This window comes from Trichosurus vulpecula, chromosome 7, assembly GCF_011100635.1.
Source record: "Trichosurus vulpecula isolate mTriVul1 chromosome 7, mTriVul1.pri, whole genome shotgun sequence".
In the NCBI taxonomy this organism is placed as follows: domain Eukaryota; kingdom Metazoa; phylum Chordata; class Mammalia; order Diprotodontia; family Phalangeridae; genus Trichosurus; species Trichosurus vulpecula.
Window position 1 is genome coordinate 129694020 of NC_050579.1, and position 144179 is coordinate 129838198.

The following is a 144179-nucleotide window of genomic DNA, read 5'->3' on the forward strand; positions in this document are numbered from 1 at the left end:
TATGCACTCATACAGATATACATATATACACAACTAACATGGATATATAACATTTATATATTTTAATGATACAAATATTATGAAATCTAATTGTTAGAGAATATATAACATTTACGTAGTGTTTACTATGTTCAAGGCATCATATTAAGGGCTTTACAATTATCCCATTTGACATTCACAACAACCTTGGGAGGTAGGTGCTGCTATTACACCCTCATTTTACAGATGGGGAAACTGAGGCAGACAACAGTTAAGTGACTTGCCCAGGATCACAGAGCTAGCTAGTGTGTGGGGCCAATTTTGAACTCAATTCTTCCTGACTCTAGCCCCTTCGCTGTAAGGATAAAAATCATTTTGGAAATTAACATCATACAAAGGTGCATGACAAAAGAGAAACGTCACCCAGTCAACAAGTGCTTATTAAGCCCCTACTGTGTGCCAGACACTAAGTGCCGGGGACTTAAAGAAATGTGCATACTGTCTTCCACTGCCTAAAACAGAATGACACCTATTCAGGAAGTGACTGGGGGTGGGGGATGGAAGGATCCCAAAGGAGCCCCGGCAGGGGGCATTTCAGAGCAAGCAAACAGGTTAGGGAGGATGCCGGGGGCCGGGGAGGAGGGAGGAGACTCCTAGGGGCGGAAGGCGGAGCCTCCGTCTGATTGGTTAGGAGCGCTCGCCGCACCTCTCCCTCGCCTCCCGGAAGTGCCCAGTCGTTGGCTCGCGCCTCCGCCGGGCGTTTCCGGGAGGGAGCGAGCCGGGTGTCCCCTCGGCGCCGCGCTGGGTACCCGGCTGTGCGGGGCCTCACCCAGCGTTCGGCGCCGAGGGAGGGGCCCAGGCGCGCGGCGCCCCGCTCGCGGCGCCCACCCTGGAGCCGGGCCTCCCTGGGCTGCGGCGGAGCCCGAGCCGCGATCAGAGGAGGAGGAGGGGGGCGGTGGGCCCGGCCTCGCTGCTCCGGCCGCCGCCATGGTGCAGATGGAGACGCAGCTGCAGAGCATTTTCGAGGAGGTCGTGGTGAGTCCGGAGCCGGTGCTGACCGGCCGCAGCGTCCGAGCCAGCCGCGGGACCGGGAGGGAGGAGGGAGATTCCCCTCCCCTCCTTTGGCACAGAGCCAGAGCGTCTGGGCTCCTGTCTCGACGTTCCACCAGCATCGATTAAACGCCTGCTGTGGGCCAGGCCCTGGGCTAAGCGCGGGGGATACAAAGGCACGGAAAACCAGGCCCTGCCCTCGCCCGACCCACCGTCTAATGGGGAAGACAGCGTGCAAACAACCACATTTAAGCAAGCTATCTTGGTCAAATAGAAGGGAATCCCTGAGGGAAAGCGCTAGCAGTGATAGCGACCGGGAAAGGATTCTTGCAGAAGGGAGAGGCCAAAGGGAAAAGAAAGAGCATGCCAGGCATGGGGGACAGCCGGGGCAAAGGCATGGAGTCTGGAGATAGAATATCCTGAGCGAGAACCAGCAAGAAGCCCAGTGTCTCTGAATCGTAGAATATGCAGAGGGGAGCAGAGTATAAGAAAGTGAAAAGGGGCAGGATGGTGAAGGGCTTTACATGCCAAGGCTACGAGTTTGTATTTGATCCGAGACTTCTAGGTGGGAGCACGATTCATCGTGTCAAACTAAATAACTGCGACTCGTTTAAATGTTTTCAAAATCCATCTAGTAGCTTTCTTGTAGAACCCTGGCGGACCAGAGGGGCCAATTGCTTGGGAGCCACTGGAGCTCACTGGAGTAGGGAGATGATAGGGTCAGATCTATTTCTTTGTGTCTAGAACTGATATGGTCTGATATGAACTATTGTTCTAGAGCTGTAGTCTAGGACTGATAGGACATACTCCGCACTGGAAGTTTGAGGACAGAGTTCATGAGGTTTTTTTTGCCTCTTTTATTGGAAAACTTGGGTCCCTCTTAATGCAATCCAATACCCTGTGAGCTGTAGACTCATCATACTGAGCTCACAGTTTACCAAAACCCATAGATTTTTTTTTCTTCAGAACAAATGTTGGGGCAGCCCCAACTGATCCGTGACCAGCTGAGGGGTCAGCCTGATGACAAGTAAGGAGGCCTGGGGGAAGATCCATCAGCTGCTGTCCACCTTCATGCCGGGTCTGGGCCAAGGTTTCTGTGCCTCAATGGGAGCTTTCACCTCTTTTGCCCAGAACCCTTAGAGATGAGGTCTTTACTTCATGGGAGAAGCCACATGGCTGGAGCATGGGGAGGAAGCAAATCCTTTGCCTTCCCACCAATCTCAGACACTACAAGTTCCCTCATAACCTCAGATGGGCCCCCTCCCCTCTGCCACTTCAATTCCCAGCTCTTTAGAGCCCCTCAGGTGCCACCTTCTACATAAGGCCATCCCTTTTCTTAGTGTTGATCCCCCCAAGTTACCACATTTTTCTTATACTCATATTCATAGGAGCATAGAGTGAGAAGGGACTTTAGAGGCATCTTATGTTATAGATAAGAAACTGCGGCCCAGCAAGATTAAATGACTTGCCTTAGGTCAAGGGGGCTGTTTCCTCCGATAGAATGTGAGCACATTGAGAACAGGGACTATTTCATTTATTTCTGTGTATGCACAGAATACAGTAGGTACTTAATAAATGTTTGTTGGTTGGTTGATTATTCACTTCAGTCTAGTTTGGGTCCTTTATTTTGAAAAAGGTTCAACTTGACTAAACCTGACAGAAGTTAAGTAGTTTATTAAAGGTCACGCAACAAATAGGAGTATGAGAGGCCAGACAAATTGGGAATATGTTACTGGGAATAATATTGGGAATAAAGTACTCTTTAAAATTTAATGGCATTTTTTGCTTGTATATTTTACAGAAAACAGAAATCATAGAAGAGGCATTTCCAGGGTAAGTATAATAGCAAGATGAAAATAGAATTATGGGGTAGCTGTTTCTCTAGTTTCGTATCACCTTGGATATGCTTGAATCAGCATCATATTTGGTAAATAATGAGGGAACTGTGTGGAGTTGCTTTTAATTTTGTAGCAGTTGGTAGCAGATGATAACAGTATTTTCTTTCTTTAGCATGTTTATGGATACACCAGAAGATGAAAAAACAAAACTTATCAGCTGCTTGGGAGCTTTCAGACAGTTTTGGGGTAGCCTTTCTCAGGTGAGCACTAAAGTTTAAATAATAACATCTCATATGTAGTATTGTGATTTTAGAATATTTTTACATATGCTATCATATTTGATCCATATGAGCCCTATGAGGTCGATAGGACAAGGATTTTCTTTTCAAACTTCATTTGGCAGATGAGAAAACAGTATGTATATAGTTACTTGCTTTAGACGAGGAAACCAGGACTAAAACTCCTATACATTTCATTATATTGCTCTGATATAAGCAGCCCTTCATATTGTTTTTAAAGATTCAAGAAATGGGGATTCTGTAGCCTCTTCTGTGTTTGACCATGTTTTGGTGGTGGTGGGTAGGAATTGGGGCGTGAATTGGATTTAACTGAGGCAGAGTTGCACAGAGTTGTCAGCCTCACTCTCTCTTCTTGAGTCATCAAAGTCCAGTGGCAGGACAGAAATCGAGACAACTGGTGATGGCTCAGTATGCAGCGGATGACCTTGGCATCTTCTCCTGGCTCTAAATGCTCCACAGTTCTTGCTTCAGACACCTTCATGGCTATTGGAACGAATTGTTGTCGTCGACCCATTCTGTCAGGGAAAGTCTTCACATGCTTGGGGTAGACGTTCCCCTAACTTACCTATAGGTTTGAGGCCTGTCAGTTACCCTCACACTAGTTTAGCCTATCTGCCAAGATGGGTCACCAGGGTATGGCCACTGTGTATGCTTCAGCTTCTTGGAGCTACAGGTGAGAATTGGGTGAACGTAGACACCAAAGATGGATGAGTAGCCCTGAGAATGGTTCAGCAAGTCCTTATACTAGAAGTGCTAGTCCTCCCTGAACACCTCATACACTCCAGTACATATGGTACTCCACAAAACAAGGTAACGCTAGAAGGATAGAAAGAAATATTTTTATTTACCAATATCCCTCCACTAGGGTCTAGGGAAATAAGAACTAAACACCTCTCTTTCCTACATTTAACATGACTCCAAAAAACTAGTTGCTTTCGTCCCAAGCTAAAGCCAGGAGGGGATATCTCATCTTTAAAGGATAAGGTGTTGCCTCACAAACAGGTGACAGGCTTGAGATAGAAGATGTAAGGTTGGGGGACAGGACAGGGTCTGGCCTAGAAGACCTATTGAACAGAAACATTCTGGTGCCTGTCTTTGGGATGGAATGTCAAGAATCTTTTTCAGGACAATCCACTGAAAAGTCCTATTTCCACAGTGGTAGTCTCCCTTCTGCCAGTATAGAATTGGGGCAAAACTATTCAACTTTGTCCATTTGTTGGGCAGAGCTGGAACTGGAAATTGTGCATCTATGGAAGAGACAAGAATATGTCCCCATTTGGGTGGAGAAGGACATGACACTCAGAAATTATTTCATTTAAAGGCAAGGTACTCACTACTGTGGATCGTCTGGTAGTTTCTAATCCAACAAGCATCTGTTAAGCACTTGCTATGTGCCAAGTACTGTATTTAGTGCTAGGAAACAAAGATATAACCAAAAACAGCGACAGAAACTGAAGATTGTTGAAGCTACAAAGCTTCCTTTTGTCTCTATTTCTATAGTGACAATATCTGTTTCTGTATTATGTGTTATGTGACTAGTGAAAGTTTAGCCAGACTGCTATCATTCTTTTGCCCTACCTTCAAATAGCGGTTATCCTTCAAAACTATTCACCTCTTTATTTTTTAAAAATCCTAACAAACTCCCAAAGAATTCCTCAAAATAGCACATCTTGCAAAAAAGATCCTGGTATTTTGAAGAGAAAAAGGATAGTAGTGGTATGTGCATAACACTAATTTTTGCCTTACTGGTGTCCAAATATTTCTTCTCCTTTGCTAATTTACAACAGAGAAACTAGGTGAAGACTCTTTCGCCCAGAGACTAGAATATTTTCTAGCAATGTATTCATTTGATAACATTTTACTCTTACTGGATGTTATGATACCTGAATTTTTTTATTTTATGTTTTATCTTGATTAATTTATCCTTTTAAACCTTATAGCTGAGTATTTCAGTTGCTTATGGACCACTAGCAAATTATAACTAAACATTTCCATTCTTTTCCAGGAGTCTCATGAACAGTGCATCCAGTGGATTGTTCGGTTCATTCATAGCCAGCATAGCCCTAAGAGAATATCTTTTCTTTATGACTGCTTAGCAATGGCAGTGGAAACTGGCCTTCTTCCACCCAGGTCTGTTCAGTATTAAAAAAGAACAATTCAGGATGTCTTTGCCTAGGTTGACACTTATTATTGGTAATATTGTTAGCATTTGGGTGGGAAATTTGGACAAAATGAATGTAGTGCTCCCTGCGCTTTGGTGAAAGTAAACCTCAGCTACTAGAGGAAAAACAACAGAAAAAAGCCTTCAGCTAGGTCTACAGTTCCTCAGTAATGACACAGCCATCCTGGTTTCTTCATATAAAGTTCAACTTCACTGCTAGAAAACACTGCTCAGTTAAAAACTAACTGTCTTATTCACATAAAGGACATCACTCTTAAGTTTCCCTGTCACCCTCAGTGATGCTAATCACTATATGAGACACCAGTATTTGATTTCCAAGTACCATCATTTTTATGACTGTGGAGCTTTACTTTGGTAAATTCCTAGAATTCTGTCTTACTCTGCCTTTCATTGTGTGTATATTTTGTATCTATGGGAGATTAGTGACAAAAATCTACCTTGTAGCTTCTTGTAACTTTTATCTCCTATTCAAAAACTTAACTTGCTTAGTAATTGCTAATTACTAAGTTATATGTGTGTGTGTGTTTTATATATATATATATATATATATATATATATATATATATATATATATATATATATATATATACACACACACACATATATGTATACATATTTTACATTTATATGAGAATAAAGTGTATTATAGACACCTGAACAACTATTCTTGTATGATTAAGTCAAAGCACTTTGTAAAAAAAATTGAAAAGTTTTAAAATTTTTGTTAGTATACCATTAAATTAGGGCCACTCACTGTAGCAGTTGGAATGAGAGCTCTTTGAATTCAAATGGGTTAAAATTGAGAGGAAACTTCTTCAGTTTCCCCCAACAATTTCAGTTTCTTCATTTAGCAGACACCTCTCCAAAAATGTGATTATGTGGTAATCTAGTATCCAGTGAGGGGAAAGCAAAGAAAACTCAGGATTTTCTTGTCTAAAAACAAGTTCTTTGAGAGAAGACAGTACATGTAGTTACACAATTCTAGGCTGCAAACATATCCTTGTACAGTACACGTAAGAAGAAGAGATTATGAAAATTGCAAATCAGACACAATGAAATGAATAACAGGGATCATAATAGACCAACAACACCCCTAGCCTTGATTTATGTTAGATATGTCTTGTTTCTTAAATATATACTTCTGTCTTAGAACTAGTACTTCTTTTCTATAGGATGGTTTGTGAATCCCTGATAAATTCTGATACACTTGAATGGGAAAGAACACAACTTTGGGCATTGACATTTAAACTGGTTCGGAAAATAATTGGTGGTGTGGATTACAAGGTAGTATATTTTTATTTACTTGGGAGTGATATTTGCTTTTTAAAGTGATAAGCATTTTTAATGTGGATATTTCATTTTTCATGGCAGAGGTATTCTCAATGCCTTTAAAATTATGTGCTTATTATAAAGGAGTTTATTCTCCAAATTCTTGAAGGGGGCTCTAAACAATTGTTATATTTTAAAACGAAAGTATATTCTGATTGTTGTGCCTGGTGAATTTTTTTTAGACCTATAGAGAGTACACAAGTCTATAATGTCTTTTGTGCTCTCGGTGTCATTGATCTTATGAGCTACAGCTCCCACAGTTCTGGAAAGCAGTTTGGTTTTTGTACAGAAGAATCTATTTATTCAATGAGTTAACATTCTTATTTTTGTTAGCCATTATATAAAAGTATATCCTAATACATACAGAAGAAAGTGTTTGAATGCTTTTTTTGACAACCAGTTTTATACTATCAGTCAACCATCAAGCATTTATTCAGTGCTTTCTCTGTGTCAGACACTGTGATGGGCACTGGATGATACAGAGACACAAGTGAAACAGCCCCTGCCTTTAAGGAGCTTCTATTGAGCTGGAGCAGAAAATAAGTCCTCAGAAGTATGTAAAGAAAATATGCCAAATACCAGTTGGGTTTTGGAGAAAGGCATTAGAAGCTGGGTAGATCAGGAAAGGTTAATGTGGAAAGTAGTGTTTGAACTTAGTCCTAAAGGAAGCAAGAGATTCCAGGAGGTAGAGATAATAGGAATGCATTTCAAGCCTGGGAGACAGCCGGCACAAAGGCGTGGAAACAGTAGATGTTCTGTGTGAGTATTTGCGAAAAGGCCAGTTTGGACAAAATGTAGAATGTGGAAAGAAGAATAATGTAAAATAGGGTTGGAAAGCTTTGTGGAGCCTAGTTGTGTCCTGATCTTGAAGGGCGTTAAATGCTAAAGGGATGAGTTCATACTTGATCCTAGAGGCAGTAGGAAGCTTCTGGAGTTCATAGGGTAGCAGAGTGACATGGTCAGACCTGTATTTTAGGCAGATCACTTTGGCAGCTGCGTGGAAGGTGATTAGGGAGGTGGGGGAAGATACATGAGGCACGAATACCAATTAAGAGGCTTATGGTGGTCTGGGAAAGTGCTGATGAGGGCCTGACCCATGGTGGTCATATGAGTGAAGAGAAGGGATAGAGAGGAAGGAAGGAATTATTAAGTGTCTACTATGTGCCGCGTTAAGTGACTAGTTACCTAGAGTCACACAGCTAGTAACTATCTGAGGCTGGATTTGAACTCAGAGTCTTCCTGACTTCAGGCCCAATGCTGTGTCACCTAGCTGGATGTGAAAGATATTGTGGAGATAGGAATAACAAGACTTGGCAATTGAATAGATATGTAGGGTGAGGGAAAATGAAAAGTCAGGTCGATTTCAAGATTTCAAACCTGGATGACTTGAAGGATGGTGATGCCCTTTACAGAAGTAGGAAGTTTGAAACTAAAGTGTATTTGAAGGAAAAGATAATGAATTTTGACTTGGATATGGTGAGTTTGAGCTGCCTACAGGACATCCTTTTTTTGAAATATACCCAATTTTGGTAATGGAAGACTAGAGCCCAAGAATAAAACTAGGGCTGGATAAACAGTTCTGGGAGTCATCAAAATAGTGATTACAGTTACAACCATGTGAGCTGATTAGACCCCAAATGAAGAGTATAATGAAAAAAAAGTAGGCTCTTGGACAGAATCTTAGGGACTCTGCTGTACTTTGGGAAAGTTTTTAGATTGTCATCAATGAATTTGTATAATTGGAGAAAGAAAACACAGGCTTGAATCATCCTGAGAGCAGTTATAGAGCAAATGAACAAGCACAAGATATGATTAAAAATAAGAATCTAGGGCAGCTAGGTGGCACAGTGAGTAGAGCACCAACCCTGGAGTCACGAGGTTGCGAGTTCAAATGTGGCCTGAGACACTTAACACACTTATTAGCTGTGTGACCTTGGGCAAGTCACTTAACCCCAATTGCCCTGTCTTCCCCTCTCAAAAAAAAATTTTAAAAAGAGAATCTGGTATTCTTTTGATTTATTTATTCCAGTTTCTCTAAGAATACTTTCTATCCTCAGGCAATTAGAGAGAAAGAGTAAATAGAATAGGATAGAGTTAGTCAGAAAAGGTTTCAATACAGGTAAATTTTGAGCTATGTTTTGTACCAGGTCATTGGTCGTTTATTAAGTGCCTTGCAAATCACGGCCAAGGAATGGATATGAATTGAAAGAAAGGGAAGCATTTTATATGAGAATAGGGTAAGCAAAAGCAATGAAGAAGAAACCAGGATTAGTTCATAGAGGACAGGGACTAAATTGACTGTTATGCTGGAAAGGATTACTGATGGAGGAGTTCATGATAGTTTGTTAGCTATGCTGGAAACTTTTTGGCCATGTTCAAATACAATGCATCTTTGATTTTTTTTTTTTTTTTGTACAAAATGAAGGTTTTTTTTTTCTTCTAGGCTCTTTTGAAACTTTTATTCTCTGCAACATTATCAGTAATCTAGGCCTTTTTAACTAGATTGAACTTAAAATATAACCCTATAAGTTGTTAGCGATAGGTATGTATATTGTAAAGCATGGAGATATCTATTTCCCTTTCTTTCCTCTAAGTCATCTAAGTAGTTTGTTCTACTTAAATATTGGATTATTTTTGTTAAGCTATAGATAATTTCTTTAATTTGAACAGACCATAGTTTAAAGCATTAATGTTTAGCTGGGTTTAAAAAATGTGAACCAAGAGGTAAAGTTTCAGATTCTAAAATTTTCTATACTTTTTACTTTTTCAAAAAAAAGACTGAGTATGGATTTCTTGGTTTTCACTTGGTTTTTCTTTTTTCCTTGTGTTTTCTTCTTCCAACCATCAGGGTGTACGAGATCTCTTAAAAGTGATTTTGGAGAAAATCTTAACAATACCAAATACGGTGAGCTCAGCTGTGGTACAGCAACTTCTAGAAGCAAAAGAGGTAACTTACATATGCACTTGAATTTTATTTCTGATTATCATTCCAAAGAACCCTATTCAATCCACTAGATTTCAGATTTCTAGGCTTTGTGGAACACGGAAGCAAAAAAACCTTATAGACCACTTTTCTATACTTTTTACTTACCACCAAAAAAAAGAAGAGGGAGGAAAAAAACCTCATTAACCCTAACAGAATTGCATTACTTTAAATTAATAATTATTATGAAATCCAGTGATTTATTTAATTTTTATTAAATATCATAAGAATATTTAATACAGGCAACCATAGATATTGGTGTATTATTAATGACATTATAACAGGCCTAAGGATTTAGAATACCTGTGTGGACTAACACTTTAGAGAGGAGTAATCTAGTCCCATCTCCCTCTACCTTCATCATTGGCCCTATTTTGTTCTTTATTTATTTTTACATTTTGAGACTGAGTGTCCCTATCTTGTTCATGCTGGAAAAATTCATGGGCCTTATCTCACTGCTCAATGGCATGAAATCTTTGACTTGCTCCACTTCTATAGGGAGTGGGAATTTGTTCTGCTTTAGGAAGCTTGCTGGTTCCCCTGCTCCTGTGAGCTTACCATATTAGTATAGGACTTATTTCAGGTACCCAATTGGTTTTAGCCCTTTTGCAGCTCAGAACTTCCAAGCTCAAGCAATCCACTAACCTCAGCCTCCCCAGGATTAGGGAATACAGGTCTATGCCCCTATTCCCAGTTGTTGGCCCTATTTTAAAGGCTTCCCCTAACCTGGAAATCAATCTGTCAGCAACCGACTACAAGCATTTTTAACAATCTTCATTATGTGGAAATTGCTTCTTTATACTTAAACTAAATCCTTCATGCACAAATTAATCTCTAATGTTACTGGTTATACCTCTTAAAACTTTGACAGTGATTTGACAAGGAAAATTCTGTCAGGGAATATTTGATTTGCCTTGAATCAAATTGGTATTTTGTTATCACAGGTTATAGCTTATATTTTGGAACGAAATGCCTGTTTACTACCAGCCTATTTTGCAGTTACAGAGATAAGAAAATTATATCCTGAGGGGAAACTTCCACATTGGGTAAGTTTTATCAATTTCATGGTTGGGTTTTAACAGCTAATTGTGATATCACCATACTAATTTGCATGGATAAATATTTGCCATAAATATACCATTTTCCAATACTTTTTTCCTCCATACTTTTTCTTCTCAATACCATAGAGGATGAAAAATTTATTTAATCTTGTTCATCAATTTGGAAAGTTTCATTTGCCACACTGTACATACTTTTAAAAATCAAATAGAGAGGTAGTATGTAGTTAAAGACCCAGCCTCCACCAGGAAAAACTGGGTTAAACTCTTTCCACTGATGTGTTCTATTTTTGTGACCCTGAGCCCTAGGCAGCTCATTGATAGTTGGGGTTTTTCACCTGGGAATTCCCTATAACAATGAAATAACAAGGTCTCATCCCTATCCTTATACGTGTGGCTATGTACTTGACTGAACTCAGGAAAACATAGTCACAAATAAATTTTAAGTAAACACTCTTTCAGATTGAACCTTGCATACCAAATCTGCCTTATTTTTTATTTTTCTTTTTAAGTTATTAGGCAACCTGGTATCAGACTTTGTGGATACCTTCAGGCCCACAGCAAGAATAAACTCCATTTGTGGTAAGATTAAATTAAAAGGTAAAATGTTACTATCTACATTAATTTCCAATTTATTGTGTAGCTTTTGAATTGCAGCAGTAGGAGTCTGTTTCTCTCTAAGCATTTGTTTTTTGATGGTGACTTTTTAGCATCTTTGAGAGCATAGGAACATTGATTTAATACAAGGAATATGTTGGGTAGTAAGGAGTGCTGTTTGTTTTAGAGTGAAAGGAAGAGGAGACCTCTCTAGATTGGTTCTCTCTTATTAGCTTCATCTTAAAGCTACTTTGGAAGATTTTGTTCTTGGTGACATGGAGAAACAAGGTTCTTAATAAGACTTCCAGAGAATCTCAAAGCCTAGGGAAGTTCCTGGGAGGATGCAACCCATTCCAAATCAAACTTGAACCTTTGTCCACTTCTTTGACTCTTCTGATTTGACATGGTCTGTTAAGTGTCTTGTATAGTCTTGAAGAACTTAACGTGGTTTTGCAGTTTGTCTGTACTTAGATACTCTTTGGGACCATCTTATGGATCACATCACCTTCAGAAATGGCGTTAGCTCTTCACGCATAGGCCAGTGGTCTTCCAAATGTCCAGCAGAAGCAGAAATGACGTTCCTGCTTAGGCCTTATCGCCCAGGGACTCACAAGTATTTATCAGGATGCATGCAGAGGAAGGCTGAAATGTCATTGATAGACTTCTGTTCCAGCATAGGTCTCTTATTTTTTTCTGCATTCATAAAAGTAGAGAGCTAGAGTAGTAGAAAGGCAGTAAGTGTAAATTGACAGGTGAAATGGTGATTCTCCACATGGGAAGACTGATTGCTTTTCTATTCATATCCTTCCACTGTGTCCTTAGCTTGAATTGCGGCTTCCTTCCACCACCCCTGCTTTCTCTCGCCTCAGTCATCATTTGGTAGACATTATCTAGTACAGGCAATGGGTTGACAATAAAGAGAGGTTTAGTGAAATTGTTGCAATTATGATGACTAACAGTAATAATAATAAATATCGATAATAGTCACATTAATGCATTGCTCTGCTGTCACTAGCTTCGTACACATATTGTGTCATTGATCGTCACGTCCTAGTGAGATATGTGGCGCTGTTATTTTTCCCGTTTTCAGATGAGGAAGATGTCCGATGACGGCTCTTCTGTCACCCGGGTCTTCTGCCTCTCAGTAGTGTGCTCTTCCCATGATTCTTCACTGGTAATCCATTTCACATCAGTGAACTATCTGTTGTTTCTGTACATACAGGCTTCAGAAATTTCTTAGAAAAATTAAAAGTTGGGCAGGCATCATCAACATCATTATCATCATAACATTACAGATGTAGAGCTAGAGGGACCTGGGAGATCATGTAGTCCAACTTCCTCATTTTATACATGAGGAAACTAAAGCCCAAACAAGTAGTGACATGCTGGAGGTCACACAGTGAAGTGTCAGAATCAGGACTAAAGCCCTGTCCCCAAACCTCAGATATTTACTCCCTTCCTCCGTGAATTTTGATCACTTTGGCCCAAAGATAGCCTCTGATGCTTGAACTTGTACAGCCTCTTAATAGGACTTGTCTTAGGAGAGTATTCTGTCCTTTACATGTGAAATCATGAAAGCAGCTAATTGTATTTGTATATTCGTAGTTTTTAAGAATGTGTAAGCCAATTATTACTATTTGTTTTTGGTTTGGGGAATGGATAATATTTAAGAATTGGCATTAAAATTAATTTGGTATGATCTTGGAGCAATTGTACATTTTGGAAGAGAAATTTTTTTTTCTTTTTTCTTTTTGTATTTGGTCAGCCAGCAAGCATTTATTAAACAGTTACTATGTGTCAGGCTGTGCTAAGAGCTGTCAATGCAAGCATTAGCAAAAAAATAGTCTTTGCACTCATGGGGCTTAATTCTTTTTAAAAATTTTTTATTTACCTTATTTTTAGTATATGGAATAAAACAAGCATTTCCATATCATAAGACAGTATAAGTTTAAAAAATGATTGCACATGAAACTGCAAATCTGTTATGTCCAACTTGCTATTCCTTTTAAATATATAATGACGTTATCATGTAAATTTCTTTTTTTCCTTCCTTACCCCCAGTCCCACATGGCTACTGTTAGACATAAATATGTATATATATTTAAAGTCATTCTATACATCTTTTTATCAGTTCTTTCTCAATGCAGGTAGTATCTTATTTCATATGTCCTTTGTAGTTAATTTGGGTATTTATAATAATCAAAATCACTTACTCGCTCAAAGTTTTTCTTAAAACAGTATTGCTGGGTTCTCCTGGTTTTGGTCATTTCACTCTTCATTGTTTTGTGCAAGTCTTTCCATATTTTTTAAAGATCTTTGAGCTCATCATTTCTCATAGCATGGTATAGTATTACATCACTTTGTTTCTTTGGGTGACTTGGCTTTTTTCCTATTTCCTGTTTGGAAAACAATCCATAACAGAAGCATTATCCTCTAAACTGTCTTTCAGACCTTTTTACACACAAAAGAATAGAACGGTATCAGAATTTTTTCTTAGTTTATTTTTTATCATGAGGCTCTTTGATTCTGAGTTTTCTGACCTTTTACAGCTTCTGTGTGCTTGAGCAGTTCAGATTCCTTCCTCATGCTTTATTTGACATGCTATTTTTCTTTCATCAAATAAGACAAAATCCTGAAGGTATCCACCTGAACACCTGAAACAAAGGGTAGTAGCAGTCAAGGAATATGACTGTAGAATACTCCCACAACTTCTCTTAAAAGGTTTTACATGATGGTTTTCAAGTAAATAAGTTGTCATTTGAGGTTAAGATAACAAGATTCAGTTTTGTGGCCTTCAGAGGTGAGGCACCATGCATTTGCCAAACATTGCATTTACTCACATGCATTTTGTGTAATACATGCAGGGCGCTGTAGTCTTCTGCCAGTGGTAAATAACTCTGGTGCCATATGTAATTCCTGGAAATTGGATCCTACAACACTTCGTTTTCCTTTGAAAGGCCTTTTACCATATGATAAGGTATGTTGTTACCATAAGAAATTGAATTTAATCCAGCTTTTGGTCCATATAGTAATCTTTAATCATAAGACATATTCTGTACAATTGCCATTTTGTATCCCAGGCATTACATATATAGCTAAAGATAATGATGAATCATAATCAGATTACCTCATTACTCAAAAGATATTCAATAATTTATAGTATTGCTGCCTCTATGCCAGAGGCCCTTTTCTGGCAGAGAATTTTCAGGTGATAGGCTGGTTTTCCTTTTGGGGGCCATTTAGGCGAGTGAATCATAGGGACAAAGACAACTTCAGGTAGTATCTTTTAAAAACTTTTCACAAAATGATTAAGAGTTTTAGTCATTCTAGATGAGAAAAAAATGTGTTGTTTTTTTTTATTGCATCAGAGGCAAAAATCCATAAAAACAAATAAACTAATCATGTGGCCAGTAGTTCTGTAACTATTAGATAGAGTCAGCATGTTTTCTTATTTTTAAACTATTATAGTGCAAAAATTATAGAGAGATTAAAGTATTTGCCTAAGGACATACAGTAAGTTAAAAATAAAATAGGCATCATCATTCTTCCCAGTCTGGTTTACTTTCTAGTAAACATTGCTTACTCAAAAGTAGTAAAAATATCCCGAATTTAAATCATTTAAATCATTTAAAGTTAAAACTAATTTTGATCTTGAAGCAACAACTTTCTTTATTTTTTAAAGGATCTGTTCGAACCTCAGACTGCTTTATTGAGATATGTGTTGGAGCAACCTTATTCCAGAGATATGGTCTGCAATATGCTAGGTTTAAATAAGCAGGTACTGTACTATGCTGTAAACCTAGTAAATTCTGCATAGAGTCTGCACTATTCTTTTCTCTTTTCTTTGCTATAGCTAACTGAGCAAAACAGTTTAGGACTATTCAATGATTTTCTTTTTTATTTAAAATAATATTAGGTGTATTGAACACTATATTGTTCCTATCATTTATTATTGCTTTGGAGATGTTTAAACTGAAAAGTAGATATTTTGAAAGTTGATTTTTTTTGCATTGCTTTTTTTTCTATAAGGCCAGCCTCAAGTATACCTTTTGCCAGATAAACCTACACATGACTTAATCCTAATATTTTGTTCTTAATGGTTTTCATTCTGTTGTGGTGTTGTGTTTTGGTTTTTTTTTTTTCCTATTGTTTGGATCTCTAGTTTTTGCAGCCTTTTTATCTGTCATTTTTCAGCATTGCATCATTGGAAAGTTGAATTTTCTTCCTTTTTCTTTTTTTAGTTGTTTTGTTTGTTTTAAAGTAGCTTGACATGTGGGAGGGCTTGTTCTGACTCTGGGTTCCTTGAGGCTGGCCTCATAGTCACTGTTTTGTCTTTTCTTTTTTTCTTCCTTTATTTTTGTTCTGTCCTGTCTTGTCCTGCCCATCCTCCAATGCTCTAGACCTTGAACATTGCTCAGGTATGTTCACAACCTTACTGTTGTATTGTGACTAACGATACGCTGGCCGCTTTGTAGCCACTGATTCCATTTAGAGAATACGTGTATGGTCGGGGCTTGAAATTGGCAGGACCATGCTGAGACCAGGGCCACTAAAAAATTTCTTCTTGGGATGTGAGAGTTGTTTTTATAGCTTTGGTTTTTGGTGGTTTTTTTTCTTTTTTGGTGTTTAATTTTTTTTTCTTTTTTTTAAAAGACTATAGTCATTGCTCATTAAAGCCTGTCATTTTTTTTGATGAACTATTTTCCCTTCCCACTCCATCTTGTTTTTCAAACTCCACGGCTGAGCTAAGGTTTTAGCTAGCCTAGTGGATAGATTTGTGGTGGCCTTCATCTTTCCTAACGATTGAAAAAGCCATGACCCCCAAACAAAACATATCTTTCTGTTGCTTTGTTAATGAAACACTTTAACAGAGAAATGCTGTCTTTAAAGCTGGAGTGGTAAAATTGCTACAGTGAAGGCTTTTTTGGAAATACGGGGCTTTACTAAGAAAGGTAATATTCTTAGGTAGCCCCTACCTACTTGACCAGTATTCTTCTGTGTCAGTCTTTGCCAAAAGTGTCCTCCTCCAGAAGTGAGCTCCTCTGAATTCAAAGCTGACTTGTCATGGGGGAGACACACTATGGCCTAACTGTATCAACCAAACTCTTATACTGTCCCAAGTCTATTTCCAGGACTTTTCACCTTTGAAATTTTAAGGAAAATAGTGGTTCCAATTGTTTTTGTTTAAAAATTTTGAGCCCAACACATTAAATAGACCAGTTGAAAAACTTTCTTTTTTTATTTTAAAAAGACATCATTGTCTAGGATATATAAAATAGCGTTGCTGTTTGCAATACTATAGTGAAGGTTGTGCCAGTGCTTCCATTTATAAAACCCTATTTTTAAGGACATATAGCTTGGCCATAAAACTTGCTCAGTGTTGAAACTTTGCATGCCAAACCTCACCCTAGTAGCAGTATCTTTTTTATTTTAATTTTTTTATTATTAGTAAAATTTTACCAAGTTTCCTCTGTTGGATAGTCTTTTGTACACGTGCAACTCAAATGATTTCAAACTACAGTATATGATAGTTAACTGATTGTATATTCCCATTGAACACTTTAAACACCAAACCACTTAATAACTCTCATCAACCTTCCCTTGAACAGAGGTAAGTATTTATTGGACTTTAAAAAGATGGTCAAACAATGCCTAAATCCCAGTGGGGTTTTTTTTGTTGTTTTTCTTTTTTTTTTTTTTTGTGATAGGCCTTAGTCACACTTCACTTCCTTTTTCATAGTTTCCTGGATATTGTACATATGATACATATATGATAGTTAATCTGCATGTGATTTTCAAGTCACCTATACTAGCCTTTTCTTTTGGGAGAACAGCTTTTCTCAAAGCAGAAGTTGCCTGATACAGTTCCAAAAATGTTGGTAAAACAAGTGTAGTCGTGGGCTGATCATTTCAGTACCAAGTTTCAACCTAAAAAATTTTTATGACTAAGAAATAATTCCATAAAAAATAAAGTTTATAATGGAAATGCTGACAGAACATTTACCACATCAGTCCTACTGTAGTATATGCATCATCAAAATTTTATACTTCATCAGTAATTGCTTTGTAGAAACTATGAGATTGAAGCAAACATGCTAATTCGATTTTTAATAGTATATTTTTACTTGTTGGAAAGTAGAGTAGAAATAAGGATGTACACATTCCATGAATCAGGTGACTTAAAATATTTAGTAGGTCATTTAGTGTCTTCTTTTAGCAATATAGGTACTGTATATTATACTGTACTTTCTTGTCCTTTCTCTGCTCTTACAAAAATATACCTAATGCTTAAAATATCTTTCAAGAGCTATCATTTTTACATTTTCCAGTAGGAATTAGACTAATTTTTTAAAAATAAAATGTTCACACAATACCCTGAAGATCAGCAGTGTAGACTCCAGTTAATAGCATCATGTTGGAGGTCAGGACTTATATAGGTTAAAGGATAATCTATACTAAATAGACTTGCGTAAACCAGATGCATTTCTGTTTTTGAAAGTTTTAATAAAAGTAGCTCAGAATTATGTAATTTGTGGCTGGCAAAGTGCTTCCTTCACAACACTGATATATTTAGTGTAAATATCTCTTATTATTGATCAGGAAATTGAGGCTTAGAGAGGCTGAGTGATTTCTCCTTGGTTATAGAGCTAGTAAATACGAGAGAACAGTCTCCTCAAACGCAGATCTTTTGATTTAGCAGATCTGCCACACCACAGTACTTGAATTTATTACGGCATTTTCTAACAATTAGTAGACAGTCCTTAACTAATCTCTGCAACACAGTCATTAGTAGCAGTCAGGGAAACACCGTTTTGTTATGCCTGATGACTCATTAGATTGATTCTTTTTCTAATCAGAGAATAAAATGTGGGAAATATGGTGGAGAAAGGGCTTTTGCCTTAACTTGCTGTGAGGCTAGAATGTTGAATTAGTTCCTAGCTTCAAAATGGTTCTTGGGATTTTTTTAAGGTCACTCATTTCCCAGAGTAAAGTGTTTTGTTTTGTTTTGTTTTGTTTTTTGCTTTTTTCATGTCATAATAAGAATATTAACAGGATTATTATAATATGAAAATTGTCAGGTACCACATCTTAATATAGAAGAAAGGCTACTCCTGTAAGCTAATGACAAACTTCTTATAATTAGTTATTTCAGTGAGTGATGAAAAATGCAAATATATAAATGTTTCTGTTAATCTTTTATGATTTGATTTTCTAAGCTAAAGGTTTGAAACCAGATATCCTGAAATTTAAGCTGTTAAAATTAGAAATTAAAATGTTAAACTCTAAATTAAAATAATAGTGTTAAAATCCATTTCAATATAAAATATGTGCAAATATTCAAGTATGTACTTTACTAAAATCTAGCTTCAATGAAGGTGATTTAAGTTCTTTGATGGCATGGTATCTCTGTTTTTCTAGTACCTTGCAGGGTGCTTTGCACATAGTAGACAATTATTTCACTTAAGTAAATTTTTTTTAAGCTTAAATATTACTCAGGCCTTCAGAAGTTTAGAAATGACAAGCTCCAGAAATGAAATTAAAAAGTAAGATGTCTCTTTTCAGTGAAGAGCTTATCTTTAGCCTAGAGTTAAATAACATTAATTCAGAGATTTCCAAATGTTTTATTAAGTGATAATTTCTTATACTTCTCAAGATTCTCTGCAGTGTAGCAAGATGATAAATATTAATATTCCTGTTTTATAGTGAAATTTGGTGCCTAAATAGTGTTATATTCATTATACAGTGATTAGAGACAAATAGATATAAAATTCAGTACTTAATTCATAGTCTACGCACATACTATCTAGTTTACTCTCTGTATGTTGAAGTTTTATAGAATAACAAAACCAACATACTTAAACTTTTAGAAACATTTGCAGTCTGGACCAATAATAGCTGGGAAATTTAGAGTTAATATTAATGAATATTCTTCTATAAAGTACTATGGTACTAAGTTCTTAGAAAATCAAAAGCACTCTGACCTCATTGCAGAACGTCTTTGGGTATTGGCTTGTTTTGTTCTAGATTCCACCAGTTGAAAAACCATGTTGGCTTTCCCTTTGAATTTCCTAGTATTTCTCACTTTGTTAGAATCCTATTATTCACAGTAATAATGAACATTTTGGCTTTCCTCTTTAAATCATTCTACTGACCTTAACTATTTTACCACCACAACCCTTCTGAGAAATAGGTAGGTAAGTATTATCCTGATTTTTTTTTAACAGATCATAGATATTTAAAGAGAAGCTCTAAATTTGACTCAGATTTTCAAAATAGATTTCATTTAGTTTGTTCTTTGTTGATTGAAACAAGTTAATGGGGGGGAACCATCATTGGGGAGGGAGAAATAGATCACCAATTGGTCAGTTTCTGCTCCTTAAGAAAATACTAATTACTAGTGACAAATTCCTACTGGAAATCCTGGCTTCACTTCTTTTCACAAAATTTTCTGACTCTTTTATACTTGGAATGACTTCACTCTAAATTTGTGTTGTCTTGATGCCCTTCTTGGGTTGTTGGTGGTTAGCAGAACTAGTGAATTTCAAGCCCTGTACACAGTAGTTTTGCATGCTGAATTACAAAATAGTCTGTAGTGTTGTCTGTTGCACTTTGCTCTGCTTCATAATGATTAGTTTTGGAGGAAAAAGTACTGTATATTCAATTGGTGGTGTTAATATGCTATTTGTAAACCTGTAACGTGGTTGAACTGTGATCATGGCATTGTGTTTTTGGAGAGAACATGGAACAGCAGTTGATGCTTACTGTTTTAGTTAATTGTTCTGTTTTTGCATGCCGTAAGAAAGCGCAGCTAGATTTGTAGCTTTACAAGTTTGAGCTGGCAAAAAGCATGCAAAAGAGGATATGCTGTTCATTGTATATTATTCAAATTTGTCCCCATTTTTGTACTTTTCTCCTTAATCAAAGAAATCATATCCCTTTTTCATGGCAAAAGGCAAATAATAACATCTTTAAAGTATAGGAAAAAAAGCATCTCTCCTTTAACAGTTCTATTTACTAAAAAAGGCTGTTATGTCAACTGCCTGTCCTACTAAGACACATAACTTGTTTGTTGAGAAAATGCAAGAACAACTAAAACAAATTTTGTGGATGTGTGGGTTTATTTTTTTAATAAGTATGTTTTAAAAAGCAATTTGAAAAAACAAAGCACAAATCTTTTTGCCTCTAGAAAGGGAAATTGCATTTTCATTTTTAGTTTTTAAGCTCAGTTCTTTTCTTTTTTTAAAAATAGTTTTTTGCTTTGTTTTACAATTAAAGCTGCATTATGTTTGGGTTGTAAGAGAAAAAGCATGCGTTTAGCAATTTTCTGACCAAATTTTTGCAAAAAAAAATTTGTGGGGGGCAGGGAGAGGTGTGGTTAATTCCACATGTAGAGAATGTTTTTGTTCAATAAAATTTGGTAATTATACAAAAAGACTTAGAATCTTTCTAAATGAACCAGTATATTTAAAGGTTTAAATAGAAAACAAAAAGCCTTTTAACTTTAAGGCAAATGGCTCACACTGTGCTAACTATCTTGAACCATCCAAAGGCCTTGAAATTCTAGATTTTTATATGAATTCTGATTCTTTTGAATAACCAAGGGCTTCCAGATAATTTTGAACTAAAGTAATTATCAATAATTAATGATAATAAATTTTTCACTTGGGTTTAAATCAGAAATGCCATGGGAGGTCTGGCGGAAGGGTTGTAGAGCTTTTTCATTGAATAGAAGTTGTCTTCTGTGACATAACATAGTGCAGCTTTAATAAACCAGCCTAACTTTAACTTCTTAAGTTAAGACTTCATTTCATGCTTTCCAGCCTCTTGTTTAATATTGTCTGTTACCTGATTACTTCTAAAGCTAACCAAGAGGCTTTTGGAATACTGTATCTAATCTCTGTCCTACAGCACAAACAGCGCTGCCCAGTGCTGGAGGACCAGTTGGTGGATCTGGTGGTTTATGCCATGGAACGTTCAGAGACTGAGGAGAAATTTGATGATGGGGGAACCAGTCAGCTTCTGTGGCAACACCTCTCAAGCCAGCTCATTTTTTTTGTACTTTTCCAGTTTGCAAGTTTTCCTCATATGGTCTTATCTCTTCATCAAAAGGTATGCACTAGACCTCTTTTTCAGTAGGAACTATTGATTTTAGGTTGCAGTTTTCTTTTTTAAAAAGAATTATTGTAATTTCAAAGAGCATAACTTAATGATATGGTTTTAGTGTTGACAAATAGAAATCCTGAGACTAAATTTCATCTCCATTATGCTCTTTGGCAGATTACTTAACCATTTTTGTTACCTGATAAGGTAGGCTAAAATTCTGTCTCTCAGATGATAGAAATTTCAGTAATAAACTAACATTGTTACATCTGTAATTTTTCTTATGAGATGCATGTTATCCAGCAAAAATGGCTATTAGAGTAGATTTTTGTAAGGTTCCATCACCAGAAAGTTGGCTGCCAAGAGGCCACCAGGTTTTTTAGCCATAGCTCAGGAGCCAGGCAATTAAGACATGGAAGTGGTAATCTGTGTCATTGGAATGAATCGCCAAATCACTGAAATCATAGACCTTTGAAGAACTGAAATACTTTGCAAATGCTAAAGTTAGATCATGAACTTTCTCAGAATAGAAATTACATTCCACAGATTCTGCAGTTGAAATTCTTCTGTTTTGTAATGGACACTCCCATCAATATTGATGAACTGAGAACTAATAATCTATGCTCTCAAACATCTTTTACAGTTAGCAGGGCGAGGTCTAATTAAAGGCAGAGACCATCTAATGTGGGTACTGCTGCAGTTCATTTCTGGAAGTATTCAGAAAAATGCATTAGCTGATTTTCTCCCCGTTATGAAGCTCTTTGATCTTCTTTATCCAGAAAAAGAGGTAAGTTTCACCATTCAGTGGAAAACAACATAATTAAATTTATATTAAAGGTTCAGTATGAGGGAGGTGGTATTGCAGTAATGGAAAGGATACAGACTGAAATGGGTTGTGGGTTCTGGTCCTAATTATGACTGTGTAACTCTGGACTTTGGTTTCCTTAACTGTAAAATGAAGGGATGGACTACTCAATTTCTAAGGCCCTTTTATAGGTAAGAAAGTGGTTGTAACTTGCCCAAGTTTATGTAACTGGCTAATGTTAGAAGGATTATCTAGGACTTAAAACAGCCAGTCCAGAGCAAACTTTATCTTCAGATTCTCATAGTTCTTTAAAAAAAATTATTGATGCTTTTTTGTTGTTTTAGTCATCAAAGTCATTTCCATCTATATCAAGCAAGCAAGGATTTATTAAGTACTTTGTGTTTAGATATTAGGCATGCAAAGACAAAAATGTAACAATCCTGCCCTCAAGGACTACATTTTGGAGAGAAGGAATCATGTACAAGTGTCAGTAAATACAACATAATTTCAGAGGGTTGGGTAGGGCTGGCACTAGTGGCTGTGTGGAATCAGAAAAGGTCTCAAGGGGACGGGATATCTTAAAGGAAGTTGAGCTGAGGTAGCTTAAAGGAAGATAGGCAGAGGTGAGGAGAAGAGTGCCTTCCAGGCATGGAAGACAACCTATGTAAAGGCACAGAGATAGGAGATGGAATGTCATTTGTGAGGGACAGCAAGTAGGCAGCGTGGTTGAACTGTAGCACACGCAAAGGAGAATATAATGTTCCTGGAAAAGTAGGTAGGAACCAAGTTGTAAAAGGCCTTAAATGCTAACCAGAGAAGAGTTAATTGAATTGCTCAAGGTCACAGCTAGTTAAGTATTTGAGGCAGGATTTGAACTGTCTTCAGGTCCATCATTTTATCCATTCTTGCACCTCACTGTCCCTATAGGAAATAGGAAACCTTTGAAGTTTATTGAATAGGAAAGTGACATAGTAGGACTTCTAAGCTTTAGCAATATCAATTTGGCAGCTGTGTAATGGAGAGAGACTCTTGCGGTAGTCCAATCCAGAGGTAATTAGGACCTTAAAGTAGGGTGGTACCTTGTAAGTGAGGTGAAGGGAATCTAAATGACAGGTGTTATAGAGGTAGAAGCAATAGGATTTGGCATGGAATGGAAGGAAGAGTGAGAAAGAGAAGATAGGAAGAGGGATAGATTGGGTGGGATGGGAGAGATGATTCCATTTTGAATATGTCTAGATACTTAAGGAACATACAATTAAAAATGTCCAGTAGATACTTGATGATGTGAGAGGAGCTCAGGAGAGCTATAGTTGGATATGTAGATTTGGAAATCACCTTTGTAGAAATGATAATGGATCCATAAAAATTAAGTAAGAGAGTATAGATAAAGAAGAGACCAGAGAACACTCACAGTTAGGGGGACAGATTATAAATAATAAACCAGGAGTGCTCAGATAGAATAACTAAGGGAATTACTCTCAGGAAAACCCAGAGAGGAGATAGTGTGCAAGAAGAAAGGGGAGTGGTCTATAGTGTAACATGTTGCTCATTTCACTTTCCATCAGTTCAAGCAAGACTTACCGTTTTTCTCTGAATTCCTAATGTTCTTTTCTTTTGTCATGATAGGAAAGACTGGAAACAAAATGTGTACCCATTGGTTGAAGAATGGCTAAACACATGATAATATTCTATTATTCTATTTAAGAATATTCTATTATTGTTCAGCAGCTCTTCAATAGATTGGGTACACACTTTGTTTCTAGTTTTTTTCTATCATTAAAAATGCTGTTGTGAATTTTTTTTTTTGAGATACACCAAACAGAGGACTTTTTTTGTCTGACCTCTGAGGGAGGCAAGTATGATTGATGGGATCTCCAGGTCAAAGGGAATAAAACATTTAGTAACTTTTTCCATAATTAATAACTTTTCCTGTAATTCCAAATTGTTTTTAGGTATATGCCCAGTAGTTGGAACTCTAGGTCAAAGGGTATGGATCATTTTGCAACTTCACAAACAGTGTATTTATGTACTCCACATAACCCTTCCACCTATCCCTCCAACATTGACTATTGTCATCTTTTGTCATCTTTGCCAGTTTGCAAGTTGTGAAGTGAAATTTCAGAATTGTTTTGATTTGCATGTCTCTTATTAATGATTTGGAGCATTTTTTCATAGGGTTGTCAATAGTTTGTTATTCATCTTTTGAGAGCTATTCATGTCTTTTAACCACTCATTTATTTGGGGAATGCCTTTTGGTTATTTTTAATATTCTCTCCCTTTTCAAGTGACAGTTCATTATTTTTCTCCCCTTTCTGAGAATATAAACTCCTTCCAGGCAGGAGCTGTTTTGTTGTCTTTATACCCCTAGAATAGCACATAGCATATATAATTGTGTATAATCCATATACAATAAGTGCTTAACAAATGCTTCTTCTCTTGTTAGGTGGATTTAGGATTTATGTCTTATAAGGTAAAACTCAAAAATGGGTTCCATCTCTTATGTGTCATTTAAGCTCTCCAGACATCAGTTTCCTTATATGAAAAACGAGGGAGTTGGATTAGAATATTTCTCAGTCCTAGGTCTAGGTCTGTGATTCTCATTTGTAAGAATACCTAAAACATATTGCTCCTTTATTTTTGTGATACCATGCAAATATGTTCTTTCTTAGTGTATTCCTGTACCGGATATTAACAAACCTCAGTCAACCCATGCCTTTGCAATGACATGTATTTGGATACATCTAAACAGAAAAGCCCAAAATGACAACTCCAAACTACAGATTCCTATACCTCACTCCTTAAAACTTCACCATGAGTAAGTCAATATGTTGTTGTTTATTTTTAAATTAATATAGAAATTAGTGGAATTTGGGAGTTACTGTTGAAACTGATTCTGTTTATGTAATAATTAATATTTGTGTTATAGCTAAAGTTGAAAGACTGGCTGATGTCTACAACAGAGAACTAACAACCTTAATTAGAATGCTTGTATCTTCAAAAGTAATCATTTGTTGCCTTATTAAAGTTATCAGTATTCACAAATAATGAAGATATTTCATAATTCCATACATACTGCCTTTTTAATAACAAGGCTTAGGTAGCACTTTCTTGTAATGATATCTATAGTTAAGGTATAGTGTGTTATTTAATATTACAAATAATAAATTGATTTATAATTCATGAATTTGCAAATTACATACTATGCACATACCCCTTGATTGATTAATTTAGCCACTTACGGTCCTGCTACTAATAACATATCTTTTAAAAACATCAAGTGTATATGGAGTATTTTCTTTATATGTTCAGAAATAGCATTATATTTTGTATTATTTTAAGATTGAATTCCCTTTGTCCCTATTTTTTGAGGTTCTTGAGGAATTGTGTAATGATATACAAAGATTCTGGTTAGAATCTACCTAGAATCCTTGATATGTGTGTTGCCATTGTGTATTTTGGGACAGGTAAATATAGCACCTTTGGGACCTAAGGTTTTATCTCTTTGTTCAAAGATTAAAATCGAAAGATTGAAAATGGAAAAAAATCAAGTTGTATTGCAACTGTATTTTGTGGTATATTACATCTATTTTTATATTTAATTTAACTTAATATTCATAGGTTCTTGCAACAAAGTCTTCGAAATAAAAATTTGCAGATGAATGACTATAAGATTGCCTTGTTGTGTAATGCATACTCTACAAATTCAGAATGTTTTACATTACCCATGGGAGTTCTAGTAGAAACTATTTATGGCAATGGAAATATGAGAATCTCTCTCCCTGGAATTAATTGCATGGCATCAGGATCTATCACCCCCTTACCGATGAACCTGTTGGATTCCCTTACAGTGCATGCCAAAATGAGGTATATTCTTTCATTTCTTTTGGGTCCAGTGTTATTTTCAGTTGATATCGACAGGTTTACTGTTGGTTTTTTAAGTTTCCTTGGTGCCTTGTATACATGTGTGCACACGGTGGCGTGCTCTGTCTCTCTGCGAGGGTGTGTGCACTCACACACACACACACACACACACACACACAGCTTCATTCTATTTTTAGCTTTTTTCTCACTACCCTGCATTCCAGACTACTACAAGCCATTCCCCAACCTTATCCTCCTCTCCACTGCTCCCAGCATGTATTTCCATATACTACCTTCCATGCCTGAAATAGACTCTTTCCACATCTTTACCTGTTGAAATGTTTCCCCTTCTTCAGATCTCATGTTGCCTTTCTCGATTATTCCCACACACACAAAGCAAGCCTACCTTATACTTTTTTCATTAACCTCCCTTAGGAATTTATTACATTTTAACTTATATTTTTTTGTGTACATACCTTGAATCCTTTCTTCCGCCTCTTATTTGTAAGCCCTTTAAAGACAGGAACTTTATTTTATTTGTTCTTTGTATCAGCAGTTAACATAATATTTTGGTTAGAGCAGGCATTTAATACATGTTATGGAATTGGATTCTCTGAGTATACAAGCGGTGTCTTCATGAGGTTAACATAGAAAATTGCCAAATTTAGTGTTTCCATGAGTTTTTTGAAGCACAGTTCTTGACATATGGTAAGCACTTAGTAAATGGTTAATTATTACTAGATTGAAAACTACTTAGTGTCAAGATTATACTTATGTGGTTGCAGAATATGAGCAATTTAGCTCACTCAAATACTACTAAATAATAGCTTAGGGAATTGATTCAGACTTTTGTTTGAAAGTGGGATAACACTAAACATGGGATAACGCTAAAGTAGAAAGAATGCCAGAGTTGGAGGCAAAGACATGGTTTCAAATCCTACCTCTGCAACTTATTAACTGAATGATTATGTACAAATTGTCCAACCTCTCTGGACCTCAGTTTTTTCCATCCGTAAAATGGGGATAATAACATAGATTTATTGTGAAGAACGTGCTTTGCAAACTTTATTTAAATTTTTTATTTATAAATTGAGCTATTATTGTCAGTCGTACCTAAAATTTGAACTTTCTTTTTCCCTCTCTTCCCTTTACCACAGCTTAATTCACAGTATTGCTACCAGGGTAATAAAACTGGCACATGCAAAATCCAGCGTGGCATTGGCTCCAGCCCTAGTGGAAACCTACAGTCGTTTACTGGTTTATATGGAAATAGAATCCTTGGGCATTAAAGGATTTATTAGTAAGAGCAAATTTTCTTTTTATTTTATTATTTTTTCCCAGTTACATGCAAAAACAATTTTTAACATTCTTTTAAAAACAGTTTGACTTCCAAATTCTCTCCCTCCCCTAACTACTCCCTAAAGTGTTAAGCAGTTTGATATGGGTTGTACATAATCATGTATAGTGTTATATGTATACAGGGTTATACATATACAGTCGTATATATTGCAAAACATATATATATATATGCACCCATGTTTAACATATACATATGTCATGTTGTAAAAGAAAACACAGGCCACCCCCACCCCCCCAAAAAAAACACACCAAAAAAAAAGAAAGTGAAAAATGGCATGCTTCAATTTGCATTCAGACACCATCAATTCTTTGGAGGTGGATAGCATTTTTCATCATGAGTCCTTTGGAATTGTCTTGAATCATTGTATTGCTGAGAATAGCTTAAGTTGTTCACAGTTGATTATCATACAACCTTGCTGTTAGTGTGTACAGTGTTCTCCTGGTTCTTCTCACTTCACTCAGCATCAGTTCATATAAGTCTGTCCAGGTTTTTCTGAAGTCTGCCTGTTCATTTCTTATACCATGATAGTATTCCATTACTTGTTCCACAACTTGTTCCCATTCCCCAATTGATGGGCATCCCTTCGATTTCCAATTCTTTGCTACCACAGAAAAGAGCTGTTATAAATATTTTTCTACAAATAGGTCCTTTTCCCTTTTTTAATCTCTATGGGATATAGGCTTAGTAGTGGTTTTGTTGGATCAAAGGGTATGCACAGTTTTATAGACCTTTGGGCATAGTTTCAAATTGCTCTTTAGAATGGTTGGATCAGTTCATAACTCCCAACAGTGTATTAATGTCACAGTTATCCCACATCCCCTCCAACATTTATCATTTTCCTTTTCTGTCATATTAGCCAGTCTGACAGCTGTGATGTGGTACCTCAGAGTTATTTTAATTTGCATTTCTCTCATCTATAATAGTAATTTAGAGCATTTTTTCATGTGACTATAGCTTTGATTTCTTCATCTGAGAACTGCTAGTTCATATCCTTTGACCATCTATCAAATGGAGAATGATTTGTATTTTAAATTTGACTCAATTCTCTATATATTTAAGAAATAAGGCCTTTATCAGGGACACTTACTATAAAAATTATTTCACAGCTTTCTGATTTCCATCTTGGTTGCATTGGTTTTGTTTGTGCAAAAACTTTAATATAATCAAAATTATCCATTTTACATCTTGTAATGCTCTCTTATCTCTTGTTTGGTCCTGTTTCCTTCCCTTATCCTTAGATTGGATGGGTAAACTATTCCATATTCCCTTAATTTGCTTATAGTACCACCCTTTATGTCTACATCATGTACCCATTTTGACCCTATCTAGGTATGTAGCATGAGATACTGGTCTACACCCAGTTTCTGCCAAACCGCTTTCCATTTTTTTCCCAACAGTTTTTGTCAGAGAGTAAGTTCTTGTCTCAAAAGCTTGGGTCTTTGGGTTTATCAAACACTAGATTACCATAAGCATTTACTGCTGTGTATTATATACATATTCTACCGATCCATCTATTTCTTAGCCTGTACCAGATAGTTTTGATGATTACCACTTTATAATACAGTTTGAGATCTGGTGTGGCTAGGCCGTCTTCCTTTACGTTTCCATTAATTCCCTTGATATTCCTGACCTTTAGTTCTTTCAGATGAATTTTGTTATGATTTTTTTCTAGCACAGTGAAGTACTTTTTGGTAGTTTTATTGGTGTGTCACTGAATAAGTAAATTTAGGTAAAATTGTCGTTTTTACTATATTGTCTTGGCCTACCAGTGAGCAATTAATATTTCTCCAGTTGTCTAGATCTGTCTTTATATGTGTGAAAAGTGTTTTGTAATTATGTTCATATAGTTCCTGGATTTGTCTTGGCAGGTAGACTCTCGAGTATTTTATATTGTCTGCAGTTACTATATTTTATTTAGTATTTTTCCCCCAGTTACATGTAAAAACAATTTTTAACATTCATTTTTAAAACTTCTCTCCCTTCCTCTTCCCCTCCCACTGCACCATTGAGAAGGCAAGCAATTTGATATAGGTTATGCATGTATAGTGATGCAAAACATTTCTGTAATAGTCATGTTGTGAAAGAAAACATAGAGCAAAAAAACCTCAAGAAAAATAGAGTAAAAAAGTATGCTTCAATGTGTATTCAGACACTATCAGTTCTTTGGAGATGGATAGCATTTTTCATCATAAGTCCTTCGGAGCTGTCTTGGATCATTATGTTACTGAGAATAGCTAAGTCATTCACATTCTTAGAATATTGATGTTACTTTTTGCATCAGCCCGTGCAAGCCTTTCCAGGTTTTTCCTGAGAGCATCCTGCTCATCATTTCTTGTATATAGTACAATGGTGTTCCATCATAATCACATAACAACTTTTTCTACAATTCCCCAATTGATGGGCATCCCCTCAATTTTTAATTCTTTGTCCACAGGAAAGAGCTGCTACAAATATTTTTGTACATATAGATCCTTTTCCTCTTTGTTTTTTAATCTCTTTTGAGATACTGACTTAGTAGTCGTATTGCTAGGTCAAAGGGTATACATGGTTTTATAGCCCTTTGGGCATAGTTCCAAATTGCTCTACAGAATGGTTAAATAAGTACACAACTCCACCAACAGTGCATTAATGTCTCATTTTTCCCACATCCCCTCCAACATTTGTCATTTTCCTTTTTTGTTCTATTAGGTAGTCTAATAGGTATGACGTAGTACCTCAGAATTGTTTCTATTTGCATTCCTCCAATCAATAGTGATTTAGAGCACTTTCTCATATGGCTATAGATAGCTTTGATTAGTTCATCTGAAAACTGATCATATGTTTTGATCATTTATCAGTTAAGGAATGGCTCTTATTTTTATAAATCTGAATCATTTTTCTTTATGTTTGAGAAATGAGGCCTTTTTCAGAGAAACTTGCTTCAGAAACTTTTTTCCACAGTTACTATTGCTAACAGTATTTCCCTCCATCCTATTCACAGTCCCCCCCCCCCACATTTATTCTATTATCTTCTTTCACCCCTCTGCCCTTCTCTTATCCCCTTCCCCTCCTACTTTCCTGAAGGGTAAGAGAGATTTCAATACGCAATTGAATGTATGTTATTCCCTCTTTGAGCCAATTCTGATGAGAGTAATGTTTATTCACTCCTCCTCCTGCACTCCCCCCTCTTCCCCTCCACTGTAAAAGCTTTTTCTTGCCTCGTTTATGTGAGACAATTTGCCTCATTCTACCTCTCCCTTTCTCTTTTTTCCCACTACATTCCTTTCTCACTCCTTAATTCATCCCTTCATATTCAACTCACACTTGTCTATGTGTATATTCCTTCTAACTAACCTAATAATGAGAAAGGTCTTATGAGTTACAAATAGCATCTTCCCATGCAGGAATGTTAACAGTTTAACCTTATTAAGTCCCTTATGAATTCCCTTTCCTGTTTACCTTTTTATAATTCTCTCAAGTCTTATATTTGAAAGTCAGATTTTCTATTCAGCTCTGGCCTTTTCATCAAAAATGCTTGAAAGTCCTTTATCTCATTGAATATCCATTTTTTCCACTGAAGGATTATACTCAGGTTTTGCTGGGTAGGTGATCTTGGCTGTAATTCTAGCTCCTTTGCCCTCCAGAATATCATATTCCAAGCCCTCCAGTTCTTAAATGTAGAAGTTGCTAAATCTTGTGTTATCCTGACTTGATTCACGATACTTGTATTGTTTCTTTCTGGCTGCTTGCAATATTTTTTCCCCTTGACCTGGAACTCTGAATTTGGCTATAATAAGTTTTCATTTTGGGATCTCTTTCAGGAGATGATTAGTAAATTCTTTCTATTTCTGTTTTACCCTCTGGCTGTAGAATATAAGGACAGTTTTCCTTGATAATTTCTTGAAAGATGATGTCTACGCTCTTTTTTTGATCATGGCTTTCAGGTAATCCAGTAATTTTTAAATTATCTCTCTTGGATCTATTCTCCAGGTCAGTTATTTTTCCAGTGAGATATTTCACATTGTCTTCTATTTTTTTCATTCTTTTGGTTTTGTTTTACTGTTTCTTGATTCATAAAGTCATTGTAGCTTCCGTTTGCTCCATTCTAATTTTAAAGGAATTATTCAGTGAGCTTTCCATTTGGCCAGTTCTACTCTTTAAGGCAATTCTCCTCAATGGCTTTTTGGCTCTCTTTTTACCATTTGGCCTAGTCTGTTTTTAAGTTGTTATTTTCTTCAGTTTTTTTTGTGTCCCCTTTACCAAATTCTTGATTCATTTTTTCGTTATTTTCTTGCATCACTTTGATTTCTCTTCCCAATTTTTCCTCTACCTCTCTTGCTTGATTTTTTTTTTTTTTTTGGCAAAGCATTCAGGGTTGAGTGTCTTGGCCCAGGGTCACACAGCTACTAAGTATCAAGTGTCTGAGGTCAGATTTGAACTCATCAAATATCCCCTCAGTAAAAAGGTTTGTTCTGTGAAGTTTGAATTCAGTCAAAGGGCTGCGCTTGAGGACCTAGAGGGCCACATAAGGCCTCAAGGCTGCAGGTTCCCCATCCCTGATCTAAAGAGAGGTGTTTACTATTCTCCTGGCATGTGCTCTGGTCTTTTAGCGACCACAAACATTCATTTCTGCCCTGGAACTGTGAGGAGGGTCCCCCCTCCACTGTGGCCACAAGCTGTGCTATTCTAGTGCTCCTCCTTGCCCTGGGACTGCCACCCAGGACTCTGATCTGGATCCAAGTATAGGCAAAGCAACAGTCCTACCTCAGTGCTAGGAAAGAGACCCCTGTAATCTCCTTCTGACCCCTTACTTTCTGTGGGTGAGAGCTCTGGAAGCAGTCACAGCCACTGCCGATTCAGTCACTCCCAAGGCCTGCTGCTTGTTTGCTGTGGCTGGAACTGTGCTGGCTTGGCCTGGCCTGTGCTCTGCTCTCACCCAGAATGTTGTAAAAAAAAGTTCTATAAACTTTAAACCTCAATGAAAATGTGAATGATTTTTATATAACAAAGCCTAATACATTCAGACTTGATTCCTTAAATTAGATTTGAGGTCTTAGAGCTGAAATATATCTTTGTAAAATATGTGAAAAGAGAGCTTAACACAAGAGTGTAAATATGATTTTAAAAGGTTATTTCCCCTACTAAACAAACTTTTCCAGCTCAGCTTTTTCAGAATATAAATCAAATATCAAGAAGTTTTCAGTTTTAGCTAGTGCTAGTTGAAGCAATACTTCTCTTCCTCCATGATCTATTTTAGGTGCCACTTCCTCCATGAAGCCTTCCCTACTTATCATACTAACTGAAAGTAACCATTGTCTCCTCATTTTCCTGGGACAGTCTGCCTGGATCTCTTGATCCCTCCTTTGACCCTATCACTTCCTACTGTGTGTTTTTTCAGAGTTCTTATGAAGCAGGAACTTTGTTGCTTTTTATCTTTATATTCTAAGACCATACCACATTGTCTTAATTGAATTGCTGTAATAAAAGCTATCATTTATATATGCTTTATAATGTTTGCAAAAATGCTTTACATATTCCTTATTTTTAAAAATTTCATTTGATCCTTTAAACAAACCTGTGAAGTATATGCTCTTATCTTCATTTTACAAATGAGGAAACTGAGGCTGAGAGCAGTTAATTGACTTGCCCAGGATCACACAGCTCGTGCATATCAGAGTTAGGATTTAAACTTAGAAAGTCCTGACTCTTAAGTCCAGCTATATACATCAATTGTGCCACCTATGTGAAATATTAATTCTTTCTCAACTACCTCTACTAATCTCTGGCTTCCTAGCCTAATTTAGGTTACTGTGTATACCTGAAAATTCTATGGCTACATTTTAAAAATATTACATAATTCAGACTAATCTTCCTCCTACTTAATTGAAATTAGCACCTTTTCCTATGTACTTGTAACCAAAAAGAATTCTATAATTCTATGTAGGAAAACAAAATCACAAATAATTTTTTTTGGAAGATATTTGTATAATCTTACTTTCCTTTATATGCGTCTTTATTATCTCCTTTCACAAGGTCAACTCTTGCCTACTGTTTTCAAGTCTCATGCTTGGGGAATTTTACACACACTCCTGGAGATGTTCAGCTATCGTATGCACCACATCCAGCCTCATTACCGAGTTCAACTACTGAGCCACCTTCACACTCTAGCTGCTGCTCCCCAAACCAATCAAAACCAGCTCCATCTCTGGTGAGCCTTTGAAGATGCCATTGTCCTTTATTCTAGTTTGCTAGATGTTTTATTAGAGCTTTTGGTTCCGCTGTAAAGTCCTTAGCCTGCATCTATATATATATACATATTTTTGTTCTTTCACGTTAGCATAAATTTCTTCTCTACTCTTTGAATATTTGCCTTTTAATTAAAAAATAACAAATGGGACAAAAATTTAATAGAGAAGTTGCTTTTCTTTCAATTATTTTGCCTCTGAACTGGTGGTAAAGCTGTGCAGTCCTTGTCTTCTACTTCACCCTGAAAAAACAAAAAGGTTTTTTGTTTCAGGTAAGCTGCCAGATGTGGTTTTTATTGTACCCGTAGTGAAAACAGATGTAGAAAAATGTTTGCAGTTTTCAAAACAGTGTATCCAAATGAAATTAACTTTGTACTTCCATGCCCTACAGACTTAGTAGTAGCTTTGACTGAAGTCAGCAAAATTAGGAAACATACAGTATGAACTTCCCAGTTTGGGAAATGATAAAAAAGCTGACACTGAGCCACTATCCTTTTATTCAGTACTTCCAAAGAAAAATTTTAAAGCTCTTTCAAGTTTAATTTTTTTTTGCCTACTTTATAAAACTAGAATTGTAGATACATTTTTGCCAAAATGTTATAACTTGGATAACTCTTCTTTTCCCCTTTTCAGTGTTGAGAGCACTGCTCTAAGACTCATAACAGCACTTGGCAGCTCTGAAGTGCAACCTCAGTTTACTCGTTTCCTTAGTGACCCCAAAACTGTGCTTTCAGCAGAGTCTGAAGAACTGAATCGGGCCTTAATTTTGACCTTAGCGAGAGCGACTCATGTGACAGGTAATAATGAATTTTCCAAGGGAAAAAAAGGGAGTGGTGCAGCTAGGTGGTGCAGTGAGTAGAGTATTGGCCCTGGAGTCAGGAGGACCTGAGTTCAAATCCGGCCTCAGACACTTGACGCACTTACTAGCTGTGTGACCTTGGGCAAGTCATTAACCCCAATTGCCCTGCCTTCTCCCCTCCAAAAAAAAGAAAAAAAAGGGAGTATATTAAAGATTATTTTGATGATACTGTATCATTGAAAGCCTACCTCCTGAAAAATTATCATCTATATTTGAAAATCTTAAGTACTAACCTGTTATTTCCCAGGGTATTCTAACTTCAACCAGTTTGTGTTTCAGTTTTCACAGTGGTTAATAAGTTTTAGAGAAATAATGCATGAAAATTGAACATGGGAATGGAAAGAATTTTTTTCAGATTAAATTAATTCTCATTTGCTAACAGCCTTATTCTAGAAAACAGTGCTCATGTACTTGAGGTATGTGACTTAGTAACAAAGTTTTATGCTTTATCCTACAGATAGAACTTTTGCCTATGACCATTAGGAACTTTGAATGAATTTAAACACCTTTGTGAGACTTTAGAAGGAGTGCGCTTGTGGGTGAAATTGGCACTCATGATTTAAGACTTGAGTTGATATTTTCTCTGAGTAACCATAGAAATCAAATTAGTATATGGGAACAAAATCATTCTATCTTACTCCTAAATTTTTTGCTTTTGATTACCTGAAAGATTCCCTTTTTCTCCTATCTCCAAACCATTTTCATAAAGCAACTAAAACTATCTTCCTAAGGCATAGATCTGAATGTCTCTCTTCTGCTTAATACCTATAAACTATAAACAGTAGGTTATAAACTCTAGAATAACATACTAACTCCTCAGTCCACCACTTAAAGCCCTTCATAATCTGGCTAACACCTGCCTTTCCAAACTTATTTCACATCTCCTTCATGTCCTCTTCATTTCAGCAAAATTAGTAATTTCTTGAATTCAACATATTTTCTGTTCAAAGGCTGTCCCCTGTGTCGGACATGCACTCTCACCCTGGCTTCTTAAAATCCTTAGCTTCTTTCAAGATTCAAGTGGGGTGCTACTTATGCAAAATCTCTCCTGATTCTTGGGGGGTTGAATACTCTTTTTCTTATAGTTATTTATCTGTATCCATATTATTCTAGGCTTCCTCTTTTCTGTCTCTAACTCCCATCACAATATAAGCTCATTGAGGGGCAAGAAGGGATTATTTTATCTTTTTACCCCTAGCATCTTACACAGTTCTTAAGTACTTAATAAGTATTTCTCATATTTTAGTTGAATTGAATTTTATAGATGTCTGTCTGTTAGATTTTTTTACAGGCTCTGATTCAATTCAGGGAACTTGGTGCAAGGATATACTTCAGACTATCATGAGTTTTACACCTCACAATTGGGCTTCTCATACTCTTAGCTGCTTTCCAGCTCCTCTACAGGTAATTCTGTAATGAACTATCACTGTATGGAAAAGTTATTATTTTGCTATTTTATAATGTCTTATATGGAGAATTTTTTTGTTATTGTTGTTAACTTTATTGAACAGGAAAGTAGTTTGATTTGCAAGCTCTTTGAGGGCAGAGACTGGTTTATCATTCTCTTCTTTAGCATTATGCCCTACAATAGGTGCTTAGTAAATGCTTAAATTGAATTTTTAAATCCAATTTTTGGCTACAAAGTCATGTTTTCACATTGTTTAGACAGTTGACCATATACTTCCAGGTTTGTTTGGGTTTGGGTTTTTTTGGCCCAGATCTGTGCTTTTATTCATATGGGGAACTCCAAATGAGGAAACTCTCTCTACCAATGCAGAATGGGACCTTCTTTGTAACATTATATAATCTGAATACTGCTGGGGCCCTGAGAGAGTATGACTTGCCCTGCCAGAATCACATAACCAGTATATATCAAAAGCTGTATTTGAATCTAGGTCTTCCTGATATCAAGACCAGCATTTCTCCCCTACGCAATAACTGAATATGTTTCTGAAGTAATAGCCAATAAGTAGTTACAGAATCTTGTGGGGGTCATTTTGTGAATATTAACATTCTATTTATCAAATAAGCCATGTCATTTTCACTGTAATGGAGAGAAATTTGGTCTTGGTTAGCTTCTTAAATCAAGATCAACAGATTAAAATGTTCAGATAAGAAAAACAAAAGTAGACTATATGAGGAACAACTGAAGGAACCAAATGACAGCAGTTGAGCAGATATTTAAAACAGAACTTCAGAGAATGAGTGAGAATTGGACTGTTTATAACCATTCCTAGAGAAAGAAGCTAATTAATTATCTAAGAGCCACTGTAAGCAGCTTTTTTTGTTGTTCATTGGGACAAGGCTAGAGAGAATGTATTCAGATTTCAGAGGATATTATCGAAGAATTATATTATCACAGAATTATTATTTGTATCAAAGAATATTATATGGCATTATTGGGAAAGAAGAGACAGAAGGTATTAAAGAGCTTTGGAGTTTAGGTATACCTAGACTTTAGAGTGAGAGAATTAATCTTTTAAATGCTTTTTCAGCCGTGTGTGTGTCTGTTTATCTGTGTCTCTGTGTGTGTGTGTGTGTGTGTGTGTAATTTTAGCCATAGGTAAAAATAGGGGTCAGTCTAAAACAAAAGAAACTGACTTTTAGAGAAAGAAGAATTTTCCACTCATTTCATTATGGGAGCATTCAATTTTCTTTTTTTTTTTTTAGAAATGGAAGAGACTTTATAGAGGTTATCTAATTCAATTTCCTGATTATACAGATGAGAAAATTAAAGATGCTGAGGTTAAACAATTTCTCAGAGTCACATGACTGAGAGAACAACAGTGAGTTAGAAATGACCTTCATATAGATCAAGGGTTCTTAACCTTTTTTGTGCTGTGGACTGGTGAAACCTATGCATCCTTACTCAGAATATTGTTTTTAAATGTACAAAATTAAATGCAAGGGATTACCTAAGAAACAAATCATATTGAAATGCTGTTATCAGATTTTTTTTAAAAAGTTCACGGCTCTCACACTAATAATCCTTGATCTAGTGGGCCATTACTTTTTTTCAACCATACAAAATTGTAGTTACTATCTTGTCTCTTTCTTCAGGCATTCTTCAAGCAAAATAATGTACCTCAAGAAAGTCGTTTTAACCTGAAAAAGAATGTAGAGGAGGAATACAGAAAGTGGAAATCTATGAACGATGAAAATGACATCATTACTCACTTCTCTATACAAGGCTCTCCTCCTCTCTTCCTTTGCCTCCTTTGGAAGATGCTCTTGGAAACAGATCACATTAATCAAATTGGCTATAGGTGAACCAGTAGGAATATCTGCTATAACCGTATTCCATTTCATGTACAGTTGGGTAGTAATAAAATTATTTGTTTCTCTCTGCTTTGCAGAGTACTGGAGAGAATTGGGGCTAGAGCCTTGGTAGCTCATGTCAGAACATTTGCAGACTTCCTGGTATATGAGTTCTCCACATCAGCTGGAGGTCAGCAACTCAACAAATGCATTGAGATCCTCAATGATATGGTATGGAAGTACAACATTGTTACACTGGACCGATTGATTCTGTGTCTTGTAAGTATAAATTTCTAAGATCTCTCGTTGTCCATACAGATCCTGTGGATTGCTCCCTTAATTGATATAGATTCTGATAGTTTGAGGATTGGTCTTAGAATTCAGAAAGCCCAGACTTCACATCCTGCCTCCAACACTGTGTGACCCCAGGAAGTTTACTTTTCTGATCCTCAGTTTCCTCATTCATAAAAAAGGACAATAGCATCTCTCTCACAGGATTATTATGAGGATCAAGTAAGATATAATATATGTCAAGTACGTTATAAACTTTAAAGTTCTATCTACATGCTAGCTATTATTTATTCCATAATCAAGTATTGTTTCCATCCAGATAACTCTTTAGCTCTGCTACTCTAAAGAACCAGAAATTTCACATTAATGAATTAATTAATGATAATTTTATTTTCTTACCTGTCTTTACAGGTTGTGGCTGGTGGGGCAAGAGATAGTAGTATGGAATTATTGTTATTATTATTATATCCACTTTTGCTATAGTTTCTAGTCACTACCACATCTCAGAATTAACCTCAGTCAAATTACTCCACCTCTCAGCAGTCTCTGAAAGGGTAGAGAAGCAGTGTTTGGCTAGGCCGGCAGACCCTGAGTTTACTTTCCTGCCTGCTGGATGTTGCCTTGTCAGTGATTCATAAGGAATACTTATTGAACTTTAACTTCCCCAGACATTGGTCATCATATTTTGGTAACCAGGTTAGCCAACCTTAATCCTCTAAGGTTAGTTATCTTTAATTCCTGTTTTGTTTGGTAGTCATATTAGAAGAACTGGGTTCACCACTGACTCATGTTGCCTAATTCCAACTGATGCCTCGTAGTCCTTTTGTCCTCCCTTGATTGTTTCTTTGTCCCACTCTCCTTAGCAACCATTCTAAAATCAGGTTTCCTGCTCTCATCTTCATTTTGCTTCTACAACCTTCTCTCAGGTAAATGTATTTGTGTACTACCTTACTGAGAAAATTGAGACTTTTCAGTTTCTTCATCTCCCCTTCTCTACCTGTCATCTTCCTATACTCTCCTATACCCTTGTCTTTGAAAAAGAGGCAGTTGATTTCCTTGCCAAGGCTAACCACTTAACCTGTAACCTGGAATCCCACCCCACCCCCATTTTCTCTATGACTTTGCCTCCATTAATCTTTCCCTCTCTCATTCTCATCTTCATTTTCTCCCCGAGTACTAGTGTTTTCCCTGTTGTCTAAAAGCATATTCATGTCTCCCATATCCTTAAAAAACCCTTCATTTGACTTTGCCAACCCTTCATAACATTTGCCCAAGTCTCTCTTCCCTTTCATTGCCTAAATTCCAGAAAGCATCAGACATTCCTGCTTCAACCTCCTAATCATCTATTTACTGCCTAATCCCTTGCAGAGGAAATATTGATCCCACTATTCAACTGAAACCAGGTTGCCAGTGCTTGTTAAATCAGATGACCTTTTCTCAATCCTCATCCCCTTTCATCCTTTTCAGTTCTAATACTGTTGACCACAACCCTTGAATATTCTCTTTTGCCTCAGCTTTTGTGACACTGTTCTCTCCTAGTTCTTCTGCTACCTCTCTTACTCTTCCCCACTCTTTGATGGATTGTTATCCATCCGCTGCTCCTTTAGGACTGGCATCCACAAAGGCTTTGTCCTAGACCCTCTTCTCTCTCTACTACTTTCTTTCCCTTACTCATCTCCGTTGTTCCCATGGGTTCCATACCTGTATGTGCAGTTCAGATCTTTCTCTTGATTCCTCTCTTATCAAGTCTGCTGAATATTTCCTCGATGTCCTGTTAGCAACTCATACTGAACATAAGTAAACTGGAGCTCATTATCTTCCCCATTCCCAAACTTTTCTTCTGACTCACCTATTTTTGTCTAAAAGCCTCACCATCTTCCCAATCATCCAGGTTTATAACCTTGAAGTCATCATTAAATCTTTCATCTCCATCACCCCCCATTACCAGTCATTTGTCAAGGGCTATTGATTTTTCCTCCAAAAGATCTCTCCAATCTGTTCAGTTCTTTTCATTTAATGTAACCAGTCTTCTTGTTCTGGCTTCATTATTGCTTATGTAGAGACAGAGAGAGACTCTAACAGCCTTCTCTTTGGCATCCCTACTTCTACTGTCTTCACTCTCTGATCCACACTGTTATCGAGGTTTTCTTCTTAAAGTACTCAAAAACCTTCCATTGCTTCTCATCTAAGGAATACAAATTTCTTAGCCCTATACAATCTAACTTCGATCTAGCTTTTCATCCTTATTTCATACTATTTTGTGTATTCTGTGTTTTAGCTAAATCAGGGTATTAATTGTTTCCTGAATGTGCTGCTTCTTCCCTTACATCTATTTATTTATACATATGGTTCTTGCTTGAAATGCAGACTTTCCTTTTTTCTGTCCCTGAGTCTTTGTCATCCTTTTAGACTTCAGGTAATTCCTCCTCCATAAAGCTTTCCCTGATTCCCCTTTTCTTCATATTGGTTCATTCTCCCTGAATTTTCTTTTAAAATTATCGATAGCTTTTGTTTTTACATCACTTTTTCCATTTATATAGTTCTCCACACTCAAGAGAGCTATTCCTCATAACAAATCTCCCAAGTTTTCCTTGTACTTGATTTATGTTCATATTGTACCCCTTCAATTTATTGTAAGCTTCTTATTGTAGGGACTGTATTGCCTTTTTGCATTTGTTTCCCAAGGGCCTATCTAGCATCCTTCCTCACATGTGGTAGGTGCTTAATATATCTTGGTTTATTTTAAAAAGAAATAGAGAGATTTGGCAGTATTCTTTTACACGTTCATTCAGCAAACATTTATTGACCACCTACAATAAGGAACTATGGTAGGTACTAGGAAGATTGCAAAATGAAAAAGTCCCTACCCTCAGGGAGCTTACCATCTTAGTAGGGGAGATGGGATGTAATGTGATGTTCTGTAATCAATACATAAGCAATATTAGGAAAGGGGTGCAAAGTACTGTAAGAATTCATTGGGAAAGACTACCAGGTGTGATCAGAGACATTTTCATGAAGAAAATGATACCTGAGCTAACTCTTAACAAATGTGAAGGAAGTGGAATTCATTCCAGTCAGGGAATGTCATGAGAAAAGGCACAGAGGTGGGAGAGCATAGACATGTTCAAGGAATTGAGTTTTCTTGTTTGGTTGAAGCATATGATTTACATAAGGGATGGGGGGATATGTGCCTTGGCACTGCCAGTTTGGGGATCCTTGAATTTCAGGCTTTATTTGAAAAGTAATAGGAAGCCTTTGAAAGGTTGTTTCTTCATAGCAGTGACATAGTCAATTTCATAACCTAAGAAGGCTGATCTTTTTAGTGCCATCCAGGTTGAATCAGTGGGAAGTGACTTGAGTCTCAGACACTTGACATAGAGGCGGAAAATGCAGCTGTTTGTTTAACTGAGGCTAGTTTAGACGCCATCCAGGTTGAATCAGTGGGAAGTGACTTGAGTCTCAGACACTTGACATAGAGGCGGAAAATGCAGCTGTTTGTTTAACTGAGGCTAGTTTAGACCTTGTGATCCTTTGACTTTTTGCTTTAGCATTGTTTAGAGAGAAAACAATTAATTTTGCAAATAAGATCAGAGTTGAATCTAAAAGAAACTTAATGTCCGTTAGGATGCTGCACGAAAATGAATCCTACTGATTTTGATGGGTCATATTTGTCAAGGCAGCAGCCTAGCACTTCCACTTCTGTTTGGGAACAGTTCTAGTTACTATATACATATAGAAAGGTATACATATATACACATATACTATATACTATTTATATGTAAATATTTGAAGGTAATGCAAACAAAGTGAGGGTTTTTTATTGTATTGCTTCACTATAAGTAATTGACTATTCTAGAAAAGATTTTTCCCACCAATAGCCTGAATATTTAAAATTTATTTCTGTATAATTTGAGTTTTTAAATGACCTTTGTGAACCATGATATTTGGAGGTCTTTTTATCAATATTTTTTTTGTCTTTGATTCACCAAAGGCCATGCGTAGTCATGAAGGAAATGAAGCTCAGGTTTGTTATTTCATAATTCAATTGCTGTTGCTGAAGCCAAATGATTTTAGAAATCGAGTAAATGATTTTGTGAAGGAGAACTCTCCAGAGCACTGGCTGCAGAATGACTGGCATACCAAGCATATGAATTATCACAAGGTACATTTTATTCAGTGTTACTCATTTTAAATGAAAGCCTCATATTCATCATTTTGTAAACAGTGATGGTGTTCTTTCCTGTATGGTTCTAATTGTTTCCCTTCATATAACAGTTTGATACCTTGAAGAATTTTTGAGAGTTAATCTGTTTTATAGACTTTGAGCCAACATTTCAAATTTATTTAACAAATATATTTTAGAAATCAGATCTTTAAAACTAAAGATAATTGAATAAAACTATGAATATTTTCTTAAGCAAATTAGATTCCTAAATACTATAATGTACTTGAGTTTATTCAGTCCTTTCTTAAATGAGAGAACATGAGCATTTATTCACCTCCCACAGAAATATCCTGAGAAGCTGTATTTTGAGGGCCTAGCAGAACAAGTCAATCCTCCTGTGCAGATCCAGCTCCCCTATCTTCCAATCTACTTTGGAAATGTGTGTCTCAGATTCCTGCCAGTATTTGATATAGTTATCCACAGATTTTTGGAATTGCTGCCAGTGTCCAAATCACTGGAGACTCTTCTGGATCACTTGGGAGGCTTATACAAGTTTCATGGTGAGCTCTTTTTATTTGTAAATGTATTTTATTAGTTCATGGTAAAAGGAAGTGTTTCATAGTGGATAAAGAGCTGACCTTGGAGCCAGGAACATTTGGGTTCAAGCCTCACTTTTGACACAGACTGACTGTGTTACCCTGAGCAAATCCTTTAACCTATCAGGGCAAGCTACAGAGGAAGTGCCAACCTGCCTGAGTAGAGGGAGCTTCCTTATCTGGTACCATCTTTCTCCCTTTCTGAGTGCATAAACACTATAGGCCCCACATAACCAAACAGAAAGAGTAACTTTAACTTAGTAAAATTGTATCTTTTCATGGTATTGGGTAAATTATTTCATCTCTAACAGTTTTAGAAGAGGGGTTGGTTTCCAATTCCAATGACTAGTAAAACAAATTATTTGAAAATATAAAGGATGTTAGCATCCTTATGGAATATATATCTCAACCTTGTTTTTCCCCTCTTCTTCACTGGGATATAATTGCTTTGTCTTATGATTAAAAACTATCCATTGCTATGCTTTTTTTTTTCCGAGAAATTGCTTCATCCACTTCTGAGCTCTTTTTTCAAAGCGCTGCCTTAAGCAGAACAATTAGCTTTTTCTCAGTCATTAATCGTCAACTAAGTGCAAGTGCTGCTGTGGTTACATTTTTCTTTTTTTGGCAGACCGTCCGGTAACTTACTTATATAATACTCTGCATTACTATGAGATGCACCTGAGAGAGCGCTCACACCTCAAACGGAAGCTTGTCCATGCTATCATTGGCTCACTAAAAGATAATCGGCCCCAGGGCTGGTGTCTAAGTGATACATATCTCAAATTCGCTATGAATGCACGAGAAGAAAACCCTTGGATCCCAGATGACTCTTATTATTGCAGACTTATTGGCAGACTAGTGGATAATATCCTTTTTCGTGGTGTATGTGTATGTATGTGTGTTTTTCAATGGGATAATAGTGTTTTCAGTTGTAAAAAAGCCTTTTTCCCATTTTTTTTTGAGGGGGGAAGGCAGGGAAATTGTGGTTAAGTGACTTGCCCAAGGTCACACAGCTAGTGTGTCAAGTGTCTGAGGCCAGATTTGAACTCAGGTCCTTCTGACTCCGGGCTTGGTGCTCTACCCTCTGCGCCACCTAGCTGCCTCCCTTTTTCCCATCTTTAAGAAGATATTTTTACTCATTCACAAGACATGGATTTCTGGAGTGATCTGCCTATTTTTTAGGTTTTGAATTCCTTTTGAAAACCTAACATGGTAATATCCTCTGAAAAATGATATTAAATTCATGCCAGAAAACTCTGTAACTGAAAGTAGATTTGTAGAAATTTTTAGGTTTATATCAATCATGCTTTTATTTCGAAATGAGCTCATTCTAGATTGTGTTGGTTATATTGTTTAGTACCAGGGAATAGACTAAGTAAGCTATTGTGTTATATAGATTTTCAAGTTTTCATCTCAGAGCATTAGGAAATAATGTAGTCGATGGGTAAGAAAAAATTCTGTGCTTAGATTAGTCTCTTTCCTACTATTTGAGAGCCTCTGGAGTGTATGTGTCTCATTGATCTAAGACGTCTTTGTAAGGAATAAATACCTCTCCCATTATAGTAAGACTCTAGTATTGTGGCAGAACTCCTTAAAGTTGATTTGGAGAACTTAATATGTGGTTTTGTTTCTTTTTTCCATCCACATCTAATTTTATTGTATTAGCCTTTTAGTATTTATTACCTGTATGTATTGATTAGGAAATAGACCCAGAGAGGTTAAGTGACTTATGTACAGAGACAGGATTTACACCTGTGTACTGTAGATCCAAATCTCTTATTCCTGTGTCACACTGTTGAACAGACTTATTTTTAAAACAAACCTGGTTGTATGTTGTCTATATGTATAAAACACATTTTCTCAGTCTTACTAAACTGGGTTCCAATATTATTGCCTTGATTGATCACACCTATGGCCGGCAAATCTCCTGGTCCATTTCCAAACTGTGACTGGAGATTCAATGAGTTTCCCAATCCAGCTGCCCATGCTCTTCACGTTACCTGTGTGGAGCTAATGGCTTTGACTGTTCCAGGAAAAGATGTTGGGAACGCCCTTCTAAATGTTGTCCTGAAGAGGTAAGTAAAATGTCCTATTGTTCAATAAGCCTGATTTACCAATACTGTTTACATATAGCCCCCAAAGTCAGTGTTTTTCTGGTCTTCCTTTATAATGATTGTCATCAAATGGGTGTTAATGGCAGGGGGAAATGTGAAAGTTACTGTGACAATCATTTTTCCACTCAGGTAATTCTACCAAAGAATATACCAAAAAGGAAATTTTAATCTAATAAAATAATCTCATTTTGATTGACATAGATTAGTTTTCAGACTATGATTAGGTAGATATTTAGACTATGCCATTCTCCCCTCCTGAGATGTTTCATAGGTGAAAAATTACCTTTGTCTTTTTTTCTTTTCTTTTTTTGCTTGCAGTCAGCCTTTAGTACGAAGAGAGAACATTACTGCATGGATGAATGCAATTGGATTGATCATCACTGCCTTACCAGTGAGTTAATGTTTTTAATTTGTACTTAACAGTGAGATAGATCAAAAAGTTAAAAAGGATATCAAGCACTACCTGTACTTGAACAAGAATCTCTGTATAAAATACCTGACAAGTGGTTATCCAACCTTAAATAAAGACCTATTATGGGGAACTTCTTACTTCCCAAGGGAGCCAGTTCACCTTTCCATAAACCTCTGGTACCTCTTGAATTTTCGTGATCTTTAAAAGATTACTAATGTTGACTAAGCAATTGTTCGCTAGTTCCTTCAGGAAACTGGTGTGTGGGAGAGTTGGGCCTAGTGACTTAAACTCAGTCAAGGGCCCCTAGCCAGTCTTTCTATCCCCTTAATTTATCGAGGGTTTCAATTCCCTTTTAGCCATTTTCATTCCATCCTTTTCTCTGCAATTGCTTTAAAATCTAGTTTGTGTGTTACACCATTACTCATTTATTGTCTCTCTGTGTGTATCAGAGAAAAAGTACTAGTCCAGATCAGCATCTTGTCTGTAGCTTTTAGTCTCAATTAATTCCCTGTAACAGAGAGAGATTTAGTGACTTGATCATGTTGACATAGCTAGTATGTATTGGAGGCCTTCCTGAGACAGCCTAGTACTCTCTGTACCATACCATGCTATGCCCAAGGTGCTTTAGGATTCTGAATTCAATTTCATAAACATTTATTAAGCATCCACCGTGATGATATGGGATCATGCTAGGCACTAGAGATACAAAGAAAAATAAAAAGTTGCAGGATATGAAATAAACCCACAAAAATCATCAGCATTTCTATATATTACCAACAAAGTCCAGCAGCAAGAGAAATTCCATTTAAAATAACTGTAGACAGTATAATACTTGGAGGTCTACCTGCAAAGACAAACCCAGGAACTACATGGACACAACTATAAAACGCTTTTCACACAAATAAAGTCACACCTAAACAACTGGAAAAATAGTAATTGTTTCATGGGTAGGCCAAGCCAATATAATAAAAATGACAATTCTTCCTTAATTAATTTTTTCAGTGCCATACCAATCAAACTATCAAAACATTATTTTATAGAGCCAGAAAAAAAACCATAACAAAATTCATCTGGAAGAACTAGAAGGTCGAGAATATCAGGGGAATCAATGAAAAAAATGCAAAAGAAGGTGGTCTAGCCATACGAGATATCAAACTTTGTTATAAAATGGTAATTACCATAACTGTATGGGGCAGCTAGGTGGCGCAGTGAGTAGAGCACCGGACCTGGAGTCAGGAGGACCTGAGTTCAAATCCGGCCTCAGACACTTGACACTTGTACTAGCTGTGTGACCTTGGGCAAGTCACTTAACCCCAATTGCCCTGCCAAAAAGCAAAAAAAAACATAAAATAAAATAAAAAAATAAAATAACCATAACTGTTTGGTACTGGCTAAGAAATAGAGTGGTGGATCAGTGGAGTAGATTAGGTACAAATTACATTATAGTAAATGACCATGGTAATCTAGTATGTGATAAATCCAAAGATCAAAGCTTTTGGAACAAAAACTCATTATTTGACAAAAACTGCTGGAAAAACTGATAGATAATATGGCAGAAACTAGACATAGACCAACATCTCACATTGTATACCAAGATAAGGTCAAAATGGGTACATGATTTACACAAAAGGTAATATCATAAGCAAATTAAGAGAGCATGGAATAATTTATCTGTTAGACTTATGGATAAGGGAAGAATTTAGGGCCAGAAAAGATACAGAGAGCATTACAAAATGTAAAATAGATAACTTTTTAATTTTATATAATCAAAATTTTTGCCCAAAGCCAATGCAACCAAAATTATAAGGAAAGCAGAAAACTGGATACAAGTATCTGATAAAAGCCTCATTTCTCACACATAGAGAACTGAGTCACATTTATAAAAATACAAGTAATTCCCCAGTTGATAAGTGGTCAAAGGATAGGTAGTTTTCGGATGAAGAAATTAAAACTGTCCATAGTTTTATGAAAAAAAAATGCTCTAAATAACTATTGATCAGAGAAACACAAAACAACTCCAAGGTACCACCTCACACCTATTGGAGTGACTAATATGACAAAAAAGGAAAATGTTGGATGTTGGAGGGAATGTGGGAAAACTGAGATACTGCACTGTTGGTAGAGTTGTGAACTGATCCAGATGTAAGTGTGACATTCAAAAAAAGGGAAAAGGACCTCTTTGTATAAAAATATTTATAACAGCTCTTTTTGTGATGACTAAGAACTAGAAATCAAAGGGATGCCCATCAATTGGGGAATAGCTAAACAAGCTGTGGTATATGATTGTAATGGAATATTATTATGCTATAAGAAATGACAAGCAGGATGATTTCAGAAAAACCTGGAAAGACTTACATGAACTGATGCAAATGAAGTGAACAGAACCAGGAGAGTGTTGTACACAGCAATATTGTATGATGAAGAACTGAATTACTTAGCTATTCTCAGCAATACAATGATCCAAGACAACTCCAAAGGACTAATGATGAAGCATACTATCTATCTCCAGAGAAAGAACTGATATTGATTGAATACAAAATGAAGCATGATATTTTTTGCTTTCTTTTTTCTTTTCTTTGAGTCTTCGTGTACAAAATGACTAATATGGACATGTTTACTTAATTGTACACGTATAACCTTAAAAAAAGTGAAATTGTCCTTGTCCTCAAGGAGCTTACTTGGGAGGGACATGCATGCATATATTGCTTAACATTATGTCATCTGATGCTTAAAATTAACCAATGAAAGTTTAAATACTGTTATTATTTCCATGTGACGGATGAGAGGATTGAAGCTTAGGAAGGTAAATGAATACCCATGGTCACACAACTAGTAAGTATAGGAAACATGGATTAGAAATAGAGACAAATCTCTCCTAATTCCAAGACCAGAATTTCTCCCACTATGCTCTACTATCTCTAAAAACAGAAAGGAGAAAAAGACCACTCCAACAACTAATTACTCCTATCCAACCAAATGTTGGGTGCCTCTCGGCTTCTTTTGTCTTTGCAGAACCAGTATAGCACTCTGGCTGGTCATCCTTTTTCTCATTCTCACTACATGACTGTCCCATCTCCTTTTCCAATTATGTATTTCTTATATGTTAACTGCTTTTTCAGCAAAAGTCATTTGGGCTCTGCTGGAGCCTATTCATATCCATAATGCATCTCTCTTTTGCCCTTTGGGTCACTCACAATTTTGATTTTTTCAGAAATCATGGTATTTCATAATTCATCACCTTGTGATACTGTGAATGGATTTTGATGATAGATATGATATTATATTATGGACAATTAGTACAGTCCTTCAAAAAGCATTTTAGTAGTTCTGTGTCCATAGGAGTTCCAACTCATAAACTTTTTTTTAAGGACATTCATACTAAATGGAAATCTAGAGGGATTTTAGAAGGATTATCTTTTAAAATCTTTGGATTAAAGTGTTGAACACATGAAATACTAGAGTAAATTATTTGTTCATGGAATGTTTTTGTGTCTTATGATGGTATTTCATTTTAAGGAGCCATATTGGATTGTCCTTCATGGTCGAATTGTGAGTGTTATTAACAGCCCTAGCTTCATCTCTGAGACTGAATGGGTTGGATACCCATTTCAACTTTTTGACTTTACTGCTTGTCACCAATCTTATTCTGAGATGAGCTGCAGCTACACTTTGGCTTTGGCACATGCTGTGTGGCATCATTCTAGCATCGGACAACTTTCTCTCATTCCCAAGTAAGTGGTCTGTTTACTTTACTAATTAAGTAAAAGTCTCTTTTAGGCATATAGCAAAAGCCTGATTAACTGGGAACATAGTATTCTGATGACTGATGAATTGAATTTTCAGGTTAGTCAAAAAATTTTATATTTAAAAATATATTTATGTTTTTATTTATTTATTTTAAATTATTACATTATATTAAATTAATAGTATTTTAAAATATGTTTATATTTTTAAGTTTACACTAAACAGTATCAAAAATTTACCTAACTTTCCTGAATAAATATAGCTCTAGATAGATAGATATAACTAATATATATTTTTTTTAGTGAGGATTCAGTGTTTTCCAGTCCCTTGGGTCCTCTTTCAACTCATTTTCATTATATAAGATACTAGATGTGCTGAAATATCAGAAATTGATTTGAGTATACTTAATCTCTGGAGTTGCTATTATCCTTCCATTAACTAAAAATAATAATTGATATTTTTGTGGCACTTCAAAGTGTGTAAAATGCCTTACTGACAACCTCCCTCTGAAGTTAGCAAGTTAATACCATTTTTAGTTGAGGACACTGAGATTTCAAAGAATTGAAGTGACTCATAAGGTCAAGCATAGCTAGTATCAGAACTGAAATTCTAATCCAGATCTCTATCTTGTCCATATTTCTACCTCCCCAACATCTATTATATCCGTTGCCGTCTTAGTAGTCATCAATCACCACTTTATTTAGTTCATGCTTAACTTCTTAATTGCACACCCTACTTCAAGTCTTTACCTCTTACCTTCCATACAACTGTCACTTTTCCTTAAGTATAAGTCTCACCTTGGCACTCCCCTACTTTAGTAAACTCAGATATAAACTCTTCTGATTGGCATTAAAGTCACTTTACAACCTGATCCCAACCTCCCTTTCCAGCCTTATTAAGCATCTCTTGCATTCTGGCTTAGCCCAACTGGTTTTCTTCCTGGTATTTCACACGACAGTCTAGCTCAGTGCCTTTGCTCATTTGCTCTCTCCCGTGCCTGAAGTGGGTGCTCCTTTCTAATGCCTGCTGCACAGAATTCTTTGTTTCCTTCAAGAGTCAGCTCAAGCACCAATTTCTACATGAAACCTCTACTGTTGTTTTTCTACCCCCCGCCCCACCCGCTGCTAGTGCTGTCCTTGACAAAACTACCTTGTATTGATTTTGCATATATTCTACATGCAGAGCATGATGCTTGAGCTTAATAAGCTCTTAATGAATGTATGTCGATTTATCTTTGAATTCTAGATTCCTCACTGAAGCACTCCTTCCCATAGTAAAGACTGAATTCCAGTTACTTTATGTGTACCACCTTGTGGGACCTTTTTTACAAAGATTTCAGCAAGAGAGAACTCGGTGCATGATAGAGGTAAAATGTGGCTTTTGTCTCTTGATTTCTTTTTTGTGTATACTATATCTAGGAAACTAGATATCAGAGCTAGAGGGCATCAGGATAGTCACGTAGTAAATGAGTAACTGTGACTGGCCTAAACCAGCAATGGGGAACCACTAACATGAACTAGAAGGGGGAAATGAAGTCATTGTACCTAATCTACTACCTTCATTATTATCTGGTTGGCGAGAACATTCTGTGACTCTTCCAGCTTGTTATATCTTAGGTGGAGACACTGGTGACTTCTTCAGATTTGTCTGCAGAAATGTAAAGATCAGATATTTACTCTTCAGGGATATGGTGGAGAGTATTCTTACTTAGGTACAAGTTGGACTATATAGACTCTTGAGTTCCCACCGAGCTCTTAGATTCTGTAATTGTTTTTACTGAATTTTTTTTGGTCTAGTATTTTAAATTACATGGTAATGAAATGTGAGAAAACAATTTTACAATGCTTTTTTAAATGAAAAAATAGGGGAAATGACAAATATTATACAAAAAAATAAAGCCAAACTCTGTCATAAATAGTACTGTAGCACTATGAATACACGTATATATTCTTGTTTCTTTCAAATAATGTATACCTTTCCAGAGCTATTGTCTGTCATTGATTTCATGACACCAAGTCCCAGTGATTCCTGTTAGGTCAGATTTGTTTCTCCCTGAAAGAAAGAGCCATGGAATATCAGTCTCCAAAGAATTAAAGTTGCAACTCAGCCGAAAGGAAATGGCGTGGGTTGCATGTAGGTGTGTGGGTAGGCCACAGCATACTTTCAGTGTGGAATTTTGCCTGAGCAGTGAGATGCTAAAGCAAGACTAGAAAAGGGGTTGTTTTGGTTCCTGTAGGAATCTTGAACACTTCATTCACCCATAAGGTTGAACCCCTTGTGGATGAAGATGGATAAGAGTCACATAGGATGCCATGTGAATGGATCGTGATCTGTCCCATTTAAGGGAGTTTCCACATTGAGGAGATGAATTTGAATTGCTTTGAATTATCAAAATATAGATTCAGCTCTCACTAGAACATAGACATTCTGAAACGTGTGTTTTATCTCTAGATACTTACTCTATAACTGAGCTGAAATAAATAGATCTGTTAAATAATCAAGACTACTTTATCAGCTCATCTCTGTTTATTAAACAGATTGGAGTGGCGTTTTATGATATGCTTCTGAATGTAGACCAGTGTAGCACCCACTTACACTACATGGATCCCATCTGTGATTTCTTATATCATATGAAGTATATGTTTACTGGTGACAGTGTGAAAGACCAGGTAAGTAGTATTTTATGTGACTCATTTCTGGACCACTGAGCACAAAATAAAAAGATTTTCTGTAATGAGGACTGTATTATCCTACTGATAATTTACACAGGACTGTCTAGCTCAGTGCTTTTGCTCTTGCTTTCTTCCTTCCCTGGAGAATGTATTCCCTTCTAATGTCTGATGTACAGAATCAGGGAAATATGCAAATATAAATTTTTTTCTACTTTTTTTTTATTAAGACAGTATCTATAAATCCAAAGTAAATTAGTTTGTGTTGAAATTTTGAGGAAATTATTTAAGTGTAAGAAAATTGGAAGGAAGAATGTGCTTGGGAGGCTTTGGTATGTTTTTTTTAATGCAGGATATCCCCATCTGTTTATTATTCCCCCCACCTCCCTATTTCTTTTTAACAGGGGAAATAAAAGGAGAAGGTGAATTTTGTGAGCATCTCTGTCACCGTTAACACTAGTCTTAGCCTGTTTAGAGAGAAATAGAAAGTTTGAATCCTTGTGACCCAGAAAATGTGTTTGTTAGATGGAGAAATGGTACAAAATAAGGTAGTATGTTACGTTTAGAAGTACTTTTCCAGTTTCAGATGTAGGTTTAGTCACCTTTTAGCCAATGGAGGAGAATGATTATAAAAGTAGCTAGTATTTCTATAGCACTTTAAAGTTTGCAGTGTGCTGTCCCCATGTTACCTCTTTTGATCCTCACAATAACCCTGTGAGGTAGGTGCTGTCGTTATCCACATTCGGATGGGGAAATTGAGACTGAGAAATGTTAAAGGAATTTCCCAGGGTCTCACAGCTACTAAATTCCTGAGGGAAGGGAAGGGGACTGCTATAGACTTCTCTTTTGTGCACTGAAACTTTTTTCAGTCATCCATGATTCTCATCTTTGATTCCTTCTCTTCTTTGTCTCATATCAAGTCTTAAAATTTCATTCCCCAGAAATACATTCCCAAATCCTGTCTTTCATCTATTATTTTATTCCCTCTGCCATCCTCATTCAAACTAGCATTACTTTTCACCTGCACTATTATAATAGCTTCCTAATAAATCTCTCTACCTTCAGTCTGTCCCCACCACCAACCTTGATCATTGCTATATATTATTGGTAGATTAATCTTCTTAAGGCACCACCTTAATCACGTCATTCTACTAGTGGAAAATAAGTTCTCTGATTTCCTGTTGTCTGTCGAAGTCCAAACCCTTGCCTTGCCTCTGGTCTTCTCATAGGTACATCCTGGAAGAATGACCTTGGCTGTACCATTCTCATCATAAATGTTCAGTGGGATAAAATATTGTCTCCCTAGACTGATGTTTAAGGCCCTCAGCTATCTGACTTCAGCTTCCTCTTCTGATCAGTTTATAGATTACACCCCTTCCTACACCCTACATTTGAACCAGATGAGATCCAGCTTAGGTACTAAGTCCCATGAAGTTTTCTTCCCTATCACTGCTACCTCTTCTCAGATGTTTCTAGATTAATTCAGTCTTCCACCTACCTTTCCTTCCTTGACTTTATACTCTACACCTAAGCTTTAGCCAAACTAAATTACTTAATTTAACACATCTGAATCTCTGTTTCCTCTACCCAGAGTGTCCTCCCCCAACTTTTGCTCTTGCTAGACTGACCCATATGCTAAGGCAAGTTCAAATCTCACTCTCCTCAGTTCAAAAAAACTTTTCCTGATTCCTGCCTGTTAGAGCCCCCTCCACCTAGCCTGTTGAGAGCTACAGTCATATTATTTCTTTTTTAATTAAATTAAGATTTTTTATTTTTAGTTTACAACACAGTTCCACATGATTTTGAGTTCCATTTTTCTTTCCCCTCCTCCCCTCCCCAAGACAGCATGGAATCCAATATATCTTCTACATATAACTTCGCATTACACTTAGTTACATAATAGTCAAGTTGTAAAGAATTATGACCAATGAAATGAATCATGAGAAAGAAGAAGCAAAACCAAAAAAAACAGAAACAAAAGAGAAAAAAAAAGGGGGAGCAAATAGTTTGCCTCAGTCTGCATTCAGACTCCCTAGTTTAACTATCTCCATCATGAGTCCTTTGGAGTTGTCTTTGAACCTTGTATTGCTAAGAAGAGCCAAGTCTATCAAGATTAGTCATCACAGAATCCATATATCTGTGGTTATGTATAATGTTCTCCTAGTTCTGCTCCACTCACTCAGCATTATGTCATGTAGGTTTTTCCAAGTTATTATGAAGTCCATATCTTCCCCATTTCTTATAGCACAATAGTATTCCATTACCTTCATATACCACAACTTGTTCAGCCATTCCCCACTTGATGGACATCCTCTTGATTTCCAGTTCTTTGCTGCCACAAAAAGAGCTGCTATAAATATTTTTGTACATACGGGTCCTTTTCCCACTTGTGTGATCTCTTTGGGATACAGCCCTAGAAGTGGTATTGCTGGGTTGAAGGGTATGAACATTTTATAGCCCTTTGGGCATAGTTCCAAATTGCTCTCCAGAATGGCTGGATCAGTTCACAACTCCAAGTGTTGCAAGTGTTCCAGTTTTCCCACATCCTCTCCAGCATTTATCATTTTCCTGTTTTGTCATGTTAGCCAATCTGACAGGAAAGATGTGGTACCTAAGAGTTGTTTTGATTTGCATTTCTCTAATCAGTAGTGATTTTGAGCATTTTTTCGTATGCCTATAAATACCTTTAATTTCTTCCTTTAAAAACTGCCTGTTCATATCCTTTGACCATTTCTCAATTGGGGAGTGACTTGTATTCCTATCAATTTGGCTCAGTTCCCTGTATATTTTAGAGATTAGGCCTTTATCAGAGATACTAGTTGTAAAGATTTTCTCCCAATTTTCTGCTTCCCTCCTAATCTTTGTTGCATTGGCTTTGTTTATACAAAAACTTTTCAATTTGCCATACATATAATTTCTTTCTTATGCATTCACCACACTTCAGTTTGTATCTTAGGTGTTTTGTCTCTCTATCAGATGTTAAGTTCTCAAGGGCAGGGTCTTTATTTTTTTATCTCTCCAAAGCCTGGGTACGTTGTACCCTGTTAACATGTTTGTTTATTGAATGTTGACTCATTCTTTCACTATTTTCTGGCTGGTCTTTTCTTGCAGGGATGGAAGACAGATAAAAGGAGGAAGAGAGTGATAATTAGGCTGAGACTAAGCAAGTGCCATTAAAACTGAGAAAAGCTGTGAAACTTGATTTTATATTCTAAAGTAGGTTAGGAAAAAGATGGATGGGGGCGAAAGAGAAATATGATGAGAACATATTTCTAAGGAAAATAGGGTTTTTGAGTTGAATTTAAAGGGAAGCAGTAAATAAATTGATAGTTTAGTGCTTCATAGCTTCATGATTCATAGTGCTATGAATAAAAATTTCCCTAATACTAATCCAAAACAACACCAGATAAGTAGCTTGATAAATTTTGTTCATGATACATTTGTTAGGAACCTTGTAGAATATGAAGCCTCATCCATATTCTCAGGAAGATGGCATTATTAAAAATTTTAAAAAGACAAACCTGATTGAAATAGTCTCTTGCAGTTTTGCTTAACAGGTTCTTTGTTTAAAATGTGTGGGTCTAAATGACATCTAATGTTTCTTAATATATTCCCTTTTCTTAGGTAGAGAAAATTATCTGCAATTTAAGACCAGCTTTAAAACTTAGACTGCGATTCATAACACATATCAGCAAAATGGAACCAGCTGCAGTCCCTCCACAAACCATAAACAATGGGTCCCCAGCACCTCAGCCTACTCAAGTGACAGTCAATGTGGCTTTGCCAGTAACTCAGTAAAGCCCCATGGTGAAAATTGGAGCACTGATTACTTTGGAAATGGCGAGAAAAACCCAGTTGGTCTGAACACTTTTCTGCTGCATAGTACCATGCTAGAAGAGGGTAAAACAAATTGAAAATTTGATGTTGAATCATGTGATGGATCTACTGGACATCTATCATTACCACCTACTACAAGAGAATAGAAGCCGTCTTATGCTATCCAGAATAATTTATCAGTGGTACTCTAGGAACATAGTGGTGGATCAGTTGAATTTTATTTATTAGTCTTCCTTTGTTAGTTACTTATTTTAATTTTTATTTTCCGTGTCATACTCAGTCTTCAAACCTGGATTGTTTAAAGGGAATAGGAAATATTCCTATTCCAATAGGAAATCAGATCAAATGAGATATTTGTAAAGCACTTAGCATGGTGCCTAGAACATAGTATATTATATAGTAGGCACTATATAAATACTTCTGGTTATTTGGTAAGGAAGGGTTAACAAGAGTTTTTTACTCTTTATAAAAAAAAATCATTGTAAATTCCCATTCGCATATTCTGTTATTTCCAATAAAGAAGATAATTGATAAATTTTATTTATCCATGCAAAGAAAATCATGTTTCGAAGAATTTTAAAATCCATGTTTTTAAGTTTCAAGGATAATGGCTCTACTGTCTAGTCTTAATTAAATTTTTATAATGTTGAAACCTTTATATTTGTATAATGAAAATTTTGTGGGATTTTGTGCCGTATGCAGTTTAAGCAAAGCAAAAAATGGAACCAGTGCTTGTAAGAAGTGTAAAATATTGTTTAATTAAAGAAATTTTATTAATACAATTGGTGATTTGAATTTCTTTACTTCTCAGTGCAAAGTTGATTAAATTTCAAAAAACAATTGATGAAACAGAACCTGATACCCTAAAAAGATATTCTTGTACCTATAATGTATTTGTATAGGGTCTCAATTTTCCCCAAGGAAAATAATGTAAAAATTGTAAAATAATGACTTGTATTTTACATATGTAAAATACATATGTACATTAAGAATTATATAGATTGTTCCTCATGGCCCTTTAAAAGCAGTAAACTGCTTTTAAATCCACTTAGCCCAAGGCCAGATAACTGTTATGGGAGCCAGAATTGGAACTCAGATCTCCTAACAGCAAGTTCAGAACTCTTTCTACTACCCCATTTTGCCTCTAAAAAAGTACACAGATTTTTATAGTGAAATCATAAGATTGAACTTCATAGGCTTAGCATTCCACGGTTTGACCTTGTAGGATATCAAAAATACTGTATTCCTCCAAATGTTTGAAGTGTTCATGTGAAATCAAAGTGTTTGCTATTTTTTTAAAATCTTTTTTTACTCCCTAGAAGTGTTAAGGAATCTGTTCATCTTTCTTTGAAAATAAAAGATCTTTGCTATTTTTCAGTTCATGGCTACTTCAAGAGTGATGTTTTGTTGAGAGAAGATACTTTACTGTACTGACTATAAAGTTGGTATAATACAGTCCTTCACATGTCATAGTCATTAAGTAGAATGAAGACAAAATGAAAATGATAATATGGGAAGAATGTGTTCTTCCTCAGAGCATTTACACTACTTTAAATGGATGTATGTTATCAAAAGTTAACATTCTTATAAAAGTTTGCCCAGTTTTCAAAGATGAATTAATAATATAAATAAATTTGACCAAGTGTTTTTATTAGTAGTCAGACATTTTAGAAGAAAGAAACTTCATAACAAGGCATTTCCCCTTCACAGACTTTAAATTATTCAGGCAAATATTTCTCATATAAAAATAAATCTCCAGTGTTATTGGTGGAAGAATGGGAAGGCATAGGTCTTATTGAAGCTATTCTTCCCTATAAAAAGAACTAAAAACTCAGATGAATGAATATGATCCTTGCTGTAACCTGTTTAGTCTCTAGCATATATTTCCAGTACAGGCACACATAATATTTGCTTCCTGTTACTGGTTTTCACTACATACATGTTTGTTGTAACAAATTAATGAGTTAGCCTCAAGTTTACATATCTCTTCCCCAAGGTCACTATAAGTCTTTTCCCTTGATTACAGCTAAAGGGCAAACAAAAATACTTTGATTTCACACTAAAGAAGGGATTATCTACCTATTGGCAAAAGGCTTTGGGGAAAGTGTAAGCTTAAGCGCAATTTTTAGAGTTGCTCATTGTTAGCCAGCATTGAATCTTAATCAATTCTCTGCCCACCCCCTACCTATCCCCCCCCAGTTCCTTTTCAGAATTATTCAGACTTATTTACAGTCAATTGGCTCTGTGATTGCCCTCTCGAGCTACTCCAAAGCAGGACAAAACTAATGCAACAGCAGTATTCACTGTCCGGTTTACTTCGTCCGGTGTTTTTCCAAGGGATGGATTGACTTCCATTATGTCTAATCCCGAGAGGAGCCCTATAACAACAGGTGGTAAAAATACATTTTGTAAGACATCAAGATTTTAAATTCAATAAAAGGTTGAGGGGACTGACCAAAGGAATAAAAACAAGAAAAGGATAGTTTGCCAGATTTCTGCGTACTACAACAATCTTTACAAAAGTATTCTTGGAAGTATCATGCACAAGATGTTGGATTATTTTTTTTAACATACTAGCAATTTTGAAGTGGAAATAGATAACAACTTTTCTGTAAACTGACTTTTAACCCCCTTGTTCCCAGAGGCTTTTATTTGTCTTAAATTTACATTTTCCGTTTTCTCAGATATTGGGCATACCTGTTTTACAGATTTCTTCTGTGATATAGAGACCTTCTCTGTAAGTTAGACCTCCAGGGACGGGTGTGCCGGTAGCCGGTGTCAGAGATGGATCCAACCCATCTACATCATAACTCAGATGAATTGGTCTTTTCTTCCTTCAAGTGGAAGGGAAAAAAAAAACACTGAAAGATGTTAACATTTCATAGATAAGGACTGTACCTAATAGCCCAATACAGCTTTATCTGAAGTCAATAGTTGTTTTCTTAAGGTTTTCTATATTGATTCTTATATATTTAATGATGGCAGTTCCTGTGAAGAGCAACATCATTAATAATTTTTACAATCACAAAAAACTGTCTTACCTTCCTATTAAGTAACTTAGTGTTTCTTCCATCACCTTGGCAATTCCAAGCTTATCCACTTCAGTCATTGAAAAAAATTTAATACCCAGATCTTTAAGGATGCGACTGTGAAAAAGAAAAGATAATTGATCTAGGTCAGTGGAGAAATTCATGATGGGCACAAGTGGGCTATAGCATATTACCAATTAAGATTTGTCCAGGAGCAATGGCATTAAATGTATCATCAGAAATGTAAAAAAAAAATTGGGCCAGTCATTTAGCAAGAGCAAGGGATAAGCCACTGGCTGGTCTATGTTCCACAGTTATTTTATACAACGAAGCATAGAGAGCCTAGCATGTTCGGTGGAGTCCTCTATTTAAAAGTTATTGGTCATGGACCTGTCACATGGGATGGGAAGACTGCACCACTAGAGGGAGCACATACAATAAGACCACAGATTCATCAAAGTATCCCAGAAGCATTTGTATTCTCTTAGCTGATACAAGTAAATCTAAATTTTTAAGAAAAACTTTAACAGTTCCTTTGCATAGGATAGCATAGGAGTGCTTCCAACTTTGCCCGGGTTTTTTAAGTTCCATGCAATTAAAAACATGAAACATTTATATTCTATGAATTGTATGTCTGCCTAAATTAGATTATTAAATTATAAATAGAGAAAACTGAGAAATAAATACACTTACTGTTCACCAGGATCCACATCTCTCAACCCAATATATACAATGTCCTTAGCTGATAAGCAGGGTGTCACCCAAGAGAATCCTGGAATATCAGGGATCTAAAAAAAATAATGCTTCCATTATTTTTATTGTTCTTTCATAATCAAGCCTGTTTACTGTTGTAAGTTCAATAGACAAGATTACATTTAGAATGCAAAAAAAAAGTTACATATACATATGTATGTCTGTTTAAGAGAGATGGTGCTAAATAGTACTATGTGGGAAATATTTCAAACTCCTTCATGGAGTCTGGCTTCAGGAATTCTATGGCACTAACTATCCCATGAGTTCCTTCAGGGGCCTATTTTCTAATATGACAACTGGTGGATTGATAAACTAGCCCATTCTGTCTTACCATCTTCTGACCCATACGAATGTCCTAGTGCTAAGGGTCAAAATTGTTGCCCCACTTGGGTGGATTATAAACTTGGACTTTCTGGGCACAGTCCCTCAACCAAAAAAGAGCGGACTAATAGAATCTAAGCATTAGGGCAGCTATTTTGAAGCAATTAGTCTTTTGGTGGTCTTTAAAAGGATTTTTTTATAGAAAGTCATCTATTCTGCATAGATCCACCCTGACAATCAATTGGTTTCGTCCATATTAATCAGATGTTTTGCAGATTTGGTTGAATATTTTGTTGCCAGTTTATAAGACTTCACTTCTGGGCATCTAATACCACTACATTTCTGCAAACATATTAATAGAAAATACTCAGCCAGTAGTAGCCAACCTGTTTTAATGAATTAAGACCAGCTTCATGTGAAGTATAAAATTAAATCATAATTGTATCATTAATAGTAATAGAAGCTTTAATTGGCATTAGCACAGAAAATTAAATCCATATGTAATTCCATCTCATATAAGTTCCTTAAGAAGGAATCATTCCTTCTAAGACTTTCCAAAGACTTAACACACTATTAGTCTTAAAGCTACATTAATATAAACCCATGTACATCTATCTAATCCAAGTGTACCATCTGAGACAGATTTCTGGAATGGGCAGAGCACTTAGGAGGATGCATCTGGGCTTGTAAATGTCTCAGCCCCCTGGGTTAGACATTGGGGATGGAAGAGCAGGAAGAGTGCATTTATTAAGGTGCAGGAAGAGCATTTACTAAGCATCTACTATGTGCCAGGCACTTTGTAAATATTACTTCACTTGATCCTCACACTGCTATTATTACCTCCCCTTTGCAGATGAGGAAACGGAGGCAGCAGAGGTTAAGTAACTTGCCCAGGGTTACACCGGTGATAAGAGTGTCAGGCCAGTTTTGAACCCAGGTCCTCCTAACTCTAGGCCCACCACTATGCCACCTAACTGCCTCACTGTAGAAACCATGGTGGTTGAGAGCCCTGCTGAAAACAAGATAGTTACAAGGATAGTTGTTCTCCCGTCTGTCCAAGTTTCTAAAAACTAATTCAGATGACAGAATTCGAACATGTTTCTTTACCTGTCCCTTTAGTTCTTTCAGAAGGAAAGACACAGGCTGTCCATGTAAGTTGCCACTTAGGGTTGTCAGAGGAGTGTTGATATCACTATGTGCATCTACCCAAATGACACAGAGATCAGGATGAACTTTGGCATGGCCGGAGATACTTCCAATCGCCAAACTTTGGAAACAGAAAAGTTGTGTAAACATAGAGATTACATGATCTTTACACAATGTATGACAAGTTCACTTTGTAAAAGACCCTGCTAAGCTTTCCTTTGAACATCACAATAACTTTTGGGGGGAGAAAAAGAGTAGTAACCAGTGGGTCATTCCAACAAACAAGACGTGTCAGAAAAGTTATAATTGTGTAGAGCAATGTCATTTGCCCATGATACTTCGTGCTAAATAGTAACTACTTGATGTTGACCCTAAAAAGTTACTACGTGGTGTGATAGCAGGGTTTTTTTTTTAATCCTGTCCAAATATAGTAGTTAAAATTCAGCAAAATTGCAGGAGGGAAAATGGGTTAAGAATATCAGCCATGCAAATAAACTGTTCTGTGATAATCTCATTCTCAGGTTAACTGTTTATTGTCTAATCCCATCTAGCCCTGCTTAATAAATATTATAGTCCCTAATGTGAGTTACCTAATGGTGAATCTTTCACTACTGTCAGTGTTATGAGCCTTGAAAGCCTAGATAGCTTTCATTAAACTCACACTTTCTCCTTCCTTGTAAATGCTAAGTAGTTCAACTTTTGCTGTGTGAGATGGATGGTTTTGAGTATCCAGAAGAGCCCAAGCAGCTTGGATGACTTCTTGTCCTGTTCCACTTGGAAATTCCTTGCTTAAATTTTCTATTCTTCCTTCCCAACTCAATGGATAACCATAGCCATGTTCATATCATTGGGGTAATCATCCATCCCTCTGACATTATCAATCTCTCTAACATCTATCTACCCCAATTGTCCTGGGACATCTACATGTGTGGAAGAATCAGGAAATATCTCGGACAAAGGTAAGGGATCTGATGAAATACAGAAGACCAAAGTCCACTTCCCTGTCATTACAATTCAATTATCGATCAACACAAGAGAGACCAGGTATAATAGTGGAAAGGGCACTGGAGTCCGAAGACTGGACTGGAATCCCAACCCTGTTGTTTGCTAACTGTGTGACCTTGGGCAAGTCCCTTACCATCTCTGGGCCCCCATATTCTCATCTTTAAAGTGAGGAAATTAGAGCAGGGTAAAGTGGTCATTTCAAGTCAGGTTTGAAGTCAGAGGATGTACGGTCTACTCTCAACTCTTTGCTAACCACATGAAGATAGGTGATTCATTTGATTTGTCTGGACTTTAGTCTCCTAGTCTGTACAATTATCTGGTTGGTCTAATAAGTCCCTTCTAGTTCTAAATCTTATGATCCTAAATTGACTATCACCTTTCCAAGAGGGTTTAGAAGTGCTAGCTTGGGTTTGACTTGTTGCTTAAATAGCTTGATTGTTCATTAGTCATTGAGATAGTCTTTTAAAAAATACAAACCCACTGCGCAGTTAATGAAAAGAGGGGAGGTTGGCAGAGTATATTGAAGTAAATAGTTTCCTGCTAACCGTAATGGACATTTAAAAAAATAGAAATATTAACGGGGCAGCTAGGTAGCACAGTGGATAAGCTTTGGGCTTGGCTGAAGTCGGGAAGATGTGGACTCAAATCCAGCCTGAGACACTTACTAGCTATGTAAACCTGGGCAAGTCACTTAACTTCTGATTGCCTCAGTTTGCTCAACTGTAAAGCGGGGCTAATAGTAGCACCTATCTCACAAGGGTTTTGTAAGCGTCAAATGAGATCTTATTTATAAAGCACTTAGCACGGTGTCTGGCACATTGAAGCTCAGTTCAATCATTTTTCAGTTGTATCCAACTTTTTGAAGTCCCATTTAGAGTTTTCATGGCCATTTCCTTCTCCAGCTCATCCAGATGAAGAAACTGAGGCAAACAGGGTTAAGTGACTTGCCCAGGGTCACACAGCCAGTAAGTGTCTGAGGCTGGATTTGAACTCATGAAAATGAGCCTTCCTGATTCCAAGCCCAGTGTTTTATCCACTGCACCTGGCATATAGTAGGTGCTGTATAAATGCCTATTCCCATCCCTATTCCTCTGGTGACTTTTCCTCAATGTTGACTTCCTAGCTTCTCTTGGCAGTATGTATAGAGCTCAAAAAGCACTTGATCTTGGAGCCAAACTATAGGGAGTCAAGTTCTGGTTCCAGCTCCTAAGCACTGTGAGACAATGAAGAAGCCACTTCAACTCCTCACATTGTTTTCTCGTCTGAAAAACAGGGGGATGATTCTGTAATGACCTACTTCACCGAGTTGTGAGGACGACATTTTAAAGACCTTACAGAGCTATCCCCATGTGATGCTGCTGCTTGGAACAGTACTGTCAGAGCTTTTTAAGTCTGTGTGATGCAGTGACAATCATAAAGTGAGACAGACCTGTGATCCCCGCCAAGTACCAAGCTGGTTCTCCCATTCTTCTTCACTTCGGCTACCACTCCAGCCAGATGCTCATTAGCTTTGCCCACAGTTCTTGGATTCTTCACAATTTGAAAGGGGGTGTCATTAGGCACATCAGCAAAGACCAAGTTCCCATAATCTTTCACATCACACTCTACAATGGAAACAAACAGAAATGCAGGTTACCCTCAACAACTCTAGACCTATGCACCTTAAAAGGTACTGCATAAGGCCACTGAAGTGGGTTTTTTTCTGAAACAATACCTGGTCCAGTTTTGTTACCCTATAAGGAAATATATAATACCCACCCCACCCCACCCCCGTCCCCATAGGCTGCTATTATTTTGTCCACTGCGCCCCCTAGCTGCCTAGTATAAGATATCAGTACAAGACAGCTTTCATCCCCAGCTAAATTCTGAGTTGCTCCTTTTTCAGAAAGTTGGTGTCCGGGGATTAGAGGGGTTTTTTGGGGGGAGGGGGAGAGGCTAGGGAGGAGGGGGATGGCCACAACAATTCATAAAACTATTGTGTGGAAAAGCAGTTTTATTGAAGTACTCCAACTGATTAAACCATAGAAATTTTGGTGTTACAAAGAAGTTCATAGCATGTGACTAAGTTAAGACCACAACTCAGACAAGCCCAAGATTTGTTTCTTTGAAGGAGTAATTTGAAATAAAAACTACGTCACACACAGAGAGAAGGCTAGGGCTACTTCACTTAGTTTGTCTACGTTATTGAGGCCCAAGCATGAGGACAGACATGACCATTCTATCGAGATTTTAGATTCTAGAGTGGTACCATGAACTAAAAGCTGTTGTTGGTATGTACCCTAGCCTTGCGGGCATGATTGACACCAATAGACTGTAGCACATTAACAATGAAGAATTGCTCAGGATAAGTGCTATAAAACATAACATCAGAGTTATATGTATGACCAGAAAAAAAGGGGGAGCTAATCATGTAGTGAGAGTGAAGGATGGCTGCTTGGAAAGCCTGCGTTATGTGATCTTGGGCAGGTCCTATAGGTTTTTATGTAACCTCAGAGTTCTACAATGTAACATCTCAGCTCTTTATAGGATACGGCAAAGTGTCTAGATTGATAAACACATATTAATACCATAAAAATTGTTCTTTAGGAGGGAGTTTAACATAAGACTAGTATTGTCCTTAGACCTGCTTCTCTCAAAACTAGGTGAAAAAAAAAACACCTACCCCCAACCTTCTGCCTGGATTTTTCCCTAGATAGGTGGGCTTATGGAACAGGTAGGTGGCATAGTGAATAGAGCACCAGATTTGACCTGAGGTCAAATCCAGGCTCAGACACTTACTTAGGTGTGTGACCCTGGGCGAGTCACTTAACCCTGTTTGCCTCAGGTTTCTTCATCTATAAAATGATCTGGAGAAGGAAATGGCAAACCACACCAGTACCTTTATCAAGAAAATGCCAAATGGGGTTGCAAAGAGTTGGACACAACTGAAACAACTGTATAACAACGAAAGGTGGGTTTATAGAAAGAGGACATCAGGTAATGTCTGACCACTGCTAGACTTTTTATCTCAACCCATGTGGAGCTTGGGCAAACGGTCATTTTCAAGAATCCATTTCCTGATCATGGACTTCACCCTTGGAGTATCCATTCATTCATCACATGCTTATTGAATACTTCTGTTTCCTACGCAGTTCATAATTCTTTTTCAAGTTGTGCACAGTCTCTGAAGCTCTGTGCCCTTCAATTGGGGGGGAGAAAATGTCAGATCTACCCTGAGTCACCATGCATTGACATGAACTTGTTTCTCTCTTCACTGAGGAGAGTAAATCAGAATGATCTCAGTCTTGTGATGGCACTTACCTTGTTCCTTAAGTTTTTCAGTGAGGCCAGCATTTCTCAGTGCTGCAGGGCCTTCTTCTACCCCTCCTCGTGGCTGAGGATTGGGAAAAAAAATAATTTATTCAGATGCTAATCATTTTATATCTTATACTGAAAAGAAATGGATATCACCTGTCGCATATGATCTTTTTGAAATACTTGAATAGAAAGGGGTATATAGATTCTGGTTGTTATTGCTTGTGTGCAGGTCATCGCCCTCAATTAAACTGTGAGATCCTTGAGGCTAAGGAGCTGTTTTTTTTCACTATATAAGATTCATTTTTTGGAGAATGAACGGTGAAAAATTTCTCTGAAGATTTTATGTGGATATATAAATGCAACTCAACAGATAATGAGCCGAAGCCAAAATAGATGTGACTGAAAAAAATGGCATTTTGAACAGTATCCTAAGGTGTTGGAGGTGATTCAAGAAATTTCATACAAATTATACTGTTCTGTAGGAATCCCTTCTAACTGTCAAAGTAAAAGGAAGTCATGAAAGGTAACAGACCAATGTGATTGATTATAAGCACACTGGGTTACTTACTCAAATATTCTTTTGGGCTTTGGGATGCAAGTGAAACCAGAGCAAATCTACTCTGTCCACAAGGGGGCCCTCTTTTCCTGCCCTGGGATGCAAAACAGAAGAAGTGTGAGTTTCTTGGACCCTTAAGATACTCTTCTTTCCACACTTATGGGTGATAACAATCCCAATTGGAGGCCCAGGAGAACTCTAGCTTCTTATTGTTATTCCTCAAAACTTGTGGAAGGTACTGCTACTAGATTTCTTTCTAGATCAGGGATCCTTAACCTTTTGCCGTGGATCCCTTTGTTGGTCTGATAAAACCTGTGGACTCTAATGTTTTGCCTTTCAGAAAAGTACCACCTCTAGCTTCTCCCCTGACTCTGATTTAAAATACACAAAATAAAACACATAGGATTACAAAGGATTCAATTGGATTGAAATGCAGTTGTCAAAATATTTAAACAAGTTCAAGGACTCTATTTAAGAAGCTAAGAAGCCCTGTTTTATATCTTGTTTTTCCAAGCCATAGTTTTTAGACCTCTGAGGCTATGCTGCTGAGCAATCTGCTGTTAGTAGGTTTGTTTAGGGGGCATCTAGGTGGCACAGTGAGGAGAGCACCGGCCCTGGAGTCAGGAGGACCCGAGTTCAAATCCAACCTCAGACACTTGACCCACCCCAATTGCCCTGCAAGAAAAAAAAGGTAGCTTTGCTCATACAGTGATCAACCAATCATCCAACCAGCAATTACTGAGCATCTCTTATGCACCAGATGCTGTATTAGGCACTGGGGATATAAAGACAAAGGCTAAAATTGCCCCTGCCCCTAAAGGAGTTTAGTTATGAAATGTCTAGAAAATAGAGTTGATTAGCAGGCCAGCCCTCCTCTGTGGTAATCTAGATTCACCCTTAATGAATCATTACAACAGGAAGGCTCTCATCTCCCAAACAAACCAGACTAGTTTAATTGCAGGTGGCAACCTATAGTCATAAATCCAAACTCACCCTGCCCCCAGCACACACACACACCCCTTCTTCCCAGCTCCCTTCTTTCATTATTTTTTTTTCTGTTTACAGTTTCTGTCCACTAAAATATAGCAATCTTGAACGTAGAAGCTATTTCACACTTGTCTTGGTAATGACAGCTAAATTGAATCTAATAAATTGTCTCCCTTCTTTCTCCTTCCTACTGCTCACTTCTTTCTTCCCATCTAGTGTCAATCTTCACTCATTTCTCCCTTAGCCAATGACTGATGGTGAGAGCAGCAGAAAAGCAATTAAAGTAGAGAGATGGTTTCTTTCTCTTCTCCCACCATTTCATACCAAAAAAGCCTGAAACAAAAGAAAGGGAGAAAGGAGAAGAAGAAAGCTGATGCCAATGTCAGGGAAAGGAGCTGATTTCCTTTAAATTATTGTGGTCATTGTACAAATAAGCTTCTGCTTCCTTTCCCCCACATCCGTTGATATAAGTCTTCCCAAGCTTCTCTGAATTCTTCATACTTGTCAATTCTTATGGCATGAAAATATTCTGTTTCACTCAAATACCACAGTGATTCATATACAGTATACTTCTTTGTTAAAAGGGAGGGTTCTCTGAGGAGCAAGGAGTCATTAGGAAATGACACCTGTGCTGTTGGAGTTTTTTTAAACATCAAACTTTTTTATTTAATAGCTATGACATACCGAAAAAACGACCACTACCACCACCACGAACAGCAAAAAAAAAAAAAAAAACAAAAAAACTAACCAACAACCAAAAAAAAAAAACCAAAGCAATTTCTCTAACCACTCCTACTGCCTTCTCACCCACTACCTTCTTTCTCCTCAGCTCTTTCAAGTCACCTGAAGGACTATCTAAGAAAAGCTTTCACCACTAACTACATTTAGTGTAATGGAGAAGGGACCAGAGGTGAGCAATTTGCTTTCTTCATACCTTGTCCCTGTTCATGAAGCGAACTATTCTCCCTATAATAAACAGAGGCAAGGTGGTACTGTTATTGTTGTTCGTTCATTTCAGTCATGTCTGACTCTCTCTGATCCCATTTGGGGTTTCCTTGGCAGATACTGGAGCGGTTTGCCATTTCCTTCTCCAGCTCATTTTACAGATGAGGAACTTGAAGCAAATAAGGTCAAATGACTTCCCCAGTCACATAGCTAGTAAATGCCTGAGGCCAGCATCTGAACTCAGGAAGATGAATCCCCCTGGCTCCAGGACCAGTCCTCTATCCACTGTACCACCTAGCTGTGCAGACTGGAAACATACTATAGCAATATTTCCCTTGGCTCTGGGAAAAAGAAACAGCTGTTAAGTGAAACAATGTTACTGGGGCAATGAAGTCTTTAAGAAGTGTCCCGATTGGGCAACTGGTCTAATGATTTTTTTTTTTTAACAAGCAGGGTTTGTAGATTTTAAGACAAGGTTTGTCTGTAACAACAGAGTTATAAAACAGCATGGTTTAGAGCAGCAATTTGTGGGGAGTGCCTTTCAATAAAAGAAAAGAAACTCTTAAAAATCATGCATTTTAATGTTTGCCTTAAACTGATCTTAATGCTACATATATTCACTAAGTTTCTGTTATGAGCAAGGCCCCATGTTTGGTGATTGGACCCATGGGTACTGGAGATGCAAAGACAGACTCTAACCTTGAGATCTCTGCATGCTACTATGAGGCCAAAAATATGTGCCAAGGGAAGTAAACTTCTGGTAATTTAAAGACAGAATTAACTATAGGACAGGTTTCAAGGGAGTAGATTACAGAAGGGTTTCTTGGAGTCAGTGACATCTCAACCACGCTTTGAAGAGAAACAGCAGGACTTCTTCTGAGTTTATGTTCACTTCAAGAAAGTTATGGACACCCAAAATCAATTGCTCAAACATCTATTCCTGCTTGTTCCTCTGGAGAGAAAGCTACTGTTTTGTTCCTAAGTGTATCTTTCTCCCTCTCTTCCCCACCCCACCCACCCATTATTGGGTAGAAGTCAAACAGACAAGTTAATCAATAGCTGTTTATTTTGTTGGCTGATGGTGTGGAGGTGATCGAGGCCAATATTCAGAGCTAACCCTGGTTCTTTGGCCTCATGCTACTTTGTCCTGAATCTCACACTGCCAAATCAGAACTAGGTGGTTAGACTTTCCTCTCCCATCAGGCTCACTGCTGGATAATGATAACACTGATTTAATGGAAGATAGACTTTTAGCCTCATTCCCATAGTTGGTGTGCGCATAGCAGGGGTAGTAACACGCAGTAGACTCGAGGAGCCAGACTCATATGGTAGGCACTCAGCTAGGAACAGCAATTACTCACTTATATTCTGACAATCAGCATTAAGACAAGATCCTGCAAAACCAGGTTGGCCCTGATTGTCATTCTAACTTGTTTCACCAATAGTCACCCAAACCAGATCTCATTCTCTTTTGTTTTGGTCCTATTATGCACAAAATAGCATGTCGTACTGGTTTCATATAATAACACAAGGTTATTTGATTCAAATGTGGTGTGACAGAAGGGGCGCTGGCTTTGAAGTCAAAGAAACTTGGTTTAAATCATTCCTCTTTCTATGTAATTACCTGTGAGACCTCGGACAAGTCATTTCACTCTATCTGTGCCTCAGTTTCTTCAGCCATAAAATTGGGGAAGGGATGTACTAAATTATCTAAATTCTATGACACATTTTATCCTCTCTCTGCTAAACTGTAAATACCTCCCTCGTATTCCATATTGAAGCCTTAGTTCAGAAATATTGTAAGGATTTAATCATAAACATAGCTAACATTTATGTAGTACTTTAAAAGTTTGCAAAGCACTTGCATTTGAACCCCGTCTCAAAAAAACCCCAAACAACTCTGTGATATAAAAATAATACAGGTATCATTATCCTCACATTAAAAATAAGGAAACTGAAGCTCAGAGACATTAAATGATTTGCCAGTGGTTACCATGCTTGTAAGGATGTTGTTGTTGTGTTTGTCCTTCATTATTGAAGAGGACCAGGACATCAGGGAGATGATAACACTACTTGTACTTGACTTTGATTTGAGTGAGGCAGGGCTGTGCAAGGTCACCAGCCTCACTTTCTCCTCCAGAGACATCTAGGTCCAGTGGCCTGATATTCACCGGCATAACTGGTGATGGACCAGGATGCACTGGGAGACTACAGCCCTTTCAGGCTAAGGTCTTTTCAAGTTCTCACTTTGAGTGAGGTAGCACCCATTCGGTGAATAGACCTCTTTAAGAAGTTAATCAAGGGATGGCTCCTTTAATCAAAATCTCAAAAAAAAAAGAAAGCATAAGAAGTAGGATTCAAACCCAAGTTTGCTTGACTCTGAGCAACACATAAACAATATGACTCAGTGTTTCTTTGGCTCCTGTCACTCTCTGACCATGCAATAATAAGTGAAACAACTGACCTTGCATCAATTTAAGGCTTTCAGGGCTTTTTATACACATGTATTTCAAGATCTACGAAAGAAGATTCACTCTTCTCTCTTTTCTCAGCTCCTCCTTTTTAAGATAAGACACCTCTCTCTCCCCAACATTGATACCCTGACAGCTTAGCACTGGTTAGAAGAAGTTATTTAGCATGTTGAGGGATAGAGCAAGTGAACAGAAACTGAAGCTGGGCCAGAGAAAGGAAAGACAAATTCCAGGGATGCTATAAGCCACTCCCAGGAATTAGGGTTGGGAGAAAAATCGTAGAACTTGCTTGAATGTGCTCAGAAGCATTTCAGCTATGAAGACATTACAAGTTATCCATTTGCTTAATCTATTTTGTATAAAGTGGATTCTAAATGAGGTGGGGGGAGTACAGTACAACTGGAAAACACATTTGTGAACCAGTCAGGAGATTCTAACATACATAATATACACAGCTTAGGTAAAAGATCAGGTAATCGATTCTCTCTCTTTAAATTGTTATCCTTTTATTAAATAATCTCTTTCTCAAGAAGTTTTTTCAGCAAAGAAAACGATTCACTTTTGTCAACTGTGAAGTTCTATACAAAGATGAGTACTTCTCTACTCAGTACTAGATAACATGAGCTTAAATTTAAGTTCATATTTTTTCTCAAGGAAAATGACCGGATACTCTGTCACAACTTCAACTTCTTTCCTTCCTGATAATTCGTCCTGAAAAATGTAGTTAATTGATACTTATTATACTTTGCTTCATCCCAATCCTTTCCTTAATTTCTTTTCATCTCTCATCTCCCTTTTCAATGGCTTCATCTTTCAAAGATTCCTTAAATAAATACAGGGCATACTGCCCTTCATATACTTAAAAAAAAATTAAAAATCTACATGGTTTAGACTTCTAATTTGGCAAGAATCGCATTTACTTGCTAAACCACAACATGTGTTTCTTTTTTTTTTCAAATTTCAAAGACCCATTTCAAAGTCCCATTTATGCTTCTTTTTCGGTCTTTTCCTCTTGGATCCATTTGTGTTAGGGTTTTTTCCCCTATCCCCAACCAATTTCCTGACACCTTCTTTGGATCAATCTACTTTCGCTAGGCTGGGCCCAGCCCCCAGAGCGTAGGGCCCATCACCTGTACATTAGTATTAGTGCTAATCTGCACTAGCAGATCTAAAACTAGTCAAATTACTGTTAATTAGTTGATTGGGAAATCAAGGCATTCTGGTAGATTTATGACAGCGTGCCCACCCACAAGAGCCAAAGTTGGTTTATTTAGTTCTTTCATTTCCATCTTTCATATAAACTGTTCCATGAAGCAGGCTAACAGAATTATGTTTTGTGTTTTCATTAGAACAGCCTGTTTTTAGTACTTTTCCTAATATGGTACAATGGAAGGAGAGCTACATGTAGAGTCAGAGTACCTGGGTTTGAATCCTGACTCTGCTATCACCAAGAACAAATATTTCTACCCTCCCACCCAGCGCCCCAGGCTTTAGTTACTTTAACTTTAAAATGAAGAAGGTAGAAAGATACTAAGGTTACCTATAGTTCTAAAAATGTGATCTCAAGAAACCCTTCTGGTTCTGGGAAACATTCCCCTTTTCTATTTTGTAAATCTCTCTACCCTTTGAAAAAAGAATTATAGGGGTACCTGAAAAGAACAGAAATAATTTTGACCGTCATCCAGATACCCTTTTAGCAGGACCTATTGCTTTCTGCACTTTATAATCTTTGCCGATGTTACGCTTGGCCATGAAAAATGCGAGTTATAATTGAGAAATTCAAAAAAAATTTTTTTAAGTCCCCAATAACTAGGAAAACCCAATCAAGCCAGGGGGAAGGGACTGAAAGACCCCTAAAAGTAAAGAAATATCTTTCAAAAATTGTTACTGATATATTTTAGTTTTATATTACCTTCACTTCTGAATATTACCTTCATTTTTTCCTTCCCCTTCCCTCTCCCTTGAAAGCCATTCCTTATCTAAATTTTTTTAAAAGAAAAAAAGGAAGGAAAGAAAGGAAGAAAGAAGAGAAAGGAGAAAAATAGCAAGAAAGAAAGAAAGAAAGGAAGGAAGGAAGGAAGGAAGGAAGAAAGGAAAGAAGAGCAGGTCAGCAGAACTAATCAACATGTTGTGAGAAATGAATAGTAAATACAATATGCCACACCCATGACCTCCTACCTCTGCAAAGAAGGGAGAGAGGAAGATGCAATTCTTTTTCCTCTTTCTAGCCGTTAATATCTTTTAAGAGAAAGCACCACATGAAAGTATCTTTGTTATTAGTTCTTTCTTTGTTCATTCTCAGTTTTTCCTATCTTTTCCGCATTTTAATTAGTGACCTAATATCTGAGTGAAGTGCAGGTAACAGCTGACTGTAGGTTTGTCTGTATAACATTATTTACATGAGCTGAGATAGTGCTTTCGGAAATTCACAAGGCAGTATGTTCTGGTTACCTTGTTGATACATTACAAAATGGGAGGCAGGGAAAGATAGTCCATATAAGGTGTCTTGTCCTAATAGGTCCTTAAATAATAAACGAATGCACCAAAATGTAAGCCTTAAAATACAATATGTAAATATTATTTTATTATTATTAAAATAAAATGGAAAGGGAACAAGTTATTTAACCTCTCTGTGCCTCAGTTTTCTCATCTATAAAATGAGGAAATTGAACCGGAAGGCTTTCAAGGTACCTTCCAGTTCTTTATCTATGATTCAATTATCGAATGAGATTATAATAGAGCTCCAAGTGGCCAATTGAATATTATGTTACCATTGGTGTTTTCTGAAAAGGAAATCTTTATTTAATACAAGATTCCATCTACATAACAGTTAACAATTCTCATTAAAGTTCAATGTCAAAGATGAATCATTTAAATTTGAAAAAAATACACTATGTATAAGGCAATCACTCTAAAATTATGCAAATTACTGAAGGATGACTTAATTTATGAGTTTTTCTAGGCATTGATTAAATGACTAAAGCTGGCATTTTCTTAAACTTTAAAAAATCCACTTTAGTATGGAGAATTAATGTGATAAGATTTCATTCCAATTGAGACGGAATTAATTATTTTCCATTTTAAAAATACCTGATGACTTTTTTAAAAACAAGAGAGCAGTCCAAATATAATTAACTTTGGCAAAGATCAGAAGCAGCTGAATAAGCTGGGCTGTGACCCAACTCCAAATGTTCCACAGAATTATGTGACTTTTTGATAATAACTCTGCAGGTCTACATAGCAAGAGACCATCAAAAGGACCAGACATACATTTTAAAGGTTAAAAACCTTCAACAAAATCCATACTGTAGCCATACATTTAAAAGAATGAGAATGACGAATGGAGCTATTTATTCACCTGTCCTTTTGAGAAAGGAGCTCCGATGATCCCCACTGACTTTGGCTTGGAACTCATGCTGTCCTGATCCTCCTCTTATCTGTATTCCAAAGGGACAGACAGGTAGTTCTCCCCGTGCCAGCTGCAGCTCTGAGTGACAGAGGGCACTTTAGCCTCCATTTATAATAGGCTTGAGGCTGTTTACCTTTATGTTGATGAGATGAGAAAGAAACTCTCTCCGCCTCTTTCACTTGTGTCAACAAAATTCCCCAATCCCAGCTAGTTGTCCTTGAGCTCACCATAGACTGGAATGAACATAACTGCAGGAATCTAATTAATTCAAATCATCCTAGTGCATTTTTACCCAGCAAAAGGGTTAGCTATGCTTTCCCAAATAGATCGCATGCACTTGTTCAGCACTGAAGAATCTGATGAATCGATTCAACAGACTTCTCTTTATTATATTAATTGATTATATTTTAAATTAATTAATATATTAATTAATCCTTATATAGTACTCATTTAAGCAAGGTACCCAAAATGCAAAGACAATACCAAAACAAATTGTTGCCCTCAAAGTGCTTGCATTCTGCCCAGTCTCCTGTCACTTCTATAATACATAGTAAGTTGAGACAGGGGCAAAAGAGAGATCCAGGCAAAATGTTCTAGAAACATTGAGGATGAAGAGCTTACTTTTAGGTGGTGAGATCTAGGAAGGTATCCCAGAGGAGGTGACCCCTGAGATGAGCCTTAAAGGAAGACAAGGATTCTGAAAGGTAGAGACTGACCCACCCACTCATCGACAATTATTTAAGTGTCTACTATATGGTGGGCACTGTGTTAGGTACTGGGGATATGGGTACAAAGAATGAAATAACCTCTATCACAATGGGTTTATGTTCTAATTGGGGAGACAACAAGCACATATAGAAATGTGTGCAAAGTAGTTAAATATAAGGTAGTTTGAGGAAAAGCACTAGCGGCTGGGAAAAGATAAAGAGAGAGTGCATTCCAAGCATGGGTGTGGGCCTCAAGGGGGATGGGGTGGGGGGGTATATCCCATTTAAATCATTGCATTCAGAGATGGAGACTGGAGATAGCACTTCTGAATTTTAGAAACAATAGCCCAGTTCTACAGGATAGAACGGACAATGCATGAAAGGGAGTGATGATAAAATTAGGCTGGAAAGATAAATTAGAAGTGGATTATGAAAAAGGCCTTAAATGTCAGACTCAGGACTTTTTATTTTATACCATAGGCACCAGAGAGCAACTGAAAGTTTATGTATGAGGGAATGACATTGTTAGGCCTCGAATTAAGGAAGATTATTTTGGTAGCTGTGTGAAAAATGCAATACCACTTCTAGGGCTGTATCCCAAAGAGATCACACAAGTGGGAAAAGGACCCGCACGTACAAAGATATTTGTAGCAGCTCTTTTTGTAGTAGTAAAGAATTGGAAATCAAGGGGATGCCCATCAATTGGGGAATGGCTGAACAAGTTGTGGTATATGAATGTAATGGAATACTAATGTGCTATAAGAAATGGGGAATATAAGGACTTCATAATAACCTGGAAAAACCTACATGATATAATGCTGAATGAGTGGAGCAGAACTAGGAGAACATAATACACAACCACAGATATATTGATTCTGTGATGACTAACCCTGATAGACTTTGCTCTTCTCAGCAATACAAGCAAGGTTCAAAGACAACTCCAAAGGAATCATGATGGAGAGAACTATCTACATCCAGAGAAAGAACTATGGAGTCTGAATGCAGATTGAGGCAAACTATTTGCTCTCCTTTTCTTTTTCCTCTTTCGTTTTAGTTTTTTTTTGGTTTTGTTTCTTTTTTCTCATGATTCATTCCATTGGTGATAATTCTTCTTTACAACTTGACTATTGTGTAAATAACTTTAATATGAAGTTATATGTAGAAGATATATCAGACTCCATGCTGTCTCGGGGGGTTGGGGAGGAAAATCTGGAACTCAAAATCATGCTGAACTGAATGTTGTAAAATAAAAAATCTTAATTAAAAAATTAAAATAAAAAAATTAAATAAAAATTAAAAATAGAATAAAATAAGTGAAAAAAGTATGCTTTGATTTGCAAAAAAAGAAAAGTGGATTAGAAAAACCCAGACCCACTTCAGGGAAACTCAGGTGAGACCAGTCCTGATATAATAGGGTGGGGGCTGGCTAAACTAGGTAAGATAGACATTGAAATGGAAAGCAAGTCTTTTGCAACAAAATAAACATTTCTCTGTTTAGGAAGAGTTACATTTGAATGGCCATGAGACAATGAATTTGTCCCTAGTGTATAGACTGCACCCATAGTCTCCAGCTACTCATCTACATGAGATTACAAGAGGAATCTAGAAGGGTAACAGATTGAATTGGGACTAATTACCAAACATAAAGGTAGAAGGCATTACTGAGCAGACTGACTAGGAAAGCTAGATTTCTTCCATATTCTACCAGGAAATGACAAGCCTCTGTGTCGCTGAGGCATCTAGGAAGTGAAAGAGAAGTTTCTGCCAATCCTACACAGTGTTCTTGTCCTATTGAAAGATCATAACTCCATTTTGCTAGTAAGAGCAGTTGGAGTTGATAGAACCCTGCAGCTTAGCCAGTAACTGAAGGTGGTAGGAGAATGAAGCTTGAAAACAAAGAGGAAGCACAGAGACCCTAGGGGATGGATTGTCTACCAGAAATTACACACCTTGAGAAAAATGTTGTAGCATTGTGGTCTGCCTGGCCCAGACTGGCAACAGCCACCCAAAGGCAAAGTGGCCTGCCTGGTAGAGCTGAAGAGACAGATTCTGCAGCTGCTTATATCTGTCTAGCATCAGTCCAGTGGCCAAATGACCTGTTTTTGTTGTTGTTAAGTCATTTTTCAGTCATGTCCAACTCTTCTCAAGTCCTCCTGGCAGAGATACTGGAATGGTTTGCCATTTCCTTCTCCAGCTCATTTTACAAATGATAAAACTGAGGCAAACAAGGTGTCTTGCCCAGGTCATACAGCTAGTAACTGTCTGAGGCCTGATTTGAATTCAAGTCTTCCTGACTCCAGGCCTAGCACTACCTAGCTGCCCAAGTGACCTGTTTGGCCCACCCCAAAACAGATGAGTCCAGCATCCAAGCAAGTCACCCACTTGTCCAGTCCAGCATCAATCAACCAGGCCTGTCAAGAACCAGGAACCAAGAGATCTGCTTGGACCAGCCCAGCTGCAGATTGGCCCCTATACTGCAAAGCTCCATTTCCTTTCCTCTTGCTTTCTTCTTAATGTCTTGTAGTCTGACTGATCATTCAAATGAAACTTCTCTCGCCAAAGTTATGGAGAATCTCTGTGTCCCCCAGACTAGTGGCCTCTTCTCTAACTTTATCCTTCTTGCATCACTTGACACACCTTCCCTCCCATATATTCTCTCCTCTCTGGTTTTTCATGACTGCTTCACCCTGTTTTCCCACCTATATAATTACCCTTTCACAGTCTCCTTTGCTAATTTATCATTTATGCCAAACCCACTAACTGAGGGTGTATCCTCAAGACTTTGGCTGGGTTTTCGTCTCCATACTTTCTCTTTCGGTGATTTCATCAGCTACCTTGCATTCAGTTGCTGTCATTGTGTAGATTACCCCCAGATCTACATGCCCACCCCAAATATCTCCCCTAAACCCCAGTGTGGCATCACTAACTGCCTAATGGACCCTTTCAAGTAAATATCCTATAGGCACCTCACACTCAACATATCCAAAGTAGACCTCATTATCTTTCCCCCTGTCCCCTATCTTCTGAACTTCCCCTTTACTCTTGAAGGCAACACCATCCTTCCAATTACCTCATATTTTTAACATCTGATTCTCACTCTACCCAGGCAGATGCAAAATTATTACAAAATGATTTCCACATTTTACAACAGTCTTGTAAAAGTACAAAGCACTAGTATTACTAAGTGTTATTTTTATTGATGACAAAACTGAGGCTCAAAGAAGACAATTTGCCCATGCTCATAAAGCTAATAAGTGTTAAAGCCAGGATTGACACTCATCTTATTCATGTCTAGTGTGTTTTACACCAATACCAGGCTATCTCCTAGAATTTGCTTAGTTTTGTATTTTGTCTATAGGCAAAAGGACTGGACTTGTAATTTCATTAGCACAGAGAACTTCCAGGTGAGGAAACTCCTTCCAATGCATATCAACATCATCTCTGCAACTTGCGGTCTTAGGGTAGCCTAGAACCCTGAGAGGCTGTGATTTGTTCAGGATTACACAGCCCAGATGTTCTTGGCTTCAAGGACATTTCTCTATATTCACCCTGTGATCTTATACATAGGGTGTACATACTAGCTGTATGTAATGTAATGAATTGAATGTACCTAGTTAGTGATCCTTCAACTAGCTTAGAAGAAGCATGTGATGGCCAGTAGATAAATGCTGAGAAAGGATACCCTGCTTTTTCCATCCCCCAGGAGCCCTGTTTCTCCTTCTGGAAGGATAGCTTCTCCTGTTGTCCATGATTGGTATTCACTAAAGGATAGTCAGTCGGTGGCACTACACCAGGCAGATGGGTCACTCTGTTCAATTTTACAAAGACTTGGTTCCCCCCTCCCCTGGTGCAGATGCAAATTGCTAGCCCCACTGAGATAATGCTGAGCCAGGACAAGACTGGACAGCATGTTTGCCTAAGCACTAAATTGCTTACTAGGTTAAAGAACAACAGGAAATTCAATTCCATATATATTTATTGAATGCTCATTATACATAAAACACTTTCTTCAGCATAGTGGGGGAAATAAATGTAGTACCTAAGGCATTCTCCTTTCATTCATGGGGCCCCCAGAAAAGATATCCCAGCTTAAAATATTCTGTAGGACCACATCTACTCAAAACCAAAACTTATGAGCCCCAACTGTTATGTATACTCTTTAATCAACCAGAGGACATCACTGGTTCAAAGAAAAGACATTTAATAAAATGATATAGTGAGGAAATTTGCAATAGAATATTCATTCTCTTCCTTTCCCCAATAAACCTAGGACACACTTGCCCACAAATACACAGCTCATTAATTGGGAGAGTGAGCATGCACAAGGATCACACCGAAGGGGCACATATTTTGAGAATATATGCATGGAAGGGCAACTTACACTTCTAAAACTGCAAGATACTAACATTTTAAGGTGATGTCACTGAGCCACTCTCACTTGACTGTTCCCCACTGGACATGTATGTGACTCCACTGATCTCTGCTGGTCCCATAGTCTCTGTTGGTCTCTGAGCTTCTTTGTTGGCAGCATTGCTCTGCTGGTTCCCAGTAGATTGGTAAATAGTTCTCTGGGATTGTTTTGAAGCATTACTCCTTGCTGCTTTCCAGGCTCATCTCTTTCAGACAAGTCAAACTATCTCAGGAAGTTTTCTAGTGTATAGAGATTGAAACCTGGCTAGAACCAGATAATGGCAGGCTCATAGTTCTTTAGTCATAGCCACCACACCCGGCTAACAAAAAAATCAAGGAGAATGCCCCAAGGTTAAGATTAGTCCTTTGCTTTTGCTGTTAGATCCCTAAGTGAGGGTGGAGGTTAAAACCCTTTGTTACAGATGACTAGGTTTTGGTTTAGTCTGTAAATTAATTTGTACCTTGAACAAACGGTAAACTGAGAAGGCAAAGCAATTATTCTACATAGATTTAGCTCACATTATCATATCTGTCAGCTCCCAAATCTGACCATTTTGGTGTTGTATTCCGATAAAGTAAACTAACAACAACAACAACTCAGTCTCCCTATATTCCATCTCTACACAGTATATATGGCATGGTCACCTATCTAAAAGGAGCTAAAATCTAGTGAAGAAATAAGATATGTCTATAAATTGATATGATCATCATTAGATTAATTTAACATAGGAAGGTATGCAAAGCAATCAAACTGTGCATACCCTTTGATCCAGCAATACATCTACTAGGTCTGTATCCCAAAGAGACCATACAAACAGGAAAAGGACTCACATGTACAAAACTATTTATAGCAGCTCTTTTTGTGTTGGCAAAGAACTGGAAAGTGAGGGGATGCATATCAATTGGGGAACGGCTGAACAAGTTGTAGTATATGATTGTCATGGAATATTATCCTTCTATAAGAAATGTTGGGCAGGTGGATTTCAGAAAAACCTGGAAAGACTTATATGAACTGATGCTGAGTGAAGGGAGCAGAACCAGGAGAACATTGTACACAGTAACAGCAACGCTGTGTGATAACCAACTCTGATAGACTTAGCTCTTCTCAGCAATACAATGAGAGGTTCCCAAACTTATTTGGCCTACCACTCCCTTTTCAAAAAAAATTACTCAGTGCCCTCCTGGAAATCTACTTTCTTTAACCCTTTAGTGGTTTTTTTTTTGAAATTTCGGTCATTTAAAAAATATATATGATTTTTTAAAATTATATATCTTAAATTTAATAATTTATTGTAAATTTGTGGGTTTTTTCTGCATTGAAATTTTGATGACACGATATTACATCATGTAACCAATATAGTATAGTACTGTAAAAAAGTCATTATGTGCACATATCCCTGCTGATGCATGCTGGATTTACCAACAGCTATTCTGCCAACACTTGCTTATTAAGACCTGTTGGTGAACTTGACCACCAATCAGTTATTGCATTTTGTGTGTTTATTTGAAAAATAACATAATCACTACTTTAATTCTGTTACACAATAGATGAAACCTGTCCGAATAGTTTTTGAAAATTCTCTTATCTTTTTTCTTTATGCTTTCACTGCCCCCTTATTTTTATTCAATGCCCCCAATTGCATCAGAGGCTACTACTGATCCCCTGGATCATTCCAGAACCTCCCAGGGGATGGTATCACCCACTTAGGAAGCCCATGAATCAATTCCAAAAGACTCATGATGGAATATGCTATCCACATCCAGAGAAAGAACTATGGAGTCTGAATGCAGACCGAAGCACACTATTTTCTCTCTCTTTTTTTCCTCATGGTTTTTCCCTTTTGTTCTGATTCTTCTTTCACAATAGGACTAATGGGGAAATATGTTTAATAGGATTGTACATGTATAGCCTATATCAGATTGCTCACCGTCTTGGGGTGGAGGAAGAGGAGGGAGAAAAAAATTTGGAACTCAAAATCTTATAAAAGTGAATGTTGAAAACCCACCAAAAATTAAAAATTAAAAAAAGAATAAAGTCAGAAGTGCTATGGTTTAGAAAGAGATGAGGAAAAACTAAACACGACAAAAGGAAATCACCAATCCAGAATGACAGCTAAGTGCTTTCTGTTTTTGTTTGTTTTAGCTAATCAAGAGAAAAGGGGATAGAACTGATGTTCAACTTCTCAAGATAAGGATAACCATTGATGGAGAGAAGGAACTACCTATTCTATTCCCATTTTCCTTTCTTTTTTAGGCCAAGAAGTATCCTCTTTGTATTGAAAAGGAACAAAAATGGTTAAAATGGCTACCCAAAATGCATATGGAGATAGCAAGAAAGTAGCTAGTTTCCCTAATAGATAGACTTAAAATTCACACAGTGAGGGCAACTAGGTTGCATGGTGGATAGAGCACTAGACTTAGAGTCAGTAGGACCTGAGTTCAAATGTGCCCTAAGACATATATTAGCTGTGTGACCCTGGACAAGTCACTTAACCTTGATTGCCTCCAAAAAAAAAGATTTGCATGGAGTTTTAAGAATAGTATCTCAGCTAAAGTAAAAAAAGCAGGTGTAGCAATCCTAATCTCAGACAAAGCAAAAGTAAAGATAGATTTAATTAAAAGAGATAAGGAAGGACACTACACCCTGCTAAAAGGTACCATAAACAATGAAGCAATATCATTGTTTAACATTTATGCACCAAGTGGTATGGCATGCAGATTCTTAGAGGAGAGGTTAAGGGAGTTACAGGAAGAAATAGACAGCAAAACTATAATATTGGGAGACCTCAACCTCCCCCTTTCTGAACTTGATAAATCTAACCTCAAAATAAATAAGAAAGAAGTTAAGGAAGTGAACAGAATTTTAGAAAAGGCAGATATGAAAGACCTCTGGAGAAAACTAAATGGGGATAAAAAGGAATATACTTTCTTCTCAGCGCTACATGGCACATACTCAAAAACTGACCATGTACTAGGGCATAAAAACCTCACAATCCAGTGCGGAAAGGCAGAAGTAGTCAAAGCATACTTTTCAGATCATGATGCAATAAAAATTATTTGTAACAAAGAACCATGGAAAAATAAGCTAAAAATTAATTGGAAACTAAATAATCTAATTCTAAAGAATGAGTGGGCTAAAGAACAAATCAAAGAAACAATTAATAACTTCATTCAAGAGAATGACAATAATGAGACAACATACCAAAACTAATGGGATATAGCAAAAGCAGTTCTTAACGGAAGTTTTATATCTCTAAATGCTTCCATGAATAAAATAGGGGAAAAGGAGATCAATGATTTGGGCATACAAATGAAAAAGCTAGAAAAAGAAGAAATTGAAAATCCCCAATTAAATACCAAATTAGAAATACTGAAAATCAAAGGAGAGATTAATAAAATTGAAACCAAGAAAACTATTGAATTAATAAATAAAACAAAAAGCTGGTTTTCTAAAAAAAAACAAAACAATAAAATTGATAAACCTTTGGTCAATTTGATTAAAAAAAGAGAGAAGAAAATCAAATTACCTGTATCAAAAACAAAAAGGGTGAGTCTGCCTCTAATGAAGAAGAAATCAAAACAATAATTAGGAATTATTTTGCCCAATTGTATGCCCATAAATTTGACAACCTTAGAGATATGGATGAGTATCTACAAAAACATAAATTGCCCAGGTTAACAGAAAAGGAAGTAAAATTTCTAAATAACCCCATCTCAGAAAAAGAAATTGAGCAAGCCATCAATGAACTCCCTAGGAAAAAATCTCCAGGGCCAGGTGGTTTTACATGTGAATTCTATCAAACATTTAAAGAACAATTAATTCCTATACTTTGTAGACTATTTGGGAAAATAAGTGAAGAAGGAGTCCTACCAAATTCTTTTTATGACACAAATATGGTACTAATACCCAAACCAGGTAGAGTCAAAACAGAGAAAGAAAATTATAGACCAATTTCCCTAACGAATATTGATGCAAAAATTTTAAATAAAATATTAGCGAAAAGATTGCAGCAACTTATCACTAGAATAATACACTATGACCAGATAGGATTTATTCCAGGAATGCAAGGCTGGTTCAATATTAAGAAAGCGATTAGCATAATTGACCATATCAACAACAAAACTAGCAGAAACCATATGATCATCTCAATAGATGCGGAAAAAGCCTTTGACAAAATACAACACCCATTCCTATTAAAAACACCAGAAAGCATAGGAATAAATGGAGCCTTCCTTAAAATTATAAATAGCATCTATTTAAAACAATCAACAAGCATTATTTGTAATGGGGATAAGCTAGATACATTCCCAATAAGATCAGGGGTAAAACAAGGATGTCCATTATCACCCCTACTATTAAATTTGGTGTTAGAAACGTTAGCTGTAGCAATAAGAGGAGAAAAAAAATTGAAGGAATTAGAATAGGCAAAGAAGAAGCTAAATTATCACTTTTTGTGGATGATATGATGATTTACTTAGAGAATCCTAGAGAATCAAGTAAAAAACTACTTGAAATAATAAACAACTTCAGCAAAATTGCAAGATTTAAAATAAACCCACACAAATCTTCAGCATTCCTATACATTACTAACAAAGTCCAACAGCAAGAGATAGAAAGAGAAATTCCATTCAAAGTTACTGTAGACACTATAAAATATCTGGGAGTTTACCTGCCAAGACAAACCCAGGGCCTATATGAACATAATTATGAAACACTTTCCATACGAATAAAGTCAGATCTAAATAAATGGAATAATATCAGTTGCTCATGGTTAGGCCGACCTAATATGATAAAAATGACAATTTTACCTAAATTAATCTATCTATTCAGTGCGATAGCAATTGAACTACCAAAAAATTATTTTACAGAGCTGGATAAAATAATAATAAAATTCATCTGGAAGAACAAGAGGTCTAGAATATCTAGAGTATTAATGAAAACAAATGCTAGAGAATGTGGCCTAGCCATACCAGATATTAAACTGTACTATACAGCAGCAGTCATCAAAACTACCTGGTACTGGCTAAGAAATAGAGTTGTGGATCAGTGGAATAGGATAGGTACACAAGATGGAGAAGTCAATGACTATAGCAATCTCCTCTTTGATAAACCCAAAGAGGCCAGCTTCTGGGCTAAGCATTCACTCTTTCACAAAAACTGCTGGGAAAATTGGAAAATGGTAGGGCAGAAACTGGGCATAGACCAATATCTTACACCATATACCAAAATAAAGTCAAAATGGGTTCATGATTTAGGAATAAAGGCTGAAACTATAAGCAATTTGGGAGAGCAAGGAATAGTTTACTTATCAGATTTCTGGAAAAGAAAAGAATTCATGACCCAACAAGAGATAGAGAGCATTACAAAATGCAAAATGGATAATTTTGATTATGTTAAATTGAAATGTTTTTGTACCAAAAAAAGCCAATGCAACCAAGATTAGGAGGGAGGCAGAAAATTGGGAGAAAATCTTTACAACTAGTGTCACTGATAAAGGCCTCATTTCCAAAATATACAGGGAACTGATCCAAATACATAGGAATACAAGTCGTTCCCCAATTGAGAAATGGGCAAAGGATATCAACAGATAGTTTTCAGAGGAAGAAATTAAAGATATCTATAGGCATATGAAAAAATGCTTGAAATCACTACTGATTAGAGAAATGCAAATCAAAACAACTCTTAGATACTATATCTCTCCTGTCAGATTGGCTAACATAACAAAACAGGAAAATGATAAATGCTGGAGAGGATGTGGCAAAATTGGAACATTGTTACATTGCTTGCTGGTGGAGTTGTGAACTGATCCAGCCATTCTGGAGAGCAATTTGGAACTATGCCCAAAGGGCTATAAAAATGTTCATACCCTTTGACTCAGCAATACCATTTCTAGGGTTGTATCCCAAAGAGATCACACAAGTGGGAAAAGGACCCATATGTACAAAAATATTTATAGCGGCTCTTTTTGTAGTAGCAAAGAACTGGAAATCAAGGGGATGCCCATCAACTGGGGAATGGCTGAACAAGCTGTGGTATATGAAGGTAATGGAATACCATTGAGCTATAAGAAATGGGGATGATATGGACTTTATAACAACCTGGAAAAACCTACATGACATAATGCTGAGTGAGTGGAGCAGAGCCAGGAGAACATTATACACAACCATAGATATATGGATTCTGTGATGACTAACCCTGACAGACTTCATTCTTCCCAGCAACACAAGGTGCAGAGACAGCTCCAAAGGACTCACGATGGAGAGTGCTATCTACATCCAGAAAAAGAACTATGAGGTATGAACGCAGATCGAGGCTCACTTCATGCTCGCCTTTTTTCCACCTCCCCCCCTTTTTTTTCTCTCTTTTGTATTTGTTTTTGGGTTGTGGGTTTTGTTTTTTTTTTTTGGTTCTGTTTCTTCTTTCTCATGATTCATTCCTTTGGTCATGGTTCTTCTCCATAACTTTGACTAGTGTGTAAATTAATTCAATGCGAAGTCATACATGGAAGTTATATTGGATTCCATGCCGTCTTGGGGAGGGAGGTGGGGAGGGAGGGGAGAAAATCTGGAACTCAAAATTATGTAGAACCAAGTGTTGCAAACTAAAAATAAAAATTAAAAAATTTAAAAAAAGAATAGTATCTCATTTCATCCTCACAACAACCCTGAGTAGGTATTAATATTTTCCCAATCATTATTCTCATTAGCCCTCAGGAAACGGTGGCAGGCAGAGGTTAAGGCACTTGCTCAGGGTCACATAACTAGTAAGTGTCTAACGAGGTTTTCAAACTCATGTCTTAACTCCAAGTCCAGTGCTCTATTCACTAAGCCACCTAAATACATCTAGTCATTAGGCCAAGACAAGCTGTATCCTTGGGCACTGAAACAATTAGCACATGGAATTGCTGAGTGACTGTTGGAAATCTTGGAAAGATCATGAAAATGGGAAAGGTACTGTAGGATCAAAGAAGGACAAATGTCTCCATTTTCTTTTTCTTTTTTTTCCACTCTCAGCCCTAGGTTTAGAATTGGCCAACCAGCTTTTATTTCCTCTCTGGAGGGGACATTCCTGTGACCTTGTGGGCCACAGGGCACAAACTTGAAAGGGATGGACACATCCATTCAGGATGAGACATGAAGAACTAGACAAGTTCGCAAGGGCTCCTCCTGCCCCTGATTTTATCCCTCTGCAGCACTAGACAAGAAAACGGAGGTTTGTGCTTTATCTAGCTGAACCCTCAATGTTCTTTTGATTTCAGATCTTCTTCAGTCTGATCATGTAAACTTTCTAAGCCTCATTTTCTCCATCTGATGACCTGAATAGTCCGTTTCCAGCCCTAAATCTATGATCAAATGACTTGGTGTCTGATTTAAAAGAGTTTATTCTGTATTGAGGAGACAAGACCAACATCCTGTATACTGTTAGAATAATTACTTATAGAAATGAGCTTGTATATTATCATTAAGGTTGTGCTTATATTCTTATCCATCAATAAGCAAGTATTTATTAAGTGACTCTGTATGTCTGGACCTCTATTAGGTCCTATAATGTAACAGTAGGTTTGTGTTCTTATCAATAAATAATGCAAAATCCTTTGCAATGTATTTGGATAAAAGATTAAATTCACTCCCAGGATAATCTTTTAAATAATTATTGAATCACTGAAAAAATTATTCTAAAATAAAGGCAGCATGATTTTCTAATTTTAAAAAATGAGATAATATTTGTGAAATATTTAGCACAGTGTCTGGCACATAATGAGTTCTTTTTAAAAAAATTTTCATTTATGGAATAAAACAAGCATTTCTATAACATAGTATAATAAAAAAAGATGATTGCACATGAAATTGCAAATCAGTTATGAACAACTTCCTTTTTCTTTTAAATATATAATAAAGTTGTCATGTAAATTTCTTTTTTTTTAATCTTCTTTTCTTCCCTCCCTCTTGTCCCATCCCAGAGATGGCTACCATTAGCCACAAATAGGAATCTATCTATCTATCTATCTATCTATCTATCTATCTAAAATTATTTTATACATGCTTCTATTTATCAGTTCATTTTCTGGGTTCTTAATAAATATTTGTTTTCTTCCTTCCTTCCTTCCTTCCGTCCTTCCTTCCTTCCTTCCTTCCTTCCTTCCTTCCTTTCTTCCTTCCTTCCTTCCTTCCTTCTTTCCTTCTTTCCTTCCTTCCCTCCTTCCCTCCTTCTTTCCCTACTTCCTTCCTTCTTTCCTTCCTTCCTGCCTTCCTTCCACAGGGTTACCAGACTGATTGACCAGGGGAAGGCTATAGTAAGAATTTAGATTTTATCAAAGTACGTCATATTATGTTTTTAGGGAAAGTTGAGGGTTAGCAGTTAGAACAGTCAAGTAGATTTAAAAATGGGTGAATAGTAAGACCCAAAGAGTAGTCATTTATTAGCCCAATATTGTTCTGAAAATAGATCTCCAGTGGATATGTGCTTGGTCCTGTGTTGTTTGATAATTTTAATTAATGTCTTGGATAAAGGCATAGATTGCAAGATTATTAAATTTCCAGATGAAACAGAGCAGAGAGTGAGCGCTAACATGTTAGAGGACACATTTTGTTTTGTTACTGTTGAGTCATTTAAGTTGTGTCCAACCCTTCATGATCTCATTTTGGGGTTTTCTTAGCAAAGATACTGGAGAGATTTATGATTTCTGTAGAGGACCTAGGCAGGATCCAAAAAAAGGACAGTGGGCTAGATGAAATAAGGCGACATTTAGTAGTTATAAACATAAAATCTATACTTGGGTTCAAAAAGTCAACTTCACAGGTAACAGAAGTTTGTCTGAAAAAGAGCAGAGGCTCTTAATGGATTGTAAACTTAATATGAAGAACATTGTGGTTTGATAGCCAAGGAAAAAAAAAACGTAACATGAATTTAAGCTGGATTAAGAGAGTCATCTTGTCCAGAAAGAGCAAAGTGACAATCCTGTTGTTCTCTGCCCTGGTCAGACCACATCTGGAGTAATGTCTTCAGTACTAAGTGCCACATTTTTAGAAAGACATTGATAAGCTGATGGGCATTCAAATTGGGACAACCAGGATGGTTAAGAACCTTTTGACTATGTCATAGGAGGATCATTTAAAGGAACTGAGGATGTTTATCCTGGAAAAGAGAAGACTGGAAGCTAGGTATACACAGAGGGAATGAGATTTGATAATCGCTTTTAAGTATCTAAGGCTGGATTTGAATTCAGGTCTTCCTGACTCCAGACACAGCACTTGATCCACTTAGCCAGCCAGCTGCCAAATACCATGTGCAAGAAAGATTACTGCTTGATCCTAAAAAACAAAATTAGGAGCAGGAGGTAGAAGTTGCAACAAGGCAAATTTAGTCTTGAGAAAGAAAGGAAAAATTATTAACAATTAGGGGTTTCCAAAAATGCAGTGGGCTATGACAGGAAGATCCTCCCTCTAACTAGAGAGCTTCAAGGTCATGCTGCCAGATCACTTGGTTATACTATGGAATGGGTTCCTATTTAGGCATATAGTAAACTAATTAGCCTCTGAGGTCCTTTTCAACTTGAAGATTTAATGATTTTCTCCATGAAAAATAATAATATGAAGTAGCACTGGAGAGGTAGATGGTACCCAAATCATTGATTTGCTTGAATGCCAGCATAAGGGGTTTAGATTTTTAGAAAGAACAGGAAGCAACTTTATTTTTAGGCAACTCCAAATTATTTTGAAGTTGGTCTGAAAATTACTGTGTGACTGATAAGATTATCATTTCCTCACAAAGTGGGTTGGGCTAACCCATTTTCGTTCCCTTGGAATTAAGATTAGCATGAATTTGATTTTCCTAAAAGGAGATAAAGTAGTCCTAGTGATGAGGGCCCAGTCTCTGGGAACCCCCTTGAATCTGGAATGCAGTCTCTGGGAGCCCCCTTGAACTGTCCTTGAATCTTCCAACTGGATCTGGCCTTCCCCTAAGGCCACAAGCCTCACATTATCATTAGGCCCAAATCTCTACCTAGCCTCGCCCTTTGTTGTGCAGCTACTTCCCACCCTTAATCCCATTACCTCACCTTGCCCTCCTTGGACTTCCCCTCAAGACCCTCCCTAAACCTCTCCTCTAGTCACCCCAGACCACCCCTCAATCCCTCCCACAATCTTTGTGTATATAATCTCCATCTTGCCTCCATGAAGGTGCTCAGATTCAATCTAATTCAGTAGGTTGAATCTGGCCTGCTTGTGGAAACAGGCGTCACAAGGTGGGGGGGATTTCTTAAAACAGCCCATTGTGGTGAATCCCTAATAAGCTTTCTCTTTTCCCTTGGCTGAGAAAGCTTGAGACGAATTCTTTCGGCAGGACCCGGTGCGTCAATATTTTGGGGTGTCAAGCACCCCTCAACCTAAAACCTCTTCACTAGCATGTGATTAGTTGCTATTTCCTTGATGCAGCTTTTTTCTCCCCTATTAATGAAAAACTCCCAGGCCCATAAAGGGAACAGAAATGAAAAGAATCCCACCATAGATTACAAAGTGTGTGAAGAAAGGTTTGCAGGGGATAGAAGATCCTGCAAGGGAGCAGAAAGGGAGTGAGAGTTCTCAGCTGCTCAAAAGTGAGTGGAGAAAGAGTGAGATATTTATGGTTTCTAGAGGGTTGGTGGGGGGGAGGATGAAGAGGGAGGGGAAGCCAAAGAGGAGGAAGAAGTCTGTAGATACATACCACAAGCCAGGGAATAAGGCGTTTGGAGTCTGCAGCTGCTGCTTAAGGCCACTCTTGAGCCATTTAAGGTTGGTCCAATCTCTGCAGGCATCTCTAATTTCATCTAGAGTTCACTTCACAAAGGATCACTGGCATGTCAAATAGCTCTGAGCCTTGCAAATCTTAACTGGCTAGTTGTTGTGTAACTCCATTGTCCTACTCCCCTGTGAAGAAGGGAAATTCTAACATACAGTATAGTCATTACAGAGCCCATGTTAACACCCCATTTAGCATTGAGTTCCCTGACACTGCTTCCTGGTCATCTAATGATATAAACCATCTCAGCCATGTGGAGTCAGATCCCTTCTGACTTGGTGGATTTCTGAAGATCATGGAAGTCACCATATTCTTCACCATATCCTGCCCTAATGACCAATGGATTTCCACATGCTGGTTGGGGCAAAATAAACCTCCTTTTGTTAACTGTTCCATGACTTGTGATTACCTCATTTCATCCCAACATTGAACTTGAATTACGAGAGTACTGGTATTAGAGCCAACCCTAACAATGTCCAAGTAAATTTTTGTAAAGGACCTTTTTTTGAGTGCTCTCAGACTTCCCCTTTCAGTAAGTTCTCCTAACTGTTATTACCTCTATCCCATCTTGTGTCTCATTTTTATAAGATGTTACTTCAGCTAATTGTCAGCTATAGTTGTTGATTTAGCTAAAGTTGTACCCCTACCACCATCTGCATTAGAAAAAGATACTCTGGAAGAGTGAACATCTTTCAAGATCTAGAGGACTGAAACTCGAGTGGTGGAATTTCAGCATTGTAACAGGCAGTAGGAAACTTGTGTGTGTGTGTGGGGGGGAAGTGAACTCATGATTTAATGCCTAAATCTTGCCACCTGAGTGTCTATCTACTTGATGAGGGTTTGGGGTGAGAGGTGCTCGACACCCCAAAGTACCGACACGCCGGGTCCTGCCGAAAGAATTCGACTCAAGCCTTCTCAGCCAAGGGAAAGGATAAAGTTTATTAAGAGTTAGCCAAATAAGCCTGCCCCGAGAGATCCCACCCCTTGCGAGAGATCCCACCCCTTGCGACGCCTGTAAGGAAAAAGGGCCAGACCCATCTGAGCTAGATTGGTTCTGACCAACCTCATGGAGGCAAGATGGAGATTATATACACAAAGGTTGTGGGAGGGATTGAGGGGTGGTCTGGGGTGACCAGAGGAGGGGTCTAGGGAGGGACTTAAGGACGAGGTCAGACTCCAGGGTGGGGGAAATAGCTGAAGGCCATATGGAAATGACAACCCATCAAGGGCTGGGGTAGCGATCTAGGGTATAGATATTTTGATCAGGATTAAGGATGGGAAACAGGATCAAGGGTGGGAAACAGCTGGACAATAGAGGACTGGGCAAGGTAGGCATTTGGGCTTAATGGTTATAGCCTCAGGCCAAGGCCAGGTCGAGTGGCAAGATTCAAGGAGAGTTCAAGGGTTCAAGGGGTTCCCAGAGACTGTGCCCTCATCATACTTACCACCCTTTTCTTCTTCAACTTTGACTTTGCAATCAATGAACATTTCTTAAGCATCAACCATGTGCCAAGCACTGGAGATACAAAATTTAATTCAATTTAATAAACATTTATTAAGTGCCTACTATGTGCTGGGGACTGCGCTAAGCACTGGGTATATAAAAGGAGGCAAAAGATAGTCTCTGCCCTCGAGTAGTTTACAATGTAATTGGGTCATTCTTTAACCAGAAAACTGACTTTGCAGAGTAATGAATATGAACTATACAATCAACAAATGACCGAAGTATCTGTGAGAAGTTCAACATACTCTATACCCAAGGATGTCCAGCGAGATGCCTCCACGCATGGAATCCCTAGCTTCCTTTGAAGCACTGATCAAAGGCCACTTTCTGCAGTAGGCTTTTCCTGTTCTCCCCCCTTGGTGAATTCCTGTTCCCTTCTACACCCTCCTCCCATTATTTTCTGTTTATTCTACTTATTTTGCATAATCGTATTTGTGTAGGTACTATTTCCCTCCCCCCCCCCAATGTGTAAGCACCCTGAGGGCATGATACTGAAGGCCCTCTGCCGAAAGGAAAGTGTATTTTGATGGCTGAAATCTACCTAGATATCTTGGAGTTACAGGCTAGATTTCTTTCTTAAAGACCAAGCCTTATACCCAATTCACTCAGGCTCTCACTGATTGGCCAACAATAGGTTCCTGCCCCAAGCACCACTTACTGGTTACTGTTTGGGCCTGGAGGGCTCAGCGTGATTGTAAATAATAATTGTTTCTCTTTTGGCCAGAGACCTTGAGGGTCTTCCCCTCCCAGTATGACTTTTTTTTTGGGTGGGGGTGTGTGTGGAGGGATTAAAGGGGCCATCTCTTGGCTTACTTCTTAAATACCCTTAAATCACTAAATGGTGTTGCCTCAGTCCAAGTGAGAACTCAGAAAGACCTTAGCTTAAAAAGGCCAAGGTCTGCATCCGGCATCCTGGGCCATCTCCAGTTGTCCCGATCAACGATCAACGTCTGGCTACTGGATTGTGATGTCTGGGGGTAGGGTGGAGCATGGGAAGAGAAAATGTGACTGGTGTCTTTGCATAGCCCTCTTTACTTGCAAGTCAAGGCATCATCTTCCCGATGTCATGGTCCTCGGAGAATGAAGGGCAAACCACATACAACAACCTTGAGGGCAGAGACTGGTTTTTGTTTTGTTTTGTTGTGGTTTTTTTTTTTTTTGCTTCATGTCCCCATTGCCTAGCATAGTGTGTGGCACATAATAGACACTAAGTGAATTCTTGTTACCCTGAGTGGAATAAAATTGAATTCCAAGTCTCTACATGTTTTAGTCTTCTGAACTTTACTGTGCTATTAATTGCTTTAATGAAACTCTGGAAACATAATACTGGCAAAAATAAATGCATAACCTGAATAGTAACAAAACCCAGCTTATCTAGGTAAACAAAATTTTAAACAATAATAAAAGGTGAGGTTAGGAAGAATTCTAGTGGTCAATGATTACTAACAGTATCAGAACATCACAGGATCTCAAAGTTGGGGAAAGGGAGAAGGGAACAAACATTTATTAAGCACCTACTATACATACTATACTAAGCTTGACCTCAAAATTCATCCAGCCTATCTCATGCCTCCTACTCTGGCCCCACTCTCTCAGGACCAACTGGGTTACTTCACCCCTCAGGGTTCCAGGGTACCCTGGAAGTGAAGAGGTTTGGGGTTGAGGGGTGCTCGACACCCCAAAGTACCGACAGCCGGATCCTGCCGAAAGAATTCGACTCAAGCCTTCTCAGCCAAGGGGGAAAGACAAAGTTTATTAGGGATTCATCATAATGGGTTGTCTTAAGAAACCCCACCCTTTGTGACGCCTGTTTCCACAAACGGGCCAGATTCAATAAACTGAGCTAGATTGAATCTGAGCGCCTTCATGGAGGCAAGATGGAGATTACATACACAAAGATTGTGGGAGGGATTGAGGGGTGTTCTGGGGTGACTAGAGGAGGGGTTTAGGGAGGGACTTGAGGAGGAGTTTAAGGAGGAGCTTGATGGGACTGAGATGAGGTCAGACTCCATGGTGGGAAATAGCTGAAGGCTACATGGAGACATACAGACAATAGAGGGCTGGGGTAACAAAGCTAGGGTATAGATATTTTGATCAGGATTAAGTGTGGGAAAACAGCTGGACAATAGAGGGCTAGACTAGGCAGAGACTTGGGTCCAATGATAATGCAAGGCCCATGGCCTTAGGGGAAGGCCAGATCTAGTTGGAAGACTCAAGGAGAGTTCAAGGGGGCTCCCAGAGACTATACTCCAGGTTCAAGGGGGTCTCCAGGGATTGTACCCTCATCATTCCCCCCTCAAACAAATAGGACCCATATTCTTTTGGGGTCCAAGGGGATTCCCACAGTCTAAACCCGATCAGAAGGATGAAGTCTCTTTTTTCTTTGCTATTGACTCAAGCCCCCACTGGCTATGTACCTTCCATTTTAGGAGGTCAATAATTAGTATCAGTTCCAATTATGACTATTTTATTGATCGGCTTTTACAGAAGGATTTTTACTTCGTGAATGTAACAAAAACAAATATACAAATATTCTCCCCAATACCTCAAGGACATATACAAGCGAAGGAGTTACCTTGTTCACCCAGGAGCAAACTCAGCAAAGAGGCAGCTAAAGCTGAGTTGGGCCCTTTTGAAGACTCGGTTTTCCTTTTGTTCAGTTATAGGGAAGCTCAGGTTATCAAATCTCCTTTTAGTTCAGCTGATAGTTCTAGCTATGAAATGAAAAAGGAAAAAAAAGGACCCTCTCTACCACATGGTTAACCACCCAAACCAATTGCAATAATGCATGCTCCAGGCTCTTCAAGGTCCTCTCCTTACACACCATCATGTGCGATGAGTCACCAGCTCAGATTATCTGGACAAGGTGACTGCACATGACCCAGATTCTCACTACATAAGGATTTTCTGTAGCACCGTGTCAGAGGTCATAAAGCCTTCGCTTGAAGACCTTTAGCGGAGGGAGAACCCACTTTCTCCAGGGGTAGCTCAGTACACTTTTGGAAAGCTTTATTACTATTAGAAAATCTGTTCTTACATGAAGCCAAAAACCTGTTTCTCAACAATTCACCAACCCTTGCTTCTAGTTTTGCCCCCAGAGCCAAACAGAGCAAGTGTAATCATTTATCGAACTTGGATAGAAATTAGCCTAAGGCATAACGAACCTCTTTGAAAAAAAAAATCTAGGTCAGTTTGAGATTAGAGTTTAGCAAAGGCTTAAACCCAGTGAATTTCAATTACTTTAGGAGGGAGGTAATTTCTAAAAGTAACTGCAGCTCAAACCCTGTGGTAAAAATTTAAATTGAGTTAAGAAAAAATTTCAAAAAGTTTCTCTTCCTCTGCCAGTCCCCATCCATCAACACACATTACAACCTTTCAATTTTCTTTCCCTGGAAAGGGAAGGGGATGCGTGAGATTTTCATTTTTTTGTGGGGTGGATGACACACGGTGAGGCTGATGAGGGCACAATCTCTGGGAACCCCCTTGAACTTGGAATACAGTCTCTGGGAGCCCCCTTGAACTCTCCTTGAGTCTTCCAACAGATCTGGCCTTCCTCTAAGGCCATGGGCCTTGCTTGCACTATCATTCGGCCCAAGTCTCTGCTTAGCCTAGCCCTCTATTGTCCAGCTGTTTCCCATACTTAATCCTGATCAAAATATCTATACCCTAGCTCTGTTACCCCAGCCCTCTATTGTCTGTATGTCTCCATGTAGCCTTCAGCTATTTCCCACCATGGAGTCTGACCTCATCTCAGTCCTATCAAGCTCCTCCTCAGACTCCTCCTCAAGTCCCTCCCTAAACCCCTCCTCTAGTCACCCCAGACCACCCCTCAATCCCTCCCACAATCTTTGTGAATGTAATCTCCATCTTGCCTCCATGAAGGCGCTCAGATTCCATCTGGCTCAGTAGATCGAATCTGGCCCACTTGTGGAAACCGGTGTCACAAAGGGTGGGATTTCTTAAGACAATTCATTATGGCAAACCCTTAATAAACTTTGTCTTTTCCCCTGGTTGAGAAGGCTTGAGTCGAATTCTTTCGGTAGGACCAGGCATGTTGGTACTTTGGGGTGTCAAGCACCCCTCAACACCAAATCCCTTCAAAGCCACTGTGAGAAGCAAGGAAGGAGGTTTGCGACCCACCCTCCCCTATAAGTCGAAAGGAGGAAAACCAAAGACCATCTCATGAATTTGGAGTAGCACAGGGAAGTCTTAGAATTGCCATAATCTCCTATAAATTGTTGGGGTTTTTTAATTAAATTTTTTTTCAATCAACGAAAGTCCACCTTTTCTTCTCATTTCCCTATACTCCTGCATTGAGAAATCAAGAAAAAATAAACTCCTGTTACAAAAATATACAGATGAACAAAAATTCTCTTATTGGCCATGTCTTTAAAAAGTATGGCTCAATCTATAATCTGAGTCTGTTGCCTCTCTATCTAGAGTTGATTAGCATGTTTCATCTTGAATCCTCTGGAATCGCAGTTGGTCATCGGGTTGATCAAAGTTCCAAAGTCTTTCAGAGTTGTTTACCTTTACAATATTGTTATTATTATATAAATTGTTCTCCTGGTTCTGCTCTCCACTCTGCATAAATTCATATAAGTTTTTCCAGGTTATGTGAAGACATCCCCTTCATCATTTCTAACAGAGCAATAGATTTTCATCACAATCATATACCATAACTTATTCAGCCATTTTTAAATTGATGGATACCCATTCAATGTCCAATTCTTTGTCACAACAAAGAGAGCTGCTACAAATATTTTTTATACATGGACTTTTTCCTATTCTTTTTATTTCTTCACAGCATTGGTCTTAAACTCAAATAGAAACAGATCCTTGCTGTCCCTCGTGTTGACTTAGAAAACAACAAAATAACATTATCTTTGTTGAATTGTATTTTTTGTTTGTTTTGCTAAACAGTTCCCAATTACATTTTTATTTTATTCTTGCAGCAGACAGTCTTGTGGGCTATGAGTCTGAAACTCTATATACCTAGTAACAGTATTACTATGTGGGGTCTGTATTGGGGGAAAGCCATAACCTACAGTAATAAATGAAAGCCATTAACTTAAACTCTGTGAAAGGTGGAAGCCTGGATATGGTGACCTGTTAAAAAGCATGTTTCAGATACTGAGTCATAACTTAGATACTGTGACCAGTACATGACCAGTACCCAACCTTGTGTACCTAGGCATTTACCCATCAGTGCTGGGTAAATACCTGGATGTCTGGGAACTGGTTTCAATACTAAGTATCAACTAAAATGTGAGCCAAAATACTAACTAAGCAGAAAAGCCCAAAATATCCACCAATCCACAGTGAAGTGTCCTATGTCTCCTGCTCCCCTTGTATGGAGATCCGCCATTGGTCTGGCTGCTGCCCCAGGATGCTGATTATTTGAAGTCTTGGCAGGGGTCCATCATACTGCCCCAATGTCCCAAATTGATTAAACTACAACATATAATCAGTCTGAAGCTGCTTGGCCTCTTTCTTTGTCCCACTGTTTGGGGGTGGGGGTTGGTGGGAGAGAGGTACAGAGTTCCCTAGGTGAGGAAATTCTGGACCTTACAATTGGAGTAGTTGGCAAGATTCCTAGGTGGGAAAATTCCAGACCCCATACACTAGGTCAAAGGGTATGCACAAGTTTTGGGATCTAGTCCAAATTGCTTTCCAGAATATCTGGACCATTTCATAGATACACCAGCAGTGCATTTAAGCATTGGTTTTCCTACATCCTCTTCAACATTTCTAATCTTTTTTTTTTTTTGTCTACTTTGTCAAGCTGAGGGTTGTGAGGTAGAAACTTTTATTTCTCTATTGGTGATTTCAAGCATTTTTTCACTTGGCTTTTGAAAACTTGGATTTCTTTCTCTGAAAACTGCCTGTTCTTATGCTTGACCATATATCAAATGGGAAATGAATCATTCTTATACATTTAAATCAATTCCCAATATCTTAGAAATAAAATCTTTATCAGAAAAACTTTTTACAATGATTTTTTTTTCCAGTTTACCTGTTTCCTCTTCTAATTTTAACTGCATTGGTTTTGTTTGTGCAAAAACTTTTGAAATTTTATGTAAGCTGATGGAAAATGCTATCCACATCTGGAAAAAGAACTATAGAGTCTGAATACAGATCAAAGTATACTATTCTGGTTTTTTTTGTTTTTGTGGCTTTTCCTTTTTGTGCTGTTTCTTCTTTTCAATACAGCTAATGTAGAAATATGTTTACACGATTGCACATGTATAATCTATATCAGATTGCTTGCTATCTTGGGGAAGGGGAGATGAAGGGGAGGGAGGGAGAAAAAAATTGGAACTCAAAATCTTATGAAAATGAATGTTGAAAACTATCTTTACATGTACTTATTTTATGTAAACAAAACTGACTATTTTACCATCTGTAATTCACTTGTCTCTTGTTTGGTCATGAACTTTTCCCCTATCCATAGATCTGACAGGTAATTTCTTTCATAAGGTAATTTCCTTTGATTTATTTATGATATCATTCTCTATGTCTAGGTAATGTATCCATTTGGAGTTTATTTTGGTATATTGGTCTATACTTAGCTTCTGTCAGACTGTTTTCCAGTTTTCTTAACAGTTTTTGCCAAATAGGGAGTAAGTCTTACTGAAGAGGGTTTGGGGTGAGGGGTGCTCGACACCCCAAAATACCGACACACCGGGTCCTGCCGAAAGAATTCGACTCAAGCTTCCTCAGCCAAGGGAAAAGACAAAGTTTATTAAGTTAGCCAAATAGGCCTGCCCCAAGAGATCCCACCCCTTGCCACGCCTGTAAGGAAAGAGGGCCAGATCAATCCGAGCTCCACTTTCATGGAGGCAAGATGGAGATTATATACACAAAGGTTGTGGGAGGGATTGAGGGGTGGTCTGGAGTGACCAGAGGAGGGGTCTAGGGTAACAGAGCTAGAGTATAGATGTTTTGATCAGGATTAAGGATGGGAAACAGGATTAAGGGTGGGAAACAGCTGGACAATAGAGGACTGGGCAAGGTAGGCATTTGGGCTTAATGGTTATAGCCTCAGGCCAAGGCCAGATCAAGTGGGAAGATTCAAGGAGAGTTTAAGGGTTCAAGGGGTTCCCAGAGACTGTGCCCTCATCATTACCCCAGTAGCTGGAATCTTTGAGTTTATTGAACAGTACACTACTGGGCTTGCTTGCTTCTGTGTACTATGTACTTAATCTGTTTCATTGATCAGCCTCTCTTTTTCTTAATTGGTACCAAATTATTTTAATAATTAATGTTTTATCATATAGCATGAGACCTGGTACTGCTATGCCTCCCTCCTTCTAATTTTTTTCATTGCTTCCTTTGATCTTCTTGACTTTTTTCCTCCAGATGAATTTTGTTACTATTTTTTCCAGTTCTACCCTTTTATATGAGGGCACTTCAAAATATGTGCTAATATTCCCTCAAATACTGTAAACTCCCGGTTCCTCAATCTATTCAATGCTTATAACCTATTGCCCAATCTAAGAGTTAGGGTAAGGTTTAGTATTAGGATGGTCACAGTCAGGATCTTGCTAACACCCACAACTGTTCGATTTCATCAAAGAACTTTGAAATCCTCAGTAACAATCTCCTATAATTCCATTTCTTCCTATTCCTTGTTGTTTTTCAGTCATGTTCGAAATTTCATGATCCCGTTTGGGGTTTTCTTGGCAAAGATACTGGAGTAGTTTACCATTTCCTTCTCCAGCTCATTTTACAGATGAGGAAATTGAGGCAAACAGGGTTAAGTGACTCGCCCAGGGTCACACAGCTAGTAAGCGTCTAAGGCTAGATTTGAACTGGGGAATACGAGTTTTCCCAGACTCCAGCCATGGCACTCTATCCATCAAAACACCTAGCTGCCCTTCTATTCCTTAGTCCTCATAAGATAATTCTCTGTCCTCATCTTGATCTCTGATCTTTGTGGCCCTCAGCATTTTCACAGACTATCCAGTTTATCTACACTTTCCTCCCTTTTCAATCCCTTAGTGAATCAGCTGAATTTTACACTATCCTCCCATCTTCACATCCTTCATATCCTCCCATCTTCACAATTGAAGTTCTTACTTCATATCTCCCCTCTTCCCTCTTCCAAGTCCCGCAAAATGAGGCCATGAACTTTGAGCTCTGTTTTTGCCCTTTCTCTTCTTCTCATAATAGTATCTCGACTATCTCTTCCTTTTTTCCAGTCAGTTGAAGGGGTGGTTCTCCTTCCCATATACACATATGTACCCTTTTTCTCATCCCATTCCGTCTTCTTGAGCAGATCAACTCCACCATCATAACCTCTCTCTAATCTTCAATCACTCCCCATCTCCCTACTCATTCCTTTCCAGCTGCCTGTGAACATGTCCAAGTCTTCCCCAGCCTTAAAAAAAAAACTCACTACATTCTATCATCCTCTCTATCTATTGTTTTATATCTCTCCTCCCTTTCACAGCAGAAGACAGTGGAGTAATGAATGGAACTTGCTAAGGGGCAGATTCCTGCACTCTGTAAGGAAAACTTACTAACCATAAAAGCCATCCAGAGGTAGAATGGGTTACTTTGGGAGATAGCTGATTTCTCTTTGAGAAGGGACTGGATGACCATGTGGGGATGTTGTGGAAAGGAATTCCCATACACAAATATTGTTTGGACTAGATATTCTCTGAGGTTCCTTTCTGCTCTTAGATCAGAGAGTCTAAGCTAAGTGGGTAGCATGCTTCATCATTGGTCCTCTGGAATTGTGATTGGTTATTGCATTGATCAGTTATTGACGTTTTCAAAGTTGTTTTTTATAGTATTGCTATTACTATAAAAATGTTGTCAGAAACAAAAGTTTTATCAGCAAAACTTGATGCAAAGTTTTTTTTTTCTAGTTAACTGTTTTTCTTCTTATTTAAGCTGCACTGATTTTCTTTGTACAAAAACCTTAATTTTATGTAATCAAAATTATTCATTTTAATGTCTGAGATCTTAGTGATCCCTTGTTTGGTCATGGACTCCTTCCCTATCCATAGATATGAAAAGAAATTTCCTTTTGCTCCTCTCTAATTTCTTTGATGTGAGACTTTATATCTAAGTCAAGTATTCATTTTGAGCTTATCTAATGCCACTTAGAACAAACATTTATCTTTGTAACCCCTGGAACATGTTGTGCCACAGAACCTCATAAAAATACCTTGTTATGCCAGTGATCTGGTGATGTTTAAGGCCAAATTATTATTGTAGATTTAAATCTGGAAGGGAATTTAGAGATCATCTAGTCCAACTCTATTATTTATGCAATGAGGAAATTGAGGTCCAGAAAAATGAAGGGGGTTGCCAAAAACCAGTTATAAGTAACAGAGCTGGTTCCTTTGATGCCAAACCCAAAGGGTCATACTTTATGTGATACCTCTTTTATTACCATATCAAAAATCTTAAATGTGGCTCATGTATTTTCCTTTTCTTTGAATATGAATATTGTAATGGTATACTACTGTATTTATTTTTGTCCTCTCTTTTTTTTTTTGTCTGTTTTCCATTTCTCTACCTGGAAGCTATATTTCCAATTTAAAGGCCAATAATATGAGGAAGTAACTCCAACTTCTAAGTGGAAAGTCCAGCTGCACCATTGATTTAAAAGGAACAGTTTCCTCAGGGGATCTGGAATCTATGATACATACAAAGTGCCATAGAAACTCCAGTGTAATTAAATACAGCAATGGCAAATTGAGAGCCTTGAGAAAAACAACCATCAGGACATAGCCACACCCTTATGCCAATGTGTCAGCACATATCACATTGAGGGATAGGTAGATGACTCAAGGAAAGGTATACATTCTTTTTGTAAAATTGAAATGCATGCTTTGGGAAATATTTTTATTTTTCTGATTTTGAACTTAGGCTGTTGTGCTAATTTTCTAGGGCAATTATGCTTACTGACCATGGTTGACAGCCCTTTTGCTAACTCCTTTTTTATAGTGTTGTGACAAGGAATCAGGAAGAAGGAAGAGAGTGAGAGATAATCTTGGAAGATATGGTACATTGGGACTTCAGAATTTTGAGGGTTGCCATTCAGGGATCTTTATATAGCATGAGGGCACTGGGTTCTGAAAGTGGGAGAAAGGTATAGAGATGGAAGCAGGAAGGCAAAGACAAACTTTGCAGTTTTGCCTTATGTGCAAATCAAGGTGACATTTTGCTTCCTACTACTCATCATATTCAATTGAAAGTTACCTTTCTTAACAAAGTTGATGTTTTACAGTTACTTGTGTTCAACTTTATCTCTGTATCAACAAGTTTGAGAATAAAGGAATTAGTTGAATAAAGGAGTCATATTGGCTTCGTTTTTCTCTCAATTCAAGATCTAGGTGTAAATCCAGAATACCAGCCAAATGAATTTGCATGTATAATAATAAATAATAAAATAGTCACATGCAACAAAATAATAAACCCATTTTTGTTTCTAATGTGTGCATTTTCTTCTTATTTTCTGTATGCTTAACTATTAAATTTTGTTTCCTTTTCTAAAATTTTACTCTGCTGAAGTCACATGGCTCATCATGTCTTAGATATAATTTTAGGTTCTTGAAGACTATGCCATGTAAGTATCTGGCAGGTGCTGCTAAACTATGTGTCCAGTGAGTATGGCTATTAAATAATTAAATAAATTAAATTTAAACTAACTAAATAAATAATTAAATTAAATTATTGAATGTTGTCTGATGACCAGCCTAGTTAAAGAAGTTCTTCACCAGATTGTTGGTAGGGGATGAATTTTTCAGCTCAGAATTTTTTGAAGACCATCTGCTAAGCTACAGAAAAGTTTCAGTCTGTGTTGATGGAAGTAGTAACCAAACCAAAAAGGCACTAAAATACTGAGATGTAAGTTTGATTTATAAATCCAGTTTTCTCCTGATGGAGTATCTCAGATTTTCAGAACAGGTGATTTTGAGATGTAAGCCAATATCCCTTCATTTTAGACAAACCACATTAAAGTTTTTTTCTTTCATTTATTATCCTCATTGAGTAGTCTTGTGCAATTTGAATTGGTATACTTATTAATATGGCAATTATATTCTCCTGGCTGTTTAAAGGATTCTGTCTTTGACCTAGAAGCTCTACATTTTTGGGTGATGTAGGGAAGCTTGACTTAATTGAGATTACTCATTAAGCCATCTTATCAGAGGTCTAACACCAATTTACTACCTCCAGTATTTTTTTCTTTCAATCTCTCTCTGCCTTCCCTGACTAGGAATCAATGATTTAATTAAATATATATATATATATATATGTGTGTGTGTGTGTGTGTATATGTGTGTATATATATGTGTATATGTGTGTGTATATATATGTATATGTGTGTGTGTATATATATGTGTGTGTGTGTGTGTGTGTATGTGTGTAAAGTGCCTGCTATGTGCACTGCAAGGCACTCTCTGCTAGACACTGAGGATACAAATACAAAATTCAACTCTTACCTCCTTCAAGAAGCCTTTTCTTGATCCCCTTCCCTTCTTTATACTAACTTTTAATATACGTATTTACTTATCTATGGGCATGCTGTCTTCTCCTAGTGGAATGTAAGCTCTTTGAAGGCAAGGACTGTTTCATTTTTGTCTTCATTTTCCCAGTATCTAATACAGTGCCTAGCACAAAGTTGATACTGTTGTAAATTAGATTAAAATTGCTTAGCATGTTATTATCAGCAAATGTATGGAAGGGGGAGAAATGGAAGGCTGCTACACTGCCACAACTGTTGATACCTTGCCCAGCAGTTCTTTTCTTCCTTGCCTTAATGTCATCCAAATATGGAAAACTGAAATTTGACTATATTCAAGATATTCTGGGTCTTTACTGAAGAGTCAGTAGCTAGTTTAGGATTTTAAAAAAATTCACATACAGAAAAATCCATTAATTAAAGCTAACATAGGGAAATTAGTTTGAATTAGTGACAAGTCTGAATTACAAGCTAGTTTTAAGAAAAAATATTAATTACTTTGAAAATCCTACATATCCTAACAAAGTGTTGCCAAGAGTCCTTCCATAAATATGACTAATGTACACTTGCCGTATTGGTCATCTATGGATGTGTGTTGCTCAAGTGTTTCTTCCCTTGTAAACATTCTCTACTACATTAATCACTTTAAGTATTAATTCCTTCTTAAAAATAGATGATGGAAAAACAAATTTCAAACTCATTCAAACTATATTACAAAAGTCAAAATAATGAGGTTGGAATGAATTTTTTAATAGTCTAACTGTATAAAATACATATGTAAACTCCATATAGCTATTTAAATAAAATTCATGTTAATACACATGTATTTTGATATTGCAATTGATCTATGGCCCCCCTGATGTAAGAACTCTCCCCATCCATCCAATGGTAAAGAATTCATTCATATCTTCTTATTTTGCCTGACTGTCCATGAAATAGTGAGTGTCTATGTAGGTATCTGTTATTTTGCTTATTTCCCAGCATCAACAATTTATTTAAACAGGTTGGGTTGGAGTTGCTTCAGTTGTGCAACATGTAATCTCATTATTTTTCTTTCTTCTAATTTGTTATTGATTTTGATCTTGCTATGACAATTCAATTCGCTTCAACAAGTATTTATTAACCACCAATTATGTGCCTGGCACTACATGTGATATATTTCAGAAATGACTGCCACATCAATCAACAGTCATTTCCTATCTGTTAAAATAGAATAGATTTAACTTTTTATGATTTTATTTGATGCTCACCATTACTACCACTTCTTAAGACTCATCTTTTAGAAAATATTCATGATCCATGGGTTTGAATCTTCTGTGTAGAGCCCCAACCTTTGACCTCTTTCATTTCTTTCTCTTGAGCCATTTAAAATTATTTATTTAATACTTTATTTTTCTGAAATACATGTAAAAACAATTTTTAACATACTTCAAAAATTTTTTGAGTTCCAAATCCTCTCCCTCCCTCCCTCCCCTCCATCTTCTCTGAGAAGGCAAACAATTGGATATGTTATACATGTGTAGTCATGCAAAACATTTCCATATTAATCATGTTGTGAAAGAAAACAGTAAAAAAAAACACAAGAAAAATAAAGTGAAAAAAGTATGTTTCAATCTGCATTCAGGAATCTTTAGTTCTTTCTTTGGAGACAGATAGCATTTTTCATCATAAGTCCTTTGCAATTGTCTTACATCATTGTATTGCTGAGAATAGCTAAGTCATTCACATTTGACCATCATACAAAACTGCTGTCACTGTGTACATTATGCAAGTACACCTCTTCACCTTGGGACTGAGAGCCAGGACTTCTACCTGTATCTAAGTAGGGGCAATGCGGTACCTGGTGCCAGCAAAGGGACTCTTGTAATGTGCTTCTGACTAGTTGTCAGACTCAGTTACCATCTGAGAGCTCCAGAAACATCCACTGGTGTTGTTGATTCAGTTTCTCCCAAGGCCTGCTGCTGGTTTGCTGGAGTATAGCTTGCACTGGTGTAGCCTGCATTCCTCTCTCACCCTGGTGTGATAGACCTTTCTTGCTGATCTTCTAAGTTGTCTTGAGCTGGAAAATTGCTTCATTCTGTCCCTTTGTGGGGTCTGCTGCTGCAGAATTTATTTTGAGGCATTATTCAAAGTTGTTTGGAGGGGAATTTGGGAGAGCTCAGGAAAGTCCCTGCCTTTGCTCCACCGTCTTGGCTCTGCCCTTAAGAAAGGGTTGAACCATGTTTTCTAGTGTATTTTTCAACACTTGCTTGTTTTTGCACTGGTGTCACTGAATATTCAAATGTATGTTGATTTAATTTAGACAATCTTGTCAGAGTCTTCATGAATTTCTCTACCTCTTCATCTTCATCAAGGGGTGTTGGCACATAATCTGCAATTATTTTCATGGTGGTCTTTTTTGTGAATGCTCTACAGTAGAAAAGACCAACTATCCCATGAAATGATTTTAATTGTTATCTTTGGAAACACAATAAAACCAACTTCACCAATGCCTACCTTTGCCTCGAAGGAGGACCTGACTCATCCTTCCACTTAGCTATAACTTTCTTTTGTCTTCTTGTTTTATTAATAGTGAGAACATCAAGGTTAACATGATTCATTACCTTCAGTAGTATGTCTATTTGTTGGTTGCTGGTCAAGTATCTCATATTTAGAAAGCCAATAACTAAGGTAATGTGGATAGGAGGTCTAGAAACTCTATTTCTTGACATTGTCTGCCTCTTTTCTGTTAATCTGCCACTGTCATTACAGAAATAAAAGGGGCTTGCAAAGGACGAAAAAGATCATCACCAATAATCAAGGAACTTTGTAACCCTTTTGCCAAAGTTACTTAGGAAATATATAAACATTTAAAATACACATCTATTTATTTGTACTAATTATAATACATAGCAACTTTTAAAACCCCATTTAATTTAAAAAAATGCTATTAAAAGGCCTGATTCTTACCTCAGTATTTATCACCAACTCATTGCAAAACCTTGGGCTATTTTTCTCTGAATATCAATTTCTTCAATTGTGAAATAATTGGATTATGTTGTCTCCAAGGTCTCATCTGGTTCTGAGATTATAGAATTCTATAAAATTCATGATGAACACTGGAAATCTCCCCTTAAAATTTGGTTATGATTAAACCATCTTCTTGTTGTGTCAATTTCCAATTATGGTTTTCTAGTCCCTGAGAGTTCCTTAGGTGGGAAACTGTGGCCAAAATTTGGTTGAGTCAGGACATAACCATCCTTATCTACCTCATTCAATGAACAATTAAGAGATGATTAGGAAATACTTCAGCAAGCATTAAATAATTTATACTACAAAGCGATATGCCTAAATATATGCTTTTTCTTTATTTTTATCTATTAATACGCCTTTTGGATTTATATCACATTTGTTTCTAAAGATAGCCTTCCCGCTGTCTCACCAAAAAATAAAATAAAAGTAAAATAAAGTATTATTTAAGAAAATAACCTGTTTAAAGATAGCCTTCAACTCCAAAACTAACATCTCCTCAGTTCTCCCTTTTCTAGGGCTCCTTCCTCCTTCTGGTTGGAGAGGGTAAGGGTGGACATCTGTGAGCTCCTCCCACATTCTCCTGATCAATATATATATATATATATATATATATATATACATACACACACACACAGACATATATATATACACACATATATATACATATACATACATAGATATACATACACATATACACATGTATATCTATATATGCGTGTGTATACACACACACATGCACACACACACACACACACACACACACACATTCCTGATCATTTCTGGTCTAGCTGCGTTCCTGGACTCGATCATCTCCAGAAACCCATCATTCTGCCAGATGAAATCAACCTTGACACTCACACCTTCTCAGATCACTTCAATCCCAGCTACAGGATATCATTATGCCCTCAGCTGGGTAAGCTTCCCTGCGACCCTCTCCTTTTTCAGCTTTTTTTTAATGTATTGTTACCCCTCCCCAACCCACCCCTTTCACTGTGAGCCTTGTGAGGCTAGGGATTGTTTTATGCCTCTTTTTGTGTCTCCAGTACTTAGGATAGTGCCTGGCACATAGGAGGTACTTAATTAATGTCTATTGACTCTGACTCTGACTTTCCCCTTCCCAGCAAACTATCCCTTGTAAGAAAGATTTAATTTTTTCCATAACACAGTATAATAAAAAAAGATGATCGCACATGAAGTTGCCAACCTGCTATGTATAACTTGCTATTCTTTTTAAAATATACAAAAAAGTTATCATGTAAATTTCTTTTTATTCTTCCCTACCCCCCAATATGCCTACCATTAGACACAAATACATATATACATATATATATATACACACACATATATGTATACATACATGTACACATATATGTAAAATCATTCTATACATACTTCTATTTATCAGTTCTTTCTTTGGATACAGATAGCATCTTCCTTCATATATCCTTTGTGCTTAATATGGGTATTTATAATAGTCAAAATACTTATTTGCTCAAAGTTGTTCTTAAAATAATATTTCTGTTACTGTATACCAAGTTCTCTTGGCTCTGTTCACTTCACTCTTCATTATTTCACGCAAGTCTATCCATGCTTTTCTATAATCAATGAACACATCATTTCTTATAGCATACATAGCATCATGATCATATACCACAACTTGTTTGGGCATTCCCCAATTGATGAGCATCCCTGAAATTTCCAGTTTTTTGATACCTCAAAGAGAGCTGTTATAAATATTTTAGAACATATAGGTTCTTTTCTTTTTTCTCTAATCATTTTTGGAAATAGTCCCAATGGTAGTATGGTTGGGTCAAAGGGTATAGGCAGTTTAACAACTCTTTAGGCATAATCTCAGATTGCTCTCCAAAATGGTTGGATTAGTTCACAATTCCACCAACAATGAATTAGTATCCCAATTTTTCCACATCTCCTCTTCATATTTATTGCTTCTTGTGGGGCAGTAATGTCTCCAGTGCTTAGCATAGTGCCTAGCATGTTAATGTTTATTGGTTGATCAATATGTTCTTTTTTCCCAAAAGTTATTTGATCTAGCTGACCAATGTGAGTTAGCATAAGTGCTTAAGTCAAAGTTCTGTAAGAAATAAAATTTGGCCTAAAAAGAATCATGGTCTTCAAATCATTATTTGGGGAGGAAAATACTTGGAAATGTGGCTGGTCATCAAGTTGACCTGAGCTCTAATGGGAGCTTTATCAGTGATGTGCTGTGAGTAACTTTGGGTCAGTTGGTGTCTCCAGGCTCCAATTTCCTCATCTGTAAAATATGGGGATTTGGACTACATGATTTCTCAGGGCCTTTTAAATCCACTATTCTATGACCCTGTAAATGAAAAAAAAAAACCCAGAGAACTGATTGTGTTATAGATTGGTAAAGGTTTTTGATATTCTTAGCCTGTAGAAGTTATCCTCAAGAATGAGATGCGAAAGATTTTCTGCTAGGTGGTTAATCAGTAAACTTGACATTCTTTTTTTTCTTTTTATGATTCTGGCCATTTCTCATGGTGATATAGAATGAAATCCTGTGATACAATTCCCAAAATGAAAAAGCCCGCTAATGATGTTTTTTGAAAAAAGTGTTTGCCAAAAATCTCATGCTCCTATTCTATGACTGGTGGTTGAATTTGTTAAACCAGAAACACCCCAATGGATCATCAACAGGCACGTCTTCCTCAGAGACTTTTAAATTGGCAAGAGTCTGTTAATTTAAGAAGCTTCATTGATCCGCACCCCTCCCCCCACAATGGACACACATTCACGTATTCGTATATCTCTCTACACATATAGATTATTATTACCAGCGGTGATCTCTTGATGTGATGAGGGGGTAGACCTTAGGGGCATCATGAAGAGCTAGAATTAATAACAATATTCACTGCATATGAAATGGAATGCTCGCCACCATGACAATCCTTTTTACTCCCCACCTCAAAGAGTTCCCTTGAAAGGATCTTTGTGTACCCAAAGTCTCAATAGTTGCTGTTCCTATCTGTATTAGACTGTTTCTTTCTTTCCACTTTGTCTCTTCTTGTGTGGTCCTAGATAGAGCAGTCTTTAGTTCATCTTAGTCTTATTGCCTTTAATATTTCTGAGTGTATTGGTATTCCTAGTGGAGTGGTCTTCTGTAGCCTTTAGACCTTTACTTGTTTCCGTGGAGCATCTTGAAGTTGAAAGAGTGGTAGAATAGGACATCATGAACCCTAGGTTTAAGGCACATTTCACCCCTGGCACCTGGTGTATATCATTTGATACATTTGGGCCTCAGTTTCCTCATCTGTGAAAGAAAGGGGTTGGACTAGATGAGCTCTAAGGTTTCTTTCCATTTTGACATAGTCTGTGGACCTATAGTAACATGATTATTATCAAAACTAACTTTCAAATAAATATTAACAATACATTTGCACAGTTTTTCCTCCAATATAATTAAATAATATTTAAAATCACTCCTGTAATTACACAATAATTCTTAAATTATTACCCATCTCAGACCAGTCAAGTCAATCAAATAATGAGTCAATTCAGACAAACAAGCAATTTGTTCTCCCTTCTTCCCTTCTCAGACACTATATTGCTTAGCCCCAGAAATGTCAATATCATTTAGACAGCCTCACATTTTCATAGGTTCATTCCACTTATGGATTGGATTGCTTAGCCTCCTATAAAAATATAAGTACTTCAAGGCCAACTGATTCTATCCCTATAGAAAGAATAAAGGTATCCACAAGTTAAAATATAAGCAAGATAGTGGGGTCAGGGTGCTTCATGTTATAATATGATGTAATGAGAGATTAAAAAAATTCCTTGGGGTTTTAAACATTATTATCTTCTAAGACTTTAACTCAAGCAATAATATATAATTCCAGATAGAAATCAGTATATAATTCTCCACCATGGAGCGTATTTTTGACAAATCCTGCCTTGAAAATCTTCTCAGTTGTGAAATGCTGATTAGAAAAGAAGTAAAGTGACTCATTTCTATTATTTTAAGTGAATGAATTCTTTTTCTTCAAATAACAAAGTTTTCAAATTCTTCACATACATTCAAATTAGCACTTTCAAGTATCTTGCAATAGCAAGGTTATAGAGTGAAGTATGTATTTCTAAAAATTCATTTGTGAGGGTTTTTAGGTGTGTATAAATATATTTGAAAAATGGATGTGAAGTGCATTACCCGTTAAGTATATGAGATTAGCAGGTGCAGCCCAAAGTCAGGAAAGCCAAGTGAAAGAGAGCTGTATTTGTTAATTTGCATAAAAGGTAACAAGAAAATATTTTAAAATTACCTTAATTAGTATCAAAAGGAGGACCTGAAAAGTCACTCTGGATAATAAGTGGGGATAGAATATAATTAAAATTGCACTGAGAAGCTTTATTCTTTGGGGCTTTGAGTAATTTTCTATTCTCCAAAATCTTTTAAAATGCAAATATTCCTGGGAGGGAGATGAACACACCTTAAACTGTCACTACCTAATACTTTAATTATTATTTAATGTAGAATGGGGATTAGTTGGCACTCAGTAGCTTAGCAAGAATAAGTTACAGATAGGCACCTAGGGGTGGGGGGTAGGAGGCATGTAATGCTTCAGAGAAGGGAAGAATTTAGCACAGAGCCAAGGAAGAAGTTGTCCCCTTCCTAATTTTGTTTGGGGCAGGTTTGTCTATTCACTCACAGTCATCTCCCCTAGCACCTTGGGCATGCATGCCACTATGTTGCCAAATTCTAGATTATGTCATCTGAAGCAGTTTAGACAAGTAGCCCTGGAATTAACCTCTTTACTAAGTACAAAAAAAAAAAAGAGTAACAAATGGTATGGGTGTCAGTGAAGGAAAGAGGATAGATGGGCTCTAACCCTCTGGAGCACTCATAGGTCCTAGGGTTCTCACAACTTTGCCCAGGACAAATCCGTGTTCTAAATATTTTTCCTAGTCTGGAACCAGTTTTCTTGCCCCTTCTCCGAGTGGAGATGCACTTTTATTTCTGAATCATTTGGGACATGGTCATCATGACTACTTCCTTCTAATCTTTCTAAGTTAAGGTAAACAGAGGAAGAGAAAGCAATGTGGAGTTATAAAACAAGAGAAACACTATGGTACAATGTCAAGTGAAAGGGATTCTGAATTCAAAGAAACTTGCTTCAAATCCCAGCTCTTCTGGTGTGTGACCTTGGGCAAATAACTCAACTTCTCTGGATCTAAGTTTCCTCATCTGTGAATTGAGGGGTTGGTTTTGATTGGGGGAACTTTACATGGAGTCCATGAATTTCAGAGGATCTATGATCTGGGATGGGGGAAAAATGACATCTTCATTTTCACTAACTTTTAAATGAAATTGAGCATTTCTTTGAATGATAATTTTTTTTTAAAAATCCACATTATTCTGAGGCAGGGTCTCTAGGCTTCACAAACTTGCAGAGGGCTGCATGACTCAAAAGGAATCAGGTCTACCTGATCTCTACAGTTTCTTCCTGATCTCAGGAATAAGCAGGATATTGTTAGTTGTCATTTATAGGCCTAAGAATACCTTTTTGTCTATTAATCTAGGCAGCAATAAAACTCCTCTGTCTGGACTTCAAGGCCGTTTGTAATCTTGCTACAATCTGTTTTTGCAACTTGATCTCCCATTAATCCCCAACCATGAACCTCCCACTACAGCTAAGCTAGTTTCATCACTGCCCCCCAAACACACTTTGCCCATTATCACTTTTACTGTATGTTGGCTACCCTATCTAGAATGTCCTCCCTCCTGATGTTCCTCCTATCCCAAAACTGCTGATCCTTAAGGTATGTTTGTGGTTTTATTTTTCAGAGCCCCACTCAAACCCACTTCTGATATGAAGCTTTCCCTAGGGACTCTATCAGCTACAATGAGCTCTCCTTCAATGAATTTCTTTTATACTTCTTATCCTTACCTCTCATTTGACATTTAGTCATATATTGATATTAAATGGATGTGTGTATACATATATGTGCATATTTATATGCATATGTGTATTTTTCTTAAAAATATATCACATACACAGATACATACATACACACACACACACACACACACACACAGAGAAATATCTCCCTAAAAATACTGACAACTTCTTAATAGCAGGGACCATGCTTTATGCTTTTCCCTTAAATATCTTCTGTCCTCCACAGAGCCTCTCAGGGTGCTAGGCACTCAATAAAACCTCAAGCTGACTATGAATTCAACTTTTCTTTTTAGAAACTCTTCCTTTGGTATCAAAAGAACACCTTATGGTTTTGGGGGAGGTGCAGGGGTCCCCAACCAGGGGAATTCCAAGTAATATCTACCTGATAATTCCAGGTAATATTTACCTCGTAGGGTTGTTGTGAAACTCAAATAAGATTGTATACACATATGACAAATCTTAGAGCGCTGTGTAAATATCAGTTGTTATAGTTGGGTGAGATTTTCAAAGCTTATTGAAATCTGTATAATTGATTTATGACAGGAAGCATTACTGTTAAAGTCAACTCTGAGTTCCTCATGGGGTAAGTGGGTCTTCATACTTTTTCCTTCTCCATTTAAAAAAAAATCTATTTCACCCTCTGACTTTCCAGAGTCACATGAAAACTATGTAAATATGGTGACAACAAATACTTATACCACTTAATTCAGCACTTTCATGTGATTTCTCCAAGCACTTAGAAAGATATCCCAATAGTCTTAGAGTAATTTAAGCTTTCATAGATTTAAATTGATCTTAATCTAAAACTGTATTTAATTCAAATCCAAGAAATGCTGGATGGGTAGAAACACTAGATACTCTAATAATACAAACCAAACTAGAACAAAGGAAGGGACAAAACATTTATTAAGTGTCCACTATATACCAGGAACTGTGCTAAGTACTTTTCTAAAATTATCTTTTTTTTGATGATTCTCAACAATTCTGCACGGTAGGTACTATAATTATCTCCATTTTACAGTTCAAGAAACTGAGGTTAAGTGACTTGTCCGAGGTCACACAATAAGTGTCTGAGAACAGATTTGAACTCAGGTCTTTCTAACTCTAGGCCCACTGCTTTATTCATTATACCACTTAGCTACCTCTAGGTAAAAAAAACCAAAAATCTTTTTGATGGAAGAAGAATATGCTGCTTCTAGCAATCTTCAATTCAATCCAACAGTTATTAACTGCCTGCTCTATGCAAAGCACTTTGCTAGACTCAGTGTTCAAGTACTGTTAATTTTTTCATGGAGCAGATAAACTAATAGGGGTATATGACACATACACGGATAACTAAATTTTTTATACTTCAATAGATGTGTAACTTACTCAATGTGTACATTCCTCCTATTGGACGATATCACAATTTTTCTACACCTTCTTATGCTGTGTGTTCTTTGTCCATGTTTTCCCATTGATCCTTCATAGATAATTTACCAAATATATTGAAAAGTATCTCTCTCTCTCTCTCTCTGTCTCTCTCTCTCTCTCCTTTCTCTCTCTTTCCTTCTTTATCTCCTTCTCTCTCTGTCTCTCTTCTCTTTCTTTCTTTCTTCTTCTTCTTCTTCTTCTTCTTCTTCTTCTTCTTCTTCTTCTTCTTCTTCTTCTTCTTCTTCTTCTTCTCTCTCTCTCTGTCTCTCTCTGAGTATACATTTAATTTCATAGAAATCAGTGCAGCACTTGGGCTGTCCATCTGTTATATTTCACACTCACTATACAAATTAATTAAAAAGGATTTATTAGTCAGTCATTCAACTAGCATTATTAAGTGCCCAATCTTTGCTAGGTGCTACGCTATAAGCACTTGGCATACAAAGGCAAAAAAAGAGTTCTTGAGGAGCTTACAGTCTAGTGATTTAAGCAAATCAAAATTTAACTTTATTATCAAGCACCTATTCAATTAGTTATTTAATAATTAATTAGAAATTATTAAATTAATAAAAATTATATCAAAAATATAAATTTTAATTGATTTTAAAATTTGATAGTCATTGATTAAAATTAACTAATTTATTAAGAATTTATTATGTGCAAAGTATTTTGCTGGGAATGCAAATAGAAAAACAAGATAGTCCCTTCTCTCAAAATGTTCACATTTTACTGGGGGAAGCAACAAATATAGGAGGTTGCAGCTCCTAGTCAGATGGAAAGACCCTGTGGTCCTCAGGGTACAGTGGCAAAGCAGATGGTGATTCATCTTTGTTTATGTTACTTCCACTGCTAAATAATATCCATTTACCATGTTGAACCATTTGACAAGAATTGCGTAAGCAAGAACTTTCTTTTCTAGGTCTATAGCAACTGTGTTTGCTAAGGAGGCAAGGATGACAGAATCTGCAGAAGCATTTGCCAGGTTATATTTCCACCAGGATTGAGTCCCTGGATCATGGCTGTGTAGGCTGAGCTGGAAGTAGGGTTGGTCGTGAGGAGGTGGGGGAGGGTTATTCCTTTTGGACTAAGGTCCTATGCTGTCTCCAACATTGTCCGAGAGGTAGCCGTGATTTGACTGGCCTGGGACACATCACCTACTGCCTCTCCCCCAGGGTGCATTGCTGGTTCAGCTAAATTAGCCCATCTGCCCTGTGGGTAGCAATTGGTCGGTAGTTCGCATGTACTCCATAGGGGTTGCTTCCCTGGATGAAGTCTGTGGAGGCTGGCCTAGAAGAAGAGATAGAGGTTTAGGTGGCATGGTCATTCCAGGGGCTCTTGGGCTTACCTATCAATGGCTGTTGGTGGTAAATGGTTGGTGGGTGGTGGTGGTGATAAGGATGGAAGATCAGTTCCCCACAGGGATTGTTCTCCTCAATAATGGTTGTAGAAGAAAGGCTGGAAGAAAAGCTGGTGCTCTACTAGAGGTCTTGGCTTTATGTGGCACTACTATTACAAGAGGTCTTGGACTCAAGGTCCTCAGCTTTCTCCATTATGGTCTAATGGGAGGTGTTGGTTGAGTTGGTGGCAGTGGTTTGATTCACCTGCTGCGTGCAGCCTCCTGTGCCTCCCTTCAGGAATTTGCTGCTTCATCTGAACTGAATTGCCTACCTTGTCATGACAGACCTATGTACTTTTTTGATCATACATTTATGATCAAATGAATTTTTTTCATTTATGCCATTTCTTGTGCATATGTAATAATTGGAAATGTGCTACAGCCTGCTTATACCTGCCATGTATCTTTCCCTTCCTTTTGGGTCATTGATTCTTCAGAATTAATGATATTCTTTGTTTAAAAAAAGCTAGTTTTTATTGATATTTTCTGTTTGTTATATCACTATAGTTATCCCAAGTGTCCCTCCTTCTCCTCCCAGAAAGCCATTCTATATAATATTTTTTTAGGGAAGAAAAGAAGTCAGTGCAACTGATTAAAATCATCTGAAAACACATTCAATGCCTAATATCTGTGGAACTCCTGCCTCCCTGAAGTGATAAGTTAAGGGTGTCTTCTTACATCTCTTTGTTTGAGTCCTGCTTGGTTTTTATAATTTTGTTATATTTACTTCTGATTTTGGGGTATATAGTTCTTTTCATTTACTTGTGTAGTTACCATGAATATTATTTTCTTGGCTCTGCTCACTTTACTCTGCATCAGTTCATGTAGATCTTTCCGTACTTCTCTGTATTCATCACGAACATCATTTCTTATAGGATAGCAATATTCTATTACAATTATGAACCACTCTTTGTTTAGCCATTCCCCAATTGATGAGTATTTTCTTTATTTCTAATTCCTAGCTATCATAAAAAGTGCTCATATAAATATTTCGGAGTATACGGGGATTTTTTTTTTCCTCATTGGTGGCTTCCTTAGGGCATGAGTCTAATAATGGAACCTCTGGCTCAAAGGAGTATGGACATTTTAATTACTTCATTTGCATAATTCCAAATTACTTTTTAAAATGGTGGTACCATTTCACAACTTCACCAATGATGTATCAGTGTGCCTATGCAGAAGACTTTCAGTTTCAAATAATCTAGATTATCAATTTTATCTTTTAATAATTGCCTCTATCTCTTGTTTAGTTAATAATACATCTCTTATCATAGTTCTGAGAGGTATACAATTTGTTTCTATTTCAATTTTTTGTACTATTATCTTTAATATTAAGGTCACATCCATTTAAAATGTATTGTGTATAAGGTATTGGTCCAAGCCTATGTGCTGATTTCAAAAGCACGACCATCTAATTGTATATCATAGTCTGAATAGACACTTTTCAATCTATTTGGTTTTTTCTGTAGGGATTGTTAAGATAATGTCTTGAATAATCATGAAACTCATCAAAAAGGCCTTGTAATGTTTTGGGGCTTTATGAAACCAATAACATACCACTTGCAAACAGGAGCACTTTTACAGTTTTACCCGCTAGAAGATCTCTCTCTTCTATTTGAACCCAGTGCAGGGTATCCTCTCCCATAGTGACAAATACCTTTGGTGACCATGAATCTTTCACTTTTATCCTTAATTTATCTTAATAATCAAAAGGCCATTGAACAAGGTTATCTCTCATGTTTTTATATTTTTCAAAGAATATTATATAATTTATACACATACATATGACATTTCTTATTATAGTCTTTAAGATTTCATTTCTTTTGAGTCACTTTTAAAAAAATCAACAAATAACAAACACATAAGGATCTTACATTCTATGTACTTTTGCATCAATTGTAGTACTAGAGAGTATTATAATACAATGTAATACATGATAAGGGACTATAATAAATGCATTTTTAGAAAGATCAAAATAAAGCTATATATGATGTCTTGAGGGTGGGGGGAAGTCATTACCAATGGAGGTTGGCAGAAAAGAAAGAAGAGAAGGAGGTAGCATTTGAGTTGAGCCTTAAAAAACAGTCAGGGAGAGGATTCTGGGAAGATGGTGGAGTAGGTCAGAAAATTCCAAGAGATAAAAATAGCACCTTAAGTGCTATTATAAATAATAAAGTGTGTGTTTGGGGGGGGAAGGGTGTAAAAATAAATATGAATAGGGGCACAACAGGGGTCTTCCTGGGACAATTTGAGAAGATCAGAAGAAAAATCCCAGGACAAGTTTTGGTCCCTGTGAAGAGTAAACACCTCTGCTTTAACACCAAGCAACAAGCCCTGGGATTAGTTGGTTTGAGAAGCTTCCTCAGCCCTAGCCAAAGGAACTTTTACTCCAGGAATAGTGAGTGTATTTTGGTGTCCTAGCCCAGGAAGATGGAGAGAACCTCTGCTGACAAGGAACCCCAGCCCCAGCTGTGCTGTGGAGAGAGGCGGGGACAATAAAGAACCAGCACATGCCCGGTAAGTACAGAGGCAGTGGGGCAGAAAGCCCCTGGCTGTGGGCACTTACAGGAGGTTGGAAGTTTGGTTTTGGTTCTAGTCTAAAGGGGAGAACTAAAGATCTGGGGCAAAAGGCACCATCTCCCATACCCCAGGGCTAGAAGTGATTACAAAAATCAAGGTATTACCACAAAAAAATGCACAGGCAAAGGAGAAAGAATCCAACCATAGAAAGCTATTATAGGAATTGAGAAGATGGGTTCATCTTAAGAGGAGGATATTGAAATAAGGAAACACCCAAAGAGTAACATCAAATGGTCACCTGCCCAAAAAGAATTCATAGAAGATCTTTAAAAAGACTTTAAAAATCAAATGACAGAGATGGAGGAAAAACTAAAAAAAGAAGAAGAGTCCAAGAAAAACAAGAAGATTGTGAAAGGAAAGTCAACCAATTAGAAAAGGAGATACAGAATCTTAAGGAAGAAAGTGACACCTTGAAAATTAGAATTGGGCAAGGTGAAGCCAGTGAAATTATAAGAGATCAAGAAATAATTAAACAAAATATGAATAATGAAAAATAGAAGAGAAAGTGAAACATCTCATAAGAAAAACAACAGATTTGGAGAACAGATCAACAAGAGAAAACATAAAAATGATCAGACAACTGAAAGTTATGATCAAAAAAAAGAATCTTGATACAATAATACAAGAAATAATTAAAGAAAATTGTCCTGAAGCATTAAAACAAGGAGGGGTGGGGGAGAGAGAGTTGAAATAGAAAAAATCCATTGATCACCACTTAAAAGAGATCCTATGACAAAAACTCAAAGGAATATCATAGTCAAATTCCAAAATCACCAGCGCCAGGATAAAATATTAAAAATAACAATAACAAAACAATTTGAATATGATGGTGCCACAATTAGAATGATGCGAGACCTAACAGTGGAGACATTAAAGGACCTTGGAACACAATATATCAAAGAGCAAAAGAACTGGGGCTCTGGCCGAAAATATCATACCCAGTAAAGTTAAGCATAATAATGAATGAAAAAAAAAATGGGGGCGGAGCCAAGATGGCAGCTGGAAAGCAGGGACCAGCCTGAGCTCCCTGCCGAGCCCCTCCAAAAACCTATAAGAAATGGCTCTGAGCCAATTCTGGAGCGGCAGGGCCCACTGAACGGCGGAGGGAGGCGGGGCTCCAGCCCAGGACGGCCTGGATGGTCTCTGGGTGAGGTCTATCCTGCACCGAGCTGGGAGCTGGGAGCTGGGAGCTGGGAATGGAGTGGAGCAGAGCCCAGCCTGAGCGGCGTAGACCAACAGGACCGGCAACCGGGGGGGAGCATGCCCTGGTGCCCTGATTCGGTGAGCTGCGGCAGTTGCGGGACTTCTCAGCCCACAAGCACCGGGGACTGCGGAGAAGGTTGGTGGGAGGGGCTGCGGGAGTGGAGGGAGTTCGCGGTTTGGCTTGGGGGGGGGGGCAGCGGAGGTGGGGCAGCTACAGTTGCTGCTGCTTCTGGCCCCAGGCCCACCTGGTGGGAGGAATTAAGTGGTGGATCAGAGCAGGAGTGAAGAGCCTGCTGAAGATCTAAACCCAGTTCGGGCTGGGGGTTCTTGGGGAAGGAGGAGTGCTGGGGTGACAGAGCTGGCACCTCCCCCCCAAACGTGGAACATAGAACTCGTTAGTCTACAAGCAGTCATACCCCACTGAAAAACTCAAGGGTCAAGTTAGTTGGTTGGGAATATGGCCAGGCAGCGAAAGCACACCCAGATTCAGTCTCAGACTTTGGATTCTTTCTTTGGTGACAAAGAAGACCAAAACATACAGCCTAAAGAAGACAACAAAGTCATAGAGCCTACAACAAAAGCCTCCAAGAAAAACATGAACTGGTCTCAGGCCATGGAAGAGCTCAAAAAGGATTTGGAAAAGCAAGTTAGAGAAGTAGAGGAAAAATTGGGAAGAGAAATGAGAAGGATGTGAGAAAACCATGAAAAACAAGTCAATGACTTGCTAAAGGAGACCCAAAAAAATACTGAAAAACACACTGAAGAAAACAACACCTTAAAAAATAGATTAACTCAAATGGCAAAAGAGCTCCAAAAAGCCAATGAGGAGAAGAATGCCTTGAAAGGCGAATTAGCCAAATGGAAAAGGAGGTCCAAAAGACCACTGAAGAAAATACTACTTTAAAAATTAGATTGGAGCAAGTGGAAGCTAGTGACTTTATGAGAAATCAGGATATTATAAAACAGAACCAAAGGAATGAAAAAATGGAAGATAATGTCAAATATCTCCTTGGAAAAACCACTGACCTGGAAAATAGATCCAGGAGAGATAATTTTAAAATAATTGGACTACCTGAAAGCCATGATCAAAAAAAGAGCCTAGATATCATCTTTCAAGAAATTATCAAGGAAAACTGCCCTGATATTCTAGAGCCAGAGGGTAAAGTAGAAATTGAAAGAATCCATCGATCGCCTCCTCAAATAGATCCCAAAAAGAAATCTCCTAGGAATATTGTCGCCAAATTCCAGAGCTCCCAGATCAAGGAGAAAATACTGCAAGCAGCCGGAAAGAAACAATTTGAGTATTGTGGAAACCCAATCAGAATAACCCAAGATCTGGCAGCTTCTACATTAAGAGATCGAAGGGCTTGGAATGCGATATTCCGGAGGTCAATGGAGCTAGGATTAAAACCTAGAATCACCTACCCAGCAAAACTGAGTATCATGCTCCAAGGCAAAATATGGATTTTCAATAAAATAGAGGACTTTCAAGCTTTCTCAGTGAAAAGACCAGAACTGAATAGAAAATTTGACTTTCAAACATAAGAATCAAGAGGAGCATGAAAAGGCAAACAAGAAAGAGAAATCATAAGGGACTTACTAAAGTCGAACTGTTTTGTTTACATTCCTACATGGAAAGAGGACATGTATGATTCATGAGACCTCAGTATTAGGGTAGCTGAAGGGAATATGCATATATATATGTTTATGTATATATATAAGTGAATGTGTATGTATGTATATATCTATGTGTATATATATGTGTGACACAGGGTGAGTTGAAGATGAAGGGAAGATATCTAAAAGAAATAAAATGAAATTAAGGGATGAGAGAGCAACATACTGAGAGAGGGAGATAGGGAGAGATAGAATGGGGTGGATTATCTCGCATAAAGGTGGCAAGAGGAAGCAGTTCTGTGGGAGGAGGGGAGAGGGCAGGTGAGGGGGGAATGAGTGAACCTTGCTCTCATCAGATTTGGCCTGAGGAGGGAATACCATACATACTCAGTTGGGTATCTTACCCCACAGGAAAGAAGAGGGAGGAAGATAAAAAAAAAATAAAAGGGGGGGATGATGGAGGGGAGGGCAGATGGGGGTGGAGGTAATCAAAAACAAACACTTTGGAAAGGGGACAGGGTCAAGGGAGAAAATTCAATAAAGCGGGATGGGTTGGGAAGGAGCAAAATGTAGTTAGTCTTTCACAACATGAGTATTGTGGAAGGGTTATACATAATGATACACATGTGGCCTAGGTTGAATTGCTCAACTTCTTAGGGAGGGTGGGTGGGAAGGGAAGAGGGGAGAGAATTTGGAACTCAAAGGTTTAAAATCAGATGTTCAAAAACAAAAAAAAAGTTTTTGCATGCAATTAAAAAATAAGATACACAGGCAATGGGGCGTAGAAATTTATCTTGCCCTACAAGAAAGGAAGGGAAAAGGGGATGAGAGGGGAGGGGGGTGATAGAGGGGAGGGCTGACTGGGGAACAGGGCAACCAGAATATAAGCCATCTTGGAGTGGGGGGGAGGGTAGAAATGGGGAGAAAATTTGTAATTCAAACTATTGTGAAAATCAATGTTGAAAACTAAATATGTCAAATAAATAAATTTAAATTAAATGAAAAAAAATGGATATTTGATCAACTGTCAGACTTTCCAGGCTTTGTTAAAAAAAAAAAACAACAACCTGAACTTAATAGAAGATTCAATACATGAGAACAAAGAGAAATATAAGGTACATACCAAAGACTGATTATAAGGGATTCATTATATATGCAAAATATAAAATGTATGTCTAAGATTCTTATTAATAATTGGGTAGCTCATAAGAAAGATTGGGGAAAACTTGAGTATGATATGAATTTAAAAAGTAAAACCATTTAGGAACAGCTAAAAAGAGTAATTATTTCATACAAACGAGGTACAAGAGGAAGAATCGATATAGAGGAATTAGGGGAGGAGGGCTGGTAGTTCTGGTAACCTGCTTTCATCAGGAATGGGTTTAAGAGGGAACAATACATATATATTTAGAAGAGTATAAAAGTCTTCTAAATTCAAAAGAATGAAAATGGTAGGGGCATAGGGAGGGAGTAGAAGACAATGGAGGGATCTTTAGAGGGGAAGGAGAGGGAATAGGTAAAAGGAGTATAGAAGGGTGTTTAGATTTGTGGGAATGGGAGGATAGGGGAGGGATTTTTGGAGTGGGGTAGGTAAGTAATAGCAGGGCAAGGTAGTGGGTAGAAGTAAAATAGAGGAGGCAGGAGGGATAAGAAACAAGAGATACGCACAAAGATAAAAAAAAGATCAGGAGTAGAATTTGGGAAAGTATATGTCTATATAAGTATGTATATATGTATATGTGTATGTATATATCTATAGCTATAGACAAACATATCCAAACTTAATTATAGCCTTCTGGGGAGGGTGGGAGGGGGAAAAAACAACAAAGTAAAACAGTAAATAGCAGAGAACAAAAGAAAACTTACAGGGAAGCAAAGAAAAGATGGATAGTTCTCAACACGAAGTATATTATTTATCATGTAGGCTTTCTTGAAATGAAAATTTATTGTTATGTATTTTGAATCCTCTCTTATGTTCTACTATGCACATGACATGCTTTTTCATTTTTTACTTTGTATTTAAGTTCCAATATTTAAGTTTATGATATGTTTTTGCTTCTTTTTTCTATTCTGTATTTGTGTTCTGGTGTTTGAGTCTAAAATAAAATTAAAAAGAAAAAAAAACAGTCAGGAATTCCACAGGTAGAGGGAAGTGGGAAGTGCAGTCTTGGCAGCAGAAAGAGCATGGATAACAAAAGCATAAAGGCAGTAAACACACACAACACATATAGCAGAAAATAAATAGTTCAGTTGGTGGGAATGTAGCATAAATGGCAAGGGACATTATGAGATAAAATTGGTAAAGTAAGATGGCATCAGATCAGATGAAGGTCCCTTTTATTTTTAGACCCTATGATTTCTAAGGTCCCTTATAGTTACCCAGTAGAGGCAGCTAGGTGGATAACTGGATAGAGACCTGGGCCTGGAGTCAGGAGGATCTGAGTTTAAATCCAGCTTCAGTGACTTACTAGTTGTGTGACCCTGGGCAAGTCACTTAATGTCTGTTTGTCTTAATCCAGAAGGAAATGGCAGACCACTCCGGTATTTTTGCCAAGGAAATCCCATGGACAATATGGTCCATGGGTCACACAGAGCAGGACACGACTGAACAACTGAACAATAATTACTCAGTCCTTGCCCCAAGCCTGCAGGAAATGCAAATGTCAGCACTAAGCATGAGCTTAGAGTGTCCTGGGTGTGGATATGGTGGCAAGTACGAGCAACATGTATCAAGAGGTATTTCAACACACTAGTGAGAAACTTTGCCCATTCCCTGCTATGGTCACTTTTTTCTCCTGTTTTCTCTTGTGATGAAACTTTTGTATGAAACATTTTTTGCATGTTAAAGCCAAAATTTTTTAGGAAAAAAAAATTTAATGTACATTCCACATTTAGGCAATCAGTGATAAGTGCATGGTTACATCACGGAAAAGTGAAAAAGAAAAAAAAAACCTGTCTGCTAAATTGGTAAATTACTCAAAAATCTCACCTACGGTCTTAGAAGGTAAAGTAGGCTTGGGAGGAAAGGAGGGAAGGAAAGTAGGAAAAAAGGGAATAAAGAAGGAAAGAAGGAAGGAAAGTAGGTAGGAAAGAAGGAAGGTGGGAAAGTAGGAAAGAAGGAAGGGAGGAAAGAAGAAAGGAAGGAAGGAAGCACTGTGATGAGTTCTTTTCAAATATTGTCTCATTTGATCCTCACAATCTTAGGCAGGTACTAAGCTTTGACAAACCTGCCAGTGGCTAAGGTCTTCTCCCCTTTTGATAGATGAGGATTATTCCTGCTTTCTATAAGGGTAAATGAAACTGGTGTGAAATCTATGCCTGAGAGACCATCTCTGCTGGTAAAAATTTCCAGATCTTTCGAAGTGAAGTGAAGAATCAGACTCTGGTTGGATAGGTTTCACCAGTATAAGAATTGATTGGGAGCTGCCAGGTTCCCCTTCCCTGAAAGTTTTCAAACAAAGGTATACACATTGTAGAAGGAATTCTTATTATTGGTTGGACTAAGTGGCCACTGATATCTTTTCCAACTCTGTGATTCTGTTGTTGAAGTGTTTATTCCCCATAGGCTGTTTGGATATAACACCAGGGAAAGTAAAGGTCGAGCAAATATTCATTTGCCTTGGATACATAGGCCAATCAGATAATACAGTCCTCCAGATGAATATTTGTCTTTCTCTCAAATCCGTGGTTTGGCTATGTTCATTACTCAAAGGATTTAGCTAACTGCCACATCACTAATTCATCTGATGCTGTGTGGACAGAAGTTAGTCCAGATGTCTGTGGAGAGGCCATGCATGCTGGTAAAATCCTAGATCTGTCCATTTGTAGCCTTGTCATTTATCAGCACAGCAACTCTGTGGGCAGTAATGGATGAGATCTTTATTGATTGATAAAAATGGAAGCATTCAAGGGACTTAGAAACCAAATGAAACTTCATGGTCTGCAGCTATTTTCTCAAACCATCCGAATGATCAGTGTAAGAGATGTGTGAAATTCTATGATCTCTTACTTCCAAAGTCAGAGCTAGGATGAGGCAACCATGGATCAGCCTCAGGGTGTCTGTCAGGGGAAGCCAACCTCCAGGGGGCACACTTCCTTTCTTACAATGGAGCTCCAGCTTGGACATCAATCCTGAGTTATAAGCCCCCAAAGACCTGTCTCCTTGGCTCTCTTCTCCTGAGGCCCACTTTCATGCTCCACATTCCCCCTACCTGTTACCTACTCTTCCTATCTCCTTCTGGGGGTAAGAATTCATTGGCTCTACTGTGGGAGGCTCAGGTCAGAATCTGTAGACCTTAGTACTAGGGTGGATTACCATTCATGATTTACAGGAGTCCAAGTATAACAAAGGCATATAGGCAGTAAACACACACAACATGGCCAGTCCATGACTGTAATGCAACCATTTTGCCCAAACCACTTCAGTGACAGATATTGGAGTAAATAGCTGTTTCTATCTAATTTTAATTATAATATACAGACACTCAAGGAGTCAGTGACTTGAAAAAAAATTTCTTATGTGAACTAGAAACTTTATGTGAGCTAAAAACTTTTCCAAGCAAAGGTTTCCTCTATGATTGTGAAATGTCCTCTGCCTCACAGAAACTGTTAGCAGAGCAGCTGTTCAGTAACAAGCATTGATCTGTTTGTCATCGAGGATTGCAATTGGAAGTTTAAAGCCTCCACCCCTCTGAATGGAAAATTTTCCCCCTCCTCCCACTTCAAATAGATCACACTAATTTAGGTAGCAAAGCCTTTTCTGTTAAAAAAAAAATCTTCCAAAACAAAGTGATATGCACTGGATAATAACAAGGTATCGGGAGAGTGCTGATACATTAGAAAGCTAGGAAGAGTGCATTGGCCATTAGGAATCCTGCAGGGTTGAGCCAGGATGGCCTCTTTCCTTCTTCATGCTAGGCCATCAATCCCCAAAGCCCTGAGTACAAGTAAGTGTCATGCACACACTAAACAATGAGCAAATATTTGTTGATGATGGATGTTCTTCCCTCCTAGGATTTGAGTGTTTAACAGGAGAGATGAGCAAAGAGTAAGAGGAAACCTATGTCACAAAGCAAGACAGGAGAGTTTTGTAATATTTCAAGCATTATACTGCTTGCTAGGGTGTCTTGCATGGGTTTGGGGCTCAGTGGTTATATGTTAAATGAAGGAATGAATGTTGAAATAATTAACACTTTTACAAGTAAATCTGAATGCCTCTCGGTAGGGCTTATATTTGCCCAACTGGAAAAACAAAATGGAAAAGTTAATATGCCTCTTAGTTGGGGCTGGGAGGCAGATGAATCACATCACCTGGAAAAACTAAACTGAATTAAAACCACATTTTTTTCTTGCCATTCACTAAGGATGTTAGCCTCTACACATAAGAATACCTACTACATTGATTTGTGTTTATTGTACTTTGAGTTAAACTGTGAGGACTCAAAGGCAGATGCTTTTAGAAAACAAAGAGGAAAGTGTCATTTATAAAGTTTTGTCCTCATGGTAATTGTGGTTATGGATTTTCAGAAACACTCTTGGAAATCTTTTGCTTTTTTTTCTGTTGTTGTTATTGTTTATCTATAGTGCCTTCCCTTCTGCCTCTCCTAGTTCACCGCTTCCTTCAACACTTTTGTTCCCTACTCAAATGTTCCTGGAGCACTTGGTCTAGAACTCTATTTTGATAGGGATTAGCTGGCTTTGATATGACACTTCAAGGTCTGCAAAGTGTTTTATATCCACTCTCTCATTTTGAGTCTCACAACAGCCCCAATCTGCAGGCCAGTTATCCTCCCTTAGTCACATTTTAAACAAATTAGAGAAACATTGGAATAAACTAACTCACAGATCTATGAATAGAAGAAAAGTTCATGACCAAGAGACAGAAAGAGAATATCACAGAAAGTGAAGAAGATAATTTTGATTACATAAAGCTTAAAAGGTTTTGCACAAACAAATCCAATAAAGCTGGGGTCTAAAGAGTAACAATTAGCTGGGGCAAAAATCTTTGCAGCAAGTTTCTCTGACAAAACTCTCATTTCCAAACTACTGAAGCTTAAAATTGCACTAAGACTTTGGGACATCCTGTATATAAGGAAATTATTAAAATTTATAGAAATAAGAGCCTCTCTCCTCAATTGATAAATGGCTGAAGAGGCAACTCTCAAGGGAAGAAACCTAGGCTATCTCTAGCCATATCAAAAAATAACTACCAAGTAGAGATATGAAAATTTAAGCAATTTTGAGATTCCATCTCATATCTATCAGAGTGGCAAAAATGACATAAAAGGAAATTGGAAAATTTGGAGGAACACTGGGACAACAGGCACATTGATGCAGTGTTGATGGACCTGTGAATGGGTACAACCATTCTGGAGAGCAATTTGGAATTATACACAACACCCTTTGACCCAGCTATACCACAGCTTGGCCTGTACTCAAGAGAGATCAAAGAAATTGGAAAAGGTCACATATGTACAAAAATATTTGTAGCAGCATTTTTGTAATAGCAAAAAAAAAAAAAACCCTGGAAATAAAGGGGATGCCAATCAAGTGATGAATGGCTGAATACATTGTGGTATATAAATGTGATGGAGTATTGGGTTATAAGAAATGAGGAAAAGATGATTTCAAACAGACATGGAAAGACATTTGAACTGATATGGAGCAAAGTGAGCAGAACCAGAATAATTTATATGCTATAATATCAATATTATAAAAACAAAAAAAATTGGAAGGCTTTTGTAAGTTGACAAAGAATGAAATGAGGAGAACTAGGAGAACATTTTATAAAATACCACTACTGTAAAACAAATCTGTTAATTTTGAAAACAATTTAAAAATAGAGGTATGGGAAGAGTGCTACAGACGGAGAATGTTATATACACTTACAGATGATTAGTCATTTTTCAGTCATGTCTGACTCTTCACAACCCCATTTTGGGGTTTTCTTGGCAAAGATACTGGGGTGGTTTGCCATTTCCTTCTGCAGCTCATTTTACAGATGAAGAAACTGGGGCAAATAGGGTTAAGAGATTTGCCCAGGGTCACATAGCTACTAAGTGTCTGAGGCCAGATTTGAATTCAGGAAGATGAGTCTTCCTGATTCCAGGCCCAGAACTCTATCCACTGTGCCACCCAGTTGCTCTGAGATTCCCCCCTACCATATCCCTACCAAGTTGTCATCATTCTGTGACTGAAAGCATCCAATGAAGAGAAGCCTACAGCTTTTTGAGGACGCCTATTCCACTCTAGGACAACTCTAATTGTCAGGGAGACACTCCTCCTTGGCCATAAAGCCAAATGTGCCTCTTTTACTCCTAGCTCTGCCTCCTGTACCTAGGCAGGGCAAATCCAAACTTTCTCCCACATGAGAGCACTTCAGACATGATAGTGAGCATGCCATAGGTTCACAGGATCATAAAAGCAGAGATTTAGATTTGAAATGGACCCCACAGGTCATCAAGTAAACCCCTTCTTTATTCTACAGATGAGGAAACTGAGGTCCACAGACATATTGAAGAGTTTGTATTTGTATCCTGAGAGCTTAGCACAGTGCTTGAAGCACAGTAAGCACTTATTAAATACTTTTCATTTGTTTATTCATTCATCATTTCATTCATTCGTTAAGTATTGTGTTGCCACCAGAACCACTTTGATTGAAAATTCACATGAGGGTGGACATACTATACACAATGGCTTTGGACTTACAGCAATTTTCTCCTCCTCTAGGTGGACTACAGATTTTTTTAATAGGCAGTTAAGTGGTGAAGTGAAGAGCGCACTAGGCCAGGAGTCAGGAAAACTTGAGTTCAAATTTAGCCTCAGACACTTTCCAGCTAAGTAACCCTGGACAAGTCACTTAAAAACAAAATAAAACAAAACAAAAAAGCTGCCCCACCCCCTTTACCTACTTCAGTTTCCCCATTTGCAAAAATGAGGATTGTAATAACACCTACCTCTCAGGGTTGTTGTGAGGGTCAAATGAGATAATAGTTGTAAAGAGCTTAGCACAGTGCTGGGCACATAGTGAGCCCTTGATAAATGCTTATTTCCTTCTTTGTAAATCCATTGCTGAATAAGATATTGCCTGTTGTACATGCTTATAATCAAGATGAATGTAGACCACAGATGGTCTCCCTACAGAAAGAAGAAACTAGACCAGCACTCCTTAGTAATGGAGAACATAAATAATGAACAGAGTTTATGGCTTCTAGAGACTCCATTTCTCAGTTCACTTATTTCTTCTGCTTTAAAAAACAAAAAGAAAAAGGAAGGGGGCATAAATTAAACAAACAAAAAACATCAACTGCCACCTCACCAGAAACACTGCGAGCATAGCTCCGGCGATGTTGCTAGAACAATATTAACTTGTAATTAAACCAGAGAGTGATGAATGAAATTACTTCTCCATAGTTCGATATTGAGTGAAAGGATGCCAAGAAGAGTGATAGCAAGTTTTCTCTGCAGTCATTATCCCAAAGAAATACCTCCCTGGGGACAATAGATAAAATTGTTTGACATCTACAAAAAATAGCCATGTTCAACAAAAATAAACCTGGAATGAGGACAGAAAGACAAAAAATAAGTGTTGCTAAAACATAGAGCTGACAGCAGAAGGGAGAAGAGGTAGCTTGCTTTCAGGGTTATTAACTCCAATTCCTAGGAGGCCATTTGCCCTGGCAACTTTATAGGAAAAGCATCTGGAAAGGTTAGAAGTTAGTTAGAATTGAAACCAAATGGCCAGAACAAGGTAGCGTACATTGTGGGGGTGGGGGTGGGGAGTTTAAGGTGTGGAGATTTCATAAGTTGGGAACACCTGGTACTCTTTGCCAATTTGCTAATGACATTGATGATGAGGTATCAAGTAGGCTCAGATGGGAAGGATGATTGACATATGAGGGACCATATAAAAATTCAACAGGACCTGATAGCATCCATCACCACTTTAAAATCCTCTACTACTGGGGCTAATTAAGAACAGGGCAACACAGTCATAAGAGACCATTTCCAGTGATCTGCCATTATTTGTTGTGCAATTTGTAATGTAAAATTGAGCTTTGGGCCCCCTCAAACCTGGGGGCACTGGGGCCATTGCCCTTTCTGTTTTTATATTGATGTATTTCTTTCATTGTTTTAAAAGTGAGAGGTGGTAGTTGAGATATAATGGAAAGAATCACAAACATGGCTTAAGAAAAACTGGGGATTGAATGTTGATTCTTAAACTTACCTAGTGGTGTTACTGAGAAAAGAGACATATAATCTCCTAGCCTCAGGTTTTCCATTAAGTGATATCAAAAGGAGTCATCCATATGGGAGGGAGTATGATGTAATGGGAAAAGCATTGGCTAGGCATGGTGGTACAGGTCTGTAATCCCTGCTATTGGAAAGGCTGAGGCTGGTGGATCTCTTGAGTTCAGAGGTTTTATGCTGAAGTAGGGGTATATCTGACTGGGTATCCACACGAAGTCCAGCAACAATACAGAACCCTCTAGAGTGGGGGGAGGGGGCAACTGGGCTGGCAAAGGAGGGACAAACAGGCCCAGATCAGCTAAAAGGAACAGGTCAGGGCTTCCATGAGTTTAGCAGTAATGTCAGACCCATGAGTGGCCCAGGATGCAAGAGGGTGAGGGGGATACAGACAGAGAGAAAGAGAGAGAAAAAGAGGGAGAGGGGAAGGAAGGAAGGAAAAGTGTTAGATGTGAAAATCAGAGGACAATGAATTGAAATCTCGTTACTATCACTTATTAGCAGCATGACCTTAGACAAGCCACTTTACTTTATCTATAAAGTAAGCAAATTGGATTAGATCATATTCTTTGTGTCATAGACCTCTCTGGCAGTCTGGTGAAACCTATCAACTCCTTCTCAGAATAATGTTTTTCAATGAACAAAAAGGTAATACAAAAGGAACCTAACCATACTGTAATACAACTGTCTAAATATTTCTTTAAATAGACCCTAGGTTAAGAACTCTAGACTAGATGGTGCCTAGAACCACAAGTCTCACCAGATCAGATTCACAAAGATCCTCAAAAGGCTTGAACTCTTTTGGTGGCTCAGAGCATGAGAGCATTTGATATCTAATATTCCCTTATTCTGTGGTTCTAAGGAGAATAGAAGATACAATAGCTGATTTCAAGGAGTTTATGATTTCTTTGGAGAGGAGAGAGGAATAAACATAAAATTGTATCTGTAATTATATGTAATTGCAATAAAAATAGCATGAGTTATACAAACTGTATAGTTATGTTAGAAGTATTCAGGAAACCAAAACCAAATGGAATGAGGTTTTGTGTAGAGAATCATAGGGCATTGTGGTTAGAGAGTGGGTAGATGACCCACCACATCATGGGGAGAGAAGACACAGGAAAAAGCCTTGGGATAAACCCACATTAATGGGGCATGCTATGGATGATGAACCATGAAAAGAAACTTTGTGGTCAGACAGGAAGAGAGGGAGCAGTGTCCAGAAAATATCCAGGAGGAGTAGGTGGCTAATGATGCCAAATCTTGCAGAGAGCTCAAGAAAGATGAAGATTGAGAAAAGGTTAGCAGATTTGACAATTAGGAGATTATTGGTTACTTTGGAGAGAGAAGTTTCATTTGAGTGAAAAAGTCAGAAGCTAGATTTCAAAAGTCCGAGTAGTGAATGAGAGGATAAAAGGTGGAGGCAACAATTATGGACAGCTTTTTCTGTGACTTTGAATGTGAAGTGAAGGTAAGCTTTGGGATTATTCTATGAGGGAACAGTGGGATCTAGTGAAGGTTATTATATAAGGATTGGAAAGAACTGGGCATGTTTGTAGACAGCAGGATAGGGACCAGTGGATAGGAAGAGACTGGAAATTAGAAAAAGAGAGGGGATGGTTGAGGGAACAGTCTGCTGAAAAAGATGGGATTGGATAGGATGGAGGGCATTTGTAAGGGTATTGGCCTTGTTGAAGAGAAGAATATCCCATTTATTAGAGATAGGAGAAGTGAACAATGGTTGATATAAAGGGATTTTGAAATGTAGAGAAAGGGAGAGGAGGGAACTCACTGGTAAATGGTCTTAATTTTCTCAGTAAATTAAGAAGGTCCTCAACTGAGAGAATTGGGGATGAGATGATATTGGAGGTTTGAGAAGAGAAGAGGTTTGGAACAGCTTGTGCATAAAGTGGGATAGGGAATCAATTAGCAAATAATAAAAGGTTTGCCCTATTGCAGTGAGGGTCTTTACTGTAGTGCGGTTGATGGATAACATTAACTTATAGTGGATCCAGTTAAGAGAGTCGCATGACGTCTGCCAGCTATCTTCAGCCGCATGTAAATAGAGTAGAGGAAGCAGGCAAATGATGAGAGTAATTCTGGTTTAGAATTTGGCGAGGCATGAACAGCAATTAGACAAGGAAGTCAATGACCTGAGAGGAGAGGGAGTGAGACATTGAACTGGTTATTTATAGGACTGAGATTGGGAAGAAAGGAAAATAAAATCAGGGAAGGGTTGATGGATGAGAAAGTGCTGAGGGGTAGAGGAATTGGAGGTCACAGTGAGGATGAAGAATAGGTTTAGGAGAGATGAGGCACAGAGAAAGATAGGATGATAGGAAGTTTTCATCAGATAAAGAAATTTCCCAGAATGTACTTCTTCCTCACCTACATCTTTTAGGATCTGTAATTTCCCCAGGGACATCACATGGGGTTTTGGGTGTAGCTCATCAATATATGCTTGTTGATTAATTGACTGATACTTGAACTATTCCTCACTGTCTGTAACCAGAATGGCCTTTGTTTTCTTTGAGTGACTCAATTTATCTCAGTGAGCTTTACTAGGTGCTAAGCCCCAGGCCCAAACCCCATTAGGTGTTAACCTAATCCATGTGGATGTGAACCTCCTGGGAGGGGGGGGGTCCTAAGGGTAGGGGCCAACTCAAGAACCAATCACCAGAGCCTGAGCTCTGGTGATTCAGATGATGTTTGATGATGTCTGAAGCCCTATAAGAAGGGAGGACAGAGCCATTTGTGCGGGGCTCTGGAGATGGTGTTGATGAGCAGACTTTGGGCAGCTGTAGCTAAGGAGCCCTCCAGCTTGTAAACCTGGATGTTGAGATTTTGTTGAACTCTGGTAACTATGTGTTGGGATTGAATCAGACAAAGTCTGTTGATGTTTGTAATTTGTTTGCATTTTGTTTTGAAGTTCAGGGTGCTGGCTTTTTCCCCTGAACTAACTGAATGATATTTGAGTGCTGAATTAAAAGTAAGCTTGTCAACCCCTTTACCTTGCTTTCCTTAATTAAGCAGATCAGAAGAACCTGTGCTGTTGGCAGCTTTCTGGGTGCTGGCTGTGGGTGAATCTTATACCCCCACAGAAGCTGCTAGCCAGATTGTTAAAACACTGTCTGCTGAATATGTACAGAATTAGAAACTTTTCACTGGCCTTCAATGTCTTCTCTAGCCCTTGAAAAAGATCAGACTTAGCAAATACAATTGCCAGAATAAACCCGAGATGTTTTTCTTACCTGCCAAATGACCTCATAACATAGTATCTCCCGCCTTTTTCTTGTGTGATCTTACTCTAGGACAGAGACCTTCAAACTTTTTTGACCATTCTGGAGGGTAAATATTCCCATATGTTTATTTCTAAATATGTACCCATGCCATTGTTCTAATACATTGCTTACATTATGGAATAGTTATAAAATGTGTTTTTAAATTATATGATAAACATTTAAAAATATTTTTATTGTATTTATTAATAGTACCCAAGATACTTTCCTCTTAAAAGCAATGTGATTGAGTACAAATCTTAATTTAAAAAAAAATCTTCTGTGTGGCTTTTGGATAAGAACTTATAAATAATAATGTTTATTAATATTTATTATTTCTTTGATTGAAGTAAATAGCCAAACAAATGAATTTCTTTTTGACACTTTTTTCAATTTAATTAACTTTATTTGTGAAATTAAATTACCCTACTTAAAAAGATTATATTTCATGAGGTACAGTATTTGAGGTACAGTCATAACAATTCCCTCATATTTGATATTTTGTTCACAGATTCAAGTTAATCTTTTTTTCACAGTGAAATAAAATCAAGTGTTAATACATCTCAGCTCTCAAAGTTGATTATGATTTGTTTACTAATTCAGAAAATATTGAGAAAAGACATGAATAGAGAAAATACTGTGTGGGCTGTATATGATTCCTATAACCACATAAAAGCTATGCAGGCACTTTAAAAAGTCAAAGAGGACCATACAAATTTAAGGAAGAAACAGTACAAGTACATAGAACCAATTCCCCTGTAAAATAAATCTTGAAAGAATACAATAAATTGCTTTCAAGTTCTGTATTTCTTCTCCTCTTCCTTCAGTAAGAGGGCACCTATTGGCCTATGATATGAGCTCCTATGCCTCTCAGACAACCCTGATTTAAACCTAAAGTAGAACAGTTATTGAAATCCTATTTAAATGACTGATTTCATAATCCATTAGTAAAAGTCACTAGAGGCTGATCAACTGAGAAAGAAGGTACCCAGTATATCTCTCTATCAGGTACTCATTTAAAGGTTTAAGGGGGAAAAAAAGGAACAGGAGGAGGTGTCATAAAATGTTAAAATAAAATGGGTCTGTTCATACTGACATGAAATTTGAAAGTCCCTAAATCTTCTCCAGAAAAGAATTAGCTTCAAATCATGTTTATACTTTGTTTGAAAAGACTCATTTTTCATCTAATAGCCAAAGAGCTGTTAAAAAATGACAAAGTCTTAAACCCTAAGGAGTTTAAATTAAACAGTTAATCTGATATATAATTGGTTATCAATTCTTAGAATTTCCCTGAGTCTCACCTCTGCTTCCCTTTCCTCCAAATGCTCCTTTAGGATCACCTAAAAGTAATAACATACCAACACAATTATTAGGAAATGGCTCAATATAGTGTAGTACACGAACATAATGGAATATTATTACTGGACCACCAAAAAAAAATTCAGAGAAACCTAGGAAGACTGATGAGGGAAGGCAGCAGAATCAGCAAAATAATATGCATAATGACAGCAATGTCAATCCAAGCTTAGCCCCAGAAAGGAGTTCAGAAAATGTACCTCCCTTCACAGAAGATGTTGGAGACCATAGATATGGAATGTTGCATATACTGTCACATTCAGTCAATGTATTGGTTGCTGGACTGTTATTTTTCTTTTTTAATCTTTTTTTTTATAAAGGAATGTCATAGAAAGGGGAAAGTGGGAGGAGTAGTTGGAAATGAAGGTAATTTTTTTCATAATAAAAATATTGAAGATAGCCTCCTTTATGGGTAAAAGGCCTTCTGAATTATCAATGCTTACAAAGCGCTAAATTTCATCAAGCTTCAACTATTACCACTAACTGTGATGAACTTAGTAAGATCAGTATTACCAGGTATAATAGTAAATTAGTTTATTTCTCATTGTATAAATAAACTAAATATTAAGGGAAAACTTATTAATAGACACACCATAACACACAAATAAAATAAATATCCACATATTATGGTGCCTCTGTAGTGGATATGCTCTTACATATCTTGGTCATATTTTCTACCCAGTGAATAAAATTCTTTGTTGGGCATCAGGTCAATAAAATGAGAAATACGGTTAGACATGCAAAAGGAAGCAGAAATGGAAGCTATGTCCCAGGCGTCTTCTCAATCAAAACCGTGCAATTCCAGCTTTTTAAAATGTTCTTCTATTATGTCATCAGCCCAACTAACGACAAGAGGAAATTCTAGCATAGCTAACTCTCCGGGTGATAAGTCGGCCTTTCTCCAGTTCACAATGACCTGGCATTTTTGGAATATACTCTGTGCAGAGCACTATGGGCAATGACACAATAGGGGTACCTGTTGCTAGCATTTGTAGCCACAATGATGAGTTCTTTATTGGTCTTGCTGAGATGTCCTGTTTCTTTGTTGATAATGGTATTGTAGTAAGCAAAAAATGCCCTGATTCCCCTGGTCAGTCAATGTGCTAACACCTTAAAGACATTTGGTAAAAATCCAGTCTTTTTTTTCTACCTCTTCCATGAGCTAGCTTCACTATATCAAAAGGTCATTCCTTTTTATAAGAAACAGGATAACAACCAATAGGCATTGTGGGTTCTTCTGACTGAATATGTTTTTTTTTTTCTTTTAAACTGGAGGCGGTTGGGAGGAACAGAAAATAGATGCTTGTTAATTTAAAAATAAAATGAAAAAACAAAAAGACAACAAAAAGCGCAAAGTTCTCCCAGGCTATATCTTCAAGGCTCATTTCAAATGTCCTCCCCTATAAAAAAAACTTTTCTTGATCTTCCTAGTTAGTGCTACCTCCCTCCTTAAATTATCTTGTATTTAGTTATCTGTATGCTATACCCTTTCATCTCCTCTAATATGCTTATAGAGAATTATTTTGAATTGTAATTATATAAGTATGTGTCCTATGACCACATTAAGCAGTCCCTCATGGAGCTTATAGTCTAGTATGGTCTCAGAACACACACTATGTAGGGGCTGAGGAAAGGAAATAATTACTCCCTGAAAGAAGCAGAGGTTTCAATGAGGAGGTTAATTTGAGTCTGGTTTGAAAGAATTGATTTTTTTAAAAAAAAGAATTTAAAAAAAAGAGACTCTCTTGATTAAAAAAAAAGATATACTCTCTCCTCTATGACTTTAAAGAGAGGAAGGAAGGAATGACACACCAAGAATAAAGAACATAGGGTACAGTGGCTCAGAGGGATGAGTAGAGGGTATGTTAGCCAATATTCTGTGGCATTTACTATGTATATGGGAAATAGGATTAAATAAAGCTAAAAAGGGAGAAGAGTTAGAATTTTGCTTGGCAGACAATATGGAGCCACTGATGATTGTTGAGAAGAGGAGTAACATGAAAAAAATCTACCCATAAGATGGCACCAGTATGAAGACTGAATGGAGCAGAAGCTATTCAATAGCTTGTCACAAGGCACCGATTTTTCAGTTTAATTTAGTTTAACTCAATTCGATTCAACAAGCATTTATCAGGTACCTCCTATGTGCAGGATAGTATGGGAAGCACTGTGATACAAAGACAGAAACAATAAACAATTGTTGCCCTTAAAGAGCTTACATTCTACTGGAGGATGTAACATGTGAATTGATAAGTAGATACAAGATAACTTGAAAAGGAATAGAGCACTAGCAACTAATGGCATCTGGAAGTTTCCTTTTGTAGGCAGCGCTGGAGTTGAGCATTGAATGCATCAGAAGATGATAATAAGGCACAAGTTAGGAGGAATTGTGCTTCAAGGATGGGTGACCACCTGTACAATGACAAAGAAACAGAAGATGGAGTGTCAAGGAAAAGAGTGGTGGTGGTGGTGGTGGCAGGAAAAGAGAGGATAGATGAGATGTGCTGAAGTCTTTGAGCTCTCTGCAATATTTGATACTGCTTATCGCCCTTTCCTCTTAGATACTCTCTCCTCTCTGAGTTTCTGTGACATCAGTCTCTCTTGATTCTCCTCCTACATATATGACCACTCCTAAGTCTCCTTTGTTGGAACCATATCATATCCATTGACTATGGATCTCTGTTATCTCCTATCCTTTCCATGCCCCTTGATTTTCAGCTTCCTTTTCTGTGTTGTTTTCCCCCATTAGACTGCAAGCTCCTTGAAAACAAAGATTATCATTCTTTTTCAAGTCTGGCACATAGTAGGGTGATTAATAAATGTTTATTGATCAACTGATCAGAACAGGACCCAGGAGATTGGACCGTGGTCAAAAGCTTTAGTGAGAGTTAGTGGGTTCATAATATAAGAGCCAAAGGTCACTTTAATAAGAAAGAATTTCTACAACTTGACCTGATTATAGTTTTGCTCTAAGTTGTTTTTCATTGAGTTTGTAAAAGATTTGGGTAATACAAAAATGTAACCCTCTATTGTGTTTTAAAGAGTTTACCAAACAAATATAGTTCAGAAGGTTAGAGGCTTAGGTATTTGGTTAGCTCTGCTCTTCTCAAACAGAACATTTCCCTAAATGTGGAGAATGCCAACGGGAAGAAATTTCCTTCCATCCTCAGCAGTTTTCTAGATGAAGAGTCAGTAGAAAACCAGTAGGCAGTACTTTCATTTTCTCCTCTTTGGTCCAGACCTGTGATTTCATCAGTGAAAGCTGCTTACTGTGGAAACTTCGTTCACTGAAGCAAATCAGAAATTTGTCTGTGATTTACAATCTTAGAGAGTTGCCTGAGACACTAAAAGGTTAAATCAACCAGTTGACAAACATTTAGTAAATGCTTACTATATGCTAGATGTATAGTATCTGAGAAATACCAAGAAAGGAAAACACAGTCCTGGCCTCAAGGAGCTCATATTCTAAAGGAGAAAGTGACAAATTGTGTACAAATAAGATATAAGCAATCAGAGAGGAAAGGCACTAGCAATGGGGAGAGATGGAAAGGCCTCTTGCAGAAGATGGGATTGGGGCTGTCTCCAGGAAGTCAAAGAAGTGAGATGGTAGAATATAAAATAACTAAATGACTTGCTCATGTTCATACAACTCCTATGTGTAGGAAGCAGGGCTTGAACCCAGGCCTTCCTCACCCTAAGTCTACACTAAAATTATCCATTGCTTGCCTACTCCTATTTTTACAGAAGTAAAAATAGTGCTCAATGAAAAACCTCAACAGAAACTGCAACCATACCCTTTCCCTCTAGAAAAAGATAGTATTTGTTAAGCACGGAGCACAATACCTATTAATAAATGATTGTTCCTTTGTTCCCTTCCCTTCTCTTTAGTTCCAAAGATTAGGATAATAGATTTTGAACTGTAAAACTGCTCTCCTCATTTTAGTGAAAACTGAGTCATATCTTCCATTTTAATGATGAAACCAGTGTTTACGAACATCTTTGTCTCTTGATGAGTGCCATTGGCAGATGTTAGTTATATAAAAAAGGAACATAAAAAAGAGGGGGGAAGAACTAAAAGGTGATGAAAAAGTATTGAAAAAGAGGGAGAAATAGAATAGAATGAGAGGCAGAGGTGAGAGAAATTGTGTAATGCCTTCAGTATAACCCTGTGGCACCAATAACTTTGATTGTATATGCCTGAATTGCACTATATTTCAGAAATATACAGTCATGATGTCCACAAAAATGCCAACTTTAAAATATGGCACACGGCTACTTGGAGCAATTGTCATAGAGGAACAGCCAGGGTATTTCATAAAATTTAGTTACCATCTCTAACAATCTCATTTTAAAACCAAATTACACAGGTCATATTTAAGAAGTCTAGGATTTGTACCTAAGTCTTTCAACTACAAATCCATTGCCTCATCTCCTATATCATAGTGCTTTGGATAGGGGGTGGGAGTGGATATATGATAGTCACATCAGGAAGAGAGTAGGTTGGGACAGGCTGCTGGTGTCAAAGGTAATCAAAGACTAGAGGGAAAGGTTCAAGGTCAGACACAAAGACCAAAAAAAGCAAGCTTCCCAAGAGGCAGTTCAATACCTTGGACAGCTCCTGTGATGAACAGTCGATCTAGATTTGGGGGTTGGGGAGAGCAGGTAAGAATTAAAGTGAATCATCTTTCTTGTCCTCAGAAGACCTAACCTAGTTCCTTCTTTCTCTTAGACCAGAAGTTAGTATCTAATTCAAGGTCAAGTGACCAATAAACATGGGAGGATGTTTTGCTTTTTTTCCAATTGCCCATTTCTCAATTTTTTCATGTACATCCAATGAAAAAATTTGTTTAATTTATCCATACTATGTGTTTGATTAACTTTGGTTGAGCTCTTTTGCTAGTTACAAGTCATTCAGCCAGCATCCATATGCAGTTGATTAGAATCTCTGAAGGCAGGGCCTCAAGTATACAAGGAAAGTTCTGACTCTTGGAGTTACTTGTTCCAGCTCAAAAAAAGGGAAGTTGAGGGTGGGGAGAACAGTTGCACCTGAGGAGTTCAAAGCAGAAGAAAAGTTGGAGGAAAAATCCAAGGGGAAGAGGTTATTTCATAGAGAAGAACTATGTAAGGGGAGTTTGGTTCCATATGGAGAGTTGCTTTAGACTATAGGTTCCCGGGCCTTTCCCTCTGAGGTTACTGTATTTTACCACATAATTGTCACCACCACATAATCGTTGCACCCTGTTTTTCTAGTCCAAAAATTCGTTTATAACCTCTCTTTGCATAATGGTTGCATGGTATAATTCTGTTCATCATGCCGCTTAAAAGGTAAAGAGAGCAGCAATGTATTCACCAGTGGCATATGGATAGCATTTATCTCTCACGCATTGTGAGCCATGAGCCTAGAATTCTCAGTGCATACATTGTCAGTACATTTCCAAAGGCTGACTTACATAGTTTGTTTAGAGTCCTCCAGTAGTAATGGTATTGTCACTCAACCCAATGAAGAGCTGTAGTGCAAGGGGAACGGGCCGCAGGTGAAGTTACCATGAGTAAGTCACATGATATGGCAAGTCTTCATCTTCCTATGCTAGCTAAACTGTACAATTCATCTGCCAGTGATACAGTTTAGAAATAAATGGTTTTTAAGTAATACCGGCACAAATTGTTTAAAATGCTTCACATAATGGTCTCACCCCACTTTTTTGCAAAAAAAAATTTGGCATAAAATCTGCAACGATTATGTGGTTTCTATATTCTGTATATACGTTGTATTTTTCTAGTTATGTTCAAATTTGTTTCCCCCATTAGAATATGAATTCCTTGAAGTTAGGGACCAGTTATTTTTCCCTTTTTAATATCCCCAGTACTTAGCACAGCATATAGCAAGTGCTCAATAAGTATTTTGTTACCTATTTGACTATTACAGTAAAAATATTTATTGGCTGTCTATGACATTGACACAATGCTTCCTTTGGAGGTTCTTAGTTGGCCATTCCAGTGCAACAAGCAGGGTCAGTTTTCATGATGTCAGAGAATAAAGGGAAAACCATAGTCTTGAGAAATTAATGAAGCTCTTTAGGAGGTGGCCTAACTAACCTCCAAATGATGACAGGAATGTCATATCCCGCATTAAAAAATGAGTGATTAGTTATAACAACCCCACTCCTTAAAAATGAAATTGTTTCCTTTTTTTTCTTCTTTGCTTCCCCTAAAAAAAACTCTGATTCCCAAAAGTATATTTGATTCAGTGCATTCAGTACATTTCAAAGACCATACATAGAAATGAATCATTTTTCCTATTGTGAAAATGCCACACTCTACAATAGAGTGTGACCCCTGTCTAGTAACCTACAGTCATATTTCACAATACAGAAAAGAGAAAATGAATTTCCTGCTGAAACTACCTGTGGGAATCTGAGTCAATGGAGTATAAATATTGTGATTGGATGATAAATGCCTTGCTAGGATAAAACTATTTTTTTTTCTTCTCCCAAACACAGTTAATAATGCCATATGGCTAAGATCTCATAGTACCAATACATTAAACATGCATAAGGTCTTATACTTTTCAAAATATCTTTATGTATCCATCTCATGGCTTCCCAGTACTCTTGAGGTGTGTGTCACTTAACGATATGCTTCTCTAACTTCAAAGTGGGTCCAGCATGGTGGCACGCACCTGTAATCCACGCTGCCAAGGAGGCTGAGGCTAATGGGTCTTGAATCATAGGCTAATCAGATGTCCATGATAAGTCTGGCACCAATACAGGGAGTCTCCAGGAGAAGGATGGTACACCAAGATACTTAAGGAGGAATGAACTGGCCTAGGACAGAAACAAGGCAGGTCCAAGCTCCCACGTGTTCAGCGGAAGGGTTGGATCCATGAGTGGCTTGTGCATGTCCATCATGGGTGAGATAAGGAGATCCAGTCTCAGAAATCAAAAATAAACACACGCGTAATTTCAAAGTGTATTCACAAAATGGTTTAGTGCTGTCTCAATCCAAAATCAGAGTGTGCCTGTTGAGTTACTCACTAGTTTTTTCTTTGGGACTCTGTTGTACTTCAAACTTTCTTCTGCTGTTCTCGGGTATCTATCTAAGCACCTTCATAGATACTCACAATTTTGCTCACTCTGTTGTCTTCATATATTTTGCTTCCTGGTCATGCATACCCCACTTGCATTTTTGTACCGATTGACATCATCACATGTGACACAATATGGCAAGTCAACTGCAGGATGTCACAGAACAATGGAAGGAAATTGGAAGAGACCTTAGCACTTGTTTAGTTAAACTCATATTACAAAAAGAGTCCTTAATATAGCACTCTTAACAAATGTATGCACAGCTACGTGGAACAGTAGATAGGATGTCAGCCTTGGAGTGAGGAGGACATGAATTCAAATCCAGCCTTAGACACTTACTAGTTGTGTGACCCTGAGCAAGTCACTTAACCTTATTTGTCTCAATTCCTCATCTATAAAATGAGTTGAAAAGGAAAATGACAAATTACTTCAGTATCTTTGTCAAGAAAACCCCAAAGGGAGTCACAAAGAGTTGGACACGACTAAATTGACTCAACAACAACAAATAAATGGTTATCCAGGCTTTCATAGAAAACCTCCAGTGAGAGGAAACTGGTTCTTGTGAGGCAGCTTATTCTTAGAGATATTCAGAGCCATAAAAGAGTTTTTGTACTTGGGGCAAGTGCCACAAGCAGTACCAGGGGTAATGGCCAGGGCTGGTGAGACGGAGACACCACCCTCAGAAGGAAACAGAGACACTGATATATCAATCTCCATGGTCAGAGCTACCAGAACAGCATAAAGCTGCTGCTCAGTAGGCTGCCCCACCACCTCCTGAACTTCACCACAGGATTCATGTCACCTAGCAGTTTCCTGTTTTAACCAAATATTTAGTTATTTGTTCCCATTTGGCACTCAAGAAGCCCAATTAACTGTGTAGGAGAGGTGGGGGGAGGCAGCAAGAAAATGGAGTAGTAACCCTTAGAGCACATATGTACCATGCTTTTGCAGAAGGGGCCAAAAGAAGGCTTCAAGCCGTCTTCCCTTCCCAAGCCCTTGAAGAGCTAGAAGGGTCCTTATGGGCCACGGATTTGAACTTTTTTATTTTACAAAGGAGGAAGCTGAGAACTCCTAAGAGCTAGGGACAGGTCACAGATGAAGGTTCATTCAGCTCTTACTGAAAATAGGATTAAACTGAGATGGACTTAGATAGAACCTGAATGTCATAGACCCACAGAGCTTGAAAAAAGCTCTTAGAAACCATGGCCAGCCTTTTCATTTTTCAGAAAAAGAAACAGAAACACAATGTCAGAGCAAGGACTAGAACCCAGGTCTTCTGACTCCCAGGCAAGTTCAGTGGTCTTCAAATATGGCCTCACTTGTACGCTGTGACTGAACAAGCAGCTGAGCAAGGAGGAGATTCTATAAACCCTTACAGATACATGCTGTTCAAAGTTCCTGCTTCAGACAGCGCAGCTCCGATGGGCTGGCCATGTTGTTTGAAGGCAAAACATACACTTGCCAAAAAGACTATTTTATGGAGAACTCACACAGAGCAAAAGTTCACATGATGGTCAGAAGAAGCAATACAAGGAAACTCTCAAGGTCTCTCTCAAGAACTTTGGAACTGATTGTGTGATATGGGAGACACTGGCATGGGACCACTCAGCGTGGCGTGCCCACATTAGAGAAGGTGCTGTGCTCTATGAGCAAAGCAGAATTGAAACAGTCCAAAGGAAATGCAGAATGTGCAAGTTTGGAGTATTCATCCCAAATGTTCACATGGACTATTTGTGCCCAACCCATGGTAGAGCATTCTGAGTTCATACTGGCCTGATCAGCCACAGTCTGACACATTGAATTTTGACTCAAGCATAGTGATGTCACTTTGGTCCTCTTCAAGAATGAAGGACAACAACCAACCATTCTAAGTTCCTCTTGTTCTTACTCTTATCTGTAGGAAAGATTGAGAAAGCAAGGAGGGCAGAACTTAGAGGGAAAACCAGTGTTCTCAAGGCCAAGGGGCTGGATCCTCCCTGCTTAGCCCTTTCTAAAGTGGCCTTCTCTGCTACCACTCTCCTGGGACAGATCATGCCGAGAGGTAGCTGAGAATTCCTAAGACTGGGGAATGGAGCACAGGCCATGTCCTCTGTACGCTACAGAACCAAAACCAAAACCAGAACCTAACCTAATGCCTTCTTGGCTCAAAGGCAACCTACTTCACTTTCAACCAGGTCCTCTCAACCAGCCCCTAAGGTTCTAGGCCATAAGAAATCTTTGTGCTACATCTATTCCCCAATCTTGCCACTCATGGAATGGAGGTTACTCCATAACCTCCTAGTCCTGTATTGTCTAGCCCTCATGTCCTTATACTTGGGGCAGGCCCTAAAGGGCATGTTGGTGATGTTGGTGAAGGCCCACTCTTGGATAGGGCCAGATTTTGAGTCCAGCCAACTGTGGCCTCTGCCCCACCCTCACCTGCCTCACACAAGGCTCTGGACAAGCTTGAGCTTCTTGCCTTGTGGAGTGAGTCACTTCCTACCCACACTGTCACCTTCCTGACTCCAGTTCCACCCAGTCAGGACTCTGTCTGGCACCAGCCTCTGACCCTACTTTCTTTGGAGAAATACAAGTGCCTTTTATAATTTCCCACCCTTCTGGCAAGCTTTGGCAAAGTTCTGATTATCCCCACCCTGGTCCCAACCCTGACTCTAATTGTTAGGAAGATTTTCCTTGAAACAAACCAAACTATACTTTTTGAAACTTTCATCCAGTGCTCCTGGTTCTGTGGGTGGGGGGTGGGGCTAATAGAATAAGTCTAATCCTTCCTTATCCTTCAAACACTTGAAGAAAGCTATCCTGTCTTCCCTAAGCCTTCCCCAAATGCAACAACCCTGGTTCTTTCACTTGTTTAATGTGTCTGACTCTTCGTGAGCCCATTTGGGGGCAAACAGGGTTGTGATTTGAACAGGGTCACACAGTCAGTAAGTGTCCGAGGCCAGATTTGAACTCGGGAAGATGAGTCTTCCTAACTCTAGGCCCCACACTCCATCCACTTGCCACCTAGCTGCCCTGCCTAGTTCCTTCAACTGCTCCTTATATAGCATGAACTCAAAGCCCTCCACTGTTTTCATCATCCCCCTTCTCAATGCTCTTTATTATATTTTCCAGTGGATAGAACACTGGACTTGGAGTCAGGAAGACCTTGGTTCAAATCCTGCCTCAGTCACTGACTAGATGTTACCTTGGGTGAGTTGTTTCACTTTAGTCCATCAGTCTCCTTCTCTGTAAAGTGGGGATAATAACAGTATCCACCTACACAGTTATCATGAGGGTAAAATAAATTACTAAATGTAAAGGACTCTGCTAACCTTAAAGTCCTACAAAAATACCAGCCATCATTATTCTTATGGTGGATGCAATGCAATTTCAATAAAAATCAAAGCCACAGAAAAAGAGGCAGAGCAGTGCAGCTGAATGGGCAGCTGGGCGGCCCAGTGGGTAGAGTTCATACCCAGCTTCTGACACTTAGTAACTGTGTGACCCTGGGCAAGTCACTTAACCTTGCTTGCCTCCATTTCCTCGCCTGTGTCTGTCAAATGAACTGGAGAAGGAAATGATAAACGACTCCAGTATTTTTGCCAAGAAAACCCCAAATGGGATCACAGAGCATCAGACACGACTGAACAGCAACAAGCATGGCTGAA

At 37.7% G+C, this 144179-nt stretch overlaps 2 protein-coding genes across 3 annotated transcripts; one reads left to right on the top strand and one right to left on the bottom strand.

Moving 5' to 3' along the window:
* The first annotated feature begins 786 nt into the window (after positions 1 to 786).
* Positions 787 to 56993, top strand: MED23 (mediator complex subunit 23). Of its 2 annotated transcripts, XM_036766575.1 has the most exons (30): positions 787 to 1014; positions 2831 to 2862; positions 3040 to 3127; positions 5172 to 5296; positions 6521 to 6632; positions 9526 to 9624; positions 10605 to 10706; positions 11231 to 11300; positions 14180 to 14292; positions 14998 to 15093; positions 15716 to 15733; positions 21225 to 21425; positions 22060 to 22203; positions 24891 to 25036; positions 25840 to 26085; positions 27240 to 27382; positions 33455 to 33629; positions 34300 to 34463; positions 35805 to 35929; positions 37586 to 37791; positions 37882 to 38062; positions 42066 to 42236; positions 42583 to 42799; positions 43464 to 43700; positions 44745 to 44910; positions 45268 to 45340; positions 48878 to 49092; positions 50351 to 50471; positions 51643 to 51774; positions 55399 to 56993. In XM_036766575.1, exons 1-30 carry the CDS (start codon positions 967 to 969, stop codon positions 55570 to 55572), a joined length of 4140 nt encoding a protein of 1379 aa, XP_036622470.1. In that variant the 5' UTR covers positions 787 to 966; the 3' UTR covers positions 55573 to 56993. The 2 variants fall into 2 exon arrangements, with proteins under 2 accessions (XP_036622470.1, XP_036622471.1); XM_036766576.1 differs by lacking the exon at positions 15716 to 15733.
* Positions 56994 to 57240: 247 nt separating this feature from the next.
* ARG1 (arginase 1) lies at positions 57241 to 73627 on the bottom strand. Its single transcript, XM_036766577.1, has 8 exons — positions 73480 to 73627; positions 65166 to 65238; positions 63295 to 63469; positions 60822 to 60981; positions 59334 to 59428; positions 58653 to 58757; positions 58309 to 58445; positions 57241 to 57989 (listed from the first exon to the last, which is right to left on the bottom strand). The coding sequence occupies exons 1-8, from the start codon at positions 73534 to 73536 to the stop codon at positions 57844 to 57846; spliced, it is 948 nt and encodes a 315-aa protein (XP_036622472.1). The 5' UTR covers positions 73537 to 73627; the 3' UTR covers positions 57241 to 57843.
* Between the last annotated feature and the right edge of the window lie 70552 nt (positions 73628 to 144179).

What these genes read in the sequence shown, in the direction of transcription:
- MED23 (XM_036766575.1), top strand. Translation starts at nt 967, where the DNA reads ATGGTGCAGATGGAGACGCAGCTGCAGAGCATTTTCGAGGAGGTCGTG. An exon ending in AAGAATAAACTCCATTTGTG is followed by an intron (nt 11,301 to 14,179) that starts GTAAGATTAAAT and finishes TAATACATGCAG; the next exon opens with GGCGCTGTAGTCTTCTGCCA. An exon ending in TGATCATCACTGCCTTACCA is followed by an intron (nt 45,341 to 48,877) that starts GTGAGTTAATGT and finishes TTTCATTTTAAG; the next exon opens with GAGCCATATTGGATTGTCCT.
- ARG1 (XM_036766577.1), bottom strand. Translation starts at nt 73,536, where the DNA reads ATGAGTTCCAAGCCAAAGTCAGTGGGGATCATCGGAGCTCCTTTCTCA. An exon ending in TGAAAGAACTAAAGGGACAG is followed by an intron (nt 59,429 to 60,821) that starts GTAAAGAAACAT and finishes TATTTTTTTTAG; the next exon opens with ATCCCTGATATTCCAGGATT. An exon ending in GATGTGGATCCTGGTGAACA is followed by an intron (nt 58,758 to 59,333) that starts GTAAGTGTATTT and finishes TCTTTTTCACAG; the next exon opens with TCGCATCCTTAAAGATCTGG.